The sequence below is a fragment of the Lepidochelys kempii genome, chromosome 3 (assembly GCF_965140265.1).
Source record: "Lepidochelys kempii isolate rLepKem1 chromosome 3, rLepKem1.hap2, whole genome shotgun sequence".
Taxonomy (NCBI): Eukaryota; Metazoa; Chordata; order Testudines; family Cheloniidae; genus Lepidochelys; species Lepidochelys kempii.
In genome coordinates, this window is record NC_133258.1 from 177,045,086 (window position 1) to 177,188,153 (window position 143,068).

At 51.5% G+C, this 143,068-nt stretch overlaps 1 protein-coding gene across 1 annotated transcript; it reads right to left on the reverse strand.

The window, feature by feature from the left end:
• Window positions 1–84,942: 84,942 nt before the first annotated feature.
• Window positions 84,943–86,488, reverse strand: LOC140908331 (myb/SANT-like DNA-binding domain-containing protein 7). Its single transcript, XM_073335301.1, has 2 exons — window positions 85,835–86,488; window positions 84,943–85,246 (listed from the first exon to the last, which is right to left on the reverse strand). Exons 1-2 carry the CDS (start codon window positions 86,414–86,416, stop codon window positions 85,229–85,231), a joined length of 600 nt encoding a protein of 199 aa, XP_073191402.1. The 5' UTR covers window positions 86,417–86,488; the 3' UTR covers window positions 84,943–85,228.
• Between the last annotated feature and the right edge of the window lie 56,580 nt (window positions 86,489–143,068).

Consider the following 143,068-nt stretch of genomic DNA (forward strand, 5'->3'; position numbering starts at 1 on the left):
TCTATCTGGATGTGAGTGTTGGCCGTCCCCATGCCCATGGTCTATCCTCCATTCGGGCCGTGCACGGAAACTGCTATTCCTTTTCTGGATCTAGGGGCGGCTTCAGTTTGCTGGCAGGAGACTGTACATGAAACCTTGCCATTGGGGGGCTACACAGGCACTAACATGGGCATGGAAGCTTGAAGAACAGGGCAGAGGCCTGTGTGGGACAGGAAGGGCAGGGATTTGAGAAGGAAAAACAGAGGATCAAATACTCACTTAATGTGGGTCAGGATGATCCCCATTTCAAAGATAGAGAAAGTGAGGCATCAGGTGGGAGAGTGACCTGGCCAGGATCTCGTTACCACTCAGTGGCAGGGCTGCAGTCCAACCAGTTCCCTGCTCTCATCACTGGACCCTGTTGCCCCTCCTGTATGACCCCTCCAGCCATCCTCTCCTATAGGCCATCCCCACCACTCTCCAAAACCAGGCTGCCCCTTCCTGGCAAGGCCTGGTGTCACAGCTTTCTTGCTGGGCGAGCACCCCTGCCAATAGTTGCTAGGGCCCTCTGGGAGTTCTTTGGCTGGGAACTCAGCCCTTCAGCCAGGTGACCGTCTTTTAGTCCACTCCTTCCTGGGTCGTGCTCATCCCAAACAAAAAGTCAAAAAATGTCTAACAGAAACAAGGTCTTCCGTTCCTTTGGGGGCTCTTCCTCAGCCTGACTTTGGCTCGGCCTGCCCTTGTTGGCCTTGGTAGCCCTTTCTATGACCTTCTAAGTCCCCTTCCTTAGAGACCAAGGGAGAACCAGTCCTACCCTGCATTCTACGTTCTGCCCCAAGGCCCTCTACTGAACAGCTAGGCCTGCTCCTGTACCTTTGCTGTGGTTTTCCCCTCAGGTGAAGCTCACTCTGTAATCAATTTTACCTAAGTCCAGGCTTTATAGCCCACAGGCCACTCTCCGTTATATTGCCTCCTCCTTAGAGCATCGCCCACCCGGGGGGCAAGTTCGATGCTTGTCCAAGCTTCTTCCCTCATCATCTCATCGCTGTCACTGGCTGCGCGCTTGTACAGCCTGCGCACAGTGTCTCCAGCTCCACTGCCAGCCGCTCACCAGAATTAAGAGGCAATCCTTCCCTTACGCAGTATCCCAGCGCTCTTCCTGCAGCCACTCCTTCTCATTCGCAACTGCTTGCGGAGCCAGTTCCGAAGCCTTTAGCTTCTTCTCTACCCCTTTTTGCTACTGGCACTGCATACGCCAAAACCCTTTCTGTCAGGGTCTGAGAATGCACCATGGACTGCTCCACCCTGGTGTTTGTTCCTCCTTCAGTCTGCTTCATCTCTGGGCCAACCATTTTGTCCTTCACCTCCCTGCAGCACCCAACAGGGCGTGTTGGTGGAGGGTCTGCAAGGTCCACGGCCATCCCTGCCACCTCCACGTTGCCTGACTCATGTGGGTTTCTGTCAGAGGACACCTTCTCCTTTCTTTCTACCTTCTTGGTGCCCTGGCCCCTCGTTTTGCCACTCAGCAATTTCCTAAGCAGGCCGTGTCTTTTGATATGGCCTGCTTCTCTGCACTCAAAACAAAGAACTCTTATCCCCATCTTGGCATTAGGCCATGCTTGTACACTTCCTCATGCCCTACTCTCCTGGGCTAATCTTCACAGCACAGCCCAGTCATGCTCTCCTTGTCTGCTCTTTTTGTCCATGGGCATAGCAGACCCTGGGTTGATTTCCCTTTGCTGGATCTCTCACAGGTATTTCTCCTGCTGCATCCGTACTCCGCCTGCACTTCCTTCTGCCTCTGTTGGTGTTCTAGGAGCTGCGTGAGAAACTCCTAGACCTGCTTTAGCTGCTTAACAAGTCCTGGGAACTGAAGTGAGAAATCCAGTGACCAGCTTGGTCCCTTGAGATACCCTCTTGTCACGACAGACCTTCCTTCAGCACCCAAGACTTCCCCCTATGATCCATGAGGGCTGATGGAATTCAATCCTCCTGCCCATACCAATTAGAAACGAATCTACTCACCGTTCCGTGCCCCCGTGGCGGCCAGGCATGGCATCACAGCCCTCTTGCTAGGCTAGCGTCCCCCATCTGTGGTTGCTCCAGCACCATGACAGTTTCTCTGCCTGGTAACTCAACCCTTCGGCCAGGTCGCCACCTTTAGTCCACCCTTCTGGGGCCCAGCTTGTCTCACACTAAAAGTCCAAACACGTCTTTCCACAGAAAGAAGTCCTTCTGCCATCACTGGGGCTCTTCCTCATCCTGCAGCCCCCTTGCTGGGCTTGGTAACCCTCTCCAGGTGGGTGTACGCCCCCTTCTTTGGGGCCAGTAGGGGAATCCAGTCCCACCCTGACATTGGCAGCAGCCCAGGGTTCTGTACCCAACAGCAAGTTCTACTCCTTTCTCTTTGCTGCACTTTTCCCTGGGCACTTCCCACCTCTCTTCTCAAGTTTCCCTCTAGACTTTCCTTGCTGCTCTGAACTTCCTACCTCGTTCTCATTTCTGTTGATACCCCAGCTGGGCTGTATCACCACTGAGGTCTGGCTCTGTAGGGGGAGGTACATGGTGCCTCTCAGGTAGGGCTCATTCTGTAATCAGCTTGGCTAAGCCCCAGGCTGTGCAGCCCAGTGGAGAACATCCTGTAACAGGCCTGCTCTGCCCACTCCTACTGTTCCTGGGCTGGGATCCTTGCTCCCATTTCAGACCTGGTTTCCAGTGGGGCTCAGTACACACAGGCCCCACTGCCTGCAACTGGAGTTTGCTTGTTCTGGTGACTCTGACATTCAGGCCCTTCATCATTCAGAGGCTGACAGGTGTGGTGAGGGGCTGGAGAAATCCCACTGCTGAGTGGAAGAAGGCCAAAGAGTTGGGATTCTGGGAGCTGATTGGTTCATTTGTCCTGCTGCGGGAAGTGGAGCTGGAGACTGGAGATGCCAGGTGAACGAGACTACCTGATGTCCTCTTCATGCCCGAGGGACTGGAGCCTCCTGCCGGAAACCCTCTCAGGAGTCCAGTTTAGAGGACATGTCTAGGGAGCCCCTTCCTATGAACAAAACCAGGGTGGTACAATGATGGAGACGTCTCTGTCCCAGAGATGGTAGCCAGGGACAGGGGAAGCTCCCAGGCAGGTTACGCATCGGGGATCCCTTTTCTCCCCCAAGAGACCCACAAGCCCCATGGCTCTTACATTCATGAGGGAGTGGGGTCTTCCATCTAAGCCTCTTTGAGAGCCAGCACTGCTTGCTTTGATGGGACAAGGTGACCCGTCTGCACTGCTCCAGGAGATGGCTCAGCTGCAGGCTGCGCCCATCTCGGAGGCTGTGAGGGAATTTGGGGCGCAGCAGGAAGGATACTTCTCCACAGAGAGGGGAGAGGGTTTCTGTGAGTGCCAAGGGGCTCCATTTCCCCTTCCCCTACCTCCCCATTTATAATGAGCCAGAGCAGTACCTGCAGCAGGGAGCGGGAGTTGCTGGTGGCCTCAGAGGCACAGCCCTGCAGTGCCTCAGGCACCTGGCGCAAGTGCTGGATGATGCGGACCTGACACAGCACATTGGCCGTGACATCCTCCTTCTGCAAGGGAACGAGAACCTGTCAGAGACTCAGATGCCTCTGAGGAATTGGGGGGGATTAAGGGCACCTGGAAGCAGCAGCACTTCCACCCACCACCTGCCTACTTCTGAGGGATGGATTCACCCTCCTGACCCCTAGAATGGAGTCTTCTTGTCCTTTCTAGTGACCTCCAGTGCCAACCCCCCTCCTTGTAGGGTCAGCTCCTGCCACCTCCCCCTCAGTGTCCCTGACAGCTGTTCCACCTACAATCCACAGCTCAAGTTCTCAGAACCCTCTCCTCCACCCCCACCCAGGTTGGGCAGGGACAGGGCTCTAGCAAGGGAGTGTGGGGGAAGGACGGATTCTGGCAGCAGTGAAGTAGGATGTCGGGAGGTTGAGACCTTTCCCCAAGTCATGCCAGACACTAATGCTGAAGACGCAGGATGGCAGCTCTGGTGAATGGGGCAGATCAGCAGCCCCTGCTAACTAAATCCTCCCATTCTCTCTAGAGTGGGTCCAGCCGTGCCAGCAGCAGGACAAGCTTCCCCCGCCCATGTGCCTCAACCCTGCCTGGTGAATCGCCATCACTCGTCAGTCCTTGGCTTCCCAGGCTGCCAGTGATGGGAGCAACTCTGGGTGGTGACTCAGGAGACACAGACTCTACTTCGCTGGAAACTGGTGCGGCCCTGTGAGACAGGAGAGGGCACTTCCCAAGAGCGATAGCACCGTGTCCTAAGAACATAAGTCCGTGATGAGGTAATTCTTGTCATTAATAAGCCTTGCTAAAAGGATCGGTTGGAGCTGCTCCAGGGACAAGCTGGCTCCCTCCTGCTCATGGAGGTGAATTCACCTCCCTTGCCAGTAGCACCTGTTCTCACTCTCATTCCACACCAGCCTTCTTGCTGTCAGGCCAGCAAATGGCCATTGGATGGGAATGAGGCCTGGGCCCCACCCCAATCTCCTGACTCTAATGCAGCTGCTTACCTTGTCCCCTATCAGCTGCTGGGCTTCCCCTAGGAGGGAGCAGGTGAGAAGCAGCCCAACCTGGCTGACACGCAGCAGGGGGTCGTGGATGGCCAGCACTGCCATCTGGAGGAAGGATCTTCTCTGCCCCTCCCAGAAGAACTTTCCGAAGACCTAAAACCAACACGACGTGAGGCATTAGCAGATTGCCCAGAATCAGGTTCCAAATCCGGGGGCTAGAACCGTATCTCTGTCTAGTGGCCTCAGGAGGCAGCCACTGCAGGGGGACCCAGCCACCCCCACTCCCTGAGCTGTGTCATGCCCTGGCAGAGTGTCCTTACCTCCCCCACCCTGGCTGTGTTCCTGTTGCCCAGGAGCCTGCTGTCCCGGTGCCAGTCCCAGTCCCAGTCCCAACACCACAGGGCTTTGGCCTCATGGATGGCCAGCCCTGGGAAACAGACACACACACACACACACACACACACACTTGTCATTCTGGTTGCAGTGCTTGTGTCCTTCCAATCCCATTGGTGGCTGCACAGTGGGCAGAGTCCTCGCTGCTGGCCTGGCCCAACAGAATTGCAGGGGCTGCTGTAGAACAAAGAAAGAGATCGAGAGAGACTCAGCCTCCAGCCGGGGTCAGTCTGAGAGAAATTGGTTGCAGTCCCACTCTCACTCTACTCTCAGTTGCCATTTCTCAGCTGGGTTCCTTACCCCTCTAGTGCAGCAGCAGCTGGTAGAGCTGGTACACTCCCTCCCTGGCCTGGCGGCTGAGGTCCTTGGCTAGGTCACTGATGGACAGAGCCAGCTGTGCCACCTGGTGACTCATCCTGGGGAATTCTGCTGAGTTTTTACGGGAGGGAGAGGGGACTCCATTAGCATTTTCCTGTGAGCTCCCAGTCCCCTGCTGGCCAGGACACTCCATCATCATCATCATCTAGCGAGGTCTGGCCCAGCTCAGACACTCTCAGCCTGTCAAACAGTATCTCACAAGGCAAGGGCTGGGAGCCGCTTTGCTGGGACCTTTCCAAACACACTGGAGATGACTCTGGAAAAGCCCTCCCCGGTCTGAGAACAAGGGGCTCCTGGGGGCCTTTTGCAAATCCAATCTCCTTTGGAGAGATTCTCTCCCCCTCTTTCTGCCTCTCCCCAGACAGACAGAGGACGCCACAGAGGAACCAATGACCAATAGAGGGGGGACAATCACGTCCCTCGATCTGCTTGCTATGCCCCTACTTATACATCCCAAAATGCCATTGGCCTTCTTGGCAACAAGGGGACACTGCTGACTAATATCCAGTGTCTCGTCCACTGTCACCCCTAGGTCCTTTTCCGCAGAACTGCTGCCGAGCCATTCGGTCTCTAGTCTGCAGCTGTGCATTGGATTCTTCCGTCCTAAGTGCAGGACCCTGCACTTATCCTTATTGAACCTCATCAGATTTCTTTTGGCCCAATCCTCCAATTTGTCTAGGTCCCTCTGGATCCTATCCCTGCCCTCCAGCATATCTACCTCTCCTCCTAGTTTAGTATCATCCGCAAATTTGCTGAGAGTGCCATCCACACCATCCTCCAGATCATTTATGAAGATATTGAACAAAACCGGCCCCAGGACCGACCCCTGCGGCACTCCACTTGACACTGGCTGCCAGCTAGACATGGAGCCATTGATCACTACCCGTTGAGCCCGACAACCTAGCCAACTTTCTACCCACCTTATAGTGCATTCATCCAGCCCATACTTCTTTAACTTGCTGACAAGAATACTGTGGGAGACCGTGTCAAAAGCTTTGCTGAAGTCAAGAAACAATACATCCACTGCTTTCCCTTCATCCACAGAACCAGTAATCTCATCATAGAAGACGATTAGATTAGTCAGGTATGACCTTCCTTTGGCGAATCCATGCTGGCTGTTCCTGATCACTTTCCTCTCATGCAAGTGCTTCAGGATTGATTCTTTGAGGACCTGCTCCATGATTTTTCCGGGGACTGAGGTGAGGCTGACTGGCCTGTAGTTCCCAGGAGCCTCCTTCTTCCCTTTTTTAAAGATTGGCACTACATTAGCCTTTTTCCAGTCATCTGGGACTTCCCCCGTTCGCCACGAGTTTTCAAAGATAATGGCCAATGGCTCTGCAATCACAGCCGCCAATTCCTTTAGCACTCTCAGACGCAACTCGTCCGGCCCCATGGACTTGTGCACGTCCAGCTTTTCTAAATAGTCCCTAACCGCCTCTTTCTCCACAGAGGGCTGGCCATCTACTCCCCATGCTGTGATGCCCAGCGCAGCAGTCTGGGAGCTGACCTTGTTAGTGAAGACAGAGGCAAAAAAAGCATTGAGTACATTAGCATTTTCCACATCCTCTGTCACTACGTTGCCTCCCTCATTCAGTAAGGGGCCCACGCTTTCCTTGGCTTTTTTCTTGTTGCCAACATACCTGAAGAAACCCTTCTTGGTTACTCTTGACATCTCTTGCTAGCTGCAGCTCCAGGTGCGATTTGGCCCTCCTGATTTCAGTCCTGTGCTCCAAAGTGCTCGGTGTCATCTGCACAGTTTAGAAGCATACTCTCGACTCCATTTTCCAAATCATTAATGAAAATATGGAATAGTACCACACCCCGGACTGATCCGTGCTGGACCCACTAGGTACACCCTTTCAGCTGGACAGCCAAACATGGAGAACGACTCTTGGAGGATGGGTTTTCAACCACGTTATACTAATTGCATCAAGACCACATTTCCTTAGTTTGCTTTTGACACAGTCCCATGGGACATTTTCACAAGCCTGATTAACACCAAGATAGAGATCACATCTACTGTTTATCCACCTCCACTAGGCCCGTAACCCTGTCCAAGAACGAAACAGGATTGGTTTCGAATGATTTGTTCTTGACAAATCCATGCTCACTAGTACTAAGAACCAAATGATCCTGTAGGTGCTGACAAACTGATTGTTTAATAGTGTGTTCCAGTATCTTTCCAGGTATGGAATAAGGCAGGCTGGTCTGTAAGTCCCAAGGTTCTCTTTGTTCCCCTTTGAAAGATAGCTACTGTCTTGTTAACGGACGGCGAGAGGTTCTTTTTCAGGGATCTCAGATGAGAACTGGGGCACAGCACCTGGTTTGTTAAGGCCACACAAATGGAGGCAGGAACCTCTTCTCTCCTGCTGGCAAAGAACCCCAGATAACTAAAAGAGTGGGACTCATTTCCCTGAATGGGCTTTAAAAAAGACAATGGTTAGAATTTGGCCCTGACCATTTCTTGTTTCCGCAGCCTAGACATTTTAGCAAAGTTTAGAATTCCTCGGTGCTCAACACCGTGAACTTCCCCTTTCTCTTTCACAAAGGGCTTTAACTAAGCCCCTTATCTCACTCAGGCTCACAACTGCCCGGAGTTTGCAAATTATCCCTGTTCCCATTGGACGGAGGGGGAGCCTTAGGTACAGAAAAGGGAAGTGATCTACCCAAGGGCCTACACAGCAAGGTAGTGACAGAGCCAGAAAGAGAAGCCATCAATCTTGACTCCTGTTCTAACAGACAACAAGCCCCCCAGAGGCAGGGAGAGAGCCCAGGAATCAAGATGGTGGGGAAATTTCATTGAAACCGTTTTGGTCAGAAAATCTCATTCAGACTAAACCCGTTTGTTTCTTGAAATCATAACAAGTGGGATGAAAATTCTTTGCAAAAATATTTTGTTGCAAATCAAAAGCATCTCCTGTTTGTCACTGTGTATTGAATTGTCTTGCCGCACACAAAGATGAGACACTTTGATCTCGAAAATTAGAGAAGATGCTTCAGTCTGAGCTAAGGAGTTGCTGCTCTTAACAATTTCAAAATAATCAAAAACAAATAAAATAGAATATTTCAGCTATTCTATTATCTGATTTGAGTAAAAGTGATAAGACCTCTCATATTATGCACTGCTCCCAGTGACACTCTCCAATGGATCCCCATCCTCCACCCACTGTGAGGTAGGTAGGAGAGGATTGTTATGCCTACTTGAAAGAGGGAGAAGCTGAGGCTGAGAAAGGAGAATTGACTTGTCTGAAGTCACACAGCCAGGCAGTGGCAGAGTTGGGAATAGGACCCAAGAACCCTGATTTTCAAACTAACCATCGGATCTTGAGTTTCATACATTGAACAATCTGAATAAAGTCCTCTCAAATGAGCTCCAGACCAACAGTAGTTCATAGTAATTATTCAGCAAGTGTTTCAGGAGAACTGGAATGTTAGAGAGAATCATGAACTGCTCAGAGACAATGAATGCAGAGAAGCAGCAAAATTCATCAAACATGACTGGTTATGACTTATTTACTTGGTTTTAAAAGATAGCAACAAGGACCCGAGTCTCCTCCCTGTCAATAACCCCTTGCTCAGCCAATCAGAGTAGAGACTGAGGGGCGGGAGGCTGAGGGTTCTCACCAGAGAGCCCAAAGGATGGCCCAGGTCACCAGTTGGGATCACTGGCTGAGCACTATTTCAGCCCCACATTTTTGGGAGCTGCAGAGCACCCCCAGTGACTCCCCCCCACACCCCTTCTGGTGGCGGGAGGGGAACAGGGGAAAGGACAAAAGAAGTAAGAGAAGAAGAGAAAGAAAAGAGGGAGGGAGGGAGGGAGGAAATGTAAAACAAAAAAGTACAAACCCTAATGTCCCCAGTGAGTCTAAGGGACAAAATCCTAGGTGGGGAATAAAATTCTGCCACCTTAAGCTACCGTTTTCCATGCCTAGAATTCACCTGGCACCAAATGGATCAGACTGAACAGGTTCCAAACCTCTCAGAGGCTCTTACCTTCCAAAGACGGAAGTCTGTTTTCTAGTAAAATCAGGAAAAGGAAAGGAGAAAACTCGAAAGAGATTCCTCCTCGCGCTCATGTACGTAAACCCTAATACTCTCTCAGTCCTCAAAGAGAGACCTCGAGAGGGAGACTTGCTGAAGCAAAGCTACAGGGGTCTGTGAGGTTTCCCTGGCCCTGCGCCCCTGTCCTGCCTGGCTGATGTCAGCATCTCTCTGTGAGGTCACCACCTCCCCACTACCTTTGACCAATAGGCTGAGGTCCTGCAAAAAGCCTTTGTGATGTCACTGCCACACCCACCCCTGGGGTGACCAGATGTCCTGATTTTATAGGGACAGTCTCGCTATCTGGGGCTTTTTCTTATATAGGCTCTTCTTACCCCCCACTCCCGGTCCCCTTTTTCACACTTGCTATCCCGTCAACCTACCCACCCCTCCCCTGCAGTGCTAATGTCCTGTAGCTGGCCAGACACTTTGGAGGTTTGAGCTACTCCCTGTGGATCACTCCACTCAAGGAGTGTTCATTCTAGGAAGCAAGCCGGCTAGACAGCAAAACATCAGAGGCTACTCCCAATGCTACACTCAGTTTTTCAGAAATGAGTCGACTTGATGGCCAGAAGAGACCATTAGAGCATCTCATCTGACCCCTGCATATCACAGGCCTCCTGTATACCACAGTTGCTACCGTTTGGCAAGCACATTTCAGAAAGGCATCTAGTCTTCATTAAATGACATCAAGAGATCGAGAATCCACCACTTTCCTTGGTAGCTTCTTCCCGTGGTGAATCATCCTCGCAGTTGAATATCAGTGCTTTATTTGTCATATGAATTTGTCGCTTTTCACCTTCCAGCCATTGGGTCTTGTTATGCCTTTCTCTGCGAGATTAACGAGCCTTTTAATCCCCAGTATTTTTTCTCCATTAAGGCATTTCAACACTTCAGTGAAGTCACCTTTCAATTTGCTTTTCATCAGCTAAACAGATTGAGCTCTTTCAATCGCTCCCTAGAAGGCATTTTTCTCCAGCCCGCAGAACATTTGGTGGCTCTTTGCTGCCCCAGCTCCAATTTCTCAACATCTTTTTCAAATGAGGACACCAAAACTGGAGGCAGTATTCCAATAGCAATCCCACTGATGCTGTGTCACCTCCTGTGACAGTGCTGCCCGTGGGAGGCAGCTGAGGTCACTCAGTCAGGGTGGACTGCAAACAAACGGGGTAAACAAACCCCAAAGGCTGGTGGATATTCCAATACTTAGATTTACCAAGCCAGCACAAAACAGCTTCTATAGCACCTCCCTGGTTACTCAGAAGTCCAAATAATGCAGTTCCCTTAAAGTACCCAGCCTCAGGACTCCTTCCAGACACACAGGTCAAACATATGATGATAAATTCTGAAAATCTTATTTCATCATATAAAAGAAAAGGTTCTCCTGATCCCACAGGACCAAGCCCCAGACCCAGGTCAAATGATAACTCAGATCTTACCCAAAATACACGCTTACAGTCAATCCGTATTCACAAAACTAAAATTTATTAAAAAGGAAAAGGAAGAGCGTGTTGGTTAAAGATCAATACAGTTACAGTCTTGAGTTCAACTCTTGAGGTACAGGTACAGAGCAGAGATGAGCTTGTAGTTGCCAAAAGTCCTTTTAGAAATAGTCCATAGGTTATAGTCCAATGTCCATATTCAGGGTGACTCCAGTCAGTGACTGGGGATCTCAGTCCTTATGGCTTCGGGTTTCCCCTTCTTGAAACCCAAAGCAGATCTGAGATGAAGAAGGATTGTGTCCCAGGGTTTTTATACATTTCCAGCAGCCTTTTGGCCTGAGAAAACAATAGGCTTAACTTTCCTACTCCTAAACATCCTGGCAATTATCACAGGATAATTTATCCATTAAACAGTTTAGATACAGGTTACCACAACCTTCAAAGAGACATATGAACAATAATTCTGTTTCACTCAAGTGTCTTCCTAAATGTTAATATTCCTCTTTTGATCTTTGAATCAAAGCTATAGCAATAGACAACACTTGTTTGCTTATATCACAAGACCTGAGCAAACATCTACCCTTCTATCTCTAACAATGCAGGCTTGCATTTCAAAGCTCTATTCCTTTACATATCTTCCTCACCAGTCTTGAAAGTTCAGCCATGGATCAGGTCAGCCTGTGAGTTAATTAACTCTTTCTGGCCCTGTGACCTATCAATGAGATATTATATTACACTCATAATGTCACACCTCCCTATGCTACTCACGGCTCTGCTCCTACATGTAATGATGGCTTTAGCTCTGTTCACCACAGCATCCCCCTGGGAGTTCGTGTTGAGTAGCTTCTCCACTATAGCCCCTAAATCCTTTTCAGAGTCACTGCTTTCCTGGATACACTTCTCCATTCTGGAGATGTGGCTGGCATGCCTTGTTGGGAGGTATAGGACCTTGCATTTGGCTCTGGTCAAACTTGTTTTCTTTGAATGGGTCCAGCTTGCCAAATGAGCCACATAGCTTTGTATCACTGCTCTCTTCTCATCAGTAATAATGACTCTGCCAGTATTTTGTCACCCACCAAGCTTATCAGCAGGGATTGTATGTTTTCTCCCAATTCATTGATAAAAATTATTTTTAAAAATTAGTCCTTGAGAGCTTCTTCAGACCCTTTGTACTCAGGACCTGCTCCCCACAGCACAGTGAGAAAAGGCCGCCCAGACCTGCTGGTACATAGGGGATAAGAACAGAATAAACACACCCTTTGGAGCTGTGTTGTCCATAAGCTCTGAACAACATGTGGGGGTCAGCAGCTTAGAAATGCACTAGAGAGCTGTAGTGTAGACAGGTCCTAACTGTGTCTCGGTTTCCCACCCTGTAAAATGGGGAGAACAAATAAAACCTTGATTAGCTCTATTTGATAGTTGGGGAAACCGAGGCACCCAGCAGTGAAGAGACTCGCTCATGGTCCCAAAGCCAGGAATAGAAAATGGCAGGTCTTCTGCTAGCCAATCTTGGGACCTAGCCCCGGTTATCCTGGTCTCAGTGCTCTAACTTTAATCACAGCCTCCATGTCTTTTCCTTCATGTCCCTTAACCCCATGTCACTGCAGAAGGATTTTCTGTTTGCCTGCTGGCTCCAATGCATGTGGATGTCATTCAAAAGACGTGCTCTGGCTCATTCCCATGTTATGGTTGGCTGAAGGAATCACTTGGTGACATTCGAGGGCTCGAGTTGTACAGGAGGTGCGACTAGATACACATAATGGTCCCTTCTGACCTTAACATCTATCAATCTACACATTTTCTGCTGCTAGGAAGATAACTCTGGACCTATTTTCTCTCATTCACTTTCAGTTGCAATAATTTAAATCGAGACCAAAGGATTTCCTCTTCCATTGTGTCTTCAGCACCTTTGAGAGCAAACAGTTACTGTTAGCCCACAGGTTTCCACTTTCAACCTGTCCCAGGGTGAGATGGCCAGGACAGGGGTTGGAGCTCAACTGTACTTAGCCCAGGTTATGCAGCTCCCTAGGGAGAAGGGAATAAATGTGGGGGTCAGGTGACAAGAACTCAGGCCTGCTGACAGACAGAAGGGCAGCCTGTGCTCAGCCACGAGAGACACCCTAAGGGGAGCAGGTGTGGGAGGGGCTTGAAGAGTCCTTGAAAGGTCAGGGATAAGCCAGGAAGGGGCTTGGCTGAGCACTTAGGACAAGGCCCTAGGAGGAAAAGTCAGGGCAGTTTAAGTGGTGGGGCAGGTAGTCCAGTTGGTTTAGGGTCCCAGGGCCAGACACCCACAGGTGAAGGTGATTGTCGAGGCTTATGTCCTTCTTCCCCAGGGTAGATTTGATAGTGGAGAAGACTGATGCCGGAAGGGGGAAGTGAGTTAACCCCAAGGTCACCCACTGAGTTTATATCACAAATGCATACTCTAAGGATCCAAGAGAAGAAACATGGATTTTCCAGTCTCTTGTTTCTTGGAGTCCCCAGGGCCAAGGTAAAACCCGTGCTGGCCCTTCCCATTCTGCTCACCCCCAAGATGTGCTGGAGTTTTTCTGTGCTGGGGGGTGCTGTCAGCAGGATCTAGAGCTCCTCATCCATGTTCTATGGGCAGGCCTTGCTCAGAGCCTGCCAGCAGAGGGAGACCATGGGTTAGGGTTTTGGAACCTGGGGCTACACCTGCCAGGATGACAGCTGGCTCTGCAGTCCTTGCCCAGAGCAGCTATCTATGCGTAGGGCCTGGTGCCGAGCAAGGTAGGGAACAGTCAAGCTGCTAGGGATGGGAGCTGGGCATCCTGGCAGAGTGCAGGAACCAAAGCACAGCATCTGCAAGGAAGGACTTCCCCATAGAGGGGCAACATCATCTCCCACAGGTGGGGGGAGGTGGGGAGTCTCCCCCTGACACTGGATTAATCCTATGCCTGTTCCCATCTCTGTCCACCGCACCCCCAGCTCAGCAGCTCCAGCCATCGAAGAAAGCAAGAACCAGAGACCTTCCTGCTTCTGGGACAGAGGAGTACGTTGATGATCTACCTGGATGTGAGTGTTGGCCGTCCCCATGCCCATGGTCTGTCCTCCATTCAGGCCGCGTACGGGAACTGCGATTCCTGTTCTGGATCTAGGGGCGGCTTCAGTTTGCTGGCAGGAGGCTGTACATGAGACCTTGCCATTGGGGGGCTACACAGGCATTAACATGGGCACGGAAGTTTGAGGAACAGGGCAGAGGCCTGTGCGGGGCAAGGACGGCAGAGATTTGGGAAGGAAAAACAGAGGATCAAACACTCACTAAATGTGGGTCAGGATGATCCCCATTTCAAAGATAGAGAAAGCGAGGCATCAGGTAGGAGAGTGACCTGGCCAGGATCTCGTTACCACGCAGTGGCAGGGCTGCAGTCCAACCAGTTCCCTGCTCTCATCACTGGACCCTGTTGCCCCTTTTGTACGACCCCTCCAGCCATCCTCTCACATAGGCCATCCCCACCACTCTCCAAAACCAGGCTGCCCCTTCCTGGCAAGGCCTGGTGTCACAGCTTTCTTGCTGGGCTAGCACCCCTGCCAATAGTTGCTAGGGCCCTCTGGGAGTTCTTTGGCTTGGAGCTCAGCCCTTCAGCCGGGAACTCAGCCCTTCAGCCAGGAGACCGTCTTTTAGTCCACTCCTTCCTGGGTCGTGCTCATCCCAAACAAAAAGTCCAAAAATGTCTTATAGAAACAAGGTATTCCGTTTCTTTGGGAGCTCTACCTCAACCTGACTTTGGCTCGGCCTGCCCTTGGTAGCCCTTTCTATGGCCTTCTACGTCCCCTTCCTTAGAGACCATGAGAGAACCAGTCCGACCCTCAATTCTAGGTTCTGCCCCAAGGCCCTCTACTGAACAGCTAGACCTGTTCTTGTACCTTTGCTGCGGTTTTCCCTGGTTTTTCCCTCAGGTGAAGCTCACTCTGTAATCAGTTTGGCCTAGGTCCAGGCTTTACAGCCCACAGGCCACTCTCCGTTATATTCCCTCCTCCTTAGAACATCGCCCACCTGGGGGGGCAAGTTCGATTCTCGTCCAAGCTTCATCCCTCATCATCTCATCGCTGTCACCGGCTGCGCGCTTGTACAGCCTGCGCACAGTGTCCCCAGCTCCACTGCCAGCCACTCACCAGAATTAAGAGGCAATCCTTCTCTTATGCAGTATCCCAGCGCTCTTCCTGCAGCCACTCCTTCTCATTAACCACTGCTTGCGGAGCCTGTTCAGAAGCCTTTAGCTTCTTCTCTACCCCTTTTTGCTACTGGCACTGCATACGCCAAAACCCTTTCCGTCAGGGTCTGAGAACGCACCACGGACTGCTCCACCCTGGTGTTTGTCCCTCCTTCAGTCTGCTTCATCTCTGGGCCAACCATTTCGTCCTTCACCTCCCTGCAGCACCCAACAGGGCGTGTTGGTGGAGGGTCTGCAAGGTCCACGGCCATCCCTGCCACCTCCACGTAGCCTGCCTCACGTGGGTTTGTGTCAGAGGACACCTTCTCCTTTGTTTCTACCTTCTTGGGGCCCTGGCCCCTTGTTTTGCCACTCAGCAATTTCCGAAGCAGGCCGTGTCTTTTGATATGGCTTGCTTCTCTGCACTCAAAACATAGAACTCTTGTCCCCATCTTGGCATTAGGCCACGCTTGTACACTTCCTCATGCCCTGCTCTCTTGGGCTAATCTTCACAGCACAGCCCAGGCATGCTCTCCATGTCTGCTCTTTTTGTCCATGGGCATAGCAGACCCTGGGTTGATTTCCCTTTGCAGGATCTCTCACAGGTATTTCTCCTGCTGCGTCTGTAGCTCCGTCTGCACTTCCTTCTGCCTCTGTTGGTGTTCTAGGAGCTGCGTGAGAAACTCCTTGACCTGCTTTGGTTGCTTAGCCAGTCCCTGGAACTGAACTGAGAAATCCAGTGACCAGCTCAGTCCCTCCAGACACCCGCTTGTCACGACAGACCTTCCTTCAGCACCCAAGACTTCCCCCTGTGATCCATGAGGGCTGATGGAATTCAATCCTCCTGACTGTACCAATTAGAAACGAATCTACTCACCGTTCCGTGCGCCCGTGGCGGCCAGGCATGGCATCACAGCCCTCTCGCTAGGCTAGCGTCCCCCATCTGTGGTTGCTCCAGCACCATGACAGTTTCTCTGCCTGGTAACTCAACCCTTCGGCCAGGTCGCCACCTTTAGTCCACCCTTCTGGGGCCCAGCTTGTCTCACAGTAAAACTCCAAACACGTCTTTCCACAGAAAGAGGTTCTTCTGCCATCACTGGCGCGCTTCCTCATCCTACAGCCCCCTTGCTGGGCTTGGTAACCCTCTCCGGGTGCGTGGACGCCCCCTTCTTTGGGGCCAGTAGGGGAACCCAGTCCCACCTTGACATTAGGAGCAGCCCAGGGTCCTGTACCGAAGAGCTCGGTCTGCTCCTTTCCCTTTGCTGCAGTTTTCCCTGGACACTTCCTACCTCTCTTCTCAAGTTTACCTCTAGACTTTCCTTGCTGCTCTGAACTTCCTAACTTGTTTTCATTTCACCTGCCTACATCTGAGGGATGGATTCACCCTCCATTCTAGGGGTCAGGAGTCTTTTTGTCCTTTCTAGTGACCTCCAGTGCCAACCCCCATATTTGTACGGTGAGCTCCTGACACCTCCCCCTCAGTGCCCCTGACAGCTGTTCCACCTCTAATCCACAGCTCAAGTTTTCAGAACCCTCTCCTCCACCCCAACCCAGGTTGGGCAGGAGGAGGCTCAAGCAGGGGAGTGTGGGAGAAGGAGGGATTCTGGCACCAGTGAAGTGGGATGTGGGGAGGTTGAGACCTTTCTCCAAGTCATCCCAGACACTAATGCTGAAGACGCAGGATGGCAGCCCTGGTGAATGGGGCAGATCAGCAGCCCCTGCTAACTGAATCCTCCCGTTCTCTCTAGAGCGGGTCCAGCCCTGCCAGCAGCAGCACAAGCTTCCCCCACCCATGTGCCACAGCCCTGCCTGGTGAATCCCCATCACTCGTCAGTCCTTGGCTTCCCAGGCTGCCAGTGATGGGAGAAACTCTGGGTGGTGGCTCGGGTGACACAGACTCTAGTCCACTGGAAACTGGTGCTGCCCTGTGGGACAGGAGAAATTCGCAGAGGGTACTTCCCTCAAGCGATAGCACCGTGTCCTAAGAACATAAGTCTGTGATGAGGTAAAGCTGGTCATTAATTAGCCTTCCTAAAAGGATCGGTTCGAGCTGCTCCGGGGAAAAGGATTCTAAAGGGAGCGGGAAAGAATCCCCTAATTATCCTTCATGTGGGAACAAATGATACGGCTAGATTCTCGCTGGAAAGTATTAAGGGAGACTATGCTAGGCTGGGGAGGACGCTTAAGGAAATTGAGGCTCAGGTGATCTTTAGTGGGATTCTGCCTGTTCCTAGAGAAGGGCAACAAAGGTGTGACAAGATTATGACTATCAATAGATGGCTTAGGCAGTGGTGCTATAAGGAGGGCTTTGGGATGTATGGCCATTGGGAGGCATTCATGGATAGAGGACAGTTCTCTCGGGATGGACTTCATCTGAGTAGGGAAGGAAATAGACTTCTAGGATGGAGGCTGGCACAACTGATTAAGAGAGCTTTAAACTAGGAATTTGGGGGAGATGGTTGGGAGATGTCCAGGTAATCTCCACGCCAGAATTTAGCATAGAGTGGAAAGAAAATGAAGTAAGAGTGGATACAGCTGTAGGTAGGAGGAAGGGCAGTGTAGATACAAGTCTAATAGGTTATACTGGTAGTAAAATAACCGTGCCTAATAGGGTACAGAATGTGAGTGAGGCCAAACAGCAAAAATTAAGATGTTTGTACACTAATGCAAGGAGCCTAGGTAACAAAATGGAGGAACTAGAGTTACTGGTGCAGGAAGTGAAACCAGATATTATAGGTATAACAGAGACCTGGTGGAATAGTCGTCATGACTGGACTACAGGTATTGAAGGGTATGTGCTGTTTAGGAAAGACCGAAATAAAGGTAAAGGTGGTGGAGTAGCACTGTATATCAATGATGAGATAGAATGTAAAGAAATAAGAAGCGATGAAATGGATATGACTGAGTCTGTCTGGGCAACAATTAAATTGGGGAAGAAAACTATTAGAGCCTCCCCTGGGATAGTGCTTGGGGTGTGCTATAGACCGCCGGGATCTAATTTGGATATGGATAGAGCCCTTTTTAATGTTTTTAATAAAGTAAATACTAATGGAAACTGTGTGATCATGGGAGACTTTAACTTCCCAGATATAGACTGGAGGACGAGTGCTAGTAATAATAATAGGGCTCAGATTTTCCTAGATGCGATAGCTGATGGATTCCTTCAACAAGTAGTTGCTGAACCGACTAGAGGGGATGCCATTTTAGATTTGGTCTTGGTGAGTAATGAGGACCTCATAGAGGAAATGGTTGTAGGGGATAATCTTGGCTCAAGTGATCATGAGCTAATTCAGTTCAAATTGAATGGAAGGATTAACAAAAATAAATCTGCAACTAGGGTTTTTGATTTCAAAAGGGCTGACTTTCAAAAATTAAGGAAATTAGTTAGGGAAGTGGATTGGACTGAAGAATTTATGGGTTTAAAGGTAGAGGAGGCCTGGGATTATTTTAAATTAAAGCTGCAGAAGCTATCGGAAGCCTGCATCCCAAGAAAGGGGAAAAAATTCATAGGCAGGAGTTGTAGACCAAGCTGGATGAGCAAGCATCTTAGAGAGGTAATTAAGAAAAAGCAGAAAGCATATAGGGAGTGGAAGAAGGGAGGGATCAGTAAGGAAAGCTACCTTATTGAGGTCAGAATATGTAGGGATAAAGTGAGACAGGCTAAAAGTCAAGTAGAGTTGGACCTTGCAAAGGGAATTAAAACCAATAGTAAAAGGTTCTATAGTCATATAAATAGGAAGAAAACAAAGAAAGAAGAAGTGGGACCGCTAAAAACTGAGGATGGAGTGGAGGTCAAGGATAATCTAGGCATGGCCCAATATCTAAACAAATACTTTGCCTCAGTCTTTAATAAGACTAAAGAGGATCTTAGGGATAATGGTAGCATGATAAATGGGAATGAGGATATGGAGGTAGACATCACCATATCTGAGGTAGAAGCGAAACTCAAACAGCTTAATGGGACTAAATCGGGGGGCCCAGATAATCTTCATCCAAGAATATTAAAAGAATTGGCACAAGAAATTGCAAGCCCATTAGCAAGAATTTTTAATGAATCTGTAAACTCAGGGGTTGTACCGTATGATTGGAGAATTGCTAACATAGTTCCTATTTTTAAGAAAGGGAAAAAAAGTGATCCAAGTAATTATAGGCCTGTTAGTTTGACATCTGTAGTATGCAAGGTCTTGGAAAAAAATTTGAAGGAGAAGGTAGTTAAGGACATTGAAGTCAGTGGTAAATGGGACAAAATACAACATGGTTTTACAAAAGGTAGATCGTGCCAAACCAACCTGATCTCCTTCTTTGAGAGAGTAACAGATTTTTTGGATAAAGGAAACGCAGTGGATCTAATTTACTTAGATTTTGGTAAGGCGTTTGATACTGTGCCACATGGGGAATTATTAGTTAAATTGGATAAGATGGGCATCAATAGGAAAATTGAAAGGTGGATAGGGAATTGGTTAAAGGGGAGACTACAACGGGTCCTACTGAAAGGTGAACTGTCAAGTTGGAGGGAGGTTACCAGTGGAGTTCCTCAAGGATCAGTTTTGGGACCAATCTTATTTAATCTTTTTATTACTGATCTGGGCACAAAAAGTGGGAGTGTGCTAATAAAGTTTGCAGATGATACAAAGCTGGGAGGTATTGCTAATTTAGAGAAGGACAGGGATATCCTACAGGAGGATCTGGATGACCTTGTAAACTGGAGTAATAGGAATAGGATGAAATTTAATAGTGAGAAGTGTAAGGTCATGCATTTAGGGATTAATAACAAGAATTTTAGTTATAAGCTAGGGACGCATCAACTAGAAGTAACGGAGGAGGAAAAGAACCTTGGAGTATTGGTTGATCATAGGATGACTATGAGCTGCCAATGTGATATGGCTGTGAAAAAAGCTAATGTCGTCTTGGGATGCATCAGGAGAGGTATTTCCAGTAGGGATAAGGAGGTTTTAGTACCGTTATATAAGGCACTGGTGAGACCTCACCTGGAATACTGTGTGCAGTTCTGGTCTCCCATGGTTAAGAAGGATGAATTCAAACTGGAACAGGTACAGAGAAGGGCTACTAGGATGATCCGAGGAATGGAAAACGTGTCTTATGAAAGGAGACTCAGGGAGCTTGGCTTGTTTAGCCTAACTAAAAGAAGGTTGAGGGGAGATATGATTGCTCTCTATAAATATATCAGAGGGATAAATACCAGAGAGGGAGAGGAATTATTTAAACTCAGTACCAATGTGGACACAAGAACAAATGGATATAAACTGGCCACTAGGAAATTTAGATTAGAAATTAGACGAAGGTTTCTAACCATCAGAGGAGTGAAGTTTTGGAATAGCCTTCCGAGGGAAGTAGTGGGGGCAAAAGATCTATCTTGCTTTAAGATTAAACTCGATAAGTTTATGGAGGAGATGGTATGATGGGATAACATGGTTTTGGTAATTAAATATTCATGGTAAATAGGCCCAATGGCCTGTGATGGGTTTTTAGATGGGGTAAGATCCAAGTTACCGGGAAAGAATTTTCTGTAGTATCTGGCTGATGAATCTTGCCCATATGCTCAGGGTTTAGCTGATCGCCATATTTGGGGTCGGGAAGGAATTTTCCTCCAGGGCAGATTGGAAGGCCCTGGAGGTTTTTCGCCTTCCTCTGTAGCATGGGGCACGGGTCACTTGCTGGAGGATTCTCTGCTCCTTGAGGTCTTCAAACTACAATTTGAGGACTTCAATAGCACAGATATAGGTGTGAGGTCTTTTTTAGGAGTGGTGGGTGAAATTCTGTGGCCTGCATTGTGCAGGAGGTCAGACTAGATGATCATAATGGTCCCTTCTGACCTAAATATCTATGAATCTATGACAAGCAGGCTCCCTCCTGCTCATGGAGGTGAATTCACCTCCCTTGCCAGTAGCATCTGTTCTCATTCTCATTCCACACCAGCCTTCTTGCTGCCAGGCCAGCGAATGGCCATTGGATGGGAATGAGGCCTGGGCCCCACCCCAATCTCCTGACTCTAATGCAGCTGCTTACCTTGTCCCCCATCAGCTGCTGGGCTTCCCCCAGGAGGGAGAAGGTGAGGAGCAGCCCAACCTGGCTGACACGCAGCAGGGGGTCGTGGATGGCCAGCACTGCCATCTGGAGGAAGGATCTTCTCTGCCCCTCCCAGAAGAACTTTCCAAAGACCTAAAACCAACAGAACATGAGGCATTAGCAGATTACCCAGAACCAGGCTCCAAATCCTGTGGCTAGAACGGTATCTCTGTCTAGTGGCCCCAGGAGGCAGCCACTGCAGGGCACCCAGCCACCCCCACTCCCTGAGCTGTGTCATGCCCTGGCAGAGAGTCCTTACCTCCCCAACCCTGGCTGTGTTCCTGTTGCCAAGGAGCTTGCTGTCCTGGTGCCAGTCTCAACACTACAGGGCTTCGGCCTCATGGATGGTCAGCCCTGGGAAACAGACACACACACACACACTTGTCATTCTGGTTGCAGTGCTTGTGTCCTTCCAATCCCATTGGTGGCTGCACAGTGAGCAGAGTCCTCGCTGCGTGCCTGGCCCAACAGAATTGCAGGGGTTGCTGTAGAACCGAGAAAGAGATCAAGAGAGACTCAGCCTCCAGCCAGGGTTAGTCTGTGAGAAATTGGTAGGGGTCCCACTCTCACTCCATCGGGTGCCATTTCCCAGCTGGGTTCCTTAGCCCTCTGGTGCAGCAGCAGCTGGTAGAGCCGGTACACTCCCACCCTAGCCTGCCGGCTCAGGTCCTTGGCTGGGTCACTGATGGACAGAGCCAGCTGTGCCACATGGTGACCCATCCTGGGGAATTCTGCTGAGTTCTTACGGGAGGGAGAGGGGACTCCATTAGCATTTTCCTGTTAGCTCCCAGTCCCTCCCTGGGCCAGGACTCTCCGTCCCCATAGCCCCTCTACAGGAGATGCTAGAGAATAGGAGCTCGAGCTAGAATCTTAATTTCCTCTGCCCCCAAAAGGAGCCTGGAGCACAGGGATGTGGGCAGGGCCCTCCATGAGGACTTACTTCCCCAGCTGCTCCAGGATAACAAAGGCATGAACCTGAAGCATGGTCCCCTTAAAAGCCCAGAGTCACCACTTAACCAGGACAAGAAGAACTTGACTCAAGCCAAGCTCATTCTCTGCTCTGACTCTGCCTCCCCAAGAGGAACACGCCTAACCCCCAGTCCCTGCAGCAGCACATCCTACAGCCGGTTCGAGCCAGCCCACCGACGCCTGGAGTCAGGAAGCTGGGCTGAGAGGTCAATTACGTCAAACTCAGGGAGGATGATGGTGGATCTGAGCAGGGCAGTGCTGCTCTTAATGGCCCTGGCTCTCTCTTGCAACACCCTGGGCACGATCCAATAGTTAATGTGCAAGGGGGAAAGGAAGCAGCTCAGGATCAACAGGCTGGTGCATGTGTTGTGCTAATGAGACCCTCCACATCCCCAGGGGGCTGAGACATTGTGCACGGGGTAAAATATCTGATTCATTGATTGCAGAGCTTTAGAAGGGGATTGTTGCCCCCAGGACAATGCCTGTATCCTGCAGGTCACAACTTGTCATTGTCTCTCTAGATGGGGACAACGTTCAATGTTGGGGCTTGTCCCATCCTCCCTGAACTCCTGATTCCTGAACAGCCCACCAGGAAGGAGATAGACCCCTCACCCCTCCTTGGCTTTCAGGTCTTTGGTTGGGTGAAGGGACTGAGTGTGAGCACAATCCCCCTAGGAATCTCAGGGCCCATAGTAGAGAAGGGCTGAATCTCTGGGGTGCTCCTGTTTCTCTTGGAAGGAGCCAGTGACTCTTCTCTGAGGACCATCTTCTGGATCTCACAGGAGGGGTTCAGACTCTCACTCCCTAAGCCAGTCCCCACGCAAAGCTCTGGCTTGAAGTCCCAGCTCCTTCCTCTGTCCTTCAAGGAGGAAAGTCCTGACACTGCATTGCATTGACTGCTCTGACCAAGGACGATCCACTGGGGGCCCAGCTAGAAGGACAGACTTGAAAATGGATCTAAGAGTTAAGGCAAAATTGCCCCACCCCTCTTATCGGGCTCACCTCCAAGATGTAATGGAGTCTGTCGGTTTCTGGGGACTCTGCCAGCAGGTTCCCCAGCATGGCATCCAGGAGGTCTGGCAGAACACTATGCAGATCCTGCAAAGCAAGGGAGAGCAATAGGTCAGAGTTAGGGAAACTGGGGCTACACCTGCCATAAGATGGGAAGAGGGGTCTCTGGGAAGCACTTGTGAGACCCCCAAACACATATCCTGGACTCCCTCATTCACATTCCACTGCAGGCAATTAGCAAGGATTCATGGCAGGAGGACAGCTGGCTCTTCAATCCATGACTTTAGCATGATCTACCTGGACTTGGGTGGTCTCCTTCTCCATGCCCAGGGTGAAGCTGGCATGCAGGGCAGGTCGAAGGAGGTGGGTCTCCAGCTCTGGCTCCAGGCCAGGTGTCTTGGTGCTGGCAAGAGAGAGGAGCTGGTATTAGACTGTGCAGTGTGGGGGTGAGACTGGCACCAACAGGGACATGAAACTGCAGGGAAATAGGCAGAGGCTGGCGAGAATGAAAACTGAGGCACCGAGCCAGGGAATGACAAGTGCAAGGTTTCCCAGACAGACAGTGGCAGGGCAGGAATAGCGCCTGTTCCCTGTACCCTGCTGCCCCTGCTGTATCTGATCCTGGGAGTGAGCCTCTCCCCAAAGCCATTGCAATGTTACTGGAGTGAAAAGAACAGCCCAACCCAGAGAGAGTGAACCTTCCCACCACCTCTGCCAGAGGAGACAGTTTGGGAGGTGACCTGGGAGTGGGAGGGGCAGTGACTCCCAGACCTGGATCTGAGCAGCACCGTGGTTAGGGGAACCAGGCAGGAGGGTCTTGGTACCTGAGAATGCCCACAGCAATCAGGGAGTTAGCGAGGATGGTGCCCGGTGGAGAGTTACCAGGCAGCTCCTCCATGAGCTCCTGTGAGACCCAAAGGAGACAAAGGAGAGAGAGAGAGAGATTCGGGCCTCATTGACACTTCCCAGTGAGGAGATTACACAGCCAGCGCCCCACAAAGCCAGCAGAATCCCCCCACCTGCCTCCAGCTCCTCCGATTCCTGCCCACTAGTGGCCAATCTCAGAATTTTTCCTGTCTCTTGTCCCCAATCTTCAGCCCCAGCAATCCCTGGACTCAGCTGCCCCTCCAGCACCAGCCATCCCCCATCCAATGGCCCAGGAAGACCCCTGTCCCTCCCATGTCTCTGTCCTCTCTCCAGCTGCTTGGCGCCGTGTCTCGCTCACCACAATTCTTTCCAGGACAGCCGCCTTGCAGCAGTGTGGCTCCAATGTGTCCTACCCTCTCTGCTGTGCAGCGAGATACGCTGGGCGGATGGCGTGCAGGAACATGAGGTGTTGGGCCTCATCCTGCACCTACCAGGAGTGGGGTTGGGGGGGAGAGAGCCAGTTAGCTAGGAACCTCCCTGCCCCACCGACACCAGCTGCAGGACTCAGGCCTCAATGGGGGATAGCGGGGGCCGCCCATTTTCCAAATCACCCACAACTCCTACATAAGCAGGGTCCAGAGCTGGGACAGTGCCTGTGAGGGAAGGAGACCCCAGCTGGTGTGTGACAAACACCCCCATCTTAGGCGTCCCAGATAATGGAGGAGAAAGGTCCCCATTAGGGCTGGTGGATCATCAGAGAAAAGACCCTCGGTTCCAGCACAGCTGGGGAACGTTTGTACCTTTTCTCGGCCCTGGAGCTGCTCCTGGATGTTCTTGAGAACAGCCTCCTCTGTGGCCACACCCACCCGTTCCTCCTCCTCCTCCTCCTCCTGAGTCCCTGGGGGTCCCTGCACCAGGGAGAGAAGGGGACAGGTTGACACTGGCTGACGCTCAGGAGAAGAACAGGAGCATGGTGGGGCAATGTGCCCCCTTCCCACCTCCGGGACCAGGGCAGATAGGGCCCCACACTCCCCCCTCTCAATGATCCCTTTATATTTATGACAAGGTAAGGGTAAACCCCTTTAAAATCCCTCCTGGCCAGAGGAAAAATCCTCTCACCTGTAAAGGGTTAAGAAACTAAAGGTAACCTCACTGGCACCTGACCAATATGACCAATGAGGAGACAAGATACTTTCAAAAGCTGGGAGGAGGGAGAGAAACAAAGGGTCTGGGTCTATCTGTATGCTGCTTTTGCCGGGGACAGAAGAGGAATGGACTCTTAGAACTTTTGGTAAGTAATCTAGCTAGGTATGCGTTAGACTATGATTTCTTCAAATGGCTGAGAAAAGAACTGTGCTGAATAGAATGACTATTCCTGTCTGTGTTTCTTTTTTGTAACTTAAGGTTTTGCCTAGAGGGATTCTCTATGTTTTGAATCTAATTACCCTGTAAGGTATCTCCATCCTGATTTTACAGAGGTTATTCTTTTTTTTTACTTCTTTTAAAAGTCTTCTTGTAAGAAAACTGAATGCTTTTTCATTGTTCTAAGATTCAAGGGTTTGGGTCTGTGGTCACCTATGCAAATTGGTGAGGATTTTTACCAAACCTTCCCCAGGAAGTGGGGTGCAAGGGTTGGGAGGATTTTGGGGGGGAAAGACGTGTCCAAGCTACGTTTCCCAGTAAACCCAGTTAAAGTTTGGTGGTGGCAGTGGAAATTCCAAGGGCAAAGGATAAAATTAATTTGTACCTTGGGGAAGTTTTAACCAAGGATGGTGAAAGTAAGCTGAGGAGGTTTTCATGCAGGTCTCCACATCTGTACCCTAGAGTTCAGAGTGGGGAAGGAATCTTGACATACCTTCAGCCCCCAACTCCTTCAGGAGCCCACAGCAAAGAGACCCTCCACACACACACTGTCCTGGACTCCTAGGGCAGTGCCTGCCTCCCCTCCCCGCCACAGCACCAGCTACAGTACCAAGGACCAAAGTGGCAGTATCTTGTGTCAGAGGTTCACGTGGCTCAGGCCAGACACCTGGGCTGGGGACCCACCCCCTTAGCACTGGTCGAGGGCCTGGGCCCAGGGTGTTCATAGCCCCCTCCTCACCCCTCCATGAGCCCGGCCGAGCTCCTCACCTGGAACAAAGCAGCGGCATCCGTTGGCCTCACTCCTGTCCGAGTCCCAGGCGCTGCTGTAGGCCCATGGGGAGTGGGCCGAGCTGCTGGTGCCGGGACAGGGATCTTCCACCTCCTGCCCGGGGAGGCTGGATGGCCCTCAGTGACCGGGCAGGGCGATGCCTCCTGCTGGGAATCAGGCCTGGGCTCCTGGGGCCGGTGCTTCCCACACAACAAGCCCCAGAGGCACCCTGCTTGGCTCCCTTCCTGGGCTGGGTCCTGCCTGCCCAGCTGCATCCTGGGCCAGCTCCATTTCAGCCTGGCCAGTGCCTCTCCCACCTCGGCGCCTGCGCCGGGAGTGGGTTTCCTCTGCCAGAAGGCTGGGCACTTCCACCTCCTGGTCCATCCGCGAGCGCCTTCCCCGCTACTGGGAACGGAGGGGACGCCCTGCTCCTGGGGAAGATGGCAGCTGCTTCCCTCAGGCTTTGTGGCCACTTGCACGGCATTCTTCCTGAAGATCCTCAGGAGCCCGGCCATCCTGGAACCAAGCGGGGAGCAAGCGTGAGTCTGGGGTCAAGGCAGCCTCTCACTAAACAACCTTTTTCATCCCTCCCCATCCCTGCCGCAGCCATAGCAGCTCCGCCACCCCCGACAGGGGTGCAGGGAGCACAATCTCCACACACTGGGAGGAGTTCATTGCATGATCTGCTCCCAACGTTCCCCCTCTTCAGCCCTGTTGCTGCAATACCTGGGGAGGCACTGGGGTCAGTCACAAAGACCATTGCTCACTTTATACAAGCAGCTCCCTCCTGCCATCCCTGGCCACCCCTTCCACCCCCCAGGCTAGAGGAGGAACAGAACCCAGGAGTCCGGACTTCTCCGGGGAAACCATTCCCCACATCAAAGTCCCTAGGCATAGGAAACCCAGGGCCCCCTCATTTCTCATTGATTTCCATGCTCAGCAGCTCACAGGGTCTGGCCCAGCTCAGTCACTCTCAACCTGGGGAATAGTCTGAGCGAAGGAGTTGCTGCTCTTGATTTCAAAATGATCAAAAACAATTAAAAGAGAATATTTCAGCTACTCTATTATGTCATAATCAGATTGAGTAAACGTGATAGGACCCCTCATATTCTTCACTACTCGCAGTGACACTCTCCAATGGATCCCCATCCTTCACCCACTGTGAGGTAGGTAGGAGCGGATTGTTATGCATACTTGAAAGAGGGAGAAGCTAAGGCTGAGAAAGGAGAATTGACTTGTCTGAGGTCACACAGCCAGTCAGTGGCAGAGTTGGGAATAGGACCCAAGAGCCCTGACTTGCAAACTAACCATCGGATCTTGAGTTTCATATGTTGAACAACCTGAATAAAGTGCTCTCAAATGAGCTCCAGACCAAAAACAGTTCATAGTAATTATTCAGCAAGTGTTTCAGGAGAACTGGAATGTTAGAGAGAATCATGAACTGCTCAGAGACAATGAATGCACAGAAGCAGCAAAATTCGTCAGACATATTACTGGTTATGACTTATTTACTTGGTTTTCAAAGAGAACAACAAGAACCCGAGTCTCCTCCCTGTCAATAACCCCCTGCTCAGCCAATCAGGGTAGAGACTGAGGGGCGGGAGGCTGAGGGTTCTCACCAGAGAGCCCAAAGGATGGCCCAGGTCACCGGTGGGGATCACTGTCCGAGCACTATTTCAGCCCAACATTTTTGGATGGACCTTCCACAATGGGAGCTGCAGAGCACCCCCAGTGACTCCCCCCCACGCACCCCTCCTGGTGGCGGGAGGGGAACAGGGGAAAGGACAAAAGAAGTAAGAGAAGAAGAGAAAGGAGGGAGGGATGGAGGAAAAGATAAAACAAAAAGGACAAACCCTAAAGTCCCCAGTGAGTCTAAGGGACAAAATCCTAGGTGGGGAATAAAATTCTGCCACCTTAAGCTAGCGTTTTCCAGGCCTAGAATTCACCTGGCACCAAATGGATCAGACTGAACAGGTTCCAAACCTCTCGGAGGCTCTTACCTTCCAAACAGGGACGTCTGTTTTCTAGTAAAATCAGGAAAAGGAAAGGAGAAAACTCGAAAGAGGTTCCTCCTTGCGCTCACGTACATAAATCCTAATACTCTCTCAGTCCTCAAAGAGGGACCTCGAGAAGGGGACTTGCTGAAGCAGAGCTACAGGGGTCTGCGCTGTTTCCCTGGCCCTGCACCCCTGCCCTGCCTGGCTGATGTCAGCATCTCTCTGTGAGGTCACCACCTCCCCACTACCTTTGTCCAATAGGCTGTGGTCCTGCAAAAGGCCTTTGTGATGTCACTGCCACACCCACCCCCTCTGGTCAACAGATAGCCCTAGATAGCGGGACTGTCCCTAAAAAATCGGGATAGTCCCGCTATCTGGGGCTTTTTCTTATATAGGTTCCTATTACTCCCCACTCCCTGTCCCCTTTTACACACTTGCTATCCTGTCAGCCTAGCCACCCCTCCCCTGCAGTGCTAATGTCCTGCCGCTGGCCAGACACTTTGGAGGTTTGAGCTACTCCCTGTGGATCACTCCACTCAAGGAGTGTTCATTCTAGGAAGCATGCCGGCTAGACAGCAAAACATCAGAGGCTACTCCCAATGCTACACTCAGTTTTTCAGAAATGAGTCGACTTGATGGCCAGAAGAGACCATTAGAGCATCTCATCTGACCCCCTGCATATCACAGGCCTCCTGTATACCACAGTTGCTACCATTTGGCAAGCACATTCCAGAAAGGCATCTAGTCTACATTAAATGACATCAAGAGATGGAGAATCCACCACTTTCCTTGGTAGCTTGTTCCTGTGGTGAATCATCCTCGCTGTTGAATATTTGTGCTTTATTTGTCATATGAATTGGTCTCTTTTCACCTTCCAGCCATTGGGTCTTGTTTTGCCTTTCTCTGCTAGATTAATGAGCCTTTTAATCACCAGTATTTTTTCTCCATTAAGGCATTACAACACTTCAGTGAAGTCACCTTTCAATCTGCTTTTCATCAGCTAAACAGGTTGAGCTCTTTCAATCGCTCCCTAGAAGGCATTTTTCTCCAGCCCGCAGAACATTTGGTGGCTCTTTGCTGCCCCAGCTCCAAATTTTCAACATCTTTTTCAAATGAGGACACCAAAACTGGAGGCAGTATTCCAATAGCAGTCTCACTGATGCTGTGTCACCTCCCTAGCCTCCTCATGGCTCTGCTTCTACGTCTAAGGATGGCTTTAGCCTTGGTCACCACAGCATCACGCTGGGAGCTTGTGTTGAGTGACTTCTCCACTATGGCCCCTCAATCCTTTTCAGAGTCACTGCTTTCCTGGATACACTTCCCCATTCTGGAGGTGTGGCCGGCACGCCTTGTTGCTAGGTATAGGACCTTGCATTTGGCTCTGGTCAAACTTGCTTTCTTTGAATGGGCCCAGCTTGCGAATGAGCCAGAATGGCTCTGTATCACTGCCCTCTCCTCATCAGTGATTTCCACTCTGCCAGTATTTTGTCACCCACCAAGCTTATCAGTAGGGATTGTATATTTTCTCCCAGTTCATGGATAAAAATATTTTTAAAAATTAGTCCTAGAGAGCTTCTTCGTAGTCTTAGTACCCAGAACCTGCTCCCCACAGCACAGTGAGAAAAGGCCGTCCAGCCCTGCTGGTACATAGGGAATAAGAACAGAACAAACCCACCTTTAGGAGCTGTGTTGTCTATAGGCTCCGAAAAACATGTGGGGGTCAGCAGCTTAGAAATGCTCTAGGGAGCTGTAGTGTAGACAGGTCCCAACTGTGTCTCGGTTTCCCACCCTGAGAAATGGGGAGAACAAAGAAAACCTTGATTAGCTCTATTTGATAGTGGGGAAACCGAGGCACCCAGCATTGAAGAGACTCGCTCATGGTCCCAAAGCCAGGAATAGAAAATGGCAGGTCTTCTGATAGCCAGTCCTGGGACCTCACCCCTATTATCCTGGCTTCCCTCCTCTAACTTTAATCACGGCCTCCATGTCTTTTCCTCCATGTCCCTTAACCCCACGTCATTCCAGAAGAAAGATTTTCTGTTAGCCAGCTGGCTCTAATGCAGTTGTTCTCAAACTTTAGCACTGGTAACCGCTTTCACAGAGAAAGCCACTGAGTGTCACCCCTCCTTATAAATTAAAAACACTTTTTTATATATGTAACACCATTATAAATGCTGGAGGCAAAGCAGGGTTGGGGGTGGAGGCTGACACCTCTCGACCCCCCCATGTAATAACCTCATGACCCCCTGAGGGGGCTTGTCCCCCAGTTTGAGAACCCCTGCTCTTATGCATGTGGATGTCTTTCCAAAAGACGTGCTCTGGCTCAGTCCCATGTTATGGTTGGCTGAAGGAACCGCTTGGTGACATTCTAGGGCTCAAGTTATACAGGAGATTTGACTAGGTACACATAATGGTCCTTTCTGTCCTTAACATGTATCAATCTTTACATTTTCTGCTGCTAGGAAGATAACTCCGGACCTATTTTCTCTCATTCACTTTCAGTTGGAATAATTTAAAACCAGACCAAAGGATTTCCTCTTCCATTGTGTCTTCAGCACATTTCAGAGCAAACAGTTACTGTTAGCCCACAGGTTTCCGGTTTCAACCTGTCCCAGGGTGAGATGGCCAGGAAAGGGGTTGGAGCTCAACTGCACCTAGCCCAGGTTATGCAGCTCCCTAGGGGGAAGGGAATAAGTGTGGGGGTCAGGTGACAAGCAGCAGCATGTGACTAGGACCCAGGCCTGCTGAGAGATAGAAGGGCAGCCTGTGCTCAGCCAGGAGAGAGACCCAAGAGGAGCAGGTGTGGGAGGGGCTTGGAGAGTCCTTGAAAGGTCAGGGACAAGCCAGGAAGGGGCTAGGCAGAGCACTTAGGACAAGGCCCTAGGAGGAAAAGACAGGGCAGTTTAGGTGATGGGGCAGATAGTCCAGTTGGTTTAGGGTCCCAGGGCCAAACACCAACAGGTGAAGGTGATTGTCGGGGCTTATGTCCTTCTTCCCCAGGGTAGATCTGAGAGTGGAGAAGAATGATGCCGGAAGGGGGAAGTGAGTTAACCCCAAGGCCACCCACTGAGTTGATACCACAAATGCATACTGGGAAGGATCCAAGAGAAGAAACATGTATTTTCCAGTCTCTTCTTTCTTGAAGTCCCCAGGGCCAAGGTAAAATCCCTGCTGCCCCTTCCCATTCTGCTCACCTCCGAGATGTGCTGGAGTTTGTCTGTGCTGGGGGATGCTGTCAGCAAGATCTAGAGCTCGTCATCCATTTTCTATGGGCAGGCCTTGCTCTGAGCCTGCCAGCAGAGAGAGACAATGGGTCAGGGTTATGGAACCTCGGGCTACACCTGCGAAGATGACAGCTGGCTCTGCAGTCCTTGCGCAGAACAGCTCTCTGCAGAGGGCCTGGTGCATAGCAGGGTAGAAAACAGCCAAGCTGCTAGGGATGGAAGCTGGGCTTCTGGGCAGAATCCAGGCTCTCCCCACCATTTCTTAACCTCATGGGCTGTTCTCATGCTCTGCCAATCACACCTCTCAGTAGCTCCAGCTGTCTGCGGGAGCAGGGACCAGAGGCCATCCTGCTGCTGGGACAGAGGTGGAGGTCCATGTTCAACCTATATATGGGTGTTGTCCTTTCTCATGCCCACAGTCAAGACCATGCAAGGGAAGCTCTCAGGACATGCGATTCCAGCTCCAGAGCCAGGGGCAGCTTCAGCTTGCTGGGAGGAGACTGTGTCTGAGACCTTGCAGTTGGGGGCGGAGACAGGCACAAAGATAGGCATGGAAGTTTGGGAAAACGGGGCAGAGGCTGGTATTGGGTAAGGAGGGCAGGGATTTGGGAAGAAGATCTGTCTAATTGTCAGTTAGGATTATCTCCACTTTAGAGAGGGGGAAAGTGAGGCACCACGTGGAAGTGGGACCAGGCAGACTGGGCTGAGTGTCTGAATAATGGCGAGAGCAAAAGTATAAAAGCCATTAAGGGTCAGAAGAACATTCATCAGGGAACTGGAGCGTTCAAGGCTGGCCAGAAAACGTGTCGGCTACGGCATAAACCAGTATGCGCTCTGCCACCTGACTGGTTTTGGAGACAAGGGTACGTCTCTTGGAGAGAGGGGTTCGAGGATCTTTCTCTGAGACACACAACTGTCATTGCTGGGAACAGAAACCCCAGCTGCAATTTTGCTCACAGGCCCTGCCGCAAACTCCACCCTCCAACCATTGTGAGCCAGGCCCGGGAACACCATTCCACTGTCACAGGTACATGGACCTGTGCACCTGCAGACACTGCAGCCAGCACACGCACTGGGGCTGTGACATGAGCTGGATGAACCACCCTGCTGGCCCCATATCCAGCATTCCCCCCCTGAGCAATCGGTCCTGCTCCCTGCGCTTCCTCTCTTCCCCCAGGAACCCCGGAGCAGGCTCTCTTCATGGACCGTGTCCCTCTCCTCCTTGGCTCTTTTAGAATCAAGGTGCTCCTTGTTCCTCCTTGCCCCTAAAGGATTTGCGTGTTTTGTGGGTAAGATCTGACTTGTCTATTGACCTGGGTCTGGGGCTTGGTCCTTTGGGATCGGGAGAACCTTTTTCTTTTTCTTCAGGACAAGGAGAAAAGTGAGAACTGAATTTTGCAAAGGGAAGTCACAGGGTAACCCTACAAGGCCCAAACCGCAGTGGTATTGGGCCAAAGGTGTGGCATGACTAAAGTGATTGTAGATGGACACTTCCAATGGATTTATTGTTATTGCTAATGGTGATTTTTGTAGCTATTTTGTTGCTATTATGAAAAACTGTAAAAAAGTACAATGTGCTGTGGTAAATTGCCGGCATGACTTGGATGGGTCTCGCTCTCTCTTCTTGGGGAGGGTTCAGGACACCGTTTCTCAATACCCCAGTTTAGGGGTATTAACTGCTCAACTAGTGTCCGAGAGGAGGGGAGGGGAGAGGGAGGGACCCAGGCCCTCCCTCTACTCTGGGTCCCAGCCCAGGGGCCCTAGGGATAGCGGTAAACTGCTTAAACTAGCGGTTCCTTCCCCTGGGCTACTTCCCTCTACTGCCCTTCAGCTTGTGGGCCTTCCTGCCCTCCCTTTGCACCAACCAGCTGTCCCTTTACCTAGGGTCTTGGTCTTCTTAGCCCACCGCAGCACTTCCCCAAACTCTCCTCTCCTTACCTCCAAACTGCTCTCTGCTCCAACACTAATCCACTCTGCTTCAACTCCTTCCCTGGTCTGATTGAAGTAGGGGGGTTTTATCAGGTGACTGGCTTCAGGTGCTTTAATTAATCAAGAGCAAACTTTCTTCCTTCTACAGCGAACAAAGCTCCCTTTTAACACTCTCCTACTGCACTCTGGCCATCCTGAATCACGGTTCCTAATCTTTTGGCAAAACCCTTGAACATGTTAAGAGTGATACATAAGAACACACTTTATGTTAAAAGACCCTGTGATACAGATGTTTCACCCATGAAAGCTTATGCCGAAATAAATCTGTTTGTCTTTTAGGTGCCACCGGACTCCTTGTTGATTTTGTGGATACAGAGTAACACGGCAACCCCCTGATACTTGTAAACAGTCTTGAAACTTTTCACAGGAGAAAAGTCATTCCAGACCTGATATGCTGTAGGAGAAGGGATACCGAGGCACACTACCATATTGCTTTCATGGCTAAATGCCAAGATTCCTATACTATGGACAACACTAATATCTACATTGTCTTGATATTAAATGGGTTCCAGACACATGCCAATGCTTCTATGGATAAAGTAGCTATTTTCATTAGCTCTTGGCAAGATCACATGAGACATACAGGAACCATGCTGCAAGGGCAAATCCAATGCACTATTGTTCTAAGAAACTTTTACATTGAGTTTGTAAAAGGATTCAATCATGTTATTAAACATGACTTTGAGAAACCATTTCTGTTGCACACTGATATGGGGTCAGCAAATGAAATTAATAGACAGCAGGTTTACAACTTAAAAAAGGAAGTATTTTTTTACACAATGCACAGTAAATGTGTGGAACTCCTTGCCAGAGGATGTTGTGAAGACCAATCTCAGCAGCTTCCTCGGAAGGAGCCAGTGCTCTTCTCAGAGGACCTTCTCCTGGACCTCACAGGGCTCTGATGCTCTCACTCCGCAAGCCTGTCTGAGGTCTTGGAGTTAGTGCTCAACAGAACCAGGCAGAGCCCCGTTGTAGAACACCAGCGCCTTCCCTCTGTCCCTGAAGGAGGGAAGGCCCCAAGACTGCTCTACATTGACTGCCCTGACCACGGCTGGCCCAATGGCTCTCAGATAGCAGGACACAATGGAGACATGGATCACCCAGTCTCTCATTTCCAGGCCTCCCCAGGGCTAAGGTAAAATTCCTGTTGCCCCTGCCCATTCTGCTCACCTCCAAGACGTGTGGGAGTTTGTCTGTGCTGGGGGTTGCTGTCAGCAGGCTCTTCAGAATGGCATCCACGTCTCTGGGCAGGCCTTCTTCAGAGCCTATCAGGGGAGGGAGACCATGGGTCAGGGTTATGGAACCTGGGACTACACCTGCCAGGATGACAGCTGGCTCTGCAGTCCTTGCCCTCTCTGCAGAGGGCCTGGTGCTGAGCAAGGTAGGCAATAGCCAAACTGCAAGGGATGGGAGCTGGGCTTCCTGGCAGAATCCAGGAACCAAAGAACAACATCTGCAAAGAAGGACTTCCCCGCAGAGGGGCAACATTATCTCCCACAGGGTGGGACTCTCTCCCTGACAGTGGATTAATCCTATGGCCTGTTCCCATCTCTGCCCACCCGCAACCCCAACTCAGCAGCTCCAGACACCGAAGAGGGCGAGAACCAGAGACCTTCCTGCTCCTGGGACAGAGGAGTACGTTGATGATCTACCTGGATGTGAGTGTTGGCCGTCCCCATGCCCATGGTCTATCCTCCATTCAGGCCGCGCACGGGAACTGCGATTCCTGTTCTGGATCTAGGGGCAGCTTCAGTTTGCTGGCAGGAGACTGTACATGAGACCTTGCCATTGGGGTGCTACACAGGCACTAAGATGGGCAGGGAAGTTTGAGGAACAGGGCAGAGGCCTGTGTGGGACAAGGAGAGCAGAGATTTGGGAACGAAGAGCAGAGGATCAAACACTTACTTAATGTGGGTCAGGATGATCCCCATTTCAAAGATAGAGAAAGAGAGGCATCAGGTGGGAGAGTGACCTGGCCAGGATCACATTACCACCCAGTGGCAGGGCTGCAGTCCAACCAGTTCCCTGCTCTCATCACTGGATCCTGTTGCCCCTCCTGTACGACCCCTCCAGCTATCCTCTCCCATAGGTCATCCCCCCCACCGCTCTCCAAAACCAGGCTGCCCCTTCCTGGCAAGGCCTGGTGTTACAGCTTTCTTGCTGGGCTAGCACCCTCGTCAATAGTCACTAGGGCCCTCTGGGAGTTCTTTGGCTGGGAACTCAGCCCTTCAGCCAGGTGACCGTCTTTTAGTCCACTCCTTCCTGGGTCGTGCTCATCCCAAACAAAAAGTTCAAAAATATCTTTAACAGAATCAAGGTCTTCCATCCCTTTGGAGGCTCTTCCTCAGCTTGACTTTGGCTCTGCCTGCCCTTGGTAGCCCTTTCTATGGCGTTCTAAATCCCCTTCCTTAGAGACCATGGGAGAACCAGTCCCACCCTGGATTCTAGGTTCTGCCCCAAGGCCCTCTACTGAACAACTAGGCCTGCTCTTGTACCTTTGCTGCGGTTTTCCCTGGTTTTTCCCTCAGGTGAAGCTCACTCTGTAATCAGTTTGGCCTAGGTCCAGGCTTTACAGCCCACAGGCCACTCTCCGTTATATTCCCTCCTCCTTAGAACATCGCCCACCTGGGGGGCAAGTTCGATTCTTGTCCAAGCTTCGTCCCTCATCATCTCATTGCTGTCACTGGCTGCGCGCTTGTACAGCCTGTGCACAGTGTCTCTAGCTCCACTGCCAGCCGCTCACCAGAATTAAGAGGCAATCCTTCTCTTACGCAGTATCCCAGCGCTCTTCCTGCAGCCACTCCTTCTCATTCGCAACTGCTTGCGGAGCCTGTTCCGAAGCCTTTAGCTTCTTCTCTACCCCTTTTTGCTACAGCCGCTGCATACGCCAAAACCCTTTCCGTCAGGGTCTGAGAACCCACCACGGACTGCTCCACCCTCGTGTTTGTCCCTCCTTCAGTCTGTTTCATCTCTGGGCCAACCATTTTGTCCTTCACCTCCCTCCAGCACCCAACAGGGCCTGTTGGTGGAGGGTCTGCAAAGTCCATGACTATCCCTGCCACCTCCACGTTGCCTGCCTCATGTGGGTTTGTGTCAGAGGATGCCTTCTACTTTCTTTCTACCTTCGTGGGGCCCTGGCCCCTTATTTTGCACTCAGCAATTTCCTAGAGCAGGCCGTATCTTTTGATATGGCCTGCTTCTCTGCACTCAAAACAAAGAATTCTTGTCCCCATCTTGGCATTAGGCCACGCTTGTACACTTCCTCATGCCCTGCTCTCCTGGGCTAATCTTCACAGCACAGCCCAGGCGTGCTCTCCTTGTCTGCCATTTTTGTCCATGGGCATAGCAGACCCTGGGTTGATTTCCCTTTCCAGGATCTCTCACAGATATTGCTGCTGCCACGTCTGTAGCTCCGCCTGCACTTCCTTCTGCCTCTGTTGGTGTTCTAGGAGCTGCGTGAGAAACCCCTAGACCTGCTTTGGCTGCTTAACCAGTCCCAGGAACTGAAGTGAGAAATACAGTGACCAGCTTGGTCCCTTGAGACACCCGCTTGGCAGGACAGACGGTCCTTCAGCAGCCAAGACTTCCATCAGCCCTCACGGATAACAGGGGGAATTCAATCCTCCTGACAATGCCAATCAGAAAGGAAGCTACTCATCGTTCCTTGCACCCATGGCGGCCAGGCATGATCACAGCCCTCTCGCTAGGCTAGCGTCCCCCATCAGTGGTCACTCCAGCACCGTGACAGTTTCTCTGCCTGGTAAGTCAACCCTTCAGCCAGGTCACCATCTTTCGTCAATCCTCCTGGGGCCTAGCTTGTCTCACACTAAAAGTCCAAACATGTCTTTCCACAGAAAGAAGTCCTTCTGCCATCACTGGGGCTCTTCCTCATCCTGCAGCCCCCTTGCTGGGCTCGGTAACCCTCTCCGGGTGCGTGGACGCCCCTTTCTTTGGGGCCAGTAGGAGAACCCACTTCCACCCTGACACTGGGAGCAGCTCAGGGTCCTGTACCCAACAGCAAGGTCTACTCCTTTCTCTTTGCTGCACTTTTCCCTGGGCACTTCCCACCTCTCTTCTCAAGTTTCCCTCTAGATTTTCCTTGCTGCTCTGAATTTCCTAACTCGTTCTCATTCCTGTTGATACCCCAGCTGGGCTGTATCACCACTGAAGTCTGGCTTTGTAGGAGGGGTTACATGGTGCCTCTCAGGTAGGGCTCATTCTGTAATCAGCTTGGCTAAGCCCCAGGCTGTGCAGCCCAGGGGAGAGCACCTTGTTACAGGCCTGCTCTGCCCACTCCTACTGTTCCTGGGCTGGGGTCCTTGTTCCCATTTCAGACCTGGTTTCCAGAGGGGCTCAGTACACACAGGCCCCACTGCCTGCAACTGGAGTTTGCTTGTTCTGGTGACTCTGACATTCAGGCCCTTCATCATTCAGAGGCTGACAGGTGTGGTGAGGGGGCTGGACAAATCCCACTGCTGAGTGGAAGGAGGTCAAAGAGTTGGGATTCTGGGAGCTGATGGGTTCGTTTGCCCTGCTTCGGGAAGTGGAGCTGGAGACCGGAGATGCCATGTGAACGAGACTACCTGATGTCCTCTTCATGCCCTAGGGGATGGAGCCTCCTGCTGGAAACCCTCTCAGGAGTCCAGGTTAGAGGACATCTCTGGGGAGCACCTTCCTACGAACAAAACCAGGGTGGTACAATTATGGAGATGTCTCTGTTCCAGAGCTGGGTGACAGGGATGGGGGAAGCTCCCAGGCAGGCTACGCATTAGCGGGGGAGGGATAGCTCAGTGGTTTGAGCTTTGGCCTGCTAAACCCAGGGTTGTGAGTTCAATCCTTGAGGGGACCATTTAGGGATCCCGGGCAAAAATTGGGGATTGGTCCTGCTTTGCGCAGGGGATTGGACTAGATGACCTCCCGAGGTCCCTTCCAACCCTGGTATTCTATGATTCTATGATCCCATTTCTCCCCCAAAGAGGCCCACACGCCCCAAGGAGTAAATGGCTCTTAACTCCATGACGGAGTGGGGTCTTCCATCTAAGCCTCTTTGAAAGCCAGCACTGCTTGCTTTGATGGGATGAGGTGACCTGTCCCCACTGTTCCCGGAGGTGGCTCAGCTGCAGGCTGCGCCCGTCTGTAAAACTCTGCTGGAATTTGGGGGGCAGAAGGAAGGACCCTGCTCCACAGAGAGGGGAGGGAGTTTCTGTGAGTGCCAGGGGGCTCCGGCATCTGGCGCAAGTGCTGGATGATGCGGACCTGGCGCATCACATTGGCAATGATGTCCTCCTGCTGCAAGGGAACGAGAACCTGTCAGAGACTCAGACGCCCCCGAGGAATTGGGGGGATTAAGGGCACCTGGAACCAGCATTTCCACCCACCACCTGCCTACCTCTGAGGGATGGATTCACCATACTTACCCCCAGAATCAAGTCTTCTTGTCCTTTCTAGAGACCTCCAGTGCCAACCCCCATCCTTGTAGCGTCAGCTCCTGCCACCTCCCGCTCAGTGCCCCTGACAGATGTTCCACCTCCAATCCACAGAACAAGTTCTCAAAACCCTCTCCTCCACCCCAACCCAGGTTGGGCAGGGACGGGGCTTTAGCAGGGAGGTGGGGGGAAGGAGGGATTCTGGCAGAAGTGAAGTGGGATGTCGGGAGGTTGAGACCTTTCTCCAAGTCATCCCAGACACTAATGCTGAAGACACAGGATGGCAGCCCTGGTGAATGGGGCAGATCAGCAGCCCCTGCTGACTGAATTCTCCCGTTCTCTCTAGAGCAAGTCCAGCCCTGCCAGCAGCAGGACAAGCTTCCCCCACCAATGTGCCCCAGGCCTGCCTGCTGAATCGCCATCACTTGTCAGTCCTTGGCCTCCCAGGCTACCAGTGACAGGAGCAACTCTGGGTGGTGGCTCGGGTGACACGGACACTAGTCCACTGGAAACTGGAGTGGCCCTGTGGGACAGGAGAGACTCGCAGAGGGCACTTCCCAAGAGCGGTAGCACCATGTCCTAAGAACATAAGTCCGTGATGAAGCAATGCTTGTCATTAATTAGCCTTGCAAAGAGCTGGGTTGGAGCTACTCCCGGGGACAAGCTGGCTCCCTCCTGCTCATGAAGTTGAATTCATCTCCCTTCCCAGTAGCACCTGTTCTCACTCTCATTCCACACCAGGCTCCTTGCTGCCAGCCCAGCAAATGGACATCGGATGGGAAGGAGGCATGGGCCCCACCCCAATCTCCTGACTCTAATGCAGCTGCTTACCTTGTCCCCCATCAGCGCTGGGCATCCCGCAGGAGGGAGTAGGTGTGGACCAGCTCAGGCTAGCTGACACACAGCAGGGGGTCATGGATGGCCAGCACTGCTGTCCAGAGGAAGGATCTTCTCTGCCCCTCCCAGAAGAATTTTACAAAGACCTAAACCCAACAGGATGTGAGGCATTAGCAGACTGCCCAGAGTGAGGCTCCGAATCCTGGGGCTAGAAGGGTATCTCTGTCTCGCGGCCCCAGGAAGCAGTCACTGCAGGGGACCCAGCCACCCCCACTCCCTGGCAGAGTGTCTTTACCTCCCCAGCCCTGGCTCTGTTCCTGTAGCCCAGGAGCCTGCTGTCCTGATGCCAGTCCCAACACCACAGGGCTTCGGCCCATGGATGGTCAGCCCTGAGAAACAGACACACACACACATTTGTCATTTCGGTTGCAAGTGCTTGTGTCCTTCCAATCCCATTGGTGGTTGCACAGGGGACAGATTCCTTGCCAACAGAATTGCAGGGGGTGGTGTAGAACAGGGAAATAGATCAACAGAGACTCAGCCTCCAGCCGGGGTCAGTCTGAGAAAAATTGGTTGGGGTCCCACTCTCACTCTATTGGGTGCCATTTCACATCTGGGTTCCTTACCCCTCTGGTAAAAAGAAAAGGAGTACTTGTGGCACCTTAGAGACTAACCAATCTATTTCAGCATGAGCTTTCATGAGCTACAGCTCACTTCATCGGCCCTCTGGTGCAGCAGCAGCTGATAGAGCCTGTACACTCCCACCCTGGCCTGCTGGCTCAGGTCCTTGGCTGCTTCACTGATGGACAGAGCCAGCTGTGCCACACGGTGACCCATCCTGGGGAATCCTGCTGAGTTCTTACGGAAGGGAGAGGGAGAGGGGACTCCATCAGCATTTTCCTGTCAGCTCCCAGTCCCCGCCTGGCCAGGACTCTCCGTCCCTGTAGCCCCTGCACAGGAGATGCTAGAGAATAGGAGCTTGAGCTAGACCCTTTATTTACTCTGCCCTCAAAAGGAGCCTGGAGCACAGGGATGTGGGCAGGGCCCTCCATGGGGACTTACTTTCCCCAGCTGCTCCAGGATGATAGAAAGGCATGAACCTGCAGTATGGTCCCCTTAAAATGCCCAGAGTCACCACTTAACCAGGACAAGAAGAACTTGACTCAAGCCGAGTTCGTTCTCTGCTCTGACTCTGCCTCCCCAAGAGAAACACTCCTAACCCCCAGCCCCTGCAGCAGCACATCCTACAGCCCGTTCGAGCCAGCCCACCGACGCCTGGAGTCAGGAAGCTGGGCTGAGAGGTCACTTATGTCAAACTCAGGGATGGTGATGGTGGATCTGAGCAGGGCGGTGCTGCTCCGCATGGCCCTGGCTCTCTCTTGCGACACCCTGGACACGATCCAATAGTTCATGTGCTGGGGGGAAAGGAGGCAGTTCAGGATCCATGGGCAGGTGCATGAGACCCTCCCCATCCCCAGGGGGCTGAGACATTGTGCACGGGATGGAATATCCGATTCATTTATCTCAGAGATTTAGAAGGGGATTGTTGCCCCCAGGACAATGCCTGTATCCTGCAGGTCACAACTTGTCATTATCTCTCTAGATTGGGACAACGTTCGATGTGGGGGCTGGTCCCATACTTCCTGAACTTCTGATTCCTGAACAGCTCAACAGGAAGGAGACAGATCCCTCACCCCTTCTTGGCTCTCAAGTCCTTGGTTGGGTGAAGGGACTGAGTGTGAGCAGAATCCCCCTAGGAATCTCAGGGCCCATGGAGAGAAGGGCTGATTCTCTGGGATCCTCCTGTTTCTCTTGGAAGGAGCCAGTGACTCTTCTCTGAGGACCATCTTCTGGATCTCACAGGAGGGGTTCAGACTCTCACTCCCTAAGCCAGTCCCCAGGCAAAGCTCTGGCTTGAACTCCCAGCTACTTCCTCTGTCCTTCAAGGAGGAAGGGCCTGACACTGCATTACACTAACTGCCCTGACCAAGGACGCCCCACTGAGGGCCCAGCTAGGAGGACAGACTTGAAAATGGATCTAACAGTTCAGGCAACATTGCCCCACCCCTCTTATCGGGCTCCCCACCAAGATGTAATGGAGCCTGTCGGTGTCTGGGGACTCTGCCAGCAGGCTCCCCAGCATGGCATCCAGGAGCACTGGCAAGACCCTATGCAGATCCTGCAAAGCAAGGGAGAGCCATGGGTCAGTGTTTGGGAAACTGGGACTATACCTGCCACAGGACGGGAAGAGGGGTCTCTGCGAAGCACTTGTGAGACACCCAAATACATATCCTGGCCTCCCTCATTCACATTCCACTGCAGGCAATTAGCAAAAATTCATGGCAGGATGACAGCTGGCTCTTCAATTCATGACTTTAGCATGATCTATCTGGACTTGGGTGGTGTCTTTCGACGTGCTCACGATGAAGACGACATGCAGGGCAGCTTGAAGGAGGTGGCTCTCCAGCTCCGGCTCCAGGCCAGGTGTCATGGTGCTGGCAAAAGAGAGACGCAATATTAGACTGTGCACTGCGGGGATTGGACTGGCACCAACAGGGATGTGAAACTGCAGAGAAATAGGCTGAGGCTGGCGAGAATGGAAACTGAGGCACCGAGCCAGGGAATGACAAGTGCAAGGTTTCCCAGACAGACAGTGGCAGGGCAGGAATAGCGCCTGTTCCTTGGACCCTGCTGCCCCTCCTCTATCTGTTCCTGGGAGTGAGCCTCTCCCCAAAGCCATTGCAATGTCACTGGAGTGAAAAGAACAGCCCAACCAGAGTGAACCTTCCCACCATCTCTGTCAGAGGAGCCACCCTTGGGAGGTGACCTGGTGGTGGGAGGGGCAGTGACTCCCAGCCCTGGGCCTGAGCAGCACCAGGGTTAGGGGAACAGGCCTGGAGGGTCACAGTACCCGAGGTTGCCCACAGCAATCAGGGAGTTAGCGAGGACGGCGCCAGGTGGAGAGTTATCAGGCAGCTCCTCCATAAGCTCCTGTGAGAGCCGAAGAAGCATGAGAGGTTCGGCCTCACTGACACTTCCCAGTGAGGCGATTACACAGCCAGCGCCCCACACAGCGAGCAAGATCCCCCCACCTGCCTCCCGCTCCTCCGATTCCTGCCCGCTAGTGGCCAATCTCAGAATTTCTCCTGTCTCTTCTCCCCAATCTTCAGCCCCAGCAATCTCTGGCCTCAGCTGCCCCTCCAGCACCAGCCATCCCGCATCCATTGGCCCGGGGAGACCCCTGCCCCTCCCATCTCTCTGTCCTCCCTCACCACAATCCTCTCCAGCACAGCCGCCTTGCAGCAGTGTGGCTCCAATGTGTCCTGCCCTCTCTGCTGTGCAGCGAGACACGGGGGTGGATGGCGTGCAGGAACATGAGGTGCTGGGCCTCGTCCTGCATCCACCAGGAGTGGGGTTACAGGAGAGAGAGCCAGTTAGCCAGTGACCTCCCTGCCACACCCACACCAGCTGCAGCACTCAGGCCTGAATGGGGGATAGTGGGGACCCACCCGTCCCAGATCATGCAGAAGAAAGATCCCCATTAGGGCTGGTGGATCATCAGAGACAAGACTCTCTGCAGGAGGTCAGGGTGCTGGGAAGGGGCGGGAGAATCTCGGTTCCAGCACAGCTAGGGAACGTTTGTACCTTTTCTCGGCCCTGGAGCTGCTCTCGAATGTTCTTGAGAGCAGCCTCCTCTGTGGCCACGTCCACCCATTCCTCCTCCTCGTCCTCTGAGTCCCTGGGGGTCCCTGCACCAGGGAGAAAAGGGGACAGGATGATACCTGCTGCCACTAGGGAGAAGGACAGGGGCATGGTGGGGCAATGTGCTCCCTTCCCACCTCCGGGACCCAGGGCAGATCGCTCCCCACATTCCCTGCTCTCAGTCATACCTTCAGCCCCCAAGTAATTCAGGAGCCCATAGCAAAGAGATCCCCCCCACACACTGTCCTGGACTCCCTGGGAAGTGCCTGCTCCCTCTCCCCGCACGCACCCTGCCAACCAGAACACCAAGGACCAAAGTGGCAGCATCTAGTGTCAGAAGTTCACGTGGCTCAGGCCAGACACCTGGGCTGGAGACCTGCCCCCATAGCGCTGGTTGAGGGCCTGGGCTCTGGGTGTTCACAGCCCCCTCCTCACCCCTTCCTGAGCCCAGACTGGCTCCTCACCTGGAACAAAGCAGCAGCGCCCGTTGGCCTCTCTGCTACCCAAATCCCAGGCACTGCTGCTGTCCCATGGGGAGCGGGCCGAGCTGCTGATGCTGGGACAGGGATCATCCACCTCCTGCCCTGGGGAAGATGGAAGGTCCTCAGTGACTGGGCAGGGCGATGCCTCCTGCTGGGAATCAGGGCTGGGCTCCTGGGGCCGGTGCTTCCCACACAACAAGCCCCAGAGCCACCCTGCCCGGCTCCCGTCCTGGGCTGGGTCCTGCCTGCCCAGCTGCATCCTGGGCCAGCTCCATTTCAGCCTGGCCAGTGCCTCTCCCACCTCGGCGCCTGCGCCAGGAGTGGGTTTCCTCTGCCAGAAGGCTGCACTTCCACCTCCTGGTCCATCTGGGAGCTCCTTCCCTGCCAGCGGGGACAGAGGGGCTGCTCTGCTCCTGGGGAAGATGGCAGCTGCTTCCCTCAGGCTCTGGGGACACCTGCAGAGCCTTGCTCCTGAACATCCTCAGGAGCCCGGCTATCCTGGAACCGAGCGTGGAGCACGAGTGAGTCTGGGGTCCAGGCAGCCTCTCACCAGACAGCCTTTTTCATCCCTCCCCATCCCTGCCCCAGCCACAGCAGCTCTTCCTCCCCTCACAGGGGTGCAGAGAGTGCAATCTCCACACACTGGCAGGAGTTCATTGCATGATCTGCTCCCAACGTTTCCCCTCATCATCCCTGGTGCTGCAACACCCGGGGAGGCACTGGGGTCAGTTACAAAGACCATCGGACAAGCAGCTCCCTCCTGCCATCCCTGGCTACCCCTCAGGCTAAAGAACAGAACACTACCCAGGACTCCGGACTTCTCCAGGGAAAAAATTCCCCACATCAAAGTCCCTAGGTATAGGAAGCCCAGGGCCTCCTCATTTCTCATTGATTTCCATGCTCAGCAGCTCACAGAGTCTGGCCCAGCTCAGACACTCTCAGCCAGGGGAACAGTCTCCCACAAGGGAAGGGCTGGGAGCTGCATTGCTGGGACCTTTCCAAACACACTGGAGAAGGCACTGGAGAAGACCCTCCCTCGTCTGAGAGCGAGGGGCTCCAGGAGGCCATTTGCAAATCCAATCTCCTTTGGGAGAGATTCTCTTCCCCTCTTTCTGCCTCTCCCCAGACAGACAGGGAATGCCACAGAGGAACCCTAATGTCACTCACTTGCTCTAGGTGATGGAGCGATGGATGGTGGATGTTCAGGGTCACCTGCTGTCGCTCGCCCTCCTCCTCACTTTCCAAGCCCAAGGTAGGCTGGAGAGGGTGGTGACCTGAGGAGATACACGCCCAGCCAGCGGGCAGGGTGATGACACTGGGCGATCAACTGACTGTGAAAAGAAGAGTCTGTCTTATTGCCAAGGGACAGAAAAACTCAGCCAGAAGCAAGGGGTGCAAAACACTGCCTTAGTGTGGGGGTGACAGCACCTCCCAGCTCCCACTTGCTGAAGCTACTTGCTCAGGGTCACACAAAGTCTCAGAGCCACGGATGGGATGCAGCAGTCTTATTTCCAGGCCCCTTCACTAACCACTGCTACACACTCCATTTCCACAGCTGGCAATTACAACCAGGCCCTCATGTCCGGTCCCCCTGCCATTAAAGGTTGGAATGCACTGTCCAGGAGGAGGAGTGTTTGGTTCTGGAGTTTCACTTTCGCCCAGTCTATAGAGAGGGGCCCAGCCGTGGAGTTTGGCTCAAGAAGACCAATTCTCCAATTTGTAGAGGGTGTTTTGAATTCCAGTCCTGTGCTCCAAAGTGCTTGGTGTCATCTGCACAGTGTAGAAGCATGCTCTGCACTCCATTTTCCAAATCATTAATGAAAATATGGAATAGTACCACACCCCAGACTGATCCCTGCCGGACCCAGTAGGTACACCCTCTTAGCTGGGCAGCCAAACATGGAGAACGACTCTTGGAGGATGGGTTTTGAACCAGCTGTGCACCCACATTATTCTAATTGCATCTTGACCACATTTCCCTAGTTTGATTCTGAGAATGTCCTATGGGACTGTGTCAAAAGCCTGATTAACACCAAGATAGATCACATCTACTGCCTGCCCACCTCCTCTAGGCCTGTAACCCTGTCAAAGAAGGAAATAGGATTGGTTTGGAATGATTTGTTCTTGACAAATCCATGCTCACTAGTACTAAGAACCAAATGATCCTGTAGGTGCTGACAAACTGATTGTTTAATGTGTTCCAGTATCTTTCCAGGTATGGAATGAGGCTGGCTTGTCTGTAAGTCCCAGCGTTCTTTGTTCCCCTTTCAAAGATAGCTACTGTCTTGTTAACGGATGGGGAGAGGTTCTTTGCAGGGATCTCAGATGAGAACTAGGGCACAGCACCTGGTTTGTTAAGGCCATAAAAATGGAGGCAGGAACCTCTTCTTTCCTCCTGGCAAAGAACCCCACGTACCTAAAAGAGTGGGACTCACATCCCTGAATAGGCTTTTAAAAAGACAATGGTTAAAATTTGGCCCCGACTATTTATTGTTTCCGCAGCCTAGACATTTTAGCAAAGTTTAGAATTCCTCGGTGCTCAACACCGTGAAACTCCCCTTTCTCCTTCACAAAGGGCTTTAACGCCCCTTATCTCACACAGGCTCACGACTGCCCAGAGTTTGCAAATTGTCCCTGTTCCCATTGGACAGAGGGGGAGCCTTAGGTACAGAAAAGGGAAGTGACCTACCCAAGGGCCTACACAGCAAGGTGGTGACAGAGCCAGAAAGAGAAGCCAACAATCTTGACTCCTGTTCTGACAGACAACAAGCCCCCCAGAGGCAGGGAGAGAGACCAGGAATCAAGATGGTGGGGAAATTTCATTTAACTGTTTTGGTCAGAAAATCTCATTCAGACTAAACCGGTTTGTTTCTTGAAATCATAACAAGTGGGATGAAAATTCTTTGCAAAAATATTTTGTTGCAAAACAAAAGCATCTCCTGTTTGTCACTGTGTGTTAAATTGTCCCATCGCATACAAAGAGGAGACAGTTAGATAGAAAATTAGAGAAGATGCTTCAGTCTGAGCTAAGGAGTTGCTTCTCTTAACAATCTCAAAATAATCAAAAACAAATAAAATGGAATATTTCAGCTACTCTATTATGTCATAGTCTTATCTGAGTAAAAGTGATAGGACACCTCATATTATTCACTGCTCCCAGTGACACTCTCCAATGGATCCCCATCCTCCACCCACTGTGAGGTAGGTAGGAGCCGATTGTTATGCCTACTTGAAAGAGGGAGAAGCTAAGGCTGAGAAAGGAGAATTGACTTGTCTGAGGTCACACAGCCAGGCAGTGGCAGAGCTGGGAATAGGACCCAAGAGCCCTAACTTGCAAACTAACCATCGGATCTTGAGTTTCATATGTTGAACGACCTGAATAAAGTGCTCTCAAATGAGCTCCAGACCAACAACAGTTCATAGTAATTATTCAGCAAGTGTTTCAGGAGAACTGGAATGTTAGAGAGAATCATGAACTGCTCAGAGACAATGAATGCAGAGAAGCAGCAACGTTAATCAAACATGACTCGTTATAACTTATTTACTTGGTCTTAAAAGAGAAAAACAATGACCCAAGTCTCCTCCCTGTTAATAACCTCCTCCTCAGAGAATCCGGGTAGAGACTAAGGGAGGCTGAGGTGACACTTTCTCACCAGAGAGCCCAAAGGATGGCCCAGGTCACCGGTGGGGATCAGGGGCCAAGCACTATTTCAGCCCAACATTTTTGGTTGGATCTTCCACAATGGGAGCTGCAGAGCACCCCCAGTGACTCCCCCAATACAACTATCCTGGTGGCTGGAGGAGAACAAGGGAAAGGACAAAAGTAGTAAGAGAAGAAGAGAAAGGAGGGAGGGATGGAGGAAAAGGTAAAACAAGAAGGACAAACCCTAATGTCCCCAGTGATTCTAAGGGACAAAATCCTAGGTGGGGAATAAAATACTGCCGCCTTAAGCTTGCATTTTCCAGGCCTAGAATTTACCTGGCACCAAATGGATGAGACTGAACAGGTTCCAAACCTCTCAGAGGCTCTTACGTTCCAAACAGGGACGTCTGTTTTCAAGTAAAATCAGGAAAAGGAAAGGAGAAAACTTGAAAGAGGTTCCTTCTCGCACTCACGTACGTAACCCTAATACTCTCTGTCCTCAAGGAGGGACCTCGAGAAGGAGACTTGCTGAAGCAAAGCTACAGGGGTCTGCGATGTTTCCCTGGCCCTGCACCCCTGTCCTGCCTGGCTGATGTCAGCATCTCTCTGTGAGGTCACCACCTTCCCACCACCTTTGACCAATAGGCTGAGGTCCTGCAAAAGGCCTTTGTGATGTCACTACCACACCCACCCCTGGGGTGACCAGATGTCCCAATTTTATAGGGACAGTCCCACTATCTGGGGCTTTTTCTTATATAGGCTCCTCTCACACCCCAGTCCCCTTTTTCACACTTGCTATCCTGTCAGCCTACCCACCCCTTCCCTGCAGTGCTAATGTCCTGCCGCTGGCCAGACACTTTGGAGGTTTGAGCTACTCCCTGTGGCTCACTCCACTCAAGGAGTATTCGTTCTAGGAAGCAAGCCGGCTAGACAGCAAAACAGCAGAGGCTACTCCCAATGCTACACTCAGTTTTTCAGAAATGAGTCGACTTGATGGCCAGAAGAGACCATTAGAGCATCTCATCTGACCCCCTGCATATCACAGGCCTCCTGTATACCACAGTCGCTAACCTTTGGCAAAGACATTCCAGAAAGCCATCTAGTCTTCATTAAATGACATCAAGAGATGGAGAATCCACCACTTTCCTTGGTAGCTTGTTCCTGTGGTGAATCATCCTCGCTGTTGAATATTTGTGCTTTATTTGTCATATGAATTGGTCTCTTTTCACCTTCCAGCCATTGGGTCTTGTTATGCCTTTCTCTGCTAGATTAACGAGCCTTTTAATCCCCAGTATTTTCTCTCCATTAAGGTATTTCAACACTTCATTGAAGTCACCTTTCAATCTGCTTTTCATCAGCTAAACAGGTTGAGCTCTTTCAATCGCTCCCTAGAAGGCATTTTTCTCCAGCCCGCAGAACATTTGATGGCTCTTTAACTGCCCCAGCTCCAATTTCTCAACATCTTTTTCAAATGAGGACAACAAAACTGGAAGCAGTATTCCAATAGCAGTCTCACTGATGCTGTGTCACCTCCCTACCCTCCTCACGGCTCTGCTTCTACGTCTAAGGATGGCTTTAGCCCTGGTCTCCACAGCATCATGCTGGGAGCTCGTTTTGAGTGGCTTCTTCACTATGGCCCCTAAATCCTTTCCAGAGTCACTGCTTTCCTGGATACACTTCCCTATTCTGGAGGTGTGGCCGGCATGCCTTGTTGCTAGGTGTAGGACCTTGCATTTGGCTCCGGTCAAACTTGCTTTCTTTGAATGGGCCCAGCTTGCTGAATGAGCCAGATGGTTCTGTATCACTGCCCTCTCCTCATCAGTAATTACCACTCTGCCAATATTTTGTCACCCACCAATCTTATCAGCAGGGATTGTATATTTTCTCCCAATTCATTGATAGAAATATTTGTAAAAAGTAGTCCTTGAGAACTTTTTCAGACTCTTAGTACCCAGAACCTGCTCCCCACAGCACAGTGAGAAAAGTCCGCCCAGCCCTGCTGGTTTACATAGGGGATAAGCACTAACCAAACACACCTTTAGGAGCGGTGTTGTCCATAGGATCTGTAAAACATGTGGGGGTTAGCAGCTTCGAAATGCACAAGAGACTTGCAGTGTAGACAGGTCCCAACTGTGTCTCGGTTTCCCACCCTGTAAAATGGGGAGAACAAAAAAACCCCAACATGATTAGATCTATTTGTTAGTTGGGGAAATCGAGGCACCCAGCGTTGAAGAGACTCGCTCATGGTCCCAAAGCCAGGAACAGAAAAGCAAGCATCTGAGTGTGAATCCTCCTTATAAATTAAAAACACTTTTTTATATATTTAACACCATTATAAATGCTGGAGGCAAAGCAGGGGTGGAGGCTGACAGCTCACGACCCCCCAAGGAATAACCTCACAACCCCCTGAGGGGGCCTGACTCCCCAGTTTGAGAACCTCTGTTCTAATGCATGTGGATGTCCTTCCAAAAGACATGCTCTGGCTCAGTCCCATGTTATGCTTGGCTGAAGGAACCACTTGGTGACATTTTAGGGCCTGAGTTTTTCAGGAGGTGCGACCGGAAACACAGAATGGTCCTTTCTGACCTTAACATCTATTAATCTGTACATTTTCTGCTGTACAGAAGATACAGGAAGATAACTCTGGACCTATTTTCTCTCATTCACTTTCAGTTGCAATAATTTAAATCCAGGCCAAAGGATTTCCTCTTCCATTGTGTCTTCGGCACCTTTGAGAGCAAACAGTTACTGGTTTCAGAGAAACAGCCGTGTTAGTCTGTATTCGCAAAAAGAAAAGGAGTACTTGTGGCACATTAGAGACTAACTAATTAGTTACTAACAGTTACTAACAGTTACTGTTAGCCCACAGGTTTCCACTTTCAACCTGTCCCACGGTGAGATGGCCAGGAAAGGGGTTGGAGCTCAGCAGCACCTAGCCCAGGTTATGCAGCTCCCTAGGGTGAAGAGAATAAGTGTGGGGATCAGGTGACAAGCAGCAGCATGTGACTAGGACCCAGGCCTGCTGAGAGATAGAAGGGCAGCCTGTGCTCAGCCAGGAGAGAGACCCAAGGGGAGCAGGTGTGGGAGGAGCTTGGAGAGTCCTTGAAAGGTCAGGGACAAGCCAGGAAGGGACTAGGCTGTGCACTTAGGACAAGGCCCTAGGCGGGAAAGACGGGGCAGTTTAGGTCATGGGGCAGATAGTCCAGTTGGTTTAGGCTCCCAGGGCCAGACACCAACAGGTGAAGGTGATTGTCGGGGCTTATGTCCTTCTTCCCCAGGGTAGATTTGATAGTGGAGAAGACTGATGCCGGAAGGGGGAAGTGAGTTAACCCCAAGGTCACCCACTGAGTTTATATAACAAATGCATACTCAGAAGAATCCAAGAGAAGAAACATGGATTTTCCACTCTCTTCTTTCTAGGAGTCCCCAGGGCCAAGTTAAAACCCCTGCTGCTCCTTCCCATTCTGCTCACCTCCAAGATGTGCTGGAGTTTGTCTGTGCTGGGGGTTGCTGTCAGCAGGATCTAGAGCTTGTCATCCATGTTCTATGGGCAGTCCTTGCCCAGAGCAGCTCTCTGCAGAGAGCCTGGTGTACACCAGAGTAGGGAACAGCCAAGCTGCTAGGGATGGAAGATGGGCTTCTGGGCAGAATCCAGGACCCAAATCCCAGCCTGTAGAAAGAAGGGACTGCCCACGGAGGGACAGCGTAATGTCCCATAGAGGGAAGAGGCTCTCCCCACCATTTCTTAACCTCATGGGCTGTTCTCATGCTCTGCCAACCACACCTCTCAGTAGCTCCAGTTGTCTGAGGGAGCAGGGACCAGAGGCCATCCTGCTGCTGGAACAGAGGTGGAGGTTGATGTTCAACCTGCAGATGGGTGTTGTCCTTTCTCATGCCCACGGTCAATACACCAGGCAAGCAAAGCTCTCTGGACATGCGATTCCAGCTCCTGAGCCAGGGACAGCTTCAGCTTGCTGGAAGGAGACGGTGTCTGAGACCTTGTAGTTGGGGGATGAGACAGGCACAAAGATAGGCATGGAATATTGGGGAAATGGGGGAGAGGGTAGTGTTGGGCAAGGAGGACAGGGATTTGGGAAGGAAGATCTGAGGATCAAACACTGTCTAATTGTCAGTTAGGATTATCACCACTTCAGAGAGGGGGAAAGTGAGGCACCACATGGAAGTGGGACCAGGCCGACTGGGCTGAGTGTCTGAATAATCGTGAGAGCAAAAATAAAAAAGCCATTAAGGGTCAGAAGAACATTCATTAGGGAATTGAAGAATTCAAGGCTGACCAGAACACGGGTTGTCTATGGCATAAACCAATATGCGCTCTGCCACCTCACCCCTCTCTCCAAGAGACGTACCCTTGTCTCCAAAACCAGTAAGAGGATCTTTCTCTAAGACACACAGCTGTCAATAGTTGGGAACAGAAACCCCATCTGCAATTTTGCTCACTGGTCCTGCCACAGACTCCACCCTCCAACCATTGTGAGCCAGGCCTGGGAACACCATTCCACTGTCACAGTTACATGGACCTGTGCACCTGCAGACACTGCACCTGGCACATGCACTGGGGCTGGGGCTGTGATATGAGGTGGATGAACCACCCTGCTGGCCCCATATCCAGCAATCCCTCCCTGAGCAATGGGTCCTGCTCCCTGCTCTTCCTCTCTTCCTCCAGGAACCCCGGAGCAGGCTCTCTTCATGGACCATGTCCCTCTCCTCCTTGGCTCTTTTGAAACCAAGGTGCTCCTTGTTCCTCCTTGCTCCTGAAGAATTGGCAACAGCGTGATTTCTGGGTAAGATCTGAGTTTTCTATTGACCAATCTACTCTGCTTCAACTCCTTCCCTTGTCCGATTGAAGCGGGGTGGGGTGGGGGTTATCAGGTGACTGGCTTCAGGTGCTCTAATTAATCTATAGCAAACTTTCTTCCTTCTACAGGGAATAGGGCTCACTTTAAACACTCTCCTTCTGCCCTCTGGCCATGCTGTATCACGGTGCCTAATATCTACATTGTCTTGATATTAATTGGGTTCCAGACGGTCACTTACGGCAAACTCAGGTAGGGTAATCTAAGCAGGGCGGTGCTGCTCCGAATGGCCCTGGCTGTCTCTTGCGACACCCTGGGCACGCTCCAATAATGAGATCCTCCCCATCCCCAGGGGGCTAAGACATTGTTCATGGGGTGAAATATCTGATTCATTGATCGCAGAGCTTTAGAAGGGGATTGTTGCCCGAGCCACCACCCAGAGTTGCTCCCATCACTGGCAGCCTGGGAAGCCAAGGACTGATGAGTGATGGCGATTCACCAGGCAGGACTGATGCACATGGGCAGGGGAAGCTTGTCCTGCTGCTGGCAGGGCTGGACCCACTCTAGAGAGAATGGGAGGATTCAGTTAGCAGGGGCTGCTGATCTGCCCCATTCACCAGGGCTGCCATCCTGCGTCTTCAGCATTAGTGTCTGGGATGACTTGGGGAAAGGTCTCAACCTCCCAACATCCTACTTCACTGCTGCCAGAATCCGTCCTTCCCCCACATTCCCCTGCTAGAGCCCTGTCCCTGCCCAAGCTGTGGAGGAGAGGGTTCTGAGAACTTGAGCTGTGGATTAGAGGTGGAACAGCTGTTAGGGACACTGAGGGGGAGGTAGCAGGAGCTACCCTACAAGGAGGGGGTTGACACTGGAGGTCACTAGAAAGAACAAGAAGACTCCATTCTAGGGGTCAGGAGGGTGAATCCATCCCTCAGAGGTAGGCAGGTGGTGGATGGAAATGCTGCTGCTTCCAGGTGCCCTTAATCCCCCCCAATTCCTCGGGGGCATCTGAGTCTCTGACAGGTTCTCGTTCCCTTGCAGAAGGAGGACGTCACAGCCAATGTGATGTGCCAGCTCCGCATCATCCGGCACTTGCGCCAGGTGCCTGAGGCACTGCAGGGCTGTGCCTCTGAGGCCACCAGCAACTCCCGCTCCCTGCTGCAGGTACTGCTCTGGCTCACTGTAAAAGGGGAGATAGTGAAAGGGGTAATTGGGCCCACTTGGCACTCACAGAAACCCTCTCCCCTCTCTGTGGAGCAGGGTCCTTCCTGCTGCGCCCCAAATTCCCTCACAGCCTCCGAGATGGGTGCAGCCTGCAGCTGAGCCACCTCCTGGAGCTGTGGAAACGGGTCACCTCGTCCCATCAAAGCAAGCAGTGCTGGCTCTCAAAGAGGCTTAGATGGAGGACCCCACTCCCTCATGGAGGTAAGAGCCATTTACTCCTTTGGGCTGTGTGGGTCTCTTACGGGAGAAACGGGATCCCCAATGCATAGCCTTCCTGGTAGCTTCCCCTGTCCCTGGCTCCCAGCTCTGGGACAGAGACGTCTCGATTATTGTACCACCCTGGTTTTGTTCATAGGAAGGGACTCCCTCGACATGTCCTCTAAGCTGGACTCCTGAGAGGGTTTCCGGTGGGAGGCTCCAGCCCCTCGGGCATGAAGAGGACATCAGGTAATCTCGTTCACATGGCATCTCTGGTCTCCAGCTCCACTTCCCGCAGCAGGGCAAACGAACCCATCAGCTCCCAGAATCCCAACTCTTTGACCTCCTTCCGCTCAGCACTGGGATTTCTCCAGCCCCCTCACCACACCTGTCAGCCTCTGAATGATGAAGGGCCTGAATGTCAGAGTCACCAGAACAAGCAAACTCCAGTTGCAGGCAGTGGGGCCTGTGTGTACTGAGCCCCACTGGAAGCCAGGTCTGAAATGGGAGCAAGGACCCCAGCCCAGGAACAGTAGGAGTGGGCAGAGCAGGCTTGTAACAAGGTGCTCTCCCCTGGGCTGCACAGCCTGGGGCTTAGCCAAGCTGATTACAGAATGAGCCCTACCTGAGAGGCACCATGTACCTCCCCCTACAGAGCCAGACCTCAGTGGTGATACAGCCCAGCTGGGGTATCAACGGGAATGAGAATGAGGTAGGAAGTTCAGAGCAGCAAGGAAAGTCTAGAGGGAAACTTGAGAAGAGAGGTGGGAAGTGTCCAGGGAAAACTGCAATAAAGAGAAAGGAGTAGACCTTGCTGTTGGGTACAGAACCCTGGGCTGCTGCCAATGTCAGGGTGGGACTGGATTCCCCTACTGGCCCCAAAAAAGGGGGTGTACACGCACCTGGAGAGGGTTACCAAGCCCAGCAAGGGGGCTGCAGGAAGAGGAAGAGCCCCAGTGATGGCAGAAGGACTTCTTTCTGTGGAAAGACGTGTTTGAACTTTTAGTGTGAGACAAGCTGGGCCCCAGAAGGGTGGACTAAAGGTGGCGACCTGGCCGAAGGGTTGAATTACCAGGCAGAGAAACTGTCATGGTGCTGGAGCAACCACAGATGGGGGACGCGAGCCTAGCGAGAGGGCTGTGATGCCATGCCTGGCTGCCACGGGGGCACGGAACGATGAGTAGATTAGTTTCTAATTGGTACAGTCAGGAGGATTGAATTCCATCAGCCCTCACGGATCACAGGGGGAAGTCTTGGGTGCTGAGAGAAGGTCTGTCCCGCCAAGCGAGTGTCTGGAGGGACTGAGCTGGTCACTGGATTTCTCACTTCAGTTCCCAGGACTGGTTAAGCAGCTAAAGCAGATCTAGGAGTTTCTCACGCAGCTCCTAGAACACCAACAGAGGCAGAAGGAAGTGCAGGCGGAGCTACAGACGCAGCAGGAGAAATACCTGTGAGAGATCCTGCAAAGGGAAATCAACCCAGGGTCTGCTATGCCCATGGACAAAAAGAGCAGACAAGGAGAACATGCTTGGGCTGTGCTGTGAAGATTAGCCCAGGAGAGCAGGGCATGAGGAAGTGTACAAGCGTGGCCTAATGCCAAGATGGGGACAAGAGTTCTTTGTTTTGGGTGCAGAGAAGCAGGCCATATCAAAGGGCATGGCCTGCTTAGGAAATTGCTGAGTGGCAAAACAAGGGGCCAGGGCCCCAAGAAGGTAGAAAGAAAGGAGAAGGTGTCCCTCTGACACAAACCCACATGAGGCAGGCAACATGGAGGTGGAAGGGATGTCCGTGGACCTTACAGACCCTCCACCAACACGCCCTGTTGGGTGCTGCAGGGAGGTGAGGGACGAAATGGTTGGCCCAGAGATGAAGCAGACTGAAGGAGGGACAAACACCAGGGTGGAGCAGTCCATGGTGCATTCTCAGACCCTGACGGAAAGGGTTTTGGCGTATGCAGCGGCAGTAGCAAAAAGGGGTAGAGAAGAAGCTAAAGGCTTCGGAACAGGCTCTGCAAGCAGTTGCGAATGAGAAGGAGTGGCTGCAGGAAGAGCGCTGGGATATTGCATAAGAGAAGGATTGCCTCTTAATTCTGGTGAGCGGCTGGCAGTGGAGCTGGAGACACTGTGCGCAGGCTGTACAAGCGCACAGCCGGTGACAGCGATGAGATGATGAGGGATGAAGCTTGGACAAGAATCGAACTTGCCCCCCGGGTGGGCGATGTTCTAAGGAGGAGGGAATATAACGGAGAGTGGCCTGTGGGCTGTAAAGTCTGGACCTCGGCCAAACTGATTACAGAGTGAGCTTCACCTGAGGGGAAAACCAGGGAAAACTGCAGCAAAGGTACAAGAGCAGGCCTAGCTGTTCAGTAGAGGGCCTTGGGGCAGAACCTAGAATACAGGGTAGGACTGGTTCTCCCATGGTCTCCAAGGAAGGGGACGTAGAAGGCCATAGAAAGGGCTACCAAGGGCAGGCCGAGCCAAAGTCAGGCTGAGGAAGAGCCCCCAAAGGAACGGAAGACCTTGTTTCCGTTTGACATTTTTGGACTTTTTGTTTGGGATGAGCACGACCCAGGAAGGAGTGGACTAAAAGACGGTCACCTGGCTGAAGGGCTGAGTTTCCAGCCAAAGAACTCCCAGAGGGCCCTAGCAACTATTGGCTTTGGTGCTAGCCCAGCAAGAAAGCTGTAACACCAGGCCTTGCCAGGAAGGGGCAGCCTGGTTTTGGAGAGCGGTGGGAATGGTCTATGGGAGAGGATGGCTGGAGGGGTCCTACAGGAGGGGCAACAGGGTCCAGTGATGAGAGCAGGGAATCCCTGCCCTCCTTGTCCCACACAGGCCTCTGCCCTGTTCCTCAAACTTCTGTGCCCATGTTAGTGCCTGTGTAGCCCCCCAATGGCAAGGTCTCATGTACAGTCTCCTGCCAGCAAACTGAAGCCGCCCCTAGATCCAGAACAAGAATCGCAGTTCCAGTGCACGGCCTGAATGGAGGATAGACCATGGGCATAGGGACGGCCAACACTCACATCCAGATGGATCATCAACGTACTCCTCTGTCCCAGGAGCAGGAAGGTCTCTAGTTCTTGCTCTCTTCGGTGGCTGGAGCTGCTGAGTTGGGGGTGCGGGGGGGCAGAGATGGGAACAGGCCAGAGGATTAATCCACTCTCAGGGAGAGAGTCCCACCCTGTGGGAGATGATGTTGCCCCTCTATGGGGAAGTCCTTCCTTGCAGATTCTGTGCTTTGGTCCCTGGACTCTGCCAGGAAGCAAAGCTCCCATCCCTAACAGCTTGGCTGTTCCTTACCTTGCTCGGCACCAGACCCTCTGCAGACAGCTGCTCTGGGCCAGGAGTGCAGATCCAGCTGTCATCCTGGTAGGTGTAGCCCCAGATTCTATAACTCTGACCCATGGTCTTCCTCCCATGACAGGCTCTGAAGAAGGCCTGCCCAGAGACGTGGATGCCATGTTAAAGAGCCTGCTGACAGCAACTCCCAGCACAGACAAACTCCCGCACATCTTGGAGGTGAGCAGAAGGGGCAGGGGCAACAGGAATTTTACCTTAGCCCTGGGGAGGCCTGGAAATAAGAGACTGGATGATCCACATTTCCATTGTGTCCTGCTACCTGAGAGCCATTGGGCCACCCGTGGTCAGGGCAGTCAGTTCAGAGCAGTGTTGGGGCCCTTCCTCCTTCAGGGACAGAGGGAAGGTGCTGGTGCTCGACAACAGGGCTCTGCCTGGTTCTGTTGAGCACTAACTCCAAGACCCCAGGCAGGCTTGCGGGGTGAGAGCATTAGAGCCCTGTGAGGTCCAGAAGAAGGTCCTCTTAGAAGAGCACTGGCTCCTTCCGAGGAAGCTGCTGAGATGGGTCTTCACAACATCCTGTGGCAAGGAGTTCCACACATTGACTGTGCGTTTGTTTAAAAAAATACTTCCTTTTTTTAGTTTTAAACCTGCTGTCTATTAATTTCATTTGGTGAGCCCATATCAGTGTACAACAGAAATGGTTTCTCAAAGTCATGTTCAATAACATGATTGAATCCTTTTACAAACTCAGTGTAAAAGTTTCTTAGAACAATAGTGGATTGGATTTGCCCTTGCAGCATGGTTCCTGTATGTCTCATGTGATCTTGCCAAGAGCTACTGAAAATAGCTACGTTATCCATAGAAGCTTTGGCATGTGTCTGGAACCCAATTAATATCAAGACAATGTAGATATTAGTGTTTTCCATAGTTTAAGAATCTTGGCATTTAGCCTTGAAAGCAATATGGTAGTGTGCCTCGGTTTCCCTTCTCCTACAGCATAACAGGTCGGGAATGTCTTTTCTCCTGTGAAAAGTTTCAAGACTGTTTACAAGTATCAGGGGGTAGCCATGTTCATCTGTATCCACAAAAACAACAAGGAGTCCGGTGACACCTGAAAGACTAACAGATTTATTTGCGCATAAGTTTTCATAGGTAAAAAACACAGATATTTTGCGGGTGAAACATCTGCATCACAAGCTTTTTTAACATAAAATATGTTCTTCTGTATCACTCTTAACATGTTCAAGGGTTTTCTCCAAAGATTAGGCACATTGTACACTTTTACAGTTTTTGATAATAGCAAAAAAATAGCTAAAACAAATCACCATTAGCAATAACAAGAAATCCATTGGAAGTGTCCATCTACAATCATTTTTGTCATGCCACACCTTTGGCTCAATACCGTTGCGGTTTGGGCCTTTTAGGGTTACCCTGTGGCTTCCCTTTGCAAAATTCAGTTCTCACTTTCCTCTTTGTCCTGAAGTAAAAGAAAAAGGTTCTCCCGATCCCAAAGGACCAAGCCCCAGACCCAGGTCAATAGACAAGTCAGATCTTACCCACAAATCACGTTGGTGCCAATCCTTTAGGGGCAAGGAGGAACAAGGAGCACCTTACTTCTAAAAGAGCCAAGGAGGAGAGGGACACGGTCCATGAAGAGAGACTGCTCCGGGGTTCCTGGGGGAAGAGAGGAAGAGCAGGGAGCAGGACCGATTGCTCACGGGGGGAATGCTGGATATGGGGCCAGCAGGGTGGTTCATCCAGCTCATGTCACAGCCCCAGCCCCAGTGCGTGTGCCGGCTGCAGTGTCTGCAGGTGCACAGGTCCATGTACCTGTGACAGTGGAATGGTGTTCCCAGGCCTGGCTCACAATGGTTGGAGGGTGGAGTTTGCGGCAGGGCCTGTGACCAAAACTACAGATGGGGTTTCTGTTCCCAGCAATGACAGTTGTGTGTCTCAGAGAAAGATCCTCGAACCCCTCTCTCCAAGGGACGTACCTGTGTCTCCAAAACCAGTGAGGTGGCAGAGCGCATACTGGTTTATGCCATAGCCGACACGTTTTCTGGCCAGCCTTGAATGCTCCAATTCCCTGATGAATGTTCTTCTGACCCTTTATGGCTTTTATATTTTTGCTCTAGCCGTTATTAAGACACTCAGCCCATTCCGCCTGGTCTCCTCCCAGCAAGCTGAAGCTGCCCCTGGCTCTGGAGCAGGAATCGCATGTCCAGAGTCCTTCCCTTGCATGATGTCTTGACTGTGGGCATGAGAAAGGACAACACCCATCTTCAGGTTGAACATCAACCTCCACCTCTGTCCCAGCAGCAGGATGGCCTCTGGTCCCTTCTCCCTCAGACAGCTGGAGCTACTGAGAGGTGTGGTTGGCAGAGCATGAGAACAGCCTATGAGGTTAAGAAATGGTGGGGAGAGGCTCTTCCCTCAATGGGACATTACGTTGTCCCTCCGTGGGCAGTCCCTTCTTTCTGCAGGCTGGGATTTGGGTCCTGGATTCTGTCCAGAAACCCAGCTTCCATTCCTAGCAGCTTGGCTGTTCCCTACCCTGCTGTGCACCAGGCCCTCTGCAGAGAGCTGTTCTGGGCAAGGATTGCAGAGCCAGCTGTCATCTGGAAGGTGTAGCCCCAGGTTCCATAACCCTGACCCATGGTCTCTCTCTGCTGGCAGGCTCGGAGCAAAGGCCTGTCCATAGAACATGGATGACGAGCTCTAGATCCTGCTGACAGCATCCTCCTGCACAGACAAACTCCAGCACATCTTGGAGGTGAGCAGAATGGGAAGGGCCAGCACGGGTTTTACCTTGGCCCTGGGGACTCCAAGAAAGAAGAGACTGGAAAATCCATGTTTCTTCTCTTGGATCCTTCCCAGTATGCATTTGTGATATAAACTCAGTGGGTGACCTTGGGGTTAACTCACTTCCCCCTTCTGGCATCATTCTTCTCGACTGTCAGATCTACCCTGGGGAAGAAGGACATAAGCCCCGACAATCACCTTCACCTGTTGGTGTCTGGCCCTGGGACCCTAAACCAACTGGACTATGTGCCCTATCACCTAAACTGCCCTGTCTTTTCCTCCTAGGGCCTTGTCCTAAGTGCTCAGCCTAGCCCGTTCCTGGCTTGTCCCTGACCTTTCAAGGACTCTCCAAGCTCCTCCCACACCTGCTCCCCTTGGGGGGTCTCTCTCCTGGCTGAGCACAGGCTGCCCTTCTGTCTCTCAGCAGGCCTGGGTCCTAGTCACATGCTACTACTTGTCACCTGATCCCCACACTTATTCCCTTCACCCTAGGGAGCTGCATAACCTGGGCTAGGTGCAGTTGAGCTCCAACCCCTTTCCTGGCCATCTCACCATGGGACAGGTTGAAACTGGAAACCTGTGGGCTAACAGTAGCTGTTTGCTCTCAAAGGTGCTGAAGACACAATGGAAGAGGAAATCCTTTGGTCTGGATTTAAATTATTCCAACTGAAAGTGAATGAGAGAAAATAGGTCCAGAGTTATCTTCCTAGCAGCAGAAAATGTAAAGATTGATAGATGTTCAGGTCGGAAAGGACCATTATGTGTATCTAGTCACGCCTCCTGTATAACTCGGGCCCTAAAATGTTACCAAGTTGTTCCTTCAGCCAACCATAACATGGGACTGAGCCAGAGCACATCTTTTGGAAGGACATCCACATGCATTAGAGCAGGGGTTCTCAAACTGGGGGACGAGCCCCCTGAGGGGGTCGTGAGGTTATTATATGGGGGTCATGAGCTGTCAGCCTCCACCCCCAATCCTGCTTTGCCTCCAGCATTTATAATGGTGTTACATATATAAAAAAGTGTTTTTAATTTATAAGGAGGGGTGACACTCAGTGGCTTTCTCTGTGAAAGTGGTCACCAGTGCTAAAGTTTGAGAACCACTGCATTAGAGCCAGCTGGCTAACAGAAAATCTTTCTTCGGCAGTGACGTGGGGTTAAGGGACATGGAGGAAAAGACATGGAGGCTGTGATTAAAGTTAGAGGAGAGAGGCCAGGATAAGAGGGGCGAGGTCTCACGACTGGCTATCAGAAGACCTGCCGTTTTCTATTCCTGGCTTTGGGACCATGAGCGAGTCTCCTCAACGCTGGGTGCCTCGGTTTCCCCACTATCAAATAGACTTAATCACAGTTTTGTTTGTTCTCCCCATTTTACAGGGTGTGAAACTGAGACACAGTTGGGACCTGTCTACACTACAGCTCTCTAGAGCATTTCTAATCTGCTGACCCCCACATGTTGTTCAGAGCCTATGGATAACACAGCTACTAATGGTATGTTTGTTCTGTTCTTATTCCCTATGTACCAGCAGGACGGCCTTTTCTCACTGTGCTGTGGGGAGCAGGTCCTGGGTACTAAGAGTCTGAAGAAGCTCTCAAGGACTAATTTTTAAAAATAATTTTTATCAATGAATTGGGAGAAAACCTACAATCCCTGCTGATAAGATTGGTGGGTGACAAAATATGGACAGAGTGGTAACTACTGATGAGGAAAGGGCAGTGATACAAAGCCATCTGGCTCGTTTGGCAAGATGGGCCCATTCAAAGAAAGCAAGTTTGACCAGAGCCAAATGCAAGGTCCTACACCTAGCAACAAGACGTGCCGGCCTCACCTCCAGAAAGGGGAAGTGTATCCAGGAAAGCAGTGACTCTGAAAAGGATTTAGGGGCCATAGTGGAGAAGCCACTCAAAACGAGCTCCCAGCATGATGCTGTGGTGACCAGGGCTCAAGCCATCCTTAGACGTAGTAGCAGAGCCATGAGGAGGCTAGGGAGGTGACACAGCATTAGTGAGACTGCTATTGGAATACTGCCTCCAGTTTTGGTGTCCTCATTTGGAAAAGATGTTGAGAAATTGGAGCTGGGGCAGCAAAGAGTCACCAAATGTTCTGCAGGCTGGAGATAAATGCCATCTAGGGAGCGATTGAAAGAGCTCAACCTGTTCAGTGAAGTCACCTTTCAATCTGCTTTTCATCAACTAAAGTGTTGAAATAGCTTAATGGAGAGAAAATACTGGGGATTAAAAGGCTCGTTAATCTAGCAGAGAAAGGCATAACAAGACCCAATGGCTGGAAGGTGAAAAGAGACCAATTCATATAACAAACAAGGCAAAAATATTCAACAGTGAGGATGGTTCACCACAGGAACAAGCTACCAAGGAAGTGGTGGATTCTCCATCTCTTGATGTCATTTAATGAAGACTAGATGTCTTTCTGGGATGTGCTTCCCAAACAGTAGCCACTGTGGTATACAGGAGGCCTGTGATATGCAGGGGTCAGATGAGATGCTCTAATGGTCTCTTTTGGCCATCAAGTCGACTCATTTCTGAAAAACTGAGTGTAGCAATGGGAGTAGCCTCTGATGTTTTGCTGTCTCGCCGGCTTACTTCCTAGAATAAACTCTCCTTGAGTGGGCTGATCCACAGGGAGTAGCTCAAACCTTCAAAGTGTCTGGCCAGCGGTAGGTCATTAGCACTGCAGGGGAGGGATGGGTAGGCTGATGGGATAGCAAGTGTGAAAAAGGGGACAGGGAGTGTGGGGTAAGAGGAGCCTATATAAGAAAAAGCCCCAGATAGCAAGACTGTCCCTATAAAATCAGGACATCTGGTCACCCCAGGGGTGGGTGTGGCAGTGACATCACAAAGGCCTTTTGCAGGACATCAGCCTATTGGTCAAAGGTAGTGGGGAGGTGGTGACCTCACAGAGAGATGGTGACATCAGCCAGGCAGGACAGGGGCGCAGGGCAAGGGAAAGCTCACAGACCCCTGTAGCTTTGTTTCAGCAAGTCTCCCTCTCGACGTCCCTCTTTCAGGACTGAGAGAATATTAGGGTTTACGTATGTGAGGACGAGGAGGAACGTCTTTCTAGTTTTCTCCTTTCCTTTTCCTGATTTTACTAGAAAACAGACATCCCTGTTTGAAAGGTAAGAGCCTCTGAGAGGTTTGGAACCTGTTCAATCTGATCCATTTGGTGCCAGGTGAATTCTAGGCATGGAAAACGCAAGCTTAAGGTGGCAGAATTTTATTCCCCACCTAGGATTTTGTCCCTTAGAATCACTGGGGACATTAGGGTTTGTCCTTTTTGTTTTACCTTTTCCTCCATCCCTCCCTCCTTTCTCTTCTTCTCTTACTTCTTTTGTCCTTTCCCTGTTCCCCTCCCACCACCAGGAGGGGTGTGTGGGGGGGAGTCACTGGGGGTGCTCTGCAGCTCCCATTGTGGAAGGTCCACCCAAAAATGTGGGGCTGAAATAGTGCTTGGCCAGTGACCTGGGCCATCCTTTGAGCTCTCTGGTGAGAACCCTCAGCCCCCCGCCCTCAATCTCTACCCTGATTGCCTGAGCGGGGGGTTACTGACAGGGAGGAGACTCGGGTCCTTGTTGTTCTCTTTTAAGACCAAGTAAATAAGTCATAACCAGTCATATGTTTGACGAATTTTGCTGCTTCTCTGCATTCATTGTCTCTGAGCAGTTCATGATTCTCTCTTACATTCCAGTTCTCCTGAAACACTTGCTTAATAATTACTATGAACTGTTGTTGGTCTGGAGCTCATCTGAGAGCACTTTATTCAGGTCGTTCAACGTATGAAACTCAAGATCCAATGGTTATTTGAAAGTCCGGGCTCTTGGGTCCTATTCCCAACTCTGCCACTGACTGGCTGTGTGACCTCAGACAAGTCAGTTCTCCTTTCTCAGCCTTAGCTTCTCCCTCTTTCAAGTAGGCATAACAATCAGCTCCTACCTACCTCACAGTGGGTGGAGGATGAGGATCCATTGGAGAGTGTCACTGGGAGCAGTGCACAATATGGGGTGCCTTTAACGTTTACTCAGATCAGATTGGTTTCAGAGTAACAGCCGTGTTAGTCTGTATTCGCAAAAAGAAAAAGGAGTACTTGTGGCACCTTAGAGACTAACCAATTTATTTGAGCATGAGCTTTCGTGAGCTACAGCTCACTTCATCGGATGCATACCGTGGAAACTGCAGCAGACTTTGTATACACACAGAGAATATGAAACAATACCTCCTCCCACCCCTCTGTCCTGCTGGTAATAGCTTATCTAAAGGGATCATCAGGTTGGGCCATTTCCAGCACAAATCCAGGTTTTCTCACCCTCCACCCCCCCCACACAAATTCACTCTCCTGCTGGTGATAGCCCATCCAAAGTGACAACTCTCTACACAATGTGCATGATAATCAAGTTGGGCCATTTCCTGCACAAATCCAGGTTCTCTCACCCCCTCACCCCCCTCCCAAAAACCACACACACAAACTCACTATCCTGCTGGTAATAGCTCATCCAAAGTGACCACTCTCCCTACAATGTGCATGATAATCAAGGTGGGCCATTTCCAGCACAAATCCAGGTTTTCTCACACACACACCCCCACCCCCATACACACACAAACTCACTCTCCTGCTGGTAATAGCTCATCCAAACTGACCACTCTCCAAGTTTAAATCCAAGTTAAACCAGAACATCTCGGGGGGGGGGAGGAAAAAACAAGTGGAAATAGGCTATCTTGCATAATGACTTAGCCACTAACCCAGGAACTTATCCTTGCAACAAAGCCCGTTGCCAATTGTGCCCACATATCTATTCAGGGGACACCATCACAGGGCCTAATAACATCAGCCACACTATCAGAGGCTCATTCACCTGCACATCCACCAATGTGATATATGCCATCATGTGTCAGCAATGTCCCTCTGCCATTTACATTGGTCAAACTGGACAGTCTCTACGTAAAAGAATAAATGGACACAAATCAGATGTCGAGAATTATAACATTCATAAACCAGTCGGAGAACACTTCAATCTCTCTGGTCACGCAATCACAGACATGAAGGTCGCTATCTTAAAACAAAAAAACTTCAAATCCAGACTCCAGCGAGAAACTGCTGAATTGGAATTCATTTGCAAATTGGATACTATTAATTTCGGCTTAAATAGAGACTGGGAGTGGCTAAGTCATGATGCAAGGTAGCCTATTTCCCCTTGTTTTTTCCTACCCTCCCCCCCTCCCCCTGATGTTCTGGTTTAACTTGGATTTAAACTTGGAGAGTTTTATACAGCCAGCGCCCCACACAGCCAGCAGGATCCCGCCACCTGCCTCAAGCTCCTCTGATTCCTGCCCACTAGTGGCCAATCTCAGAATTTCATCTATCTCTTCTCCCCACTCTTAGGTCCCAGTAATCCCTGGCCTCAGCTGCCCCTCCAGCATCAGCCATCCTGCATCCATTGGCCCAGGGAGACCCCTGCCCCTCCCATGTCTCTGTCCTCCCTCACCACAATCCTCTCCAGCACAGCCACCTTGCAGCAGTGTGGCTCCAATGTGTCCTGCCCTCTCTGATGTGCAGCGAGACACAGGGGTGGATGGCATGCAGGAACATGAGCTGCTGGTTCTCGTCCTGCACCCACCAGGAGTGGGGTTACAGGAGAGACAGCCAGTTAGCCAGGGACCTCCCTGCCCCACCTACACTGTTTGCAGCACTCAGGACTGAATGGGGGATAGTGGGGACCCGCCCATTGTCCAAATTACCCATGACTCCTACACAAGCAGGGTCTAGATCTGGGACAGTGCCTGTTGGGGGAGGAGACCCCAGCTGGTGTGTGACAAATACCCCCATCATGGGCGTCCCAGATCAAGGAGGAGAAAGGCCTCCATTAGGGCTGGTGGATCATCAGAGACAAGACCCTCTGCAGGTGGTCAGGGTGCTGGGAAAGGGTGGGAGAATCTCGGTTCCAGCACAGCTGGGGAACATTTGCACCTTTTCTCAGCCCTGGAGCTGCTCTCGAATGTTCTTGAGAGCAGCCTCCTCTGTGGCCACATTCACCCATTCCTCCTCCTCGGAGTCCTTGGGGTTCCCTGCACCAGGGAGAGAAGGGGACAGGATGATACCTGCTGCCACTTGGGAGAAGGACAGGGGCATGGTGGGGCAATGTGCCCCCTTCGCACCTCCAGGATGCAGGGCAGATCGCTCCCCACATCCCCCGCTCTCAGTGATACCTTCAGCCCCCAAGTAATTCAGGAGTCCATAGCAAAGAGAACCTCCCACAAACTGTCCTGGACTCCCTGGGAAGTGTCTGCCCCCCGTCCCTGTACCCACCCTGCCAACCAGAGCATCAAGGACCAAAGTGGCAGCATCTAGTGTCAGAGGTTCACGTGGCTCAGGCCAGACACCTGGGCTGGAGACCTGCCCCCTTAGCACTGCTTGAGAGCCTGGGCTCAGGGTGGTCACAGCCCCCTCCTCACCCCTCCCTGAGCCCAGCCTGGCTCCTCACCTGGAACAAAGCAGTGGCGCCCGTTGGCCTCACTACTATCCAAATCCCAGGCGCTGCTGCTGTCCCATGGGAGCGGGCCAAGCTGCTGGTGCTGGGACAGGGATCCTCCAACTCCTGCCCCGGGGAGACTGGAGGGTCCTCAGTGACTGGGCAAGGCGATGCCTCCTGCTGGGAATCAGGGCTGGGCTCCTGGGGCCGGTGCTTCCCACACAACAAGCCCCAGAGCCACCCTGCCCGGCTCCCGTCCTGGGCTGGGTCCTGCCTGCCCAGCTGCATCCTGGGCCAGCTCCATTTCAGCCTGGCCGGTGCCTCTCCCACCTCGGCGCCTGCGCCGGGAGTGGGTTTCCTCCGCCAGAAGGCTGGGCACTTCCACCTCCTGGCCTGGCCAAGAGCTCCTTCCCCACCAGCAGGGACAGAGGGGCCGCTCTGCTCCTGGGGAAGATGGCAGCTGCTTCCCTCAGGCTCTGGGGACACCTGCAGACCCTTCTTCCTGAACATCCTCAGGAGCCCGGCCATCCTGGAACCGAGCGGGGAGCAAGCGTGAGTCTGGGGTCCAGGCAGCCTCTCACCCAACAGCCTTTTTCATCCTTCCCCATCCCTACCCCAGCCAGAGCAGCTCCTCCTCCCCTCACAGGGGTGCAGGGAGTGCATTCTCCACACACTGGAAGGAGTTCATTGCATGATCTGCTCCTAACATTTCCCCTCATCATCCCTGGTACTGCAACACCCGGGGAGGCACTGGAGTCAGTTACAAAGACCATCGGACAAGCAGCTCCCTCCTGCCATCCCTGGCTACCCCCCAGGCTAGAGAACAGAACACTACCCAGGAGTCCGGACTTCTCCAGAGAAACCATTCCCCACATCAAAGTCCCTAGGCATAGGAAGCCCAGGGCCCCCACATTTCTCATTGATTTCTATCAAGGTTCCTTCCCCACTCTGAACCCTAGGGTATAGATGTGGGGACCTGCATGAAAACCTCCTAAGCTTACTTTTACCAGCTTAGGTTAAAACTTCCCCAAGGTAGAAACTATTTTACCCTTTGCCCTAGGACTTCCACTGCCAGCAACAAACTTTATCTGGGTTTACTGGGAAATGTAGTTTGGACACGTCTTTCCCCCCAGAATCCTCCCAACCCTTGCACCCCACTTCCTGGGGACGGTTTGGTAAAAATCCTCACCAATTTGCATAGGTGACCACAGACCCAAATCCTTGGATCTTAGAACAATGAAAAAGCATTCCATTTTCTTACAAGAAGACCTTTAATAGAAGTAAAGGAATCACCTCTGTAAAATCAGGATGGTAGACTAAGTTCTAAGACTCCATGCCTGTTCTGACCCCAGCAAAAGCATCATACAGACAGACACAGACCCTTTTGTTTTCTCCCTCCTCCCAGCTTTTGAAAGTATCTTGTCTCCTCATTGGTCATTTTGGTCAGGTGCCAGCAAGGTTACCTTTAGCTTCTTAATCCTTTACAGGTGAGAGGATTTTTCCTCTGGCCAGGAGGGATTTTAAAGGGGTTTACCCTTCCCTTTATATTTATGACAATCCATGCTCAGCAGCTCACAGGGTCTCGCCCAGCTCAGACACTCTCAGCCTGTCAGACAGTAGCCCACAAGGCAAGGGCTGGGAGCCGCATTGTTGGGACCTTTCCAAACACACTGGAGACGGCTCCATGGATGGCGGATGGAGGAGCGATGGATGGTGGATGTTCAGGGTCATCTGCTGTCCCTCGCTCTCCTCCTCACTCTTCAAGCCCAAGGTAGGCTGGAGAGGGTGGTGACCTGAGGAGTTACCCTGCCCAGATAGCAGGCAGGGTGATGACACTGGGCGATCGACTGCCTGTGAAAAGAGGGGATTGACAGTCAGGACTCCTGGGTTCCATTGCTGGTTTTCCTATTGGGACTTTGGGCAAGTTGCTCCCCGCTCTATGGCTCTGTCCCCAGCAGTCAAATGGGGATTTCATACTTTCCCACTCTTGGAAAGTGCTGGGAGAATCCCGCAGCAGAAGCTGCTCTGACAGAGCTAAGCAGCATCTGACCATTAAAGGTCGGCGTGCACTGCCCAGGAGGAGGAGTGTTTGGCTCTGGGGTTTCACTTCTGCCCAGTCTATAGAGAGGGGCCCAGCCGTGGACTTTGGCTCAAGAAGACCAAAGTCTCCAAATTGTAAAGGGCATTTTGAATTCCAGTCCTGTGCTCCAAAGTGCTTGGTGTCATCTGCACAGTTTTGAAGCATACTCTCCACTCCATTTTCCAAATCATTAATGAAAATATGGAATAGTACCACACCCAGACTGATCCGTGCCGGACCCACTAGGTACTCCCTTTCAGCTGGACAGCAAAACATGGAGAACGACTCTTGGAGGATGGGTTTTCAACCAGCTGTGTACCCACATCATACTAATTGCATCAAGACCACATTTCCCTAGGTTGCTTGTGAGAATGTCCTATGGGACTGCGTCAAAAGCCTGATTAACACCAAGATAGATCACATCTACTGTTTATCCACCTCCACTAGGCCCATAACCCTGTCAAAGAAGGAAACAGGATTGGTTTCGAATGATTTGTTCTTGACAAATCCATGCTCACTAGTACTAAGAACCGAATGATCCTGTAGGTGCTGACAAACTGATTGTTTAATAATGTGTTCCAGTATCTTTCCAGGTATGGAATGAGGCTGGCTAGTCTGTAAGTCCCGGGGTTCTCTTTGTTTCCCTTTTAAAGATAGCTACTGTCTTGTTAACAGATGGGGAGAGGTTCTTTTTGGGGATCTCAGATGAGAACTGGGGCACAGCACCTGGTTTGTTAAGGCCACAAAAATGGAGGCAGGAACCTCTTCTCTCCTGCTGGCAAAGAACCCCAGATACCTAAAAGAGTGGGACTCACATCCCTGAATGGGCTTTAAAAAAAGACAGTGGTTAAAATTTGGCCCCGACCATTTCTTGTTTCCGCAGCCTAGACATTTTAGCCAAGTTTAGAATTCCTTGGTGCTCAACACCGTGAACCTCCCCTTTCTCTTTCACAAAGGGTCTTAACTACGCCCCTTATCTCACTCAGGCTCATGACTGCCCAGAGTTCACAAATTGTCCCTGTTCCCATTAGACAGATGCGGAGCCTGAGGTACACAGAAGGGAAGTGACCTACCCAAGGGCCTACACAGCAACACGGTGGCAGAGCCAGAAAGAGAAGCCACAAATCCTGACTCCTAACAGACAAGAAACCCCGCAGAGTCAAAGAGAGAGACCAGGAATCGAGATGGTGGGGAAATTTCATTGAAACCATTTCTGTCAGAAACTCCCATTCAGACTAAACCCGTTTGTTTCTTGAAATCTTATCAAGTGGGATGAAAATTCTTTGCAAAAATATTTTGTTGCAAAACAAAAGCATCTCCTGTTTGTCACAGTGTGTTAAATTCTCTCGTCACGCACAAAGAGGAGACACTTAGATCTCGAAAACTAGAGAAGATGCTTCAGTCTGAGCTAAGGAGTTGCTGCTCTTCACAATAATAAAAAACAAATAAAATAGAATATTTCAGCTACTCTATTATGTCAAAATCTGATCTGAGTTAACGAGATAGGACCCCTCATATTATGCACTGCTCCTCGAGACACTCTCCAATGGATCCCCATCCTCCTCCCACTGTGAGGTAGGTAGGAGCCGATTGTTATGCCTACTTGAAAGAGGGAGAAGCTAAGGCTGAGAAAGGAGGAGAACTGACTTGTCTGAGGTCACACAGCCAGGCAGTGGTAGAGTTGGGAATAGGACCCAAGAGCCCGGACTTTCAAACTAACCATCGGATCTTGAATTTCATACATTGAATGACATGAATAAAGTCCTCTCACATGAGCTCCAGACCAACAAACAGTTCATAGTAATTATTCAGCAAGCGTTTCAGGAGAACTGGAATGTTAGAGAGAATCATGAACTGCTCAGAGACAATGAATGCAGAGAAGCAGCAAAATTCGTCAAACATATGACTGGTTATGACTTATTTACTTGGTCTTAAAAGAGAACAACAAGGATCCGAGTCTCCTCCCTGTCAGTAACCCCCCGCTCAGGCAATCAGGGTAGAGACTGAGGGGCGGGGGACTGAGGGTTCTCACCAGAGAGCTCAAAGGATGGCCCAGGTCACCGGTGGGGATCACTGTCCGAGCACTATTTCAGCCCAACATTTTTGGGTGGACCTTCCACAATGGGAGCTGCAGAGCACCCCCAGTGACTCCCCCCCACACACCCCTCCTGGTGGCGGGAGGGGAACAGGGGAAAGGACAAAAGAAGTAAGAGAAGAAGAGAAAGGAGGGAGGGATGGAGGAAAAGGTAAAACAAAAAGGACAAACCCTAATGTCCCCAGTGATTCTAAGGGACAAAATCCTAGGTGGGGAATAAAATTCTGCCACCTGAACCGAGCGTTTTCCATGCCTAGAATTCAGCTGGCACCAAATGGATCAGACTGAACAGGTTCCAAACCTCTCGGAGGATCTTACCTTCCAAACAGGGATGTCTGTTTTCTAGTAAAATCAGGAAAAGGAAAGGAGAAAACTCGAAAGAGGTTCCTCCTCGCGCTCACGTACGTAAACCCTAATACTCTCTCAGTCCTGAAAGAGGGACCTCGAGAGGGAGACTTGCTGAAGCAAAGCTACAGGGGTCTGTGAGGTTTCCCTAGCCCTGCGCCCCTGTCCTGCCTGGCTGATGTCAGCATCTCTCTGTGAGGTCACCACCTCCCCACTACCTTTGACCAATAGGCTGAGGTCCTGCACTTTGGAGGTTTGAGCTACTCCCTGTGGATCAGCCCACTCAAGGAGTGTTCATTCTAGGATGCAAGCCGGCTAGACAGCAAAACATCAGAGGCTACTCCCAATGCTACACTCAGTTTTTCAGAAATGAGTCGACTTGATGGCCAGAAGAGACCATTAGAGCATCTCATCTGACCCCCTGCATATCACAGGCCTCCTGTATACCACAGTTGCTACCGTTTGGAAGCACATTCCAGAAAGGCATCTAGTCTTCATTAAATGACATCAAGAGATGGAGAATCCACCACTTTCCTTGGTAGCTTGTTCCTGTGGTGAATCATCCTCGCTGTTGAATATTTGTGCTTTATTTGTCATATGAATTGGTCGCTTTTCACCTTCCAGCCATTGGGTCTTGTTTTGACTTTCTCTGCTCGATTAATGAGCCTTTTAATCCCGAGTATTTTTCTCCATTAAGGCATTTCAACCCTTCAGAGAAGTCACCTTTCAATCTGCTTTTCATCAGCTAAACAGGTTGAGCTCTTTCAATCGCTCCCTAAAAGGCATTTTTCTCCAGCCCGCAGAACATTTGGTGGCTCTTTGCTGCCCCGGCTCCAATTTCTCAACATCTTTTTCAAATGAGAACACCAAAACTGGAGGCAGTATTCCAATAGCAGTCTCACTGATGCTGTGTCACCTCCTGTGACAGTGCTGCCCGTGGGAGCCAGCTGAGGTCACTCAGTCAGGGTGGACTGCAAACAAACGGGGTAAACAAACCCCAAAGGCTGGTGGATATTCCAATACTTAGATTTACCAAGCCAGCACAAAACAGCTTCTATAGCACCTCCCTGGTTACTCAGAAGTCCAAATAATGCAGTTCCCTTAAAGTACCCAGCCTCAGGACTCCTTCCAGACACACAGGTCAAACATATGATGATTACACTCATAATGTCACACCTCCCTATGCTACTCACGGCTCTGCTCCAACATGTAATGATGGCTTTAGCTCTGTTCACCACAGCATCCCACTGGGAGCTCGCATTGAGTAGCTTCTCCACTATAGCCCCTAAATCCTTTTCAGAGTCACTGCTTTCCTGGATACACTTCTCCATTCTGGAGGTGTGGCCGGCATGCCTTGTTGGGAGGTTGTTAGCCGACGGCCAAGGATGTTTGGTGAGGTGCCAGCTATGCCCATTTATACCATCCGTGACTTTAACCGCTAGGACGCACTGTCCCGTCGCGGCGGACAGCCTGGGCTAGGCTGATGAATGCCCCAAGGTACTAACCACCCGTGACTTTAACTGCTAGAGCTCAGAGCTCCTTCGCAGCGGGCAGTCAATACTGACTGACAGGTGCCCCAATGGCAGCACTAAGAGCCTCTCCACACCCGTGACTTTAACTGCTAGAGCTCAGAGCTCCTTCGCAGCGGGCAGCCAGGATTGACTGACAGGTGCCCCAAGAGTTTGCCCCGTGGAGGCGGCACAACTCAACGCTAGGCTCTTAGTACTCTCACCTAATGGCCAGGCTTTAGAGCCAAAACGGCTGAGGTTCTTTAATTGTGTTGGCTGCTTTACAGTAAACCAGAGAAAACAAGTCAGGCTAATGCATAAATGGTTACCAAAATTTATTAAGCTAGATTCTAATCATGTGGTTACAAAATTGCTAGTGCCTACTTATTTAAATGTAGAGATGTTACACACACAAACAAGTTACAAAACTGGAGCCACAATCCCAAAGAAAGAAAACAAAGTATAGAGCTCTATTTCAAAATATGTGTACACTAAAGATAGGAGATCAGGTGTGGGTGCTTCTTACCCTCCTTGCATCTCTCGATTCCAGCGGTGCCAAGCCAGGATCGGTCACTCAATTCCGCGGAAAGACGAATAAGGGACAAGGCTTAGGGACCCTCTTAGCTGCAGAAGCCTTGGGAGGCTGTCACTTATCTGACCAGCAGATAGATAGTGAAAAGCACTCAAAAATCATGGTGCTGTAGGTCCCCTACTTATACCTCTGTACTCCTTTATTCTCTTTCTCCTTTCTTATGCCAAATTGAGGCTGGTCTGTCTGGGCGACGCCAGCTTTCGCAAGAGTAGTTTACACTTGCAAAGGAGAGAAACAATAAGTGTTGACTACTGGACATTTCTTTTATCAGGGTAAATATTTTCCCACCTAGGATGTTGGTGTGTGTGCATCACGCTATTTAGTAGGGGCTAAGAGCCATGTCTGTCACAGGGCCTCTGCCTGCTGTGAGCTTAATCCTTGTATCTGTTCCCAGAGGTACATTGTAGCAGCACACCTGTGCTTTCACAGCTTCAAAGGCTGTGCTGGAATATATGTTAAGTGCCCTGTTCCGGCTTCCTCCTGTGTTTCCAGCAATGCTGGTCTGGGGGGGGGGGTGCGGGGGCTGGCTGTCTGGCTACAGAGGTATAGGACCTTGCATTTGGCTCTGGTCAAACTTGTTTTCTTTGAATGGGTCCAGCTTGCCAAATGAGCCACATTGCTTTGTATCACTGCTCTCTTCTCATCAGTAATAACGACTCTGCCAGTATTTTGTCACCCACCAAGCTTATCAGCAGGGATTGTATGTTTTGTCCCAATTCATTGATAAAAATTATTTTTAAAAATTAGTACTTGAGAGCTTCTTCAGACCCTTTGTACTCAGGACCTGCTCCCCACAGCACAGTGAGAAAAGGCCGCCCAGACCTGCTGGTACATAGGGAATAAGAACAGAATAAACACACCCTTAGGAGCTGTGTTGTCCATAGGCTCTGAACAACATGTGGGGGTCAGCAGCTTAGAAATGCACTAGAGAGCTGTAGTGTAGACAGGTCCCAACTGTGTCTCGGTTTCCCACCCTGTAAAACGGGGAGAACAAACAAAACCTTGGATTAGCTCTATTTGATAGTTGGGGAAACCGAGGCACCCAGCAGTGAAGAGACTTGCTCATGGTCCCAAAGCCAGGAATAGAAAATGGCAGGTCTTCTGCTAGCCAATCTTGGGACCTAGCCCCGGTTATCCTGGTCTCAGTGCTCTAACTTTAATCACAGCCTCCATGTCTTTTCCTTCATGTCCCTTAACCCCATGTCACTGCAGAAGGATTTTCTGTTAGCCTGCTGGCTCCAATGCATGTGGATGTCATTCCAAAAGACGTGCTCTGGCTCAGTCCCATGTTATGGTTGGCTGAAGGAATCACTTGGTGACATTCGAGGGCTCGAGTTGTACAGGAGGTGTGACTAGATACACATAATGGTCCTTTCTGACCTTAACATCTATCAATCTACACATTTTCTGCTGCTAGGAAGATAACTCTGGACCTATTTTCTCTCATTCACTTTCAGTTGGAATAATTTAAATCCAGACCAAAGGATTTCCTCTTCCATTGTGTCTTCAGCACCTTTGAGAGCAAACAGTTACTGTTAGCCCACAGGTTTCCACTTTCAACCTGTCTCAGGGTGAGATGGCCAGGACAGGGGTTGGAGCTCAACTGTACCTAGCCCAGGTTATGCAGCTCCCTTGGGTGAAGGGAATAAGTGTGGGGGTCGGGTGACAAGAAGCAGCATGTGACTAGGACTCAGGCCTGCTGAGAGACAGAAGGGCAGCCTGTGCTCAGCCATGAGAGACAGCCCAAGGGGAGCAGGTGTGGGAGGGGCTGGGAGAGTCCTTGAAAGGTTAGGGACAAGCCAGGAAGGGGCGAGGCTGAGCACTTAGGACAAGGCTCTAGGAGGAAAAGTCAGGGCAGTTTGGGTGATGGGGCAGATAGTCCAGTTGGTTTAGGCTCCCAGGGCCAGACACCCACAGGTGAAGGTGATTGTCGTGATTTATGTCCTTCTTCCCCAGGGCAGATTTGATAGTGGAGAAGACTGATGCCGGAAGGGGGAAGTGAGTTAACCCCAAGGTCACCCACTGAGTTTATATCACAAATGCATACTCAGAAGAATCCAAGAGAAGAAACATGGATTTTCCAGTCTCTTCTTTCTTGGAGTCCCCAGGGCCAAGGTAAAACCCCTGCTGCCCCTTCCCATTCTGCTCACCTCCAAGATGTGCTGGAGTTTCTCTGTGCTGGGGGATGCTGTCAGCAGGATCTAGAGCTCGTCATCCATGTTCTCTGGACAGGCCTTTGCTCTGAGCCTGCCAGCGGAGGGAGACCATGGGTCAGGGTTATGGAACCTGGGGCTACACCTGCCAGGATGACAGCTGGCTCTGCAGTCCTTGCCCAGAGCAGCTCTCTGCGGAGGGCCTGGTGCACACCAGAGTAGGGAACAGCCAAGCTGCTAGGGATGGGAGCTGGGTTTCTGGGCAAAATCCAGGACCCAAATCCCAGCCTGCGGAAAGAAAGGACTGCCCACGGAGGGACAACGTAATGTCCCATGGAGGGAAGAGGCTCTCCCCACCATTTCTTAACCTTATGGGCTGTTCTCATGCTCTGCCAACCCCACTTCTCAGTCCCTCCAGCTGTCCAAGGGAGCATGTTAGGATATATTCAGGCCTGTCTGTAAAGGCCTATACTCTAAGTATTTAGGTGTATTCTTATCACTTAGCTAGTTCTAGAGGTATAAAAGAAAGAATCAAAATCACTGTCTGCCAGTGTAAGGGTCTTCTCTTACTGTGACAGTCTGAGGGCCTGTTCTTAGGCTAAGGCCTTTGGCTAAGCAGCAGAGGCAGCCATAAGCTGGGAAGCGAACGGTCACATCCCCACATTCCAAACTACTCACATTGAAATAAGGTGCTATTGGGCTGTTAGGAATACAAACCTGTCCTGATAATACCTATCACCTCCAGAGAAATGGAAGTGCCTGGAAAATGTAAAAGGAAACTTAGTTTGATAGCATCCTGTCTGGCAAGAACTCGCTTATCAATAGCTGGGATGTGAAATCCTCATTTCTTTGTTGTTCTATCACTATGGGGGAGGTATTTTTTCATGCTTTGTGTGTATAAAAGATCTTCTACACTTTCCACAGTATGCATCCGATGAAGTGAGCTGAAGCTCACGAAAGCTTATGCTCAAATAAATTGGTTAGTCTCTAAGGTGCCACAAGTACTCCTTTTCTTTTTGCGAATACAGACTAACACGGCTGTTACTCTGAAACATTTCCCTACTGTTTGTCTGTATAATCTCTGTCTGGTTCTGTGATTGTTTCTGTCTGCTGTATAATTAATTTTGCTGGGTGTAAACTAATTAAGATAGGCGTGGAAGTTTGGGGAAATGGGGGAGAGGCCGGAGTTGGGCAAGGAGAGCAGGGATTTGGGAAGCAAGATCTGAGGATCAAACAGTAATTGTCAGTTAGGTTTATCCCCACTTCAGAGAGGGGGTAAGTGAGGCACCACATGGAAGCTGGACGTGGCCGATTGGGCTGAGCATCTGAAGAATCAATAGAGCAAAAATATAAAAGCTATTAAGGGTCAGAAGAACATTCATCAGGGAATTGGAGCGTTCAAGGCTGGCCAGAAAATGTGTCGGCTACGGCATAAACCAGTATGCGCTCTGCCACCTGACTGGTTTTGGAGACAAGGGGTAAGAGGATCTTTCTCTGAGACACACAGCTGTCATTGCTGGGAACAGAAACCCCATCTGCAATTTTGGTCACAGGCCCTGCCGCAAACTCCACCCTCCAACCATTGTGAGCCAGGCCCGGGAACACCATTCCACTGTCACAGGTACGTGGACCTGTGCACCTGCAGACACTGCAGCCGACACACGCCCTGGGGCTGGTGCTGTGACATGAGCTGGAAGAACCACCCTGCTGGCCCCATATCCAGCATTCCCCCCCTGAGCAATCGGTCCTGCTCCCTGCTCTTCCTCTCTTCCCCCAGGAACCCCGGAGCAGGCTCTCTTCATGGACCGTGTCCCTCTCCTCCTTGGCTCTTTTAGTATCAAGGTGCTCCTTGTTCCTCCTTGCCCCTAAAGGATTGGCACCAGCGTGATTTGTGGGTAAGATCTGACTTGTCTATTGACCTGGGTCTGGGGCTTGGTCCTTTGGGATCGGGAGAAACTTTTTCTTTTACTTCAGGACAAGGAGGAAAGTGAGAACTGAATTTTGCAAAGGGAAGCCACAGGGTAACCCTGAAAGGCCAGAACCCCAATGGTATTGAGCTAAAGGTGTGGCATGACAAAAATGATTGTAGATGGACACTTCCAATGGATTTCTTCTTATTGCTAATGGTGATTTTTTTTATCTATTTTTTTGCTATTACCAAAAACTGTAAAAGTGTACAATGTGCCTAATCTTTGGAGAAAACCCTTGAACATGTTAAGAGTGATACAGAAGAATATACTTTATGTTAAAAAAAACCTTGTGATGCAGATGTTTCACCCACGAAATATCTGTGTTTTTTACCCATGAAAGCTTATGCGCAAATAAATCTGTTAGTCTTTCAGGTGTCACCGGACTCCTTGTTGTTTTTGTGGATACAGACTAACATGGCAACTCCCTGATACTTGTAAACAGTCTTGAAACTTTTCTCAGGAGAAAAGACATTCCCGACCTGTTATGCTGTAGTAAAAGGGAAACCAAGGCACACTACCATATTGCTTTCATGGCTTGTCATAAATATAAAGGGAAGGGTAAACCCCTTTGAAATCCCTCCTGGCCAGGGGAAAGCTCCTCTCACCTGTAAAGGGTTAAGAAGCTAAAGGTAACCTCGCTGGCACCTGACGAAAATGACCAATGAGGAGACAAGGTACTTTCAAAAGCTGGGAGGAGGGAGAGAAACAAAGGGTCTGTGTCTGTCTGTATGCTGGGTCTTTGCCGGGGATAGACCAGGAATGGAGCCTTAGAACTTTTAGTAAGTAATCTAGCTAGGTATGTGTTAGATTATGATTTCTTTAAATGGCTGAGAAAAGAATTGTGCTGAATAGAATAACTATTTCTGTCTGTGTATCTTTTTTGTAACTTAAGGTTTTGCCTAGAGGGGTTCTCTATGTTTTTGAATCTAATTACCCTGTAAGATATCTACCATCCTGATTTTACAGGGGGGATTTCTTTATTTCTATTTACTTCTATTTTTTATTAAAAGTCTTCTTGTAAAACACTGAATGCTTTTTCATTGTTCTCAGATCCAAGGGTTTGGGTCTGTGGTCACCTATGCAAATTGGTGAGGCTTTTTATCCAACATTTCCCAGGAAAGGGGGGGTGCAAGTGTTGGGAGGATTGTTCATTGTTCTTAAGATCCAAGGGTCTGGGTCTGTAGTCACCTAGGCAAATTGGTGAGGCTTTTTACCAAACCTTGTCCAGGAAGTGGGGTGCAAGGTTTTGGGAAGTATTTTGGGGGGAAGGACGCGTCCAAGCAGCTCTTCCCCAGTAACCAGTATTAGTTTGGTGGTGGTAGCGGCCAGTCCAAGGATAACGGGTGTAATATTTTGTACCTTGGGGAAGTTTTGACCTAAACTGGTAAAGATAAGCTTAGGAGGTTTTTCATGCAGGTCCCCACATCTGTACCCTAGAGTTCAGAGTGGGGGAGGAACCTTGACATGGTGGCAGCGGTGGGATTAACCTGAAATCATTTTGAGATCCAGTTGAGATTTTTTGAACTAGAAATACAGATTTTAAAAAGAAATTCTTTTTTCCTTTGGAAAAGAAGTCCAGAAAGCAGTTGAAACTGAAAGCAGATTGTTTTGTCTCTGCTTTGTGGCCAAGCAGAGACAAAAGGGGATTATCTTTGTGAATTGCAGGTTTTCTTTGCCTAGAGGCAGGGTACTTAACTCCTGCAGGGAAATTCACAGTCTTCCAACCCAGAGTTTTTTTTTCTTTTCTTCCTAAAAGTAAATAGGGGGGGTGTGTTCTACCCATTTGCTGGAGACAAAAGTGGCAGGGTTTTGTTTTTTTTTTAGGATTTTCATTTTTTTGTTTTACAAGGAGCACAGGTTTGAAAAGGAATTTTTTTTCTTTGGGCTGGGTAAGCAGGTTTCCAAGTAGTTGGAGGTTTTTTGCTTTAATTTGGGCCAAGAGCAGAGACAAGGGAATTGTCTTTTTCTGTAGGCTGACCATCACTATCAGAGAATAGGTAAAATTAATTTGTACCTTGGGGAAGTTATAACTTAAGCTGGTGAAAGTAAGCTTAGGAGGTTTTCATGCAGGTCCCCACATCTGTACCCTAGAGCTGACAACTAAAATCTTCATTGTCTTGATATTAATTGGGTTCCAGACATATGCCAAAGCTTCTTTGGATAAAGTAGCTACTTTAATTAGCTCTTGGCAAAATCACATGAGACATACAGGAATCATGCTGCAAGGGCAAATCCAGTCCACTATTGTTCTAAGAAACTTTTACATTGCGTTTATAAAAGAATTCAATCATGTTATTGAACATGACTTTGATAAACCATTTCTGTTGTACACTGATATGGGGTCACCAAATGAAATTAATAGACAGAAGGTTTAAAACTAAATAAAGGAAGTATTTTTTTTTTTACACAATGCACAGTGAACGTGTGGAACTCCTTGCCAGAGGATGTTGTGAAGACCAATCTCAGCAGCTTCCTCGGAAGGAGCCAGTGCTCTTCTCGGAAGAACTTCTCCTGGACCTCACAGGGCTCTGATGCTCTCACTCCACAAGCCTGTCTGAGGTCTTGGAGTTAGTGCTCAACAGAACCAGGCAGAGCCCTGTTGTTGAGCACCAGTGCCTTCCCTCTCTTCCTGAAGGAGGAAGGGCCCCACCACTGCTCTGGACTGACTGCCCTGACCACGGGTAGCCCAATGGCTCTCAGGTAGCAGGACACAATGGAGACGTGGATCATCCTGTCTCTCATTTCCAGGCCTCCCCAGGGCTAAGATAAAATTCCTGCTGCCCCTGCCCCTTCTGCTCGCCTCCAAGATGTGCGGGAGTTTATCTGCGCTGGGGGTTGCTGTCAGCAGGCTCTTTAACTTGGCATCCACGTCTCTGGGCAGGCCTTCCTCAGAGCCTGTCAGGGGAGAGAGACCATGGGTCAGGGTTATGAAACCTGGGGCTACACCTGCCAGGATGACAGCTGGCTCTGCAGTCCTGGCCCAGTGCAGCTCTCTGCAGAGGGTCTGGTGCCGAGCAAGGTAGGGAACAGCCAAGCTGCTCGGGATGGGAGCTGGGCTTCCTGGCAGAGTCCAGGAACCAAAAGCACAGCATCTGCAAGGAAGAACTTCCCCACAGAGGGACATGATCATCTCCCACAAGGGGGAGGACTCTCCCCCGACACTGGATTAATCCTCTGGCCGGTCCCCATCTCTGCCCACTGCACCTCCCTGCTCTCCTGGGCTAACCTTCTCAGTACAGCCCAGGCCTGTTCTTCTTGTCTGCTCTTTTTGTCCATGGACATAGCAGACCCTGGGTTGATTTCCCTTGGCAGGATCTCTCACAGGTATTTCTGCTGCTGCGTCTGTAGCTCCGCTTGCACTTCCTTCTGCCTCTGTTGGTGTTCTAGGAGCTGCGTGAGAAACCCCTAGACCTGCTTTAACCAGTCCCTGGAACTGAACTGAGAAATCCAGTGACCAGCTCGGTCCCTCGAGACACCCGCTTGGGAGGACAGACCTGCCTTCAGCAACCAAGACTTCAGTCAGCCCTCACGGACCACAGGGGGTATTCAATCCTTCTGACGATGCCAATTAAAATCAAATTTACACATTGTTACAAGCCCCCATGGTGGCCAGACAAGACATCACAGCCTTCTCGCTGGGCTAGCCTCCACCATCCGTGGTCGCTCCACCACCATGACAGTTTCTCTGCCTGGTAATTCAACCCTCCGGCCAGGTCGCCACCTTTAGTCCACCCTTCTGGGCCCCAGCTTGTCTCACACTAAAAGTCCAAACAGGTCTTTTCACAGAAAGAAGATCTTCTGCCATCACTGGGGCTCTTCCTCATCCTGCAGCCCCCTTGCTGGGCTTGGTAAACCTCTCCAGGTGCGTGTACGCCCCCTTCTTTGGGGCCAGTAGGGGAATCCAGTCCCACCCTGACATTGCAGGAGCCCAGGCTCCTGCACTGAACAGCAAGGTCTACTGCTTTCTCTTTGCTGCAGTTTTCCCTGGGCACTTCCTACCTCTCTTCTCAAATTTCCCTCTAGTCTTTCCTTGCTGCTCTGAACTTCCTACCTCGTTCTCATTCCTGTTGACACCCCAGCTGGGCCGTATCACCACTGAAGTCTGGCTCTGTAGGGAGAAGTACATGGTGCCTCTCAGGTAGGGCTCATTCTGTAATCAGCTTGGCGAAGCCCTATGCAGTGCAGGTTAGAGGACATCTCTGGGGAGCTCCTTCCTAGGAACAAAACCAGGGTGGTCTGATTATGGAGACATCTCTGTCCCAGAGCTGGGAGCCAAGGACAGGGGAAGCTCCCAGCCAGGCTATGCATCGGGGATCCCATTTCTCCCCCGAGAGACCCAGACGCCCCAAGGAGTAAATGGCTCTTACCTCCATGAGGGATAGTGAGGTCTTCCATCTCAGCCTCTTTGAGAGCCAGCACTGCTTGCTTTGATGGGACGAAGTGACCTGTTCCCACTGCTCCCAGAGGTGGCTCAGCTGCAGACTGCGCTCGTCTGGGAGACTGTGCTGGAATTTGGGGGGCAGAGGGAAGGACCCTGCTCCACAGAGAGGGGAGAGAGTTTCTGTGAGTGACGGGGGCTCCATTTCCCCTTCCACTAGCTCCCCATTTACAGTGAGCCGGAGCAGTACCTGCAGCAGGGAGCAGGAGTTGCTGGTGGCCTCAGAGCCACAGCCCTGCAGTGCCTCAGGCACCTGGCGCAAGCTCCCCATCATCCAGCACTTGCACATCACATTGGCTGTGACGTCCTCCTGCTGCAAGGGAACGAGAACCTGTTGCGTAGTGTATTCACCGTGGGCATGAGAAAGGACAACACCCGTATGCAGGTCTAACATCAGCCTCCACCTCTGTCCCAGCAGCAGGATGGCTCTGCTTCCTGCTCTGTTAGGGGGCTTATTCCTTCACCCACTTACTTCCCTGGTCCTTCTCGCATGAACAGAGAGCAACAATACCCAAAGTCCAAAGGTGCAAACAATTCGATGTTTATTGGGGTGAACTTCCAGCAAGCATGATTCCAGTTTCCTTCCTTAGTATCCTCCTTCCCAGCTTTGACACCACAGAGCCTTACACCTGTGTCCCTGTTCCCATTCCTGCCCTTAGCCAAACATGATTCCAACTTCCTTACTCCCATTCCCTGTTCCCATTTCCCCCTTTAGCAAAACATGATTCCAATTTCCCCACTCCCAGTTCCAGTTCCCATCTCCCACCCCCACTCCCCCCCAACACCCACTCACTTCCTCATTGACTACAGATTATATAGTAAAACTTGAGTTCTGCTTAGCTATACCGAAACCAATCATTTTCCTGAAATTTAACTAACCAATCCTAACATATTGTAACATGATTATGTAACCAATTATATCCCACCACCTTAATTAGTTTACACCCAGCAAAATTAATTACACAGCAGACAGGAACAATCACAGAACCAGACAGAGATTATACAGACAAACAATAGCAAAGTGGGAACTATAATGACAAAACAATACAGAAGTGAGGATTTCACATCGCAGCTATTGATAAGTGAGTTCTTGCCAGACAGGATGCTGTCAAACTAAGGGTATGTCTACACTACGAAATTAGGTCGAATTTATAGAAGTCGTTTTTTTTGAAATCGGTTTTATATATTCGAGTGTGTGTGTCCCCACAGAAAATGCTCTAAGTGCATTAAGTGCATTAACTCGGCGGAGCGCTTCCACAGTACCGAGGCAAGCGTCGACTTCCGGAGTGTTGCACCGTGGGTAGCTATCCCACAGTTCCCGCAGTCTCCGCTGCCCATTGGAATTCTGGGTTGATATCTCAATGCCTGATGGGGCTAAAACATTGTCGCGGGTGGTTCTGGGTACATATCGTCAGGAACCCGTTCCCACCCTCCCTCCCCCCGTGAAAGCAAGGGCAGAAAATCATTTCGCGCCTTTTTTGTCTGCTGCCAGCCAAAGATGTAAAGGATAGATGGAGTGGGTCAGAACAAGAAATAGACCAGATTTGTTTTGTACTCATTTTCCTCCTCCCCTGTCTAGATCACACTGCAGTCAGTCACAGAGAAGGCGCAGCGAGGTTAATCTAGCCATGTATCAATCAGAGGCCAGGCTAACCTCCTTGTTCCAATAACAACGATAACTTTGGTGCACCATTTCTTATTGGAACCCTCCGTGCAGTCCTGCCTGAAATACTCCTTGATGTACAGGCACACCCTTTGTTGATTTTAGCTCCCTGAAGCCAACCCTGTAAGCCGTGTCGTCAGTCGCCCCTCCCTCCGTCAGAGCAACGGCAGACAATCGTTCCGCGCCTTTTTTCTGTGCGGACGCCATACCAAGGCAAGCATGGAGGCCGCTGAGCTCATTTTGGCAATTAGGAGCACATCAACCACCACACGCATTATCCAGCAGTATATGCAGCACCAGAACCTGGCAAAGCGATACCGGGCGAGGAGGCGACGTCAGCGCGGTCCCGTGAGTGATCAGGACATGGACACAGATTTCTCTGAAAGCATGGGCCCTGCCAATGCATGCATCATGGTGCTAATGGGGCAGGTTCATGCTGTGGAACGCCGATTCTGGGCTCGGGAAACAAGCACAGACTGGTGGGACCGCATAGTGTTGCAGGTCTGGGACGATTCCCAGTGGCTGCGAAACTTTCGCATGCGTAAGGGCACTTTCATGGAACTTTGTGACTTGCTTTCCCCTGCCCTGAAGCGCATGAATACCAGGATGAGAGCAGCCCTCACAGTTGAGAAGCGAGTGGCGATAGCCCTGTGGAAGCTTGCAACGCCAGACAGCTACCGGTCAGTTGGGAATCAATTTGGAGTGGGCAAATCTACTGTGGGGGCTGCTGTGATGCAAGTAGCTCACGCAATCAAAGATCTGCTGATATCAAGGGTAGTGACCCTGGGAAATGTGCAGGTCATAGTGGATGGCTTTGCTGCAATGGGATTCCCTAACTGTGGTGGGGCTATAGACGGAACCCATATCCCTATCTTGGCACCAGAGCACCAAGCCGGCGAGTACATAAACCGCAAGAGGTACTTTTCGATAGTGCTGCAAGCTCTGGTGGATCACAAGGGACGTTTCACCAACATCAACGTGGGATGGCCGGGAAAGGTGCATGACGCTCGCATCTTCAGGAACTCTGGTCTGTTTCAAAAGCTGCAGGAAGGGACTTTCTTCCCAGACCAGAAAATAACTGTTGGGGATGTTGAAATGCCTATATGTATCCTTGGGGACCCAGCCTACCCCTTAATGCCATGGCTCATGAAGCTGTACACAGGCAGCCTGGACAGTGGTCAGGAGCTGTTCAACTACAGGCTGAGCAAGTGCAGAATGGTGGTAGAATGTGCATTTGGACGTTTAAAGGCGCGCTGGCGCAGTTTACTGACTCGCTTAGACCTCAGCGAAACCAATATTCCCACTGTTATTATTGCTTGCTGTGTGCTCCACAATATCTGTGAGAGTAAGGGGGAGACGTTTATGGTGGGGTGGGAGGCTGAGGCAAATCGCCTAGCTGCTGGTTACGCGCAGCCAGACACCAGGGCGGTTAGAAGAGCTCAGGAGGGCGCGGTACGCATCAGAGAAGCTTTGAAAACCAGTTTCATGACTGACCAGGCTACAGTGTGAAAGTTCTGTTTGTTTCTCCTTGATGAAACCCCCCCGCCCCTTGGTTCACTCTACTTCCCTGTAAGCTAACCACCCTCCCCTCCTCCCTTTAATCACCGCTTGCAGAGGCAATAAAGTCATTGCTGCTTCACAGTCATGCATTCGTTATTCATTCATCACACAAATAGGGAGATGACTACCAAGGTATCCCAGGAGGGGTGGTGGAGGAGGGAAGGAAAATGCCACACAGCACTTTAAGCACAGCACTTTAAAAGTTTACAACTTTAAAATATATTGAATGACAGCCTTCTTTTTTTTGGGCAATCCTCTGTTGTGGAGTGGCTGGTTGGCCGGAGGCCCCCCCACCGCGTTCTTGGGCGTCTGGGTGTGGAGGCTGTGGAACTTGGGGAGGAGGGCGGTTGGTTACAGAGGGGCAGCAGTGGTAGTCTGTGCTCCAGCTGAACCATACACTGGAGCATACTAGTTTGGTCCTGCAGCAGCCTCAGCATTGAATCCTGCCTCCTCTCATCACGCTGCCGCCACATTTGAGCTTCAGCCCTGTCTTCAGCCCGCCACTTACTCTCTTCAGCCCTCCACCTCTCCTCCCGGTCATTTTGTGCTTTCCTGCACTCTGACATTATTTGCCTCCACGCATTCGTCTGTGCTCTGTCAGTGTGGGAGGACAGCATGAGCTCGGAGAACATTTCATCGCGAGTGCGTTTTTTTTTTTCTTTCTAAGCTTCACTAGCCTCTGGGAAGGAGAAGATCCTGTGATCATTGAAACACATGCAGCTGGTGGAGAAAAAAAAAGGGACAGCGGTATTTAAAAAGACACATTTTATAAAACAGTCGCTACAGTCTTTCAGGGTAAACCTTGCTGTTAACATTACATACATAGCACATGTGCTTTCGTTACAAGGTCGCATTTTGCCTCCTCCCACCGCGTGACTACCCCCTCAACCTTCCCCCCTCCCTGTGGCTAACAGCGGGGAACATTTCTGTTCAGCCACAGGCAAACAGCCCAGCAGGAATGGGCTATACTGAGTGTCCCTGAAGAAAAGCACCCTATTTCAACCAGGTGACCATGAATTATATCTCACTCTCCTGAGGATAACACAGAGAGAGAAAGAACGGATTTTGATTGAATGCCAGCAAACATACACTGCAATGCTTTGTTCTACAGTGATTCCTGAGTATGTGTTACTGGCCTGGAGTGATAAAAGTGTCCTACCATGAAGGACGAAATAAGGCTGCCCTCCCCAGAAACCTTTTGCAAAGGCTTTAGGACTACATCTAGGAGAACCGCAAATGCCAGGGCAAAGTAATCCTTTCACATGCTTGCTTTTAAACCATGTATAGCATTTTAAAAGGTACACTCACCAGAGGTCCCTTCTCCGCCTGCTGGGTCCAGGAGGCAGCCTTGGGTGGGTTCGGGGGTACTGGCTCCAGGTCTAGGGTGAGAAACAGTTCCTGGCTGTCGGGAAAACCGGTTTCTCCGCTTGCTTGCTGTGAGCTATCTACAACCTCCTCCTCATCATCATCTTCTTCGTCCCCAAAACCTGCTTCCGTATTGCCTCCATCTCCATTGAAGGAGTCAAACAACACGGCTGGGGTAGTGGTGGCTGAACCCCCTAAAATGGCATGCAGCTCATCATAGAAGCGGCATGTTTGGGGCTCTGACCCAGAGCGGCTGTTCGCCTCTCTGGTTTTCTGGTAGGCTTGCCTCAGCTCCTTCAGTTTCACGCGGCACTGCTTCGGGTCCCTGTTATGGCCTCTGTCCTTCATGCCCTGGGAGATTTTCACAAAGGTTTTGGCATTTCGAAAACTGGAACGGAGTTCTGATAGCACGGATTCCTCTCCCCAAACAGCGATCAGATCCCGTACCTCCCGTTCGGTCCATGCTGGAGCTCTTTTGCGATTCTGGGACTCCATCATGGTCACCTGTGCTGATGAGCTCTGCATGGTCACCTGCAGCTTGCCACGCTGGCCAAACAGGAAATGAGATTCAAAAGTTCGCGGTTCTTTTCCTGTCTACCTGGCCAGTGCATCTGAGTTGAGAGTGCTGTCCAGAGCGGTCAGAATGGAGCACTCTGGGATAGCTCCCGGAGGCCAATACCATCGAATTGTGTCCACAGTACCCCAAATTCGAGCCGGCAACGTCGATTTAAGCGCTAATCCACTTGTCAGGGGTGGAGTAAGGAAATCGATTTTAAGAGCCCTTTAAGTCGAAATAAAGGGCTTCACTGTGTGGACGGGTGCAGGTTTAAATCGATTTAACGTTGCTAAATTCGACCTAAACCCCTAGTGTAGACCAGGGCTAAGTTTCCTTTTACATTTTCTAGGCACTTCCCTTTCTCTGGAGGTGATAGGAATACAATCCTGTCCTGATAGTGCCTAACAGCCCAATAGCACCTTATTTCAATGTGACTAGTTTGGAATGTGAGGATGTGACTGTTCGTTTCCTAGCTTATGGCTGCGTCTGCTGCTTAGACAAAGGCCTTAGCCTAAGAACAGGGCCTCAAACTGTCACAGTAAGAGAAGGCCCTTACACCAGCAGACAGTGATTTTGATTCTTTCTTTCTTTCTTTCTTTCTTTTATACCTCTAGAACTAGCTAAGTGATAAGAATACACCTAAATTCTTAAAGTACAGGCCTTTGCAGACAGGCCTGAATATCTTTATCCTAACACCTGTCAGAGACTCAGAAACCTCCAAGGTATCAAGGGGGATTAAGGGCACCTGGAACCAGCAGCATTTCTCCCCAGCACCTGCCTACCTCTAAGGGATGGATTCACCTCCTGACCCCCAGAATGGAGTCTTGTCCTTTCTAGTGACCTCCAGTGCCAACCCCCCTCCTTGTAGGGTCATCTCCTGCCACCTCCCCCTCAGTGTCCCTGACAGCTGTTCCACCTCTAATCCACAGCTCAAGTTCTCAGAACCCTCTCCTCCACCGGCACCCAGGTAGGGTAGGGACGGGGCTCCAGCGGAGGTTGGGGAGGCAGGCAGGAGAGATTCTGACACCAGTGAACTGGGATGTGGGGAGGTTGAGACCTTTCCCCAAGTCATCCCAGACACTAATCCTGAAGATGCAGGATGGCAGCCATGGTGAATGGGGCAGATCAGCAGCCCCTACTAACTGAATCCTCCCGTTCTCTCTAGAGCGGGTCCAGTCCTGCCAGCAGCAGCACAAGCTTCCCCCGCCTATGTGCCTCAGCCCTGCCTGGTGAATCCCCATCACTAGTCAGTCCTTGGCCTCTCAGGCTGCCAGTGATGGGAGCAACTCTGGGTAGTGGCTTGGGTGACACGGACACTAGGCTACTGGGAATTTGTGCTGCCCTGTGGGACAGGAGAGACTCGCAGAGGACACCGTGTCCTAAGAACATAAGTCCGTGATGAGGTAATGCTTGTCATTAATTAGCCTTGCTAAACAGCTCGGTTGGAACTGGCTGGGGATAAGCTGGCTCCCTCCTGCTCATGGAGGTGAATTCATCTCCCTTCCCAGTAGCACCTGTTCTCACTCTCATTCCCCATCAGGCTCCTTCCTGCCAGGCCAGTGAATGGCCATCAGATGGGAATGAGGCCTGGGCCCCACCCCAATCTCCTGACTCAAATGCAGACGCTTACCTTGTCCCCCATCAGCTGCTGGGCTTCCCCCAGGAGGGAGCAGGTGAGGAGTAGCCCAGCCTGGCTGACACGCCACAGGGGGTCGTGGATGGCCAGCACTGCCGTCCAGAGGAAGGATCTTCTCTGCCCCTCCCAGAAGAACTTTCCAAAGACCTAAACCTAACAGGATGTGAGGCATTACCAGATTGTCCAGAGCAAGGCTCCAAATTCTGGAGCTAGAACGGTATCTCTGTCTAGTGCCCCCAAGAGGCAGTCACTGCAGGGGACCCAGCCACCCCCATTCCCTGACCTGAGTCATGCCCTGGCAGAGTGTCCTTACCTCCTGCACACTGGCTGTGTTCCTGTTGCCCAGGAGCCTGCTGTCCTGGTGCCAGTTCGGTCTCATGCATGGTCAGCCCTGGAAAAGAGAGACAGACACACACACACACTTGTCATTCTGGTTGCAGTGCTTGTGTCCTTCCAATCCCACTGGTGGCTGCACAATGGGCAGAGTCCTCGCTGCGTGCCTGGCCCAACAGAATTCCAGAGGCTGGTATAGAACAGAGAAAGAGATCGAGAGAGACACAGCCTCCAGCCAGAGTCAGTCTGAGAGAAATTGGTTGGGGTCCCATTCTCAGTCTCCTATCGGGGGCCATTTCCCAGCTGGGTTCCTTACCCCTCTGGTGCAGCAGCAGCTGGTAGAGCCGGTACACTCCCTCCCTGGCCTGCCGGATCAGGTCCTTGGCTGGGTCACTGATGGACAGAGCCAGCTGTGCCACAAAGTGACTCATCCTGGGGAATTCTGCTGAGTTCTAATGGAAGGGAGAGGGGACTCCATCAGCATTTTCTTGTCAGTTACCAGTCCTCCCCTGGGCCCAGGACTCTCCTTCCCCTCAGCAGGAGATGCTAGAGGATAGGAGGTAGAGCTTAAACCCTTCATTTCCTCTGCCCCCAAAAGGAGCCTGGAGCACAGGGATGTGGGCAGGGCCCTCCATGAGGACTTACTTCCCCAGCTGCTCCAGGATGATAGGAAGGCATGAACCTGGAGCATGGTCCCCTTAAAAGTCCAGAGTCACCACTTAACCAGGACAAGAAGAACTTGACTCAAGCCAAGTTCATTTTCTGCTCTGACTCTGCCTCCCCAAGAGGAACACGCCTAACCCCCAGCCCCTGCAGCAGCACTTCCTACAGCCCATTCGAGCCACCCCACCGACGCCTGGAGTCAGGAAGCTGGGCTGAGAGGTCACTTACGTCAAACTCAGGGAGGGTGATGGTGGATCTGAGCAGGGCAGTGCTGCTCTTAATGGCCCTGGTTCTCTCTTGCAACACCCTGGGCACGGTCCAATAGTTAATGTGCTAGGGGGAAAGGAGGCAGCTCAGGATCAATGGGCCGGTGCATGTGTTGTGCTAATGAGACCCTCCCCATCCCCAGGGGGCTGAGACATTGTGCACGGGGTGGAACATCAGATTCATTTATCGCAGACCTTTAGAAGGGTATTGTTGTGCAACAGAACCAGGCAGAGCTCAGGCTAGAAGTCCCAGCTCCTTCCTCTGTCCTTCAAGGAGAAAGGGCCTGACACTGCATTGCACTGACTGCCCTGAGCAAGGACGGCCCACTGGGGGCCCAGCTAGGATGACAAACTTGAAAATGGGTCTAAGAGTAAAGATAAAATTGCCCCCGCCCCTCTCATCGGGCTCACCTTCAAGATGTAGTGGAGCCTGTTGGTGTCTGAGGACTCTGCCAGCAGGCTCCCCAGCATGGCATCCAGGAGGTCTGGTAGGACCCTTTGCAGATCCTGCAAAGCAAGGAAGAGCCATGGGTCAGTGTTTGGAAAACTGGGGCTACACCTGCCACTACATGGGAAGAGGGGTCTCTGGGAAGCACTTGTGAGACCCCTAAATCCATATCCTGGCCTCGCTCATTCATATCCCACTGCAGGCAATTAGCAAGGATTCATGGCAGGATGACACCTGGCTCTTCAATCCATGACTTTAGCATGATCCACCTAGACTTGGGTGATGTCTTTCTACGTGCCCAGGGTGAAGATGACATGCAGGGCAGGTCGAAGGAGGTGGCTCTCCACCTCTGGCTCCAGGCCAGGTGTCATGGTGCTGGCAAGAGAGAGGAGCCGGCATTAGACTGTGCAGTGCGGGGGTGGGACTGGCACCAAGAGTGGCAGGGCAGGAATAGCGCCTGTTCCCTGGACCCCGCTGACCCTCCTGTATCTGTTCCTGGGAGTGAGCCTCTCCCCACAGCCATTGCAATGTTACTGGAGAGAAAAGAACAGCTCAACCCAGAGAGAGTGAACCTTCCCACCACTTCTGCCAGAGGAGACACCTTTGGGAGGTGACCTGGTGGTGGGAGGGGCAGTGACTCCCAGCCCTGGGCCTGAGCAGCACCGGGGTTAGGGGAATAGGGCTGGAGGGTCTCGGTACCCGAGGTTGCCCACAGCAATCAGGGAGTTAGCAAGGACAGCACCCGGTGGAGAGTTATCAGGCAGCTCCTCAATGAGCTCCTCTGAGACCCAAAAGAGACAAAGGAGCGTGAGAGATTCATGCCTCATTGAAACTTCCCAGTGAGGAGATTACACAGCCAGCACCCCACACAACCAGCAGGATCCCCCCACCCACCTCCAGCTCCTCCGATTCCTGCCCACTAGTGGCCAATCTCAGATGATACCTGCTGCCACGTGGGAGAAGGACAGGGGCACCTCCACCTCCGGGACCCAGAGCAGATTGCTTCCCACATTCCCCGCTCTCAGTGATACCTTCAGCCTCCAAGTAATTCAGGAGTCCATAGCAAAGCGAACCCCATCACACACTGTCCTGGACTCCGTGGGAGGTGCCTGCCCACCCTTCCCGCACCCACCCCGCCAACCAGAGCACCAGGGACCAAAGTGGCAGCATCTAGTGTCAGAGGTTCACGTGGCTCAGGCCAGACATCGAGGTTGGGGACCAACCCCCACAGCACTGCTTGAGGGCCTGAGCTCAGGGTGGTCACAGCCCCCTCCTCAACCCTCCCTGAGCCCAGCCTGGCTCCTCACCTGGAACAAAGCAGCGGCACCCGTTGACCTCACAGCTACCCTAATCCCAGGCACTGCTGCTGTCCCATATGTAGCGGGCTGAGCTGCTGGTGCTGGGACAGGGATCCTCCACCTCCTGCCCCAGGGAGATTGGAGGGTCCTCAGTGACTGGGCAGGATGATGCCTCCTGCTGGGAATCAGGGCTGGGCTCCTGGGGCCGGTGCTTCCCACACAACAAGCCCCAGAGCCACCCTTCCCGGCTCCCTTCCTGGGCTGGGTCCTGCCTGCCCAGCTGTATCCTGGGCCAGCTCCATTTCAGCCTGGCCAGTGCCTCTCCCACCTCGGCACCTGTGCCGGGAGTGGGTTTCCTCCGCCAGAAGGCTGGGCACTTCCACCTCCTGGTCCATCCGGGAGCTCCTTCCCTGCCAGCAGGGACAGAGGGGCCGCTCTGCTCCTGGGTAATATGGCAGCTGCTTCCCTCAGGCTCTGGGGACACCTGCTGAGCCTTCTTCCTGAACATCCTCAGGAGCCCGGCCATCCTGGAACCGCACGGGGAGCAAGCATGAGTCTGGGGTCCGGGCCGTCTCTCACCAAACAGCCTTTTTCATCCCTCCCCATCCCTGCCCCAGCCACAGCAGCTCCTCCTCCCCTCATAGGGGTGAAGGGAGTACAATCTCCACACACTGGCAGGACTTCATTGCATGGTCTGCTCCCAACGATTCCCCGCATCATCCCTGGTGCTGAAACACCCGGGGAGTTACTGGGGTCAGTTACAAAGACTATCGGACAAGCAGCTCCCTCCTGCCATCCCTGGCTACCCCCCAGACTAGAGAACAGAACAATATCCAGGAGTCCGGACTTCTCCGGAGAAACCGTTCCCCACATCAAAGTCCCTATGTATAGGAAGCCCAGGGCTCCCTCATTTCTCATTGATTTCCATGCTCAGCAGCTCACAGGGTCTGGCCCAGCTCAGACACTCTCAGCCAGGGGAACAGTCTCCCACAAGGGAAGGGCTGGGAGAGGCATTGCTGGGACCTTTCCAAACACACTGGAGAAGGCTCTGGAGAAGCCCCTCCCCGGTCTGAGAGCAAGGGGCTCCTGGAGGCCGTTTGCAAATCCAATCTCCTTTGGGAGAGATTCTCTTCCCCTCTTTCTGCCTCTCCCCAGACAGACAGGGGATGCCACAGAGGAACCCTAATGTCACTCACTTGCTCTAGGTGATGGAGCGATGGATGGTGGATGTTCAGGGTCACCTGCTGTCTCTCGCCCTCCTCCTCATTTTCCTAGCCCAAAGCAGGCTGGAGAGGGTGGTGACCTGAGGAGTTACACGCCCAGCCAGCAGGCAGGGTGATGACACTGGGCGATCAACTGACTGTGAAAAGAAGGGTCTGTATTATTGCCAAGGGACGGAGAAACTCAGCCAGCAGCAGGGGGTGGAAAACACTGCCTTAGTGCGGGGGTGACAGCACCACCCAGCTCCCACTTTACACACCTTCCTGGAGCCTCCCAACCCCCCTGGGCTGTAGGGACTGCGACCACAAACCTACTGTTGAAAAACAGGCCAAGTGAGGGGAAGCTACTTGCTCAGGTCACACCAAGTCTCAGAGCCACGGATAGGATGCAGCAGTCCTTATTTCCAGGCCCCTTCACTAACCACTGCTATACACTCCCTTCCACAGCTGGCAATTACAACCAGGCCCTCATGTCCGGTCCCCCTGCCATTAAAGGTTGGAATGCACTGCGCAGGAGGAGGATTGTTTGGTTCTGGAGTTTCACTTTCGCGCAGTCTATAGAGAGGGGCCCAGCCGTGGACTTTGGCTCAAGAAGACCAATGTTTCCAAATTGTAAAGGGCGTTTTGAATTCCAGTCCTGTGCTCCAAAGTGCTTGGTGTCATCTGCAAAGTTTAGAAGCATACTCTCCACTCCATTTTCCAAATCATTAATGAAAATATGGAATAGTACCACAGCCCGGACTGATCCGTGCTGGACCCACTAGGTACACCCTTTCAGCTAGGCAGCCAAACATGGAGAACGATTCTTGGAGGATGGGTTTTCAACCAACTGTGCACCTACATTATACTAATTGCATCTAGACCACATTTCCCTAGGTTGCTTCTGAGAATGTCCTATGGGACTCTGTCAAAAGCCTGATTAACACCAAGATAGATCACATCTACTGTCTACCCATCTCCACTAGGCCTGTAACCCTGTCAAAGAAGGAAACAGGATTGGTTTGGAATGATTTGTTCTTGACAAATTCATGCTCACTAGTACTAAGAACCAAATGATCCTGTAGGTTCTGACAAACTGATTGTTTAATAATGTGTTCCAGTATCTTCCCAGGTATGGAATGAGGCTGGCTAGTCTGCAAGTCCCAGGGTTCTCTTTGTTCCCCTTTTAAAGATAGCTACTGTCTTGTTAACGGATGGGGAGAGGTTCTTTTCGGGGATCTCAGATGAGAACTGGGGCACAGCACCTGGTTTGTTAAGGCCACAAAAATGGAGGCAGGAACCTCTTCTCTCCTGCTGGCAAATTACCCCAGATACCTAAAAGAGTGGGACTCGCATCCCTGAATGGGCTTTAAAAAAGACAATGGTTAAAATTTGGCCCCGACCATTTCTTGTTTCCGTAGCCTAGACATTTTAGCAAAGTTTAGAATTCCTCGGTGCTCAACACTGTGAACCTCCCCTTTCTCCTTCACAAAGGGCTTTAACACCCCTTATCTCATTCAGGCTCATGATTGCACAGAGTTCGCAAATTGTCCCTGTTCCCATTTGACAGAAGGGGAGCCTGAGGTACAGAGAAGGGAAGTGACCTACCCAAGGGCCTACACAGCAATGCGGTGGCAGAGCCAGAAAAAGATGCCACCAATCCTGACTCCTGTTCTAACAGACAACAAACCCCCCAGAGACAGGGAGAGAGCCCAGGAATCAAGATGGTGGGGAAATTTCATTGAAACCGTTTTGGTCAGAAAATCCCATTCAGACTAAATCGGTTTGTTTGTTGAAATCATAACAAGTGGGATGAAAAATCTTTGCAAAAATATTTGGTTGCAAAACAAAAGCATCTCCAGATTGTCACACTGTGTTAAATTGTCTCGTGGCACACAAAGAGGAGACACTTTGATCTCGAAAATTAGAGAAGATGCTTCAGTCTGAGCTAAGGAGTTCCTGCTCTTAACAATTTCAAAATAATCAAAAACAAACAAAATAGAATATTTCAGCTATTCTATTATGTCATAATCTGATCTGAGTAAAAGTTATAGGACATCTCATATTATTCACTGCTCCCAGTGACACTCTCCAATGGATCCCCATCCTCCACCCGCCGTGAAGTACGTAGGAGCGGATTGTTATGCCTACTTGAAAAAGAGAGAAGCTAAGGCTGAGAAAGGAGAATTGACTTGTCTGAGGTCACACAGCCAGGCAGTAGCAGAGTTGGGAATAGGACCCAAGAGCCTGACTTGCAAACTAACCATCGGATCTTGAGTTTCATATGTTGAACGAACTGAATAAAGTGCTCTCAAATGAGCTCCAGACCAACAACAGTTCATAATAATTATTCAGCAAGTGTTTCAGGAGAACTGGAATGTTAGAGAGAATCATGAACTGCTCAAAGACAATGAATGCAGAGAAGCAGCAAAATTCGTCAAACATGACTGGCTATGACTTATTTACTTGGTTTTAAAAGAGAACAACAAGGACCCGAGTCTCCTCCCTGTCAATAACCCCCTGCTCAGCTAATCAGGGTAGAGATTGAGGGGCGGGAGGCAGAGGGTTATCACCAAAGAGCCCAAAGGATGTCCCAGGTCACCGGTAGGGATCACTGCCCGAGCACTATTTCAGCCCCGCATTTTTGGGTGGACCTTCCACAATGGGAGCTGCAGAGCACCCCCAGTGACTCCCCCCACACACTTCTTCTGGTGGTGGGAGGGGAACAGGGGAAAGGACAAAAGAAGTAAGAGAAGAAGAGAAAGGAGGGAGGGATGGAGGAAAAGATAAAACAAAAAGGACAAATCCTAATGTCCCCAGTGAGTCTAAGGGACAAAATCCTAGGTGGGAATAAAATTCTGCCACCTGAAGCTAGCGTTTTCCAGAATTCAGCTGGCACCAAATGGATCAGACTGAACAGGTTCCAAACCTCTCGGAGGCTCTTACCTTCCAAATAGGGACGTCTGTTTTCTTGTAAAATCAGAAAAAGGAAAGGAGAAAACTCGAAAGAGGTTCCTCCTCGCGCTCATGTACGTAAACCCTAATACTCTCTCGGTCCTGAAAGAGAGACCTTGAGAGGGAGACTTGCTGAAGCAAAGCTACAGGGGTCTGCGAGATTTCTCTGGCCCTGCGCCCCGGTCCTGTCTGGCTGATGTCAGCATCTCTCTGTGAGGTCACCACCTCCCCACTACCTTTGACCAATAGGCTGAGGTCCTGCAAAAGGCATTTGTGATGTCACTGCCATACCCACCCCTGGGGTGACCAGATGTCCCAATTTTCTAGGGACAGTCCCGCTACCGTTTGGCAAACACATTCCAGAAAGGCATCTAGTCTTCATTAAATGACATCAAGAGATCGAGAATCCACCACTTTCCTTAGTAGCTTGTTCCTGTGGTGAATCATCCTCGCTGTTGAATATTTGTGCTTTATTTGTGATATGAATTTGTCGCTTTTTACCTTTTAGCCATTGGGTCTTGTTATGCCTTTCTCTGCTAGATTAACGAGCCTTTTAATCCCCAGTATTTTTTCTCCATTAAGGCATTACAACACTTTAGTGAAGTCACCTTTCAATCTGCTTTTCATCAGCTAAACAGGTTGAGCTCTTTCAATCGCTCCCTAGAAGACATTTTTCTCCAGCCCGCAGAACATTTGGTGGCTCTTTGCTGCCCCAGCTCCAATTTCTCAACATTTTTTTCAAATGAGGACACCAAAACTGGAGGCAGTATTCCAATAGCAATCTCACTAATGCTGTGTCACCTCCCTAGCCTCCTCACGGCTCTGCTCCTACGTCTAAGGATGGCTTTAGCCCTAGTCACCACAGCTTCATGCTGGGAGCTTGTTTTGAGTGGCTTCTCCACTATGGCCCCTAAATCCTTTTCAGAGTCACTGCTTTCCTGGATACAATTCCCCATTCTGGAGGTGTGGCCGGCAGGCCTTGTTGCTAGGTGTAGGACCTGGCATTTGGCTCTGGTCAAACTTCTTTCTTTGAATGGGCCCAGCTTGCCGAATAAGCCAGATGGTTCTGTATCACTGCCCTCTCCTCATCAGTAATTACCACTCTGCCAGTATTTTGTCACCCACCAATCTTAAAAGCAGGGATTGTGTATTTTCTCCCAATTCATTGATAAAAATATTTTTAAAAATTAGTCCTTGAGAGCTTCTTCAGACCCTTAGTACCCAGGAGCTGCTTCCCACAGCACAGTGAGAAAAGGCCGTCTAGCCCTGCTGATACACTGGGGATAAGAACAGAACAAACACACCTTTAGGAGCAGTGTTGTCCATAGACTCTGAACAACATGTGGGGTTCAGCAGCTTAGAAATGCTCTAGGGAGCTGTAGTGTAGACAGGTCCAACTGTGTCTTGGTTTCCCACCCTGTAAAATGCGGAGAACAAACAAAACCTTAATTAGCTCTCTTTGATAGTGGGGAAACTGAGGTACCCAGCGTTGAAGAGACTTGCTCATGGTCCCAAAGCCAGGAATAGAAAATGGCAGGTCTTCTGATAGCCAGTCCTGAGACCTTGCCCCTGTTATCCTGGCCTCGCTCCTGTAACTTTAATCACCGCCTCCGTGTCTTTTCCTACATGTCCCTTAACCCCATGTTACTGCAGAAGAAAGATTTTCTGTTAACCAGCTGGCTCTAATGCAGTGGTTCTCAAACTTTAGCACTGGTGACTACTTTCACAGAGCAAGCCACCGAGTGTCACCCCACCTTATAAATTAAAAACACTTTTATATATTTAACACCATTATAAATGCTGGAGGCAAAGCAGGGTTGGAGTTGGAGGCTGATAGCTCGCAACCCCCCATGTTATAACCTCATGACCCTGAGGGGGCTCGACCCACAGTTTGAGAACCCCTGGTCTAATGCATGTGGATGTCCTTCCAAAAGACGTGCTCTGGCTCAGTCCCATGTTATGCTTGGCTGAAGGGACCACTTGGTAACATTCTAGGGCCCAAGTTATACAGGAGATGTGACTAGATACACATAATGGTCCTTTCTGACCTGAACATCTATCAATCTACACATTTTCTGCTGCTAGGAAGATAACTCTGGACCTATTTTCTCTCATTCACTTTCAGTTGGAATAATTTAAATGCAGACCAAAGGATTTCCTCTTCCATTGTGTCTTCGGCACCTTTGAGAGCAAACAGTTACTGTTATCCCAAAGGTTTCCGGTTTAAACCTGTCCCAGGGTGAAATGGCCAGGAAAGGGGTTGGAGCTCAAGTGCACCTAGCCCAGGTTATGCAGCTCCCTAGGGGGAAGGGAATAAGTGTGGGGGTTAGGTGAAAAGCAGCAGCATGTGACTAGGACCCAGGCCTGTTGAGAGACAGAAGGGCAGCCTGTGCTCAGCCAGGAGAGAGACCCCAAGGGGAGCAGGTGTGGGAGGGGCTTGGAGAGTCCTTGAAAGGTCCTTGAAGGGGCTAGGCAGAGCACTTAGGACAAGGCCTTAGGAGGAAAAGACAGGGCAGTTTAGGTGAAGGGGCAGACAGTCCAGTTGGTTTAGGCTCCCAGGGCCAGACACCCACAGGTGAAGGTGATTGTCAAGGCTTATGTCCTTCTTCCCCAGGGTAGATCTGAGAGTGGAGAAGACTGATGCCGGAAGGGGGAAGTGAGTTAACCTCAAGGTCAACCACTGAGCTGATATCACAAATGCATACTCGGAAGGATCCAAGAGAAGAAACATGGATTTTCCAATATCTTGTTGCTTGGATTCCCCAGGGCCAATGTAAAACCCCTGCTGCCCCATCCCATTCTGCTCACCTCCGAGATGTGCTGGAGTTTGTCTGTGCTGGGGGATGCTGTCAGCAGGATCTAGAGCTCGTCATCCATGTTCTATGGGCAGGCCTTGCTCTGAGCCTGCCAGCGGAGGGAGACCATGGGTCAGGGTTATGGAACCTGGGGCTACACCTGCCAGGATGACAGCTGGCTCTGCAGTCCTTACCCAGAGCAGCTCTTTGTAGAGGGCCTGGTGCACAGCAGGGTAGGAAACATCCAAGCTGCTAGGGATGGAAGCTGGGCTTCTGGGCAGAATCCAGGCTCTCCCCATCATTTCTTGACCTCATGGACTGTTCTCATGCTCTGCCAACCACACCTTTCAGTAGCTCCAGCTGTCTGAGGGAGCAGGGACCAGAGGCCATCCTGCTGCTGGGACAGAGGTGGAGGTTGATGTTCAACCTGCATATGGGTGTTGTCCTTTTTCATGCCCACGGTGAATACACCATGCAAGGAAAGCTCTCAGGACGTGCAATTCCAGCTCCAGAGCCAGGGGTAGCTTCAGCTTGCTGGAAGGAGACTGTGTCTGAGACCTTGCATTTGGGGGCAGAGACAGGCACTAAGATAGGCATGGAAGTTTGGGAAAACGGGGCAGAGGCTGGTGTTGGGAAGGAGGGCAGGGATTTGGGAATCAAGATCTGAGGATCAAACACTGTCTAATTGTCAGTTAGGATTATCCCCACTTCAGAGAGGGGGAAAGTGAGGCACCACGTGGAAGTGGGACCAGGCCAACTGGGCTGAGCGTCTGAATAATGGCTAAAGCAAAAGTATAAAAGCCATTAAGGGTCAGAAGAACATTCATCATGGAATTGGAGCATTCAAGGCTGGCCAGAAAACATGTGGCTACGGCATAAACCAGTATGCGCTCTGCCACCTCACTGGTTTTGGAGACAAGAATCCGTCTCTTGGAGAGAGGGGTAAGAGGATCTTTCTCTGAGACACACAGCTGTCAATAGTTGGGATCAGAAACCCCATCTGTAGTTTTGGTCACAGGCCCTGCCGCAAACTCCACCCTCCAACCATTGTGAGCCAGGCCCGGGAACACCATTCCACTGTCACAGTTACATGGACCTGTGCACCTGCAGACACTGCAGCCGGCACACGCACTGGGGCTGGTGCTGTGACATGAGCTCGATGAACCACCCTGCTGGCCCCATATCCAGCATTCCCCCCCGAGCAATCGGTCCTGCTCCCTGCTCTTCCTCTCTTCCCCCAGGAACTCTGGAGCAGTTTCTCTTCATGGACCGTGTCCCTCTCCTCCTTGGCTCTTTTAGAAGTAAGGTGCTCCTTGTTCCTCCTTGCCCCTAAAGGATTTGCGTGATTTGTGGGTAAGATCTGACTTGTCTATTGACCTGGGTCTGGGGCTTGGTCCTTTGGGATCGGGAGAACCTTTTTCTTTTACTTCAGGACAAGGAGAAAAGTGAGAACTGAATTTTGCAAAGGGAAGCCACAGGGTAACCCTGAAAGGCCCAAACCCCAGTGGTATTGGGCCAAAGGTGTGGCATGACTAAAATGATTATAGATGGACACTTCCAATGGATTACTTGTAAAAGTCTTGAAACTTTTCACAGGAGAAAAGACATTCCCGACCTCTTATGCTGTAGGAAAAGGGAAACCAAGGCACACTATCATATTGCTTTCATATTGCTTTAGCTTCTTCTCTACCCCTTTTTGCTACTGGCACTGCAGATGCCAAAAGTTTTTCCGTCAGTGTCTGAGAACCCACCATGGACTGCTCCACCCTGGTGTTTCTCCCTTCTTCAGTCTGCTTCATCTCTGGGCCAACCATTTTGTCCTTCACCTCCCTGCAGCACCCAACAGGACGTGTTGGTGGAGGCTCTGCAAAGTCCACGGCCATCCCTGCCACCTCCACGTAGCCTGCTTCACGTGGGTTTGTGTCAGAGGACACCTTCTCCTTTCTTTCTACCTTCTTGGGGCCCTGGCCCCTCGTTTTGCCACTCAGCAATTTCCTAAGCAGGCCGTGTCTTTTGATATGCCTGGTAACTCAACCTTTCAGCCAGGTCACCACCTTTAGTCCCCTCTTCTGGGGCCCAGCTTGTCTCACACTAAAAGTCCAAACAGGTCTTTCCACAGAAAGAGGTCCTTCTGCCATCACTGGGGCTCTTCCTCTTCCTACAGCCCCCTTGCTGAGCGTGGTAACCCTCTCCGGGTGCGTGGACGCCCCCTTCTTTGGGGCCAGTAGGGGAACCCAGTCCCACCCTGACATTGGGAGCAGCCCAGGGTCCTGTACCCAACAGCTAGGTCTGCTCCTTTTCCTTTGCTGCAGTTTTCCCTGGGCACTTCCTACCTCTCTTCTCAAGTTTCCCTCTAGACTTTCCTTGCTGCTCTGAACTTCCTGCCTCATTCTCATTCCTGTTGATACCCCAGCTGGGCTGTATCACCACTGAAGGTGCATCACATGAGCTGCGACGTCCTCCTGCTGCAAGGGAATGAGAACCTGTCACAGACTCAGACGCCGCCGAGGCATCTGGGGATTAAGGGCACCTGGAACCAGCAGCATTTCCACCCAGCACCTGCTACCTCTGAGGGATGGATTCACCATACTTACCCCCAGAATGCAGTCTTCCTGTCCTTTCTAGTGACCTCCAGTGCCAACCCGCCTCCTTGTACGGTCAGCTCCTGCCACCTCCCGCTCTGTGCCCCTGACAGCTGTTCCACCTCCAATCCACAGCGCAAGTTCTCAGGTTCAGGTGTGGGGGAAAGGAGGGATTCTGGCAGCAGTGAAGTGGGATGTGGAGAGGTGGAGACTTTTCCCCAAGTCATCCCAGACACTAATGCTGAAGACGCAGGATGGCAGCCCTGGTAAATAGGGCAGATCAGCAGCCCCTGCTGACTGAATCCTCCCATTCTCTCTAGAGCAGGTCCCCTATCTTGTCCCCTATCAGCTGCTGGGCTTCCCCCAGGAGGGAGCAGGTGAGGAGTAGCCCAGCCTGGCTGACACACAGCAGGGGGTCATGGATGGCCAGCACTGCTGTTCGGAGGAAGGATCTTTTCTGCCCCTCCCAGAAGAACTTTCCAAAGACCTAAACCCAACAGGACGTGAGGCATGAGCAGATTGCCCAGAACCAGGCTCCAAATCCTGCGGCTACAACGGTATCTCTGTCCAGTGGCCCCAGGAGGCAGCCATTGCAGAGGATCCAGCCACCCCCACTCCCTGACCTGTGTCATGCCCTGGCAGAGTGTCCTTACCTCCCCCACCCTAGCTGTGTTTCTGTAGCCCAGGAGCCTGCTGTCCCGGTGCCAGTCCCAACACCACAGGGCTTCGGTCTCATGGATGGTCAGCCCTGGGAAAGAGAGAGAGAGAAAGACACACACACACACTTGTCATTCTGGTTGCAGTGCTTGTGTCCTTCCAATCCCATTGGTGGCTGCACAGTGGGCAGAGTCCTGGCTGCGTGCCTGGCCCAACAGAATTGTGGGGGCTGGTGTAGAACAGAGAAAGATCAAGAGAGACTCAGCCTCCAGCCAGGGTCAGTCTGAGAGAAATTGGTTGGGGTCCCACTCTCACTATTCTGTCGGGTGCCATTTCCCACCTGGGTTCTTTACCCCTCTGGTGCAGCAGAGGCCGGTAGAGCCAGTACACTCCCTTCCTGTCCCTTCTTGCGACACCCTGGACATGATCCAATAGTTAATGTGCGAGGGGGAGAGGAGGCAGCTCAGGATCAATGGGCAGGTGCATGTGTTGTGCTAATGAGACCCTCCCCATCCCCAGGGTGCTGAGACATTGCGCACGGGGTGGAATATCTGATTCACTGATCGCAGATCTTTAGAAGGGGATTGTTGCCCCCAGGACAATGCCTGTATCCTGCAGGTCACGACTTCTCATTCTCTCTCTAGATTGGGACAACATTCGATGTGGGCGCTGGTCCCATCCTCCCTGAACTCCTGATTCCTGAACAGCTCACCAAGGAGGAGACAGACCCCTCACCCCTCCTTGGCTCTCAAGTCCTTGGTTGGGTGAAAGGACTGAGTGTGAGCGCAATCCCCCTAGGAATCTCAGGGCCCGTTGGAGAGAAGGGCTGATTCTCTGGGATCCTCCTGTTTCTCTTGGAAGGAGCCAGTGACTCTTCTCTGAGGACCATCTTCTGGATCTCACAGGAGGGGTTCAGACTCTCACTCCCTAAGCCAGTCCCCAGGCAAAGCTCTGGCTTGAAGTCCCAGCAACTTCCTCTGTCCTTCAAGGAGGAAGGGCCTGACACTGCATTGTACTGACTGCCCTAACCAAGGACTTCGCACTGAGGGCCCAGCTAGGAGGACAGACTTGAAAATGGATCTAAGAGTTAAGGCAAAATAGCCCCACCCCTCTTATCGGGCTCACCTCCAAGATGTAGTGGAGCCTGTCGGTGTCTGGGGACTCTGCCAGCAGGTTCCCTAGGAAGGCATCCAGGAGGTCTGGCAGGACCCTATGCAGTTCCTGCAAAGCAAGGGAGAGCCATAGGTCAGAGTTAGGGAAATTGGGGCTACACCTGCCACTACATGGAGAGAGGGGTCTCTGGGAAGCACTTGTGAGACCCCCAAACACACTCATCCTTGACTCACTCATTCACATTCCACTGCAGGCAATTAGCAAGGATTCATGGCAGGATGACAGCTGGCTTTTCAATCCATGACTTCAGCATGATCGACCTGGACTTGGGTGGTGTCTTTCTACGTGCCCAGGGTGAAGCTGGCATGCAGGGCAGCTCGAAGGAGGTGGCTCTCCACCTCTGGCTCCAGGCCAGGTGTCATGGTGGTAATACCATGACTGGTATTAGACTGTGCAGTGTGGGGGTGGGACTGGCACCAACAGAGATGTGAAACTTCAGGGAAATAGGCAGAGGCTGGCGAGAATGAAAACTGAGGCAACGAGCCAGGGAATGACAAGTGAAAGGTTTTCCAGACAGACAGTGGCAGGAGAGGAATAGTGCCTGTTCTCTGGACCTTGCTGCCCCTCCTGTATCTGATCCAGGAAGTGAGCCTGTCCCCAAAGCCAATGCAATGTTACTGGAGTGAAAAGAACAGCCCAACCCAGAGAGAGTGAACCTTCCCACCACCTCTGCCAGAGGAGACACCTTGGGAGGTGATGTGGTGGTGGGAGGAACAGTGACACCCAGCCCTGGGTCTGAGTAGCACCGGAGTTAGGGGAACAGGGCTGGAGGGTCTCGGTACCCGAGGTTGCCCACAGCAATCAGGGAGTTAGTGAGGATGGCGCCAGGAGGAGAGTTATCAGGCAGCTCCTCAATAAGCTCCTGTGAGACCCAAAGGAGACAAAGGCGCGTGAGAGATTCGGGCCTCATTGACACTTCCCAGTGAGGAGATTACACAGCCAGCTCCCCACACAGCCAGCAGGATCCCCCCACCTGCCTCCCGCTCCTCCGATTCCTGCCCACTAGTGGCCAATCTCAGAATTTCTCCTGTCTCTTCTCCCCAGTCTTCAGCCCCAGCAATCCCTGGCCTCAGCTGCCCCTCCAGCACCAGCCATCCTGCATCCATTGGCCTGGGGAAATCGCTGCCCCTCCCATCTCTCTGTCCTCCCTCACCACAATCCTCTCCAGCACAGCACCTTGCAGCAGTATGGCTCCAATGTGTCCTGCCCTCTCTGCTGTGCAGCGAAACACGGGGGTGGATGGCGTGCAGGAACATGAGCTGCTGGGCCTCGTCCTGCATCCACCAGGAGTGGGGTTACAGGAGAGAGAGCCAGTTAGCCTACCTACACCAGCTGCAGCACTCAGGCCTGAATGGGGGACAGTGGGGACCCGCCCATTGTCCAAATCACCCATGGCTCCTACACAAGCAGGGTCCAGATCTGGGACAGTGCCTGTTGGGGGAGGAGACCCCGGCTATGGTGTGACAAACACCCCCATCTTGGGCGTCCCAGATCATGGAGGAGAAAGGTCTCCATTAGGGCTGGTGGATCATCAGAGACAAGACCCTCTGCAGGGGGTCAGGGTGCTGGGAAGGGGCGGGAGAATCTCGGTTCCAGCACAGCTGGGGAACGTTTGTACCTTTTCTCGGCCCTGGAGCTGCTCTTGAATGTTCTTGAGAACAGCCTCCTCTGTGGCCACGTCCACCCATTTCTCCTCCTCGTCCTCGGAGTCCCGGGTGGTCCCTGCACCAGGGAGAAAAGGGGACAGGATGATACCTGCTGCCACTTGGGAGAAGGACAGGGGCATGATGGGGCAATGTGCCCCCTTCCCACCTCCGGGACCCAGGGCAGATCGCTCCCCACATTCCCCGCTCTCAGTGATACCTTCAGCCCCCAAGTAATTCAGGAGTCCATAGCAAAGAGATCCCCCACACACACTGTCCTGGACTCCCTGAGAGGTGCCTGCCCGCCCTCCCCGCACCCACTCCGCCAACCAGAGTGCCAAGGACCAAAGTGGCAGCATCTAGTGTCAGAGGTTCACGTGGCTCAGGCCAGACACCTGGGCTGGGGACCGCCCCCATAGCACTGCTTGAGGGCCTGGGCTCAGGGTGTTCACAGCCCCCTCCTCACCCCTCCCTGAGCCCAGCCTGGCTCCTCACCTGGAACAAAGCAGCGGCACCCGTTGACCTCACAAGTACCCTAATCCCAGGCACTGCTGCTGTCCCATGGGGAGCGGGCTGAGCTGCTGGTGCTGGGACAGGGATCCTCCAGCTCCTGCCCTGGGGAGACTGGAAGGTCCTCACTGACCGGGCCGGGCTATGCCTCCTGCTGGGAATCAGGGCTGGGCTCCTGGGTCTGGTGCTTCCCACACAACAAGCCTCAGAGCCACCCTGCCTGGCTCCCTTCGTGGGCTGGGTCCTGCCTGCCCAGCTGCATCCTGGGCCAACTCTATTTCAGCCTGGCTGGTGGCTCTCCCACCTTGGTGCCTGCGCCAAGAGCGGGTTTCTTCCGCCAGAAGGCTGGGCACTTCCACCTCCTGGCCTGGCCAAGAGCTCCTTCCCCACCAGCGGGGACAGAGGGGCCGCTCTGCTCCTGGGGAAGATGGCAGCTGCTTCCCTCAGGCTCTGGGGCCACTTGCAGAGCCTTCTTCCTGAACATCCTTAGGAGCCCGGCTATCCTGGAACCGAGCGGGGAGTAGGCGTGAGTCTTGGGACAAGGCAGCCTCTCACCAAACAGCCTTTTTCATCCCTCCCCATCCCTGCCCCAGCCACAGCAGCTCCTCCTCCCCTCACAGGGGTGGAGGGAGTGCAATCTCCACACACTGGCAGGACTTCATTGCATGGTCTGCTCCCAACGATTTCCCTCATCATCCCTGGTGCCGCAACACCCGGGGAGGGACTGGGGTCAGTTACAAAGACCATTGGACAAGCAGCTCCCTCCTACCATCCCTGGCTACCCCCCAGGCTAGAGAAAAGAACACTACCCAGGAGTCTGGACTTCTCCGGGGAAACCATTCCCCACATCAAAGTCGCTAGGTATAGGAAGCCCAGGGCCCCGACATTTCTCATTGATTTCTGTCAAGGTTCCTTCCCCACTCTGAACTCTAGGGTACAGATGTGGGGACCTGCATGAAAACCTCCCAAGCTTACTTTTACCAGCTTAGGTTAAAACTTCCCCAAGGTACAAACGATTTTACCCTTTGCCCTAGGACTTCCACTGCCAGCAACAAACTTTATCTGGGTTCCTGAAAAAATGGAGTTTGGACACGTCTTTCCCCCCAAAATCCTCCCAACCCTTGCACCCCACTTCCTGGGGAAGGTTTGGTAAAAATCCTCACCAATTTACATAGGTGACCACAGACCCAAACCCTTGGATCTTAGAGCAATGAAAAAAGCATTCCGTTTTCTTACAAGAAGACCTTTAATAGAAGTAAAGGAATCACCTCTGTAAAATCAGGATGGTAGATACCTTACAGGGTAATTAGATTCAAAACATACAGAATCCCTCTAGGCAAAACCTTAAGCTACAAAAAAGACACACAAACAGGAATAGTCATTCTATTCAACACAGCTATTTTCTCAGCCATATAAAGAAATCATAATCTAACACATACCTAGCTAGATTACTTACTAAATTCTAAGACTCCATTCCTGTTCTGTCCCCGGCAAAAGCATCATACAGAAAGACACAGACCCTTTGTTTTTCTCCCTCCTCCCAGCTTTTGAAAGTATCTTGTCTCCTCATTGGTCATTTTGGTCAGGTGCCAGCAAGGTTACCTTTAGCTTTTTAACCCTTTACAGGTGAGAGGATTTTTCCTCTGGCCAGGAGGGATTTTAAAGGGGTTTACCCTTCCCTTTATATTTATGACAATCCATGCTCAGCAGCTCACAGGGTCTGGCCCAGCTCAGACACTCTCAGCCATGGAACAGTCTCCCACAAGGGAAGGGCTGGGAGCCGCACTGCTGGGACCTTTCCAAAGACACTGGAGATGACTCTGGAAAAGCCCCTCCCCAGTCTGAGAGCAAGGGACTCCTGGGGGCCTTTTGCAAATCAAATCTCCTTTGGAGAGATTCTCTCCCCCTTTCTGCCTCTCCCCAGACAGACAGAGGACGCCACAGAGGAACCCTAATGCCACTCACTTGCTCTGGCCGAAGGATGGCGGATGTTCAGGGTCATCTGCTGTCCCTTGCTCTCCTCCTCACTCTCCAAGCCCAAGGCAGGCTGGAGACGGTGGTGACCTGAGGAGTTACCCTGCCCAGCCGACAGGCAGGATGATGACACTGGACGATCGACTGCCTGTGAAAAGAGGGGATCGAGAGTCAGGACTCCTGGGTTCTATTGCTGGTTTTCCGATTGAGACTTTGGGCAAATTGCTCCCCGCTCTATGGCTGTGTCCCCAGCAGTCAAATGGGAATTTCATACTTTCCCACTCTTGGAAAGTGCTGGGAGAAGCCCGCAGCAGAAGCTGCTCTGAGAGTACTAAGCAGCATCTGACCATTAGTGGTCGGCGTGCACTGCCCAGGAGGAGGAGTGTTTGGCTCTGGGGTTTCACTTCTGCCCAGTCTACAGAGAGGAGCCGAGCCGTGGAGTTTGGCTCAAAAGACCAATTCTCCAATTTGTAAAGGGCGTTTTGAATTCCAGTCCTGTGCTCCAAAGTGCTTGGTGTCATCTGCACAGTTTAGAAGCATACTCTCCACTCGATTTTCCAAATCATTAATGAAAATATGGAATAGTACCACACCCCGGACTGATCCGTGCTGGACCCACTAGGTACACCCCTTCAGCTGGGCAGCCAAACATGGAGAACGACTCTTGGAGGATAGGTTTTCGACCACCTGTGCACCTACATTATACTAAAAAGAAAAGGAGTACTTGTGGCACCTTAGAGACTATCCTATTTATTTGAGCATGAGCTTTCGTGAGCTACAGCTCACTTCATCGGATGCATACCGTGGAAACTGCAGCAGACTTTATATATACACAGAGAATATGAAACAATACCTCCTCCCACCGCACTGTCCTAATGGTAATAGCTTATCTAAAGTGATTATCAGGTGGGCCACTTCCAGCACAAATCCAGGTTTTCTCACCCTCCACCCCTGCACACAAATTCACTCTCCTGCTGGTGATAGCCCTCACCACCAAATGAACCTGTAGGAACCAAATGATCCTGTAGGTTCTCACAAACTGATTGTTTAATAATGTGTTCCAGTATCTTCCCAGGTATGGAATGAGGCTGGCTAATCTGTAAGTCACGGGGTTCTCTTTGTTCCCCTTTTAAAGATAGCACCTTGTCTTGTTAACGGATGGGGTGAGGTTCTTTTCGGGGATCTCAGATGAGACCTGGGGCACAGCACCTGGTTTGTTAAGGCCACAAAAATGGAGGCAGGAACCTCTTCTTTCCTCCTGGCAAAGAACCCCACATACCTAAAAGAGCAGGACTCACATCCCTGAATGGGCTTTAAAAAAGACCATTTCTTGTTTCCGCAGCCTAGACATTTTAGCAAAGCTTAGAATTCCTCGGTGCTCAACACCGTGAACCTCCCCTTTCTCCTTCACAAAGGGCTTTAACTAAGCCCCTTGTCTCACTCATGCTCACGACTGCCCAGAGTTCGCAAACTGTCCCTGTTCCCATTAGAGAGATGGGGAGCCTGAGGTACAGAGAAGGGAAGTGACCTACCCAAGGGCCTACAGAGCAATGCGGTGGCAGAGCCAGAAAGAGAAGCCACATATCTTGACTCCTAACAGACAACAAACCCCGCAGAGGCAAAGAGAGAGACCAGGAATCATGATGGTGGGGAAATTTCATTGAAACCATTTCTGTCAGAAAATCCCATTCAGACTAAACTGGTTTGTTTCTTGAAATCATAACAATTGGGATGAAAATTCTTTGCAAAAATATTTTGTTGCAAAACAAAAGCATCTCCTGTTTGTCACAGTGTGTTAAATTGTCTCGTCCCGCACAAAGAGGAGACACTTAGATCTCGAAAATCAGATAAGATGCTTCAGTCTGAGCTAAGGAGTTGCTGCTCTTCACAATTTCAAAATAATCAAAAACAAATAAAATAGAATATTTCAGCTACTCTATTGTGTCATAATCTGATCTGAGTAAACGAGATAGGACCCCTCATATTATGCACTGCTCCGAGTGACACTCTCCAATGGATCCCCATCCTCCTCCCACCATGAGGTAGGTAGGAGCCGATTGTTATGCCTACTTGAAAGAGGGAGAAGCTAAGGCTGAGAAAGGAGAATTGACTTGTCTGAAGTCACACAGCCAGTCAGTGGCAGAGTTGGGAATAGGACCCAAGAGCCCTGACTTTCAAACTAACCATCGGATCTTGAATTTCATACACTGAATGACCTGAATAAAGTCTTCTCACATGAGCTCCAGACCAACAAACAGTTCATAGTAATTATTCAGCAAGTGTTTCAGGAGAACTGGAATGTTAGAGAGAATCATGAACTGCTCAGAGACAATGAAGGCAGAGAAGCAGCAACATTCGTCAAACATATGACTGGTTCTGACTTATTTACTTGGTCTTAAAGCAGAACAACAAGGACCCAAGTCTCCTCCCTGTCTATAACCCCCCACTCAGCCAATCAGGGTAGAGACTGAGAGGGCGGGAGGCTGAGGGTTCTCATCCAGGAAACCCAAAGGATGGCCCAGGTCACCGATGGGGATCACTGGCCGAGCACTATTTCAGCCCCACATTTTTGAGTTGACCTTCCACAATGGGAGCTGCAGAGCACCCCTACTGACTCCCCCCACACACCCCTCCTGATGGCAGTACGGGAACAGGGGAAAGGACAAAAGAAATAAGAGAAGAAGAGAAAGGAGGGAGGGATGGAGGAAAAGGTAAAACAAAAAGGACAAACCCTAATGTCCCAAGTGATTGTAAGGGACAAAATCCTAGGTGGGGAATAAAATTCTGCCACCTGAAGCTAGCGTTTTCCATGCCTAGAATTCACCTGGCACCAAATGGATCAGACTGAACAGGTTCCAAACCTCTCGGAGGTTCTTACCTTCCAAACAGGGACGTCTGTTTTCGAGTAAAATCAGGAAAAGGAAAGGTGAAAAGTCAAAGGAGGTTCCTCCTCGCGCTCACGTACGTAAACCCTAATACTCTCTCGGTCCTCAAAGAGAGATCTCGAGAGGGAGACTTGCTGAAGCAAAGCTACAGGGGTCTGCGAGGTTTCCCTGGCCCTGCGCCCCTGTCCTGCCTGGCTGATGTCACCATCTCTCTGTGAGATCACCACCTCCCCACTACCTTTGACCAATAGGCTGAGGTCCTGCAAAAAAACCTTTGTGTTGTCACTGCCACACCCACCCCTGCGGTGACGAGATGTCCCGATTTTATAGGGACAGTCCCGCTATCTGGGGCTTTTTCTTATATAGGCTCCCCTTACCCCCCCCCCACTCCCTGTCCCCTTCTTCACACTTGCTAACCCGTCAGCCTACCCACCCCTCCCCTGCAGTGCTAATGTCCTGCCGCTGGCCAGACACTTTGGAGGTTTGAGCTACTCCCTGTCGATCACCCCACTCAAGGAGTGTTCATTCTAGGAAGAAAGCCGGCTAGACAGCAAAACATCAGAGGCTGCTCCCAATGCTACACGCAGTTTTTCAGAAATGAGTCGACTTGATGGCCAGAAGAGACCATTAGAGCATCTCATCTGACACCCTGCATATCACAGGCCTCCTGTATACCACAGTTGCTACCGTTTGGCAAACACATTCCAGAAAGGCATCTAGTCTTCATTAAATGACATCAAGAGATGGAGAATCCACCACTCTCCTTGGTAGCTTCTTCCTGTGGTGAATCTTCCTCGCTGTTGAATATTTGTGGCTTATTTGTGATATGAATTGGTCTCTTTTCACCTTCCAACCATTGGGTCTTGTTTTGCCTTTCTCTGCTAGATTAACGAGCCTTTTAATCCCCAGTATTTTCTCTCCATTAAGGCATTTCAACCCTTCAGTGAAGTCACCTTTCAATCTGCTTTTCATCAGCTAAACAGGTTGAGCTCTTTCAATCGCTCCCTAGAAGGCATTTTTCTCCAGCCCGCAGAACATTTGGTGGCTCTTTGCTGCCCCAGCTCCAATTTCTCAACATCTTTTTCAAATGAGGACACCAAAACTGGAGGCAGTATTCCAATAGCAGTCTCACTGATGCTGTGTCACCTCCTGTGACAGTGCTGCCCGTGGGAGCCAGCTGAGGTCACTCAGCAGTCTCACTGATGCTGTGTCACCTCCCTAGCCTCCTCACGGCTCTACTCCTACGTCTAAGGATGGCTTTAGCCTTGGTCACCACAGCATCAAGCTGGGAGCTTGTGTTGAGTGACTTCTGCACTGTGGCCCCTAAATCCTTTTCAGAGTCACTGCTTTCCTGGATACACCTCCCCATTCTGGAGGTGTGGCCGGCACACCTTGTTGCTAGGTATAGGACCTTGCATTTGGCTCTGGTCAAACTTCCTTTCTTTGAATGGGCCCAGCTTGCGAATGAGCCAGATGGCTCTGTATCACTGCCCTCTGCTCATCAGTAATTACCACTCTGCCAGTATTTTGTCACCCACCAATCTTATCAGCAGGGATTGTAGGTTTTCTCCCAACTCATTGATAATTCTACTTTTAAGTCCTTGAAAACTTCTTCAGAGTCTTAGTACCCAGGACCTGCTCCCCACAGCACAGTGAGAAAAGCCCTGCTGGTACATAGGGGTTAAGCACAAAACAAACACACCTTTAAGAGCTGTGTTGTCCACAGGCTCTGAACAACATGGCGGGGGGGTCAGCAGCTTAGAACTGCTCTAGGGAGCTGTAGTGTAGACAGGTCCCAACTGTGTCTCGGTTTCCCACCCTGTAAAATGGGGAGAACAAAAAAAATTCCCTTGATTTGCACTATTTGATAGTTGAGGAAACTGAGGCACCCAGCGTTGAAGAGACTCGCTCATGGTCCCAAAGCCAGGAATAAGAAACGGCAGGTCTCCTCATAGCCAGTCCTGTGATCTTGCCCTGATTATCCTGGCCTCGCTACTCTAACTTTATTCACAGCCTCCACGTCTTTTCCTCCATGTCCCTTAATCCCACGTCACTGCAAAAGAAAGATTTTCTGTTAGCCAGCTGGCTCCAGTGGTTCTCAAACTTTTGAGATGGCCAGGAAGTGGGTTGGAGCTCAACTGCACCTAGCCCAGGTTATGCAGCTCCCTAGGGGGAAGGGAATAAGTGTGGGGATCAGGTGACAAGCAGCAGCATGTGACTAGGACCCAGGCCTGCTGAGAGATAGAAGGGCAGCCTGTGCTTAGCCAGGAGAGAGACCGCAAGGGGAGCAGGTGTGGGAGGGGCTTGGAGAGTCCTTGAAAGGTCAGGGACAAGCCAGGAAGGGGCTAGGCTGAGCACTTAGGACAAGGCCCAAGGAGGGAAAGACAGGGCAGTTTAGGAGATGGGACAGATAGTCCAGTTGGTTTAGGCTCCCAGGGCCAGACAGCCGCAGGTGAAGGTGATTGTCGGGGCTTATCTCCTTCTTCCCCAAGGTAGATCTGAGAGAGGAGAAGACTGATGCCAGAAGGGGGAAGTGAGTTAACCCCAAGGGCATCCACAGAGTTGATATCACAAATGCATACTGGGAAGGATCCAAGAGAAAAAACATGGATTTTCCAGTCCCTTCTTTGTTGGAGTCCCCAGGGCCAAGGTAAAACCCCTGCTGCCCCTTCCCATTCTGCTCACCTCCGAGATGTGCTGGAGTTTGTCTGTGCAGGAGGATGCTGTCAGCAGGATCTAGAGCTCGTCATCCATGTTCTATGGGCAGGCCTTGCTCTGAGCCTGCCAGCGGAGAGAGACCATGGTTCCGGGTTATGGAACCTGGGGCTACACCTGCCAGGATGACAGCTGGCTCTGCAGTCCTTGCCCAGAGCAGCTCTGTGCAGAGGGTCTGGTGCCGAGCAAGGTAGGGAACAGCCAAGCTGCTAGGGATGGGAGCTGGGCTTCCTGGCAGAGTCCAGGAACCAAAGCACAGCATCTGCAAGGAAGGACTTCCCCATAGAGGGGCAACATCATCTCCCACAAGAGGGAGGACTCCCCCCCTGACACTGGATTAATCCTCTGGCCTGTTACCATCTCTGCCCACCCGTACCCCCAACTCAGCAGCTCCAGCCACCGAAGAGTGCGAGAACCAGAGACCTTCCTGCTCCTGGGACAGAGGAGTACGTTGATGATCTACCTGGATATGAGTGTTGGCTGTCCCCATGCCCATTGTCTATCCTCCATTCAGGCCGTGCACAGGAACTGCGATTCTTGTTCTGGATCTAGGGGTGGCTTCAGTTTGCTGGCAGGAGACTGTACATGAGACCTTGCCATTGCGGGGCTACACAGGCACTAACATGGGCATGGAAGTTTGAGGAACAGGGCAGAGGCCGTGTGGGGCAAGGAGGGCAGGGATTTGGGAAGGAAGAGCAGAGGATTAAACACTTACTTAATGTGGCTCAGGATGATCCCCATTTCAAAGATAGAGAAAGTGAGGTATCAGGTGGGAGAGTGACCTGGCCAGGATCACATTACCACTCAGTGGCAGGGCTGCAGTCCAACTAGTTCCCTGCTCTCATCACTGGACCCTGTTGCCCCTCCTGTACGACCCCTCCAGCCATCCTCTCCCATAGGCCATCCCCACCACTCTCCAAAACCAGGCTGCCCCTTCCAGGCAAGGCCTGGTGTCACAGCTTTCTTGCTGGGCGAGCACCTCCATCAATAGTCGCTAGGGCCCTATGGGAGTTCTTTGGCTGGGAACTCAGCCCTTCAGGAAGGTGACCGTCTTTTAGTCCACTCCTTCCTGGGTCGTGCTCATCCCAAACAAAAAGTCCAAAAATGTCTAACAGAAACAAAGTCTTCCATCCCTTTGGGGGCTCTTCCTCAGCCTGACTTTGGCTCGGCCTGCCCTTGTTGGCCTTGGTAGCCCTTTCTATGACCTTCTACGTCCCCTTCCTCAGAGACCAAGGGAGAACCAGTCCTACCCTCAATTCTAGGTTCTGCCCCAAGGCCCTCTACTGAACAGCTAGGCCTGCTCCTGTACCTTTGCTGCGGTTTTCCCTGGTTTTCCCCTCAGGTGAAGCTCACTCTGTAATCTGCTTGGCCTAGGTCCAGGCTTTACAGCCCACAGGCCACACTCTGTTATATTCCCTCCTCCTTAGAACATCGCCCACCTGGGGGAACAAGTTCGAATCTTGTCCAAGCTTCGTCCCTCATCATCTCATCGCTGTCACCGGCTGCGCGCTTGTACAGCCTGCACACAGTGTCTCCAGCTCCACTGCCAGCTCGCTCACCAGAATTAAGAGGCAATCCTTCTCTTACGCAGTATCCCAGCGCTCTTCCTGCAGCCACTCCTTCTCATTCGCAACTGCTTGCGGAGCCTGTTCCGAAGCCTTTAGCTTCTTCTCTACCCCTTTTTGCTACTGGCACTGCATACGCCAAAACCCTTTCCGTCAGGGTCTGAGAACCCACCATGGACTGCTCCACCCTTCTGTTTGTCCCTCCTTCAGTCTGCTTCATCTCTGGGCCAACCATTTCGTCCTTCACCTCCCTGCAGCACCCAACAGGGCATGTTGGTGGAGGGTCTGCAAGGTCCACGGCCATCCCTGCCACCTCCACGTAGCCTGCCTCATGTGGGTTTGTGTCAGAGGACACCTTCTCCTTTCTTTCTACCTTCTTGGGGCCCTGGCCCCTTGTTTTGCCACTCAGCAATTTCCTAAGCAGGCCGTGTCTTTTGATATGGCCTGCTTCTCTGCACTCAAAACAAAGAACTCTTGTCCCCATCTTGGCATTAGGCCACGCTTGTACACTTCCTCATGCCCTGCTCTCCTGGGCTAATCTTCACAGCACAGCCCAGAAATACTCTCCATATCTGCTCTTTTTGTCCATGGGCATAGCAGACCCTGGGTTGATTTCCCTTTCCAGGATCTCTCACAGATATTGCTGCTGCTGCGTCTGTAGCTCCGCCTGCACTTCCTTCTGCCTCTGTTGGTGTTCTAGGAGCTGCGTGAGAAACCCCTAGACCTGCTTTGGCTGCTTAACCAGTCCCAGAAACTGAAGTGAGAAATCCAGTGACCAGCTTGGTCCCTTGAGACACCCTCTTGGCAGGACAGACCGTCCTTCAGCAACCAAGACTTCCATCAGCCCTCACGGATAACAGGGGGAATTCAATCCTCCTGACTATGCCAATCAGAAAGGAAGCTACTCATAGTTCCTTGCACCCATGGCGGCCAGGCATGATCACAGACCTCTCGCTAGGCTAGCGTCCCCCATCAGTGGTCACTCCAGCACCGTGACAGTTTCTCTGCCTGGTAAGTCAACACTTCAGCCAGGTCGCCATCTTTCGTCAATCCTCCTGGGGCCCAGCTTGTCTCACACTAAAAGTCCAAACACTTCTTTCCACAGGAAGAAGTCCTTCTGCCATCACTGGGGCTCTTCCTCATCCTGCAGCCCCTTTGCTGGGCTCGGTAACCCTCTCCGGGTGCGTCGACGCCCCCTTCTTTGGGGCCAGTAGGAGAACCCACTTCCACTCTGACACTGGGAGCAGCCCAGGGTCCTGTACCCAACAGCAAGGTCTACTCCTTTCTCTTTGCTGCAGTTTTCCCTGGGCACTTCCCACCTCTCTTCTCAAGTTTCCCTCTAGACTTTCCTTGCTGCCCTGAACTTCCTAACTCGTTTTCATTCCTGTTGATACCCCAGCTGGGCTATATCACCACTGAAATCTGGCTCTGTAGGAGGGGTTACATGGTGCCTCTCAGGTAGGGCTCATTCTGTAATCAGCTTGGCTAAGCCCCAGGCTGTGCAGCCCAGCGGAGAGCACCTTGTTACAGGCCTGCTCTGCCCACTCCTACTGTTCCTGGGCTGGGGTCCTTGCTCCCATTTCAGACCTGGTTTCCAGAGGGGCTCAGTACACACAGGCCCCACTGCCTGCAACTGGAGTTTGCTTGTTGTGGTGACTCTGACATTCAGGCCCTTCATCATTCAGAGGCTGACAGGTGTGGTGAGGGGCTGGAGAAATCCCACTGCTGAGTGGAAGGAGGCCAAAGAGTTGGGATTCTGGGAGCTAATCGGTTCATTTGCCCTGCTGCGGGAAGTGGAGCTGCAGACCGGAGATGCCATGTGAACGAGACTACCTGATGTCCTCTTCATGCCCGAGGGGCTGGAGCCTCCTGCTGGAAACCCTCTCAGGAGTCCAGGTTAGAGGACATCTCTGGGGAGCACCTTCCTACGAACAAAACCAGGGTGGTACAATGATGGAGACGTCTCTGTTCCAGAGCTGGGTGACAGGGATCGGGGAAGCTCCCAGCCAGGCTACGCATTAGCGGGGGAGGGATAGCTCAGTGGTTTGAGCTTTGGCTTGCTAAACCCAGGGTTGTAAGTTCAATCCTTGAGGGGACCATTTAGGGATCCCGGGCAAAAATTGGGGATTGGGCCTGCTTTGCGCAGGGGATTGGACTAGATGACCTCCCGAGGTCCCTTTCAACCCTATGATTCTATGATCCCATTTCTCCCCCAAGAGGCCCACACGCCCCAAGGAGTAAATGGCTCTTACCTCCATGACAGAGTGGGGTCTTCCATCTAAGCCTCTTTGAGAGCCAGCACTGCTTGCTTTGATGGGATGTGCTGACCTGTCCCCACTGTTCCCAGAGGTGGCTCAGCTGCAGGCTGCGCCCGTCTGGAAAACTCTGCTGGAATTTGGGGGGCAGAAGGAAGGACCCTGCTCCACAGAGAGGGGAGAGAGTTTCTGGGTGGTGGCTCGGGTGACACGGACACTAGTCCACTGGAAACTGGAGTGGCCCTGTGGGACAGGAGAGACTCGCAGAGGGCACTTCCCAAGAGCGGTAGCACCATGTCCTAAGAACATAAGTCCATGATGAGGCAATGCTTGTCATTAATTAGCCTTGCAAAGAGCTGGGTTGGAGCTACTCCGGGGACAAGCTGGCTCCCTCCTGCTCATGAAGTTGAATTCATCTCCCTTCCCAGTAGCACCTGTTCTCACTCTCATTCCACACCAGGCTCCTTGCTGCCAGCCCAGAGAATGGACATCGGATGGGAAGGAGGCCTGGGCCCCACCCCAATCTCCTGACTCTAATGCAGCTGCTTACCTTGTCCCCCATCAGCGCTGGGCATCCCACAGGAGGGAGTAGGTGTGGACCAGCTCAGGCTAGCTGACACACAGCAGGGGGTCATGGATGGCCAGCACTGCTGTCCAGAGGAAGGATCTTCTCTGCCCCTCCCAGAAGAATTTTACGAAGACCTAAACCCAACAGGACGTGAGGCATTAGCAGACTGCCCAGAGTGAGGCTCCGAATCCTGGGGCTAGAACGGTATCTCCGTCTCGCAGCCCCAGGAAGCAGTCACTGCAGGCGACCCAGCCACCCCCACTCCCTGGCAGAGTGTCCTTACCTCCCCAGCCCTGGCTGTGTTCCTGTAGCCCAGGAGCCTGCTGTCCCGATGCCAGTCCCAACACCACAGGGCTTCGGCCTCATAGATGGTCAGCCCTGGGAAACAGACACACACACACACACACACTTGTCATTTTGGTTGCAGTGCTTGTGTCCTTCCAATCCCATTGGTGGTTGCACAGTGGACAGATTCCTTGCCAACAGAATTGCAGGGGTTGCTGAAGAACAGAGAAAGAGATCAACAGAGACTCAGCCTCCAGCTGGGGTCAGTCTGAGAGAAATTGGTTGGGGTCCCACTGTCACTCTATCGGGTGCCATTTCACACCTGGGTTCCTTACCCCTCTGGTGCAGCAGCAGCTGATAGAGCCTGTGCACTCCCACCCTGGCCTGCTGGCTCAGGTCCTTGGCTGCGTCACTGATGGACAGAAGTGCAACACGGTGACCCATCCTGGGGAATCCTGCTGAGTTCTTGCGGAAGAGAGAGGGAGAGGGGACTCCTTCAGCATTTTCCTGTCAGCTCCCAGTCCCCGCCTGGCCAGGACTCTCCGTCCCCGTAGCCCCTCTACAGGAGATGCTAGAGAATAGGAGCTTGAGCTAGACCCTTCATTTCCTCTGCCCCCAAAAGGAGCCTGGAGCACAGGGATGTGGGCAGGGCCCTCCATGAGGACTTACTTCCCCAGCTGCTCCAGGATGATAGAAAGGCATGAACTTGCAGTATGGTCCCCTTAAAATGCCCAGAGTCACCACTTAACCAGGACAAGAAGAACTTGACTCAAGCCGAGTTCATTCTCTGCTCTGACTCTGCCTCCCCAAGAGAAACACTCCTAACCCCCAGCCCCTGCAGCAGCACATCCTACAGCCCGTTTGAGCCAGCCCACCGACGCCTGGAGTCAGGGAGCTGGGGTGAGAGGTCACTTACGTGAAACTCAGGGAGGGTGATGGTGGATCTGAGCAGGGCAGTGCTGCTCGTAATGGCCCTGGCTCTCTCTTGCGACACCCTGGACATGATCCAATAGTTCATGTGCTGGGGGGAAAGGAGGCAGCTCAGGATCCATGGGCAGGTGCATGTGTTGCTCTAATGAGACCCTCCTCCAGGGGGCTGAGACATTGTGCACAGGATGGAATATCCGATTCATTTATCTCAGAGATTTAGAAGGGGATTGTTGCCCCCAAGACAATGCCTGTATCCTGCAGGTCACAACTTGTCATTATCTCTCTAGATTGGGACAACGTTCGATGTGGGGGCTGGTCCCATACTCCCTGAACTCCTGATTCCTCAACAGCTCACCAGGAAGGAGACAGACCCCTCAGCCCTCCTTGGCTCTCAAGTCCTTGGTTGGGTGAAGGGACTGAGTGTGAGCACAATCCCCCTAGAAATCTCAGGGCCAGTCGGAGAGAAGTGCTGATTCTCTGGGGTGCTCCTGTTTCTCTCGGTAGGAGCCTGTGACTCTTCTCTGAGGACCATCTTCTGGATCTCATAGGAGGGGTTCAGACTCTCACTCCCTAAGCCAGTCCCCAGGCTAAGCTCTGGCTTGAAGTCCCAGCTCCTTCCTCTGTCCTTCAAGGAGGAAGGGCCTGACACTGCATTGCACTGACTGCCCTGATGAAGGACGGCCCACTGGGGGCCCAGCTAGGAAGACAAACTTGAAAATGGGTTTAAGAGTTAAGATAAAATTGCCCCCACTCCTCTGATTGGGCTCACCTCCAAGATGTAGTGGAGCCTGTCAGTGTCTGGGGACTCTGCCAGCAGGCTCCCCAGCATGGCACCCAGGAGCTCTGGCAAGGCCCTATGCAGATCCTGCAAAGCAAGGGAGAGCCATGGGTCAGTGTTTGGGAAACTGGGGGTATACCTACCACAGGACGGGAAGAGGGGTCTCTGCGAAGCACTTGTGAGACACCCAAATACATATCCTGGCCTCCCTCATTCACATTCCACTGAAGGCAATTAGCAAAAGTTCATGGGAGGATGACAGCTGGCTCTTCAATTCATGACTTTAGCATGATCTATCTGGACTTGGGGGTGTCTTTCTACGTGCCCAAGATGAAGACGGCATGCAGGGCAGCTTGAAGGTGGTGGCTCTCCACGTCTGGCTCCAGGCCAGGTGTCATGGTGCTGGCAAGAGAGAGGAGGCGATATTAGACTGTGCACTGCGGGGATTGGACTGGCACCAACAGGGATGTGAAACTGCAGAGAAATAGACAGAGGCTGGCGAGAATGGAAACTGAGGCACCGAGCCAGGGAATGACAAGTGCAAGGTTTCCCAGACAGACAGTGGCAGGGCAGGAATAGCGCCTGTTCCTTGGACCCTGCTGCCCTCCTCTATCTGTTCCTGGGAGTGAATCTCCCCAAAGCCATTACAATGTTACTGGAGTGAAAAGAACACCCCAACCTAGAGAGAGTGAACCTTCCCACCATCTCTGTCAGAGGAGCCACCCTTGGGAGGTGACCTGGTGGTGGGAGGGGCAGTGACTCCCAGCCCTGGGCCTGAGCAGCACCAGGGTTAGGGGAACAGGCCTGGAGGGTCTCAGTACCCGAGGTTGCCCACAGCAATCAGGGAGTTAGCGAGGACGGCGCCAGGTGGAGAGTTATCAGGCAGCTGCTCCATAAGCTCCTGTGAGAGCCAAAGGAGCGTGAGAGATTCGGGCCTCACTGACACTTCCCAGTGAGGCGATTACACAGCCAGCACCCCACACAGCGAGAAAGATCCCCACACCTGCCTCCCGCTCCTCCGATTCCTGCCCACTAGTGGCCAATCTCAGAATTTCTCCTGTCTCTTCTCCCCAATCTTCAGCGCCAGCAATCCCTGGCCTCAGCTGCCCCTCCAGCACCAGCCATCCCCCATCCATTGGCCCAGGGAGACCCCTGCCCCTCCCATCTCTCTGTCCTCCCTCACCACAATCCTCTCCAGCACAGTCGCCTTGCAGCAGTGTGGCTCCAATGTGTCCTGCCCTCTCTGCTGTGCAGCGAGACACGGGGATGGATGGCGTGCAGGAACATGAGGTGCTGGGCCTCGTCCTGAACCCACCAGGAATGAAATTACAGGAGAGACAGCCAGTTAGCCAGGGACCTCCCTGCCCCACCCACACCAGCTGCAGCACTCAGGCCTGAATGGGGGATAGTGGGGACCCACCCGTCCCAGATCATGGAGAAGAAAGGTCCCCATTAGGGCTGGTGGATCATCAGAGACAAGACTCTCTGCAGGAGGTCAGGGTGCTGGGAAGGGGCGGGAGAATCTCGGTTCCAGCACAGCTGGGGAACGTTTGTACCTTTTCTCGGCCCTGGAGCTCCTCCTGGATGTTCTTGAGAGCAGCCTCCTCTGTGGCCACGTCCACCCATTCCTCCTCCTCGTCCTCTGAGTCCCTGGGGGTCCCTGCACCAGGGAGAAAAGGGGACAGGATGATACCTGTTGCCACTAGGGAGAAGGACAGGGGCATGGTGGGGCAATGTGCTCCCTTCCCACCTCCGGGACCCAGGGCAGATCGCTCCCCACATCCCCCGCTCTCAGTGATACCTTCAGCCCCCAAGTAATTCAGGAGCCCACAGCAAAGAGATCCCCCCCACACACACTGTCCTGGACTCCCTGGGAAGTGCCTGCTCCCTCTCCCCGCACGCACCCTGCCAACCAGAACACCAAGGACCAAAGTGGCAGCATCTAGTGTCAGAGGTTCACGTGGCTCAGGCCATACACCTGGGCTGGGGACCTGCCCCCATAGCGCTGGTTGAGGGCCTGGGCTCTGGGTGTTCACAGCCCCCTCCTCACCCCTCCCTGAGCCCAGCCTGGCTCCTCACCTGGAACAAAGCAGCGGCACCCGTTGACCTCACAAGTACCCTAATCCCAGGCACTGCTGCTGTCCCATGGGGAGCGGGCTGAGCTGCTGGTGCTGGGACAGGGATCCTCCACCTCCTGCCCCGGGGAGACTGGAGGGTCCTCAGTGACTGGGCAGGGTGATGCCTCCTGCTGGGAATCAGGGCTGGGCTCCTGGGGCCAGTGCTTCCCACACAACAAGCCTCAGAGCCACCCTGCCTGGCTCCCTTCCTGGGCTGGGTCCTGCCTGCCCAGCTGCATCCTGGGCCAGCTCCATTTCAGCCTGGCCAGTGCCTCTCCCACCTCGGCGCCTGCGCCGGGAGTGGGTTTCCTCTGCCAGAAGGCTGGGCACTTCCACCTCCTGGTCCATCCGGGACCTCCTTCCCTGCCAGCAGGGACAGAGGGGCTGCTCTGCTCCTGGGGAAGATGGCAGCTGCTTCCCTCAGGCTCTGGGGACACCTGCAGAGCCTTGTTCCTGAACATCCTCAGGAGCCCGGCTATCCTGGAACCGAGCAGGCAGCAGGCGTGAGTCTGGGGTCTGGGCAGCCTCTCACCAGACAGCCTTTTTCATCCCTCCCCATCCCTGCCCCAGCCACAGTAGCTCCACCTCCCCTCACAGGGGTGCAGGGAGTGCAATCTCCACACACTGGCAGGAGTTCATTGCATGATCTGCTCCCAACGTTTCCCCTCATCATCCCTGGTGCTGCAACACCCGGGGAGGCACTGGGGTCAATTACAAAGACCATCGGACAAGCAGCTCCCTCCTGCCGTCCCTGGCTATCCCTCAGGCTAGAGAACAGAACACTACCCAGGACTCCGGACTTCTCCAGGGAAACCATTCCCCACATCAAAGTCCCTAGGTATAAGAAGCCCAGGGCCTCCTCATTTCTCATTGATTTCCATGCTCAGCAGCTCACAGGGTCTGGCCCAGCTCAGACACTCTCAGCCAGGGGAACAGTCTCCCACAAGGGAAGGGCTGGGAGCTGCATTGCTGGGACCTTTCCAAACACGCTGGAGAAGGCACTGGAGAAGCCCCTCCCTCGTCTGAGAGCGAGGGGCTCCAGGAGGCCATTTGCAAATCCAATCTCCTTTGGGAGAAATTCAATCCCCCTCTTTCTGCCTCTCCCCAGACAGACAGGGAATGCTACAGAGGAACCCTAATGTCACTCACTTGCTCTAGGTGATGGAGCGATGGATGGTGGATGTTCAGGGTCACCTGCTGTCGCTCACCCTCCTCCTCACTTTCCAAGCCCAAGGCAGGCTGGAGAGGGTGGTGACCTGAGGAGTTACACGCCCAGCCAGCAGGCAGAGTGATGACACTGGGTGATCAACCGACTGTGAAAAGAAGAGTCTGTCTTATTGCCAAGGGACAGAGAAACTCAGCCAGCAGCAGGGGGTGCAAAACACTGCCTTAGTGTGGGGGTGACAGCACCTCCCATCTCCCACTTGCTGAAGCTACTTGCTCAGGGTCACACCAAGTCTCAGAGCCACGGATGGGACGCAGCAGTCTTATTTCAAGGCCCCTTCACTAACCACTGCTACACACTCCCTTCCACAGCTGGCAATTACAACCAGGCCCTCATGTCCGGTCCCCCTGCCATTAAAGGTTGGAATGCACTGTCCAGGAGGAGGAGTGTTTGTTTCTGGAGTTTCACTTTCACCCAGTCTATAGAGAGGGGCCCAGCCGTGGACTTTGGCTCAAGAAGACCAATTCTCGAATTTGTAGAGGGTGTTTTGAATTCCAGTCCTGTGCTCCAAAGTGCTTGGTGTGATCTGCACAGTGTAGAAGCATGCTCTGCACTCCATTTTCCAAATCAGTAATGAAAATATGGAATAGTACCACACCCCAGACTGATCCCTGCTGGACCCAGTAGGTACACCCTCTTAGCTGGGTAGCCAAACATGGAGAACAACTCTTGGAGGATGGGTTTTCAACCACCTGTGCACCCACATTATACTAATTGCATCTAGACCACATTTCCCTAGGTTGCTTCTGAGAATGTCCTATGGGACTGTGTCAAAAGCCTGATTAACACCGATATAGATCACATCTACTGTCTGCCCACCTCCTCTAGGCCTGTAACCCTGTCAAAGAAGGAAACAGGATTGGTTTGGAATGATTTGTTCTTGACAAATCCATGCTCACTAGTACTAAGAACCAAATGATCCTGTCGGTGCTGACAAACTGATTGTTTAATAATGTGTTCCAGTATTTTTCCAGGTATGGAATGAGGCTGGCTAGTCTGCAAGTCCCAGGGTTCTCTTTGTTCCCCTTTCAAAGATAGCTACTGTCTTGTTAACGGACGAGGAGAGGTTCTTTTTCAGGGATCTCAGATGAGAACTGGGGCACAGCACCTGGTTTGTTAGGGCCATAAAAATGGAGGCAGGAACCTCTTCTCTCCTGCTGGCAAAGAACCCCAGATACCTAAAAGAGTGGGACTCACATCCCTGAATGGGCTTTAAAAAAGACAGTGGTTAAAATTTGACCCCGACCATTTCTGGTTTCCGCAGCCTAGACATTTTAGCAAAGTTTAGAATTCCTTGGTGCTCAACACCGTGAAACTCCCCTTTCTCTTTCACAAAGGGTTTTAACTACGCCCCTTATCTCACTCAGGCTCATGACTGCCCAAAGTTCACAAATTGTCCCTGTTCCCATTAGACAGATGGGGAGCCTGAGGTACAGAGAAGGGAAGTGACCTACCAAATGGCCTACACAGCAACGCGGTGGCAGAGCCAGAAAGAGAAGCCACAAATCCTGACTCCTAACAGACAAGAAACCCCGCAGAGGCAAAGAGAGAGACCAGGAATCGAGATGGTGGGGAAATTTCATTGAAACCATTTCTTGTTAGGATATACATATTCAGGTCTGTCTGCAAAGGCCTATACTCTAAGAATTTAGATGTATTCTTTTCACTTGGCTAGTTACAGAGGTATAAAAGAAAGAATCAAAATCACTGTCTGCCAGTGTAAGGGCCTTCTCTTACTGTGACAGTCTGAGGCCCTGTTCTTAGGCTAAGGCCTTTGGCTAAGCAACAGAGGCAGCCATAAGCTGGGAAGCGAATGGTCACATCCTCACATTCCAAACTAGTCACATTGAAAGAAGGTGCTATTGGGCTGTTAGGAATACAATCCTGTCCTGATAGTGCCTATCACCTCCAGAGAAAGGGAAGTGCCTAGAAAATGTAAATGGAAACTTAGTTTGATAGCATCCTGTCTGGCAAGAACTCACTTATCAATAGCTGGGATGTGAAATCCTCACTTCTGTATTGTCTTGTCATTATACTTCCCACTTTGCTATTGTTTGTCTGTATAATCTCCGTCTGTTCTGTGATTGTTCCTGTCTGCTGTACAATTAATTTTGCTGGGTGTTAACTAATTAAGGTGGTGGGATATAATTGGTTACATAATCATGCTACAATATGTTAGGATTGGTTAGTTAAATTTCAGGAAAATGATTGGTTAAGGTATAGCTAAACAGAACTCAAGTTTTACTATATAATCTGTAGTCAATGAGGAAGGGAGTGGGTGTGGGTGGGTGTGGGAAATGGGAACAGGGAATGGGAGTAAGGAAATTGGAATCAGGTTCTGCTAAAAGGGGAAATGGGAACAGGGAATGGGGCTGGGGCAATTGGAATCATGTTTGGCTAAGGGCAGGAATGGGAACAGGGACACAGGTGTAAGGCTCTGTGGTGTCAAAGCTGGGAAGGAGGATACTAAGGAAGGAAACTGGAATCATGCTTGCTGGAAGTTCACCCCATTAAACATCGAATTGTTTGCATCTTTGAACTTCGGGTATTGTTGCTCTCTGTTCATGGGAGAAGGACCAGGGAAGGAAGCAGGTGAAGGAATAAGCCCCCTAACATCTGTCGGAAAATCACATTCAGTCTAAACCGGTTTGTTTCTTGAAATCATAACAAGTGGGATGAAAATTCTTTGCAAAAATATTTTGTTGCAAAACAAAAGCATCTCCTGTTTGTCACAGTGTGTTAAACTGTCTCGTCGCGCACAAAGAGGAGACGCTTAGATCTCGAAAGCTAGAGAAGAAGCTTCAGTCTGAGGTAAGGAGTTGCTGCTCTTAACATTTTCAAAATAATCAAAAACAAATAAAATAGAATATTTCAGTTACTCTATTATGTCATAATCTGATCTGAGTAAACGAGATAGGACCCCTCATATTATGCACTGCTCCTCGAGACACTCTCCAATGGATCCCCATCCTCCTCCCACCGTGAGGTAGGTACGAGCTGATTGTTATGCCTACTTGAAAGAGGGAGAAGCTAAGGCTGAGAAAGGAGGAGAATTGACTTGTCTGAGGTCACACAGCCAGTCAGTGGTAGAGTTGGGAATAGGACCCAAGAGCCCGGACTTTCAAACTAACCATCGGATCTTGAATTTCATACACTGAATGACCCGAATAAAGTCCTCTCACATGAGCTCCAGACCAACAAAGAGTTCATAGTAATTATTCAGGAAGTGTTTCAAGAGAACTGGAATGTTAGAGAGAATCATGAACTGCTCAGAGACAATGAATGCAGAGAAGCAGCAAAATTCGTCAAACATATGATTGGTTATGACTTATTTACTTAGTCTTAAAAGAGAACAACAATGACCCGAGTCTCCTCCCTGTCAGTAAACCCCCGCTCAGGCAATCAGGGTAGAGACTGAGGGGCGGGGGGCTGAGGGTTCTCACCAGAGAGCTCAAAGGATGGCCCAGGTCACCGGTGGGGATCACTGGCCAAGCACTATTTCAGCCCAACATTTTTGGGTGGACCTTCCGCAATGGGAGCTGCAGAGCACCCCCAGTGACTCCCCCACACACACCGCTCCTGGTGGCAGGAGGGGAACAGGGGAAAGGACAAAAGAAGTAAGAGAAGAAGAGAAAGGAGGGAGGGATGGAGGAAAAGATAAAACAAAAAGGACAAACCCTAATATCCCCGGTGATTCTAAGGGACAAAATCCTAGGTGGGGAATAAAATTCTGCCACCTGAAGCTAGCGTTTTCCACGCCTAGAATTCAGCTGGCACCAAATGGATCAGACTGAACAGGTTCCAAACCTCTCAGAGGCTCTTACCTTCCAAACAGGGATGTCTGTTTTCTAATAAAATCAGGAAAAGGAAAGGAGAAAACTCGAAAGAGGTTCCTCCTCGCGCTCATGTACGTAAACCCTAATACTCTCTCAGTCCTGAAAGAGAGACCTCAAGAAGAAGACTTGCTGAAGCAAAGCTACAGGGGTCTGCGAGGTTTCCCTGTCCCTGCGCCCCTGTCCTGCCTGGCTGATGTCACCATCTCTCTGTGAGGTCACCACCTCCCCACTACCTTTGACCAATAGTCTGAGGTCCTGCAAAGAGCCTTTGTGTTGTCACTGCCACACCCACCCCTGGGGTGACCAGATGTCCCAATTTTATAGGGACAGTCCCGCTATCTAGGGCTTTTGCTTATATAGGCTCCTCTCACACCCCTGTCCCCTTTTTCACACTTGCTATCCCGTCAGCCTACCCACCCCTTCCCTGCAGTGCTAATGTCCTGCCGCTGGCCAGACACTTTGGAGGTTTGAGCTACTCCCTGTGGATCAGCCCACTCAAGGAGTGTTTATTCTAGGAAGCAAGCCGGCTAGACAGCAAAACATCAGAGGCTACTGCCAGTGCTACACTCAGTTTTTCAGAAATGAGTCGACTTGATGGCCAGAAGAGACCATTACAGCATATCATCTGACCCCCTGCATATCACATGCCTCCTGTTTACCACAGTCACTAACATTTGGCAAAGACATTCCAGAAAGGCATCTAGTCTTCATTAAATGACATCAAGAGATGGAGAATCCACCACTTTCCTTGGTAGCTTGTTCCTGTGGTGAATCATCCTCGCTGTTGAATATTTGTGCTTTATTTGTCATATGAATTGGCCTCTTTTCATCTTCCAGCCATTGGGTCTTGTTTTGCCTTTCTCTGCTAGATTAACAAGCCTTTTAATCCCCAGTATTTTCTCTCCATTAAGGTATTTCAACACTTCAGTGAAGTCACCTTTCAATCTGCTTTTCATCAGCTAAACAGGTTGAGCTCTTTCAATCGCTCCCTAGAAGGCATTTTTCAACAGCCCGCAGAACATTTCGTGGCTCTTTGCTGCCCCAGCTCCAATTTCTCAACATGTTTTTCAAATGAGGACAATAAAACTGGAGGCAGTATTCCAATAGCAGTCTCACTGATGCTGTGTCACCTCCCTAGCCTCCTCACGGCTCTGCTCCTACGTCTAAGGATGGCTTTAGCCCTGGTCACCACAGCATCATGCTGGGAGCTCGTTTTGAGTGGCTTCTTCACTATGGCCCCTAAATCCTTTTCAGAGTCACTGCTTTCCTGGATACACTTCCCCATTCTGGAGGTGTGGCCGGCATGCCTTGTTGCTAGGTGTAGGACCTTGCATTTGGCTCTGGTCAAATTTGCTTTCTTTGAATGGGCCCAGCTTGCTGAATGAGCCACATGGTTCTGTATCACTGCCCTCTCCTCATCAGTAATTACCACTCTGCCAATATTTTGTCACCCACCAATCTTATCAGCAGGGATTGTATATTTTCTCCCAATTCATTGATAGAAATATTTGTAAAAAGTAGTCCTTGAGAGCTTCTTCAGAGCATTAGTACCCAGAACCTGCTCCCCACAGCACAGTGAGAAAAGTCCGCCCAGCCCTGCTGGTTTACATAGGGGATAAGCACAAACCAAACACACCTTTAGGAGCGGTGTTGTCCATAGGATCTGAAAAACATGTGGGGGTTAGCAGCTTCGAAATGAACAAGAGACTTGCAGTGTAGACAGGTCCCAATTGTGTCTCGGTTTCCAACCCTGTAAAATGGGGAGAACAAAAAAAACCAACATGATTAGATCTATTTGTTAGTTGGGGAAATCGAGGCACCCAGCGTTGAAGAGACTCGCTCATGGTCCCAAAGCCAGGAACAGAAAAACAAGCATCTGAGTGTGAATCCTCCTTATAAATTAAAAACACTTTTTTATATATTTAACACCATTATAAATGCTGGAGGCAAAGCAGGGGTGGAGGCTGACACCTCACGACCCCCCAAGGAATAACCTCACGACCCCCTGAGGGGGCCTGACTCCCCAGTTTGAGAACCTCTGTTCTAATGCATGTGGATGTCCTTCCAAAAGACATGCTCTGGCTCAGTCCCATGTTATGCTTGGCTAAAGGAACCACTTGGTGACATTTTAGGGCCTGAGTTTTTCAGGAGGTGCGACCGGAAACACATAATGGTCCTTTCTGACCTTAACATCTATTAATCTGTACATTTTCTGCTGTACAGAAGATACAGGAAGATAACTCTGGACCTATTTTCTCTCATTCACTTTCAGTTGCAATAATTTAACTCCAGGCCAAAGGATTTCCTTCTCCATTGTGTCTTCGGCACCTTTGAGAGCAAACAGTTACTGGTTTCAGAGTAACAGCCGTGTTAGTCTGTATTCGCAAAAAGAAAAGGAGTTCTTGTGGCACATTAGAGACTAACTAATTAGTTACAAACAGTTACTAACAGTTACTGTTAGCCCACAGGTTTCCACTTTCAACCTGTCCCACGGTGAGATGGCCAGGAAAGGGGTTGGAGCTCAGCAGCACCTAGCCCAGGTTATGCAGCTCCCTAGGGTGAAGGGAATAAGTGTGGGGATCAGGTGACAAGCAGCAGCATGTGACTAGGACCCAGGCCTGCTGAGAGATAGAAGGGCAGCCTGTGCTCAGCCAGGAGAGAGACCCAAGGGGAGCAGGTGTGGGAGGAGCTTGGAGAGTCCTTGAAAGGTCAGGGACAAGCCAGGAAGGGACTAGGCTGTGCACTTAGGACAAGGCCCTAGGCGGGAAAGACAGGGCAGTTTAGGTCATGGGGCAGATAGTCCAGTTGGTTTAGGCTCCCAGGGCCAGACAGCCACAGGTGAAGGTGATTGTCGGGGCTTATGTCCTTCTTCCCAAGGGTAGATCTGAGAGTGGAGAAGACTCACCAGAGAGCTCAAAGGATGGCCCAGGTCACCGGTGGGCATCACTATCCGAGCACTATTTCAGCCCAACATTTTTGGGTGGACCTTCCACAATGGGAGCTGCAGAGCACCCCCAGTGACTCCCCCACACACACCCCTCCTGGTGGCGGGAGGGGAACAGGGGAAAGGACAAAAGAAGTAAGAGAAGAAGAGAAAGGAGGGAGGGATGGAGGAAAAGGTAAAACAAAAAGGACAAACCCTAATGTCCCCAGTGATTCTAAGGGACAAAATCCTAGGTGGGGAATAAAATTCTGCCACCTGAAGCTAGCGTTTTCCAGGCCTAGAATTCAGCTGGCACCAAATGGATCAGACTGAACAGGTTCCAAACCTCTCAGAGGCTCTTACCTTCCAAACAGGGATGTCTGTTTTCTAGTAAAATCAGGAAAAGGAGAAAACTCGAAAGAGGTTCCTCCTCGCGCTCACGTACGTAAACCCTAATACTCTCTCAGTCCTGAAAAAGAGGGACGTCGAGAGGGAGACTTGCTGAAGCAAAGCTACAGGGGTCTGCGAGGTTTCCCTGGCCCTGCACCCCTGTCCTGCCTGGCTGGCTGATGTCAGGTTGAGCTCTTTCAATCGCTCCCTAGAAGGCATTTTTCTCCAGCCCGCAGAACATTTGGTGGCTCTTTGCTGCCCCAGCTCCAATTTCTCAACATCTTTTTCAAATGAGGACACCAAAACTGGAGGCAGTATTCCAATAGCAGTCTCACTGATGCTGTGTCACCTCCCTAGCCTCCTCAAGGCTCTGTTCCTACGTCTAAGGATGGCTTTAGCCCTGGTCACCACAGCATCATGCTGGGAGCTTGTGTTGAGTGACTTCTCCACTATGGCCCCTAAATCCTTTTCAGAGTCACTGCTTTCCTGGATACACTTCCCCATTCTGGAGGTGTGGCCGGCATTCCTTGTTGCTAGGTGTAGGACCTTGCATTTGGCCCAGGTCAAACTTGTTTTCTTTCAATGGGCCCAGCTTGCCAAATGAACCAGATGGCTCTGTATAACTGCCCTCTCCTCATCAGTAATTACCACTCTGCCAATATTTCGTCATCCACCAATCTTATCAGCAGGGATTATAGGTTTTCTCCCAATTCATTGATAAAACTACTTTTAAGTCCTTGAAAACTTCTTCAGTCTCTTAGTACCCAAGTCCTGCTTTCCACAGCACAGTGAGAAAAGTCCGTCCAGACCTGCTGGTACGTAGGGGATAAGCACAAAACAAACACACCTTTAGGAGCTGTGTTGTCCACAGGCTCTGAACAACATGGTGGGGTCATCAGCTTAGAAATCCACAAGAGACCTCCAGCATAGACATGTCCCAACTGTGTCTCGGTTTCCCACCCTGTAAAATGGGGAGAACAAAAAAAAATCCTTGATTAGCGCTATTTGATACTAGAGGAAACTGAGGCACCCAGCGTTGAAGAGACTCGCTCATGGTCCCAAAGCCAGGAATCGGAAACGGCAGGTCTTCTGATAGCCAGTCCTGGGATCTAGCCTCGGTTATCCTGGCCTCGCTACTCTAACTTTACTCACAGCCTCCACGTCTTTTCCTCCATGTCCCTTAATCCCAAGTCACTGCAGAAGAAAGATTTTCTGTTTGCCATCTGGCTCCAGTGGTTCTCAAACTTTTGAGATGGCCAGGAAATAGGTTGGAGCTCATCTGCACCTAGCTCAGGTTCTGCAGCTCCCTAGGGGGAAGGGAATAAGTGTGGGGATCAGGTGACAAGCAGCAGCATGTGACTAGGAACCAGGCCTGCTCAGAGACAGAAGGGCAGCCTGTGCTCAGCCACAAGAGACGCCCCAAGTGGAGGAGCTATGGGAGGGGCTTGGAGAGTCCTTGAAAGGTCAGGAACAAGCCAGGAAGGGGCTAGGCGGACCACTTAGGACAAGGCCCGAGGGGGGAAAGATAGGGCAGTTTAGGTGATGGGACAGATAGTCCAGCTGGTTTAGGGTCCCAGGGCCAGACACCCACAGGTGAAGGTGATTGTCGAGGCTTATGTCCTTCTTCCCCAGGGTAGATCTGAGAGTGGAGAAGACTGATGCCGGAAGGGGGAAGTGAGTTAACCCCAAGGGCACCCACAGAGTTTATATCACAAATGCATACTGGGAAGGATCCAAGAGAAGAAACATGGATTTTCCAGTCTCTTGTTTCTTGGAGTCCCCAGGGCCAAGGTAAAACCCCTGCTGCCCCTTCCCATTCTGCTCACCTCCAAGATGTGCTGGAGTTTGTCTGTGCTGGGGGATACTGTCAGCAGGATCTAGAGCTCGTCATCCATGTTCTATGGGCAGGCCTTGCTCCGAGCCTGCCAGCGGAGAGAGACCATGGGTCAGGGTTATGGAACCTGGGGCTACACCTGCCAGATGACAGCTGGCTCTGCAGGGACCAGAGGCCATCCTGCTGCTGGGACAGAGGTGGAGGTTAATGTTCAACCTGCATATGGGTGTTGTCCTTTCTCATGCCCACAATGCCTGGCAAGGGAAGCTCTCTGGACATGCGATTCCAGCTCCTGAGCCAGGGACAGCTTCAGCTTGCTGGAAGGAGATGGTGTCTGAGACCTTGCAGTTGTGGGGCTGAGACAGGCACAAAGATAGGCATGTAAGTTTGGGGAACTGGGGGAGAGGGTAGGGTTGGGAAAGGAGGACAGGGATTTGGGAAGCAAGATCCGAGGATCAAACACTGTCTAATTCTCAGTTAGGATTATCCCTACTTCAGAGAGGGGGAAAGTGAGGCACCACGTGGATGCGGGACCAGGCCGACTGGGCTGAGTGTCTGAATAATCGCGAGAGCAAAAATATAAAAGCCATTAAGAGTCAGAAGAACATTCATTAGGGAATTGGAGCATTCAAGGCTGGCCAGAACACGGGTCGTCTACGGCATAAACCAGTATGCGCTCTGCCACCTCACCCCTCTCTCCAAGATACGTACCCTTGTCTCCAAAACCAGTAAGAGGATCTTTCTCTGAGACACACAGCTGTCATTGTTGGGAACAGAAACCCCATCTGCAATTTTGGTCACTGGTCCTGCCACAGACTCCACCCTCCAACCATTGTGAGCCAGGCCCGGGAACACCATTCCACTGTCACAGGTACATAGACCTGTGCACCTGCAGACACTGCAGCTGGCACACGCACTGGGGCTGGTGCTGTGACATGAGCTGGATGAACCACCCTGCTGGCCCCATATCCAGCATTCCCCCCCTGAGCAATCGGTCCTGCTCCCTGCTCTTCCTCTCTTCCCCCAGGAACCCCTGCAGCAGGCTCTCTTCATGGACCGTGTCCCTCTCCTCCTTGGCTCTTTTGAAAGTAAGTTTCTCCTTGTTTTTGTGCATATAGACTAAGACAGCTACCCCCTGATACTTGTAAACAGTCTTGAAACTTTTCACAGGAGAAAAGACATTGCAGACCTGCTTTCATGTAGGAAAAGGGAAACCGAGGCACACTACCATATTGCTTTCATGGCTAAATGCCAAGATTCCTATACTATGGACAACACTAATATCTACATTGTCTTGATGTTAATTGGGTTCCAGACACATGCCAATGCTTCTATGGATAAAGTAGCTATTTTCATTAGCTCTTGGCAAGATCACAAGAGACATACAGGAACCATGCTGCAAGAGCAGTTCCAGATCCACCATTGTTCCAAGCAAGTTTTACACTGAGTTTGTAAAAGGATCCAATCATGTTATTGAATATGACTTCGAGAAACCATTTCTGTTGTACACTGATATGGGCTCACCAAATGAAATTAATAGACAGCAGGTTTAAAACTAAAAAAAGGAAGTATTTTTTTAAACAAATGCACAGTCAACCTGTGGAACTCCTTGCCAGAGGATGTTGTGAAGACCAATCTCAGCAGCTTCCTTGGAAGGAGCCAGTGCTCTTCTTGGAGGACCTTCTCCTGGACCTCACAGGGCTCTGATGCTCTCACTCCGCAAGCCTGCCTGGGGTCTTGGAGTTAGTGCTCAACAAATCCAGGCAGAGCCCTGTTATCAAGCACCAGCGCCTTCCCTCTGTCCCTGAAGAAGGAAGGGCCCCAATACTGCTCTGTATTGACTGCCCTGACCACGGGTGGCCCAATGGCTCTCAGGTAGCAGGACACAATGGAAACATGGATCACCCAGTCTCTCATTTCCAGGCCTCCCCAGGGCTAAGGTAAAATTCCTGCTGGCCCTGCCCATTATGCTCACCTCCAAGGTGTGCGGGAGTTTGTCTGTGCTGGGGGTTGCTGTCAGTAGGGTCTTTAACATGGCATCCATGTCTCTGGGCAGGCCTTCCTCAGAGCCTGTCAGGGGAGGGATAACATGGGTCAGGGTTATGGAACCTGGGGCTACACCTTCCAGGATGACAGCTGGCTCTGCACTCCTGGCCCAGAGCAGCTCTCTGCAGAGGGTCTAGTGCCGAGCAAGGTAGGGAACAGCCAAGCTGCTAGGGATGGGAGCTGGGCTTCCTGGCGGAGTCCAGGAACCAAAGGACAGAATCTGCAAGGAAGGACTTCCCCACAGAGGGGCAACATCATCTCCCACAGGGTGGGACTCTCGCCCTGACACTGGATTAATCCTCTGGCCTGTTCCCATCTCTGCCCACCGCACCCCCAACTCAGCAGCTCCAGCCACCGAAGAGAGCAAGAACCAGAGACCTTCCTGCTCCTGGGACAGAGGAGTACGTTGATGATCTATCTGGATGTGAGTGTTGGCCGTCCCCATGCCCATGGTCTATCCTCCATTCGGGCCGTGCACGGAAACTGCTATTCCTTTTCTGGATCTAGGGGTGGCTTCAGTTTGCTGGCAGGAGACTGTACATGAGACCTTGCCATTGGGGGGCTACACAGGCACTAACATGGGCATGGAAGCTTGAGGAACAGGGCAGAGGCCTGTGTGGGACAGGAAGGGCAGGGATTTGAGAAGGAAAAACAGAGGATCAAATACTCACTTAATGTGGGTCAGGATGATCCCCATTTCAAAGACAGAGAAAGTGAGGCATCAGGTGGGAGAGTGACCTGGCCAGGATCACGTTACCACTCAGTGGCAGGGCTGCAGTCCAACCAGTTCCCTGCTCTCATCACTGGACCCTGTTGCCCCTCCTGTACGACCCCTCCAGCCATCCTCTCCCATAGACCATCCCCACCGCTCTCCAAAACCAGGCTGCCCCTTCCTGGCAAGGCCTGGTGTTACAGCTTTCTTGCTGGACTAGCACCCCTGCCAATAGTTGCTAGGGCCCTCTGGGAGTTCTTTGGCTGGGAACTCAGCCCTTCAGCCAGGTGACCGTCTTTTAGTCCACTCCTTCCTGGGTCGTGCTCATCCCAAACAAAAAGTCCAAAAATGTCTAACAGAAACAAGGTCTTCCGTTCCTTTGGGGGCTCTTCCTCAGCCTGACTTTGGCTCGGCCTGCCCTTGTTGGCCTTGGTAGCCCTTTCTATGACCTTCTACGTTCCCTTCCTTAGAGACCAAGGGAGAACCAGTCCTACCCTGGATTCTAGCTTCTGCCCCAAGGCCCTCTACTGAACAGCTTGGACTGCTCCTGTACCTTTGCTGCGGTTTTCCCTGGTTTTCCCCTCAGATGAAGCTCACTCTGTAATCAATTTTACCTAAGTCCAGGCTTTATAGCCCACAGGCCACTCTCCGTTATATTCCCTCCTCCTTAGAGCATTGCCCACCCGGGGGGCAAGTTCGATGCTTGTCCAAGCTTCATCCCTCATCATCTCATCGCTGTCACCGGCTGCGCGCTTGTACAGCCTGCGCACAGTGTCTCCAGCTCCACTGCCAGCCGCTCACCAGAATTAAGAGGCAATCCTTCTCTTACGCAGTATCCCAGCGCTCTTCCTGCAGCCACTCCTTCTCATTCGCAACTGCTTGCGGAGCCTGTTCTGAAGCCTTTAGCTTCTTCTCTACCCCTTTTTGCTACTGGCACTGCATACGCCAAAACCCTTTCTGTCAGGGTCTGAGAATGCACCATGGACTGCTCCACCCTGGTGTTTGTTCCTCCTTTAGTCTGCTTCATCTCTGGGCCAACCATTTCGTCCTTCACCTCCCTGCAGCACCCAACAGGGCGTGTTGGTGGAGGGTCTGCAAGGTCCACGGCCATCCCTGCCACCTGCACGTTGCCTGACTCATGTGGGTTTCTGTCAGAGGACACCTTCTCCTTTCTTTCTCCCTTCTTGGTGCCCTGGCCCCTCGTTTTGCCACTCAGCAATTTCCTAAGCAGGCCGTGTCTTTTGATATGGCCTGCCTCTCTGCACTCAAAACAAAGAACTCTTGTCCCCATCTTGGCATTAGGCCACGCTTGTACACTTCCTCATGCCCTGCTCTCCTGTGCTAATCTTCACAGCACAGCCCAGTCATGCTCTCCTTGTCTGCTCTTTTTGTCCATGGGCATAGCAGACCCTGGGTTGATTTCCCTTTGCTGGATCTCTCACAGGTATTTCTCCTGCTGCGTCCGTACTCCGCCTGCACTTCCTTCTGCCTCTGTTGGTGTCCTAGGAGCTGCGTGAGAAACTCCTAGACCTGCTTTAGCTGCTTAACAAGTCCTAGGAACTGAAGTGAGAAATCCAGTGACCAGCTTGGTCCCTTGAGATACCCTCTTGTCACGACAGACCTTCCTTCAGCACCCAAGACTTCCCCCTATGATGCATGAGGGCTGATGGAATTCAATCCTCCTGCCCATACCGATTAGAAACGAATCTACTCATCGTTCCGTGTCCCCATGGCGGCCAGGCATGGCATCACAGCCCTCTTGCTAGGCTAGCGTACCCCATCTGTGGTTGCTCCAGCACCATGACAGTTTCTCTGCCTGGTAACTCAACCCTTCGGCCAGGTCAGCACCTTTAGTCCACCCTTCTGGGGCCCAGCTTGTCTCACACTAAAAGTCCAAACACGTCTTTCCACAGAAAGAAGTCCTTCTGCCATCACTGGTGCTCTTCCTCATCCTGCAGCCCCCTTGCTGGGCTTGGTAACCCTCTCCAGGTGGGTGTACGCCCCCTTCTTTGGGGCCAGTAGGGGAATCCAGTCCCACCCTGACATTGGCAGCAGCCCAGGGTTCTGTACCCAACAGCAAGTTCTACTCCTTTCTCTTTGCTGCACTTTTCCCTGGGCACTTCCCACCTCTCTTCTCAAGTTTCCCTCTAGACTTTCCTTGCTGCTCTGAACTTCCTACCTCGTTCTCATTCCTGTTGATACCCCAGCTGGGCTGTATCACCACTGAGGTCTGGCTCTGTAGGGGGAGGTACATGGTGCCTCTCAGGTAGGGCTCATTCTGTAATCAGCTTGGCTAAGCCCCAGGCTGTGCAGCCCAGTGGAGAACATCCTGTAACAGGCCTGCTCTGCCCACTCCTACTGTTCCTGGGCTGGGATCCTTGCTCCCATTTCAGACCTGGTTTCCAGTGGGGCTCAGTACACACAGGCCCCACTGCCTGCAACTGGAGTTTGCTTGTTCTGGTGACTCTGACATTCAGGCCCTTCATCATTCAGAGGCTGACAGGTGTGTTGAGGGGCTGGAGAAATCCCACTGCTGAGTGGAAGGAGGCCAAAGAGTTGGGATTCTGGGAGCTAATCGGTTCGTTTGCCCTGCTGCGGGAAGTGGAGCTGGAGACGGGAGATGCCAGGTGAACGAGACTACCTGATGTCCTCTTCATGCCCGAGGGGCTGGAGCCTCCTGCCGGAAACCCTCTCAGGAGTCCAGTTTAGAGGACATGTCTAGGGAGCCCCTTCCTATGAACAAAACCAGGATGGTACAATGATCGAGATGTCTCTGTCCCAGAGATGGTAGCCAGGGACAGGGGAAGCTCCCAGCCACGCTACGCATTGGGGATCCCTTTTCTCCCCCAAGAGACCCACAAGCCCCATGGCTCTTACATCCATGAGGGAGTGGGGTCTTCCATCTAAGCCTCTTTGAGAGCCAGCACTGCTTGCTTTGATGGGACAAGGTGACCCTTCTGCACTGCTCCAGGAGGTGGCTCAGCTGCAGGCTGCGCCCATCTCGGAGGCTGTGAGGGAATTTGGGGCGCAGCAGGAAGGACCCTGCTCCACAGAGAGGGGAGAGGGTTTCTGTGAGTGCCAAGGGGCTCCATTTCCCCTTCCCCTATCTCCCCATTTATAGTGAGCCAGAGCAGTACCTGCAGCAGGGAGCGGGAGTTGCTGGTGGCCTCAGAGGCACAGCCCTGCAGTGCCTCAGGCACCTGGCGCAAGTGCCGGATGATGCGGACCTGACACAGCACATTGGCCGTGACATCCTCCTTCTGCAAGGGAACGAGAACCTGTCAGAGACTCAGATGCCCCCGAGGAATTGGGGGGGATTAAGGGCACCTGGAAGCAGCAGCACTTCCACCCACCACCTGCCTACTTCTGAGGGATGGATTCACCCTCCTGACCCCTAGAATGGAGTCTTCTTGTCCTTTCTAGTGACCTCCAGTGCCAACCCCCCTCCTTGTAGGGTCAGCTCCTGATACCTCCCCCTCAGTGTCCCTGACAGCTGTTCCACCTACAATCCACAGCTCAAGTTCTCAGAACCCTCTCCTCCACCCCCAACCAGGTTGGGCAGGGACAGGGCTCTAGCAAGGGAGTGTGGGGGAAGGACGGATTCTGGCAGCAGTGAAGTAGGATGTCGGGAGGTTGAGACCTTTCCCCAAGTCATGCCAGACACTAATGCTGAAGACGTAGGATGGCAGCTCTGGTGAATGGGGCAGATCAGAAGGCCCTGCTAACTAAATCCTCCCATTCTCTCTAGAGTGGGTCCAGCCCTGCCAGCAGCAGGACAAGCTTCCCCCGCCCATGTGCCTCAACCCTGCCTGGTGAATCGCCATCACTCGTCAGTCCTTGGCTTCCCAGGCTGCCAGTGATGGGAGCAACTCTGGGTGGTGACTCAGGAGACACAGACTCTACTTCGCTGGAAACTGGTGCGGCCCTGTGGGATAGGAGAGGGCACTTCCCAAGAGCGATAGCACCGTGTCCTAAGAACTTAAGTCCTTGATGAGGTAATTCTTGTCATTAATAAGCCTTGCTAAAAGGATCGGTTGGAGCTGCTCCAGAGACAAGCTGGCTCCCTCCTGCTCATGGAGGTGAATTCACCTCCCTTGCCAGTAGCGCCTGTTCTCACTCTCATTCCACACCAGGCTTCTTCCTGCCAGGCCAGCGAATGGCCATTGGATGGGAATGAGGCCTGGGCCCCACGCCAATCTCCTGATTCTAATGCAGCTGCTTACCTTGTCCCCTATCTGCTGCTGGGCTTCCCCTAGGAGGGAGCAGGTGAGGAGCAGCCCAACCTGGCTGACACGCAGCAGAGGGTCGTGGATGGCCAGCACTGCCATCTGGAGGAAGGATCTTCTCTGCCCCTCCCAGAAGAACTTTCCGAAGACCTAAAACCAACACGACGTGAGGCATTACCAGATTGCCCAGAATCAGGTTCCAAATCCGGAGGCTAGAACGGTATCTCTGTCTAGTGGCCCCAGGAGGCAGCCACTGCAGGGGACCCAGCCACCCCCACTCCCTGAGCTGTGTCATGCCCTGGCAGAGAGTCCTTACCTCCCCCACCCTGGCTGTGTTCCTGTTGCCCAGGAGCCTGCTGTCCCGGTGCCAGTCCCAACACCACAGGGCTTCGGCCTCATGGATGGTCAGCCCTGGGAAACAGACACACACACTCACACTTGTCATTCTGGTTGCAGTGCTTGTGTCCTTCCAATCCCATTGGTGGCTGCACAGTGGGCACAGTCCTCGCTGCGTGCCTGGTCCAACAGAATTGCAGGGGCTGGTGTAGAACAGAGAAAGAGATCGAGAGAGACTCAGCCTCCAGCCGGGGTCAGTCTGAGAGAAATTGGTTGGGGTCCCACTCTCACTCTACTCTCAGTTGCCATTTCCCAGCTGGGTTCCTAACCCCTCTGGTGCAGCAGCAGCCGATAGAGCTGGTACACTCCCTCCTTGGCCTGCTGGCTGAGGTCCTTGGCTGGGTCACTGATGGACAGAGCCAGCTGTGCCACATGGTGACCCATCCTGGGGAATTCTGCTGAGTTCTTACGGGAGGGAGAGGGGACTCCATTTGCATTTTCCTGTGAGCTCCCAGTCCCCTGCTGGCCAGGACTCTCCATCATCATCATCTAGCGAGGTCTGGCCCAGCTCAGACACTCTCAGCCTGTCAAACAGTATCTCACAAGGCAAGGGCTGGGAGCCGCTTTGCTGGGACCTTTCCAAACAAACTGGAGATGACTCTGGAAAAGCCCCTCCCCGGTCTGAGAACAAGGGGCTCCTGGGGGCCTTTTGCAAATCCAATCTCCTTTGGAGAGATTCTCTCCCCCTCTTTCTGCCTCTCCCCAGACAGACAGAGGACGCCACAGAGGAACCCTAATACACTCACTTGCTCTAGGCGATGGAGCGATGGATGGCGGATGTTCAGGGTCATCTGCTGTCCCTCGCTCTCCTCCTCACTCTTCAAGCCCAAGGTAGGCTGGAGAGGGTGGTGACCTGAGGAGTTACCCTGCCCAGATAGCAGGCAGGGTGATGACACTGGGCGATCGACTGCCTGTGAAAAGAGGGCATTGACAGTCAGGACTCCTGGGTTCCATTGCTGGTTTTCCTATTGGGACTTTGGGCAAGTTGCTCCGCACTCTATGGCTCTGTCCCCAGCAGTCAAATGGGGATTTCATACTTTCCCACTCTTGGAAAGTGCTGGGAGAATCCCGCAGCAGAAGCTGCTCTGACGGTGCTAAGCAGCATCTGACCATTAAAGGTCGGCGTGCACTGCCCAGGAAGAGGACTGTTTGGCTCTGGGGTTTCACTTCTGCCCAGTCTACAGAGGGGCCCCAGCCGTGGAGTTTAGCTCAAGAAGTCCAATTCTCCAATTTGTAAAGGGCGTTTTGAATCATAGAATATCAGGGTTGGAAGGGACCTCGGGAGGTCATCTAGTCCAAACCCCTGCTCAAAGCAGGACCAATCCCCAGTTAAATCATCCCAGCTAGGGCTTTGTGAAGCCTGACCTTAAAAACTTCCAAGGAAGGAGATTCTACGACCTCCCTAAGTAACGCATTCCAGTGTTTCACCACCCTCCTAGTGAAAAAGTTTTTCCTAATATCCAACCTAAACCTCCCCCACTGCAACTTGAGACCATTACTCCTTGTCCTGTCCTCTTCTACCACTGAGAATAGTCTAGAACCATCCTCTCTGGAACCACCTCTCAGGTAGTTGAAAGCAGCTATCAAATCCCCCCTCATTCTTCTCTTCTGCAGACTAAAAAATCCTGGTTCCCTCAGCTCTCCTCATAAGTCATGTGTTCCAGACCCCTAATCATATTTGTTGCGCTTCGCTGGATTCTCTCCAATTTATCCACATCCTTCTTGTAGTGTGGGGCCCAAAACTGGACACAGTATTCCAGATGAGGCCTCACCAATGTCGAATAGAGGGGGACGATCACGTCCCTCGATCTGCTTGCTATGCTCCTACCTATACATCCCAAAATGCCATTGGCCTTCTTGGCAACAAGGGCACACTGCTGACTCATATCCAGCTTCTCGTCCACTGTCACCCCTAGGTCCTTTTCCGCAGAACTGCTGCCGAGCCATTCGGTCTCTAGTCTGTAGCTGTGCATTGGATTCTTCTGTCCTAAGTGCAGGACCCTGCACTTATCCTTATTGAACCTCATCAGATTTCTTTTGGTCCAATCCTCCAATTTGTCTAGGTCCCTCTGTATCCTATCCCTGCCCTCCAGCATATCTACCACTCCTCCTAGTTTAGTATCATCCGCAAATTTGCTGAGAGTGCAATCCGCACCATCCTCCAGATCATTTATGAAGATATTGAACAAAACCGGCCCCAGGACCGACCCCTGCGGCACTCCACTTGACACTGGCTGCCAGCTAGACATGGAGCCATTGATCACTACCCGTTGAGCCCGACAACCTAGCCAACTTTCTACCCACCTTATAGTGCATTCATCCAGCCCATACTTCTTTAACTTGCTGACAAGAATACTGTGGGAGACCGTGTCAAAAGCTTTGCTGAAGTCAAGAAACAATACATCCACTGCTTTCCCTTCATCCACAGAACCAGTAATCTCATCATAGAAGGCGATTAGATTAGTCAGGTATGACCTTCCTTTGGTGAATCCATGCTGGCTGTTCCTGATCACTTTCCTCTCATGCAAGTGCTTCAGGATTGATTCTTTGAGGACCTCCTCCATGATTTTTCCGGGGACTGAGGTGAGGCTGACTGGCCTGTAGTTCCCAGGATCCTCCTTCTTCCGTTTTTTAAAGATTGGCACTACATTAGCCTTTTTCCAGTCATCTGGGACTTCCCCCGTTCGCCACGAGTTTTCAAAGATAATGGCCAATGGCTCTGCAATCACAGCCGCCAATTCCTTTAGCACTCTCAGACGCAACTCGTCCGGCCCCATGGACTTGTGTACGTCCAGCTTTTCTAAATAGTCTCTAACCACCTCTTTCTCCACAGAGGGCTGGCCATCTACTCCCCATGCTGTGATGCCCAGCGCAGCAGTCTGGGAGCTGACCTTGTTAGTGAAGACAGAGGCAAAAAAAGCATTGAGTACATTAGCATTTTCCACATCCTCTGTCACTACGTTGCCTCCCTCATTCAGTAAGGGGCCCACGCTTTCCTTGGCTTTTTTCTTGTTGCCAACATACCTGAAGAAACCCTTCTTGGTTCCTCTTGACATCTCTCGCTAGCTGCAGCTCCAGGTGCGATTTGGCCCTCCTGATTTCAGTCCTGTGCTCCAAAGTGCTCCAAAGTGCTTGGTGTCATCTGCACAGTTTAGAAGCATACTCTCGACTCCATTTTCCAAATCATTAATGAAAATATGGAATAGTACCACACCCCGGACTGATCCGTGCTGGACCCACTAGGTACACCCTTTCAGCTGGACAGCCAAACATGGAGAACGACTCTTGGAGGATGGGTTTTCAACCACGTTATACTAATTGCATCGAGACCACATTTCCTTAGTTTGCTTTTGACACAGTCCCATGGGACATTTTCACAAGCCTGATTAACACCAAGATAGATCTCATCTACTGTTTATCCACCTCCACTAGGCCCGTAACCCTGTCAAAGAAGGAAACAGGATTGGTTTCGAATGATTTGTTCTTGACAAATCCATGCTCACTAGTACTAAGAACCAAATGATCCTGTAGGTGCTGACAAACTGATTGTTTAATAGTGTGTTCCAGTATCTTTCCAGGTATGGAATAAGGCAGGCTGGTCTGTAAGTCCCAAGGTTCTCTTTGTTCCCCTTTTAAAGATAGCTACTGTCTTGTTAACGGACGGCGAGAGGTTCTTTTTCAGGGATCTCAGATGAGAACTGGGGCACAGCACCTGGTTTGTTAAGGCCACACAAATGGAGGCAGGAACCTCTTCTCTCCTGCTGGCAAAGAACCCCAGATAACTAAAAGAGTGGGACTCATTTCCCTGAATGGGCTTTAAAAAAGACAATGGTTAAAATTTGGCCCTGACCATTTCTTGTTTCCGCAGCCTAGACATTTTAGCAAAGTTTAGAATTCCTCGGTGCTCAACACCGTGAACCTTCCCTTTCTCTTTCACAAAGGGCTTTAACTAAGCTTACCCTTATCTCACTCAGGCTCACGACTGCCCGGAGTTCGCAAATTGTCCCTGTTCCCATTGGACGGAGGGGGAGCCTTAGGTACGGAAAAGGGAAGTGATCTACCCAAGGGCCTACACAGCAAGGTAGTGACAGAACCAGAAAGAGAAGCCATCAATCTTGACTCCTGTTCTAACAGACAACAAGCCCCCCAGAGGCAGGGAGAGAGCCCAGGAATCAAGATGGTGGGGAAATTTCATTGAAACCGTTTTGGTCAGAAAATCTCATTCAGACTAAACCTGTTTGTTTCTTGAAATCATAACAAGTGGGATGAAAATTCTTTGCAAAAATATTTTGTTGCAAAACAAAAGCATCTCCTGTTTGTCACTGTGTATTAAATTGTCTTGCCGCACACAAAGATGAGACACTTTGATCTCGAAAATTAGAGAAGATGCTTCAGTCTGAGCTAAGGAGTTGCTGCTCTTATTTCAGGTATTCTATTATCTGATTTGAGTAAAAGTGATAAGACCTCTCATATTATGCACTGCTCCCAGTGACACTCTCCAATGGATGCCCATCCTCCACCCACTGTGAGGTAGGTAGGAGAGGATTGTTATGCCTACTTGAAAGAGGGAGAAGCTAAGGCTGAGAAAGGAGAATTGACTTGTCTGAAGTCACACAGCCAGGCAGTGGCAGAGTTGAGAATAGGACCCAAGAACCCTAATTTTCAAACTAACCATCGGATCTTGAGTTTCATACATTGAACAATCTGAATAAAGTCCTCTCAAATGAGCTCCAGACCAACAACAGTTCATAGTAATTATTCAGCAAGTGTTTCAGGAGAACTGGAATGTTAGAGAGAATCATG

Coding starts and splice junctions, on each gene's coding strand:
- LOC140908331 (XM_073335301.1), bottom strand. CDS start 86,416: ATGCAGAGCTCATCAGCACAGGTGACCATGATGGAGTCCCAGAATCGC.